Source organism: Diceros bicornis (genome assembly GCF_020826845.1).
Source record: "Diceros bicornis minor isolate mBicDic1 chromosome 13 unlocalized genomic scaffold, mDicBic1.mat.cur SUPER_13_unloc_1, whole genome shotgun sequence".
Taxonomy (NCBI): domain Eukaryota; kingdom Metazoa; phylum Chordata; class Mammalia; order Perissodactyla; family Rhinocerotidae; genus Diceros; species Diceros bicornis.
The window spans coordinates 12,696,042-12,840,220 of record NW_026690866.1 but is presented as its reverse complement, the minus strand read 5'-3'; the positions used below and the strand labels follow the sequence as shown (position 1 = coordinate 12,840,220).

At 41.3% G+C, this 144,179-nt stretch overlaps 1 pseudogene; it reads right to left on the bottom strand.

Annotated features, from left to right (window-relative positions):
- Positions 1-30,742: 30,742 nt before the first annotated feature.
- On the bottom strand, positions 30,743-31,798 carry LOC131401654 (homer protein homolog 2-like; annotated as a pseudogene).
- Between the last annotated feature and the right edge of the window lie 112,381 nt (positions 31,799-144,179).

The following is a 144,179-nucleotide window of genomic DNA, read 5'->3' as shown; positions in this document are numbered from 1 at the left end:
CTGCTTCAGCTTCCAGTCATCTCCACTGTGGGTGCCAGAATAATCTGTAATACCCAGAAGTGAACCTACCACTCCTCCTCTGCACTAGACCCTTCATTGTCACCACATGGTGCTCAGGGGAAAGACAAATTCCTAAGTTTAGCCCCTGTTGGCCTCTGCAGCCTCTTCCTCCCAGGCCCTGCATTCCAGTAAGACCCATCCCTTTCCCCCAGATCCAGGATAGAGCCTTTATACCTATGGTTCTCTCTCCTTAAAACACCCTTCTCTTTTATTTTTCTGACTAATATTACTACACAAAAATGGGGTTCTCCTACCCAACGTGCATAAAAAAGCCAATTTATTACAGCATCAGATTTGAGAAAAGAAAACAGCTAGATCAATCTGCTAGGAGACAGGAAGCATATACTCTTAGATCTATCTCCCTGATGCAGAGCTTGGAGAAAAAATTATGGGATGAAGGGCAAGGTGATCTGAAGAGTGGAGATAGATGATTAGAGGTAAGGAGAAGTGAGACAGTTGATGATCTGTACGAGCATCCTCAAGCTTCGTAGCTCTTCATAGGACATATATTCACATAATGGTGGTGTTAGCATGATCTCAGGGTCAGGTTTCAGCCCTTTGATGTCAAAAAGGTCACTTATCAGGCATTTGTGCAGGCCCAGTTGATTGGTTGGTGGTCTCAACTGTCCTGAATTGGACAAGAGGTGACCCTTATTTCCTGATAAACAGCTCTTAATGACTCTGTTGATAAGATCAGGTTGGTTGAGCGGGTCCTAGAGGGCCTGAGTTTGAAAACTAACTCTCTAGTTTTCAAAAATTGACCCACACATTCCCTGCTCAGGAGCCCTCCTCTGAGTGTACAGCCATGGATTAGTCCCTTCCTACCACCCACCACCCCTTCTCTGTGAAGGTCCTTGCCGTCTCTGGACGCTGGTTATGTCAGTCACTCCAATCAGACTGGCAGCTCTCTGTAGGCAGGGATAGTGTAACTTATCTTTGAATCTCATAGACCTACACAACACCCCACCGCTGTAGGTATTCAAGAAACATTGTGTTCACTGGAGGAAGACTTTTCTAGCCTCAGGAACACACAGTAAATGTGAACATCCATTTGCATTCCACTAGCTCAGAGCTCATTCTTGGCCTTGCTGATGCTTTTGTGATAGGAAGCTGTGACCCCCTGGGATGTGTTCCTGGAGCGAGAGTGTGCACCATGTAAGTCCCTAGCAGTGATGGGGGGCTGTCAAGACTTATTAATGTTCATAGCTAATAAGATGGTTCTGCAAACCCAAAGTAAATGCAATTGTTTTAAAGAGGTAGTATTTTTAGCATGCAGAGTGGCATTTTTTTTTTTTTTTGCTGTATTTGTCTTGTTTTGGCAGATGATTACTCAGAAATCTGGCAACATCGTCAACATGTAGTCTGTTGCCTCCAGTATCAAAGGTGAGTCTTTCTTCCTCTGGGGTCACAACGCACATGCTCACACACCTTCACCACCTAAGAGTTTTGGGAATGGCATAGCGGAGATGATAAAACGCACACATAACTTCAAAACTGCTTTTCTCAAATTAGTATTAAGTTCTTTAACTACCAGTCCTTTCAGGTGAGATGTGAACCAGTCATAAAAGTAAATAAGAGTTTGTTTGCTTTGCTGTCCCTTTTATTCCTTCTAAGGGATATGGAAATGAAAATAAAACTGGGATAAGACAATGTTTATTCATTTAATTAATCAAAAGGATGTATGGAACACCCAATATGTGCCCTTGCTGAGAAATAATTCAGTCCAAAAAGGAGAGAGAGTCAGGCAAACACGTCTTCCACAGTGTGATAGTATCGTAACAGAGGTTTGTAGGAAGTGCTGTCACAATGTGGGAAGAAACTCTGTCTGTGGGCTTGGGGAGTGCTTCACAAAGACAGGTGGTCTGGGCACTAAGTGACAAGTCAGGGTGAAGGGCCAGGACTGCAGTGCAAAATGGAGATAAGGGCACAATAAGGCACACATGGATTTGCCAGTTCAAAATGCAATAGCTACTGCTGAGACAACATTCCTTCTCTTTGCAAGAATACCCACGTGAAGCCTGCATGAGAGAGGAATGCAAAGAAATGCCCAAGACTCCTGGTCTTTTGAGTTTTGTCTTATTCTTTGTGTTGTCTTTGTCTGGCTTTGGGATCAAGGGTATGTTGGCCTCATAAAATGTGTTAGCAAGTGTACCTCTTCTTCAGGTTTTTGGAATAGTTTGAGAAGTATAGGTACTGAATCTTCTTTGAATGTTTGGTAGAATTCTCCAGAGAAGCCATCTGGTCCTGGACTTTTATTTTCTGGGAGGTTCTTGATTACTGTTTCAATATCTTTACTTGTGATTGATCTATTCAGGTTCTCTATTTGTTCTTGATTCAGTTCTGGGAGGTTGTATGAATCTATGAATTTATCCATTTCTTCTAGATTGCCCAATTTCTTGGCATATAATTTTTCATAGTACTCTCTTATTATCCTTTATATTTCTTGAGAATCTGTTGTAATCTCTCCTCTTTCATTTCTAATTTTATTTATATGAGCTTTCTCTCTTTTTTTCTTAGTGAGTCTGGTTCAAGGTTTGTCAATTCTGTTTATGTTCTCAAAGAACCAGCTCTTAGTTTCATTGATGCTTTCTACTGTCTTTTTGGGTTCAATATCATTTATTTTTGCTCAAATTTTTATTATGTCCCTCCTTCTGCTGACTTTGGGTTTTGTTTGTTCTTCTTTTTATGGTTCTGATAGGTGTGGTTTAAGACTCATTATTTGAGATTTTTCTTGTTTGTTGAGGTAGACCTGTGTTGCTATGAACTTCCCTCTTTGGATTGCTTTGGTTGCATCCCATATGAGTTGGTAGAGTGTATTTTCATTTTCATTTGTCTCCAGATATTTTTTGATTTCTCCTTTAATTTCTTCAGTGATCCATTGGTTGTTCAGTAGCCTGAAGAAAGAAAGGAAGTTTTTTAGAAGAAAAATGTATTAATTTCTATTTTATTTCTCTTTCCCGATATTCAAATATTTTTGTTCAAGCCTGCATTAGTCTGTAGGTGGATAATAATTTAAAAAATTTACATCATTATAAATGAACACCAAAGGTAGGAAGAAGTTTGGCTTCAATGAAATTTACATTAAAAGAATTATAAAGGACTATTCAGAACTACATATTGGTCTGTTATGTAAAAGAAAAATAATCATCTGGTGTTTATACTTAATGGATGTCATCACTTGTAATTAAGTATTATTTTCTTAGTCAAACTAAAAAATCTTTATTCAAGTAAACAATGATATTTGACATGAATCTAACACACATATAGTTAACTAACTGGCATTATTGTCAGTTCGAGGTATATTTTTTAGATTAAGTATAGATTTCTTCACCAAATTACAGGATAACAGAAAAGAGAACATAAAATTTAGAAATAGTCTCTGGATAAATAAATATAAATGAATCATATAACAGGAAACAAAACAAAATAAAATAAAATTTTCAAGAAGAAGTTCAAGTAAGTTCATGGATAATAAGTCTATAACGGAGTACTAGGAAGAAGTTTTTCCTTGTTCTTTTAGTTTTAGGTTTTTGTTTGTTTTTTCATTTGTTGCTACCCCCAAAGACCAAATAGTATGATGCACATATAGATACTCAGTAAACGAGCAGTTACTCTTTTATGTTAGAACCTCAATTCATATTAACAAGGAATTTTTTTAAATGGACAATGAAATTATAACATTTTATGTATGAAGAATAATATTATGCAGCTGATGACGATGAGTTAAAATTGACAGCAAAGGATATTTTGACTAGCATTCTTCATAAGTCATTTATTGTAAGATTTGCCTCGGAGTTCTGGACCAGGTATTCCTCTACTGGATCACAGCTTGGTTTGTGACCTAGACCAAGTTACCTAATTTATCTTGGATGTTAGTTTTCTACTTTGTGAAATTAGGGAGTTAGGCGAAATGACTTGCATTTCTTTGAGTGTATCATACTCAAAACGCTGTAACTTCTTATCAAGAGAAGTAACAGAACACTGAAGCTTATGTCATGAAGTTCTTTATGCTGTGAGCAGGTGGGTCTCTATATGTACAGCTATGGACAAATGAATTGTAAATGAACACAATGGATTCTAACATTAATGAATGCCCCCTCAGAGTTAGTTCTCTCCAAGTTAACAATAAAGTAGAAAACATTATCAACAGTAAAAGCAAAGTAAAATTGGGACAAAAAGGTCAGTGTTCTCTCAAGTCATGTTAATTAAACCCAGTTGATGGATCATTGAAGAGCATATGACTGAAAGAAAAAGAAAAATATATTTCAGTCCTGTGGTAAGAGGAAGCTGGCTGTCACTAGAAACTATTCAAGATTTGGGAGAGGAAGAGTTCAGTTTAGGAAAATAACCATCACAGATGCACGGAAGGTTATTGGATGGAACTTAGGCTTAGGCTCATCCATTCTTTCACAAAGGAGGACCTGAGAGACGAAAATGAGTGGTTTCTGTCTGGGGGAGACATTTACTTGAAATTGTCTCTCTTGCCTGAAAAGCAGTGATAAAAACTGGCACTTGCTTAAAGGAGTGAAAAACAGGTAAGACTATTTTTCTTTCTGAAGAAAATGAAAATTACCCTGAAAGAGGCATGTGCCTAGACACACATAGTTGGAGGGGTTAAATCTAGGGAAAGGAAGACATGGATATGGGAGGAGGTTTAAAGGAAAGAGGATCAGCCTGCTCATGGGAAGGCTAAAATCTAAAACAACACAGGTAGAAGGCTCGTGGTACAGAAGCGACAAGAAGGGGACCCCACTATGCTGGTCACCTGAAGGAGGGGTCCTGTCCTCCCAGCGCATCACAGAAGACACCTCTAGGAGGGACAACTAAAAGGTGAAGTTCCAGTCTGCGGACGTCGGTCTGGGGAATGACAACCGGAAAACTGGCTGCCGGCCTGCACCGCCCGCCCGCAGAGCTGCGCCAAGCCCTCGCCCAGCCTCCCCCGCCGGCGCCCGCCTGCAGAGAGGGCTGGCACCGGCAGTCTTGGCGCCCTGCAGCCTCCGGCCTGTCCTGGGCTATGTCTCCGGTCCCCTCCGGACCTGTTCGCCTGTTCCCCAACCGCTGGCAGAGCCAAGGGTCTGTGGAGGCCGCGAGGTGAGCCTCCCGGAGCACAAAGGGAAACAGAACCATCGGGGGCCCCGTAGGCCTTGCCCGCCAGAGACCCAAAGGAGGGCGCGGCACTCGGGTTGTGTCTGTGTGTGTTTACCATTATTAGTTGTTGCTGGTGTGGGTTCTTCTTCTTTTAGTTCTTAAATCAACCAGAGGGTATTGGTACTGTGGACCAAGGTGTTAGACCCATCAGACCCTCCTGACTGGAGAATGTGACCACCTGCTCAAGGCCAGGCTGAGTCTGGGGCTTTTTTTTTCAGGCAGGCACTGCATGATGACGTTTAGGTCAATGCTGGACCACATATAGGAGGTGGCCCTGTAAGATTAGTACCATGTAGCCTAGGTGTGTAGTAGGCTATACCATCTAGGTTTGTGTAAGTACTGTAGGGATGGAAAAAGTTGTCCTCTACCCTTCCAGCTGGTTTAAAATTAAATTGACGTGAGACAGATTAACAGGAGAAAAATGAAAGTTTAATAATGTATACATGGGAGAAACCCAGGAAAACAAGTAACTTGCCAAAATAACAGAATCCCTCACTTTAAATACCTTCCTGGCCTCAAGACGAAAGAAGACATTGGGGGTGGGGAGAGTCAGGGACTTCAAAGGGAAGGAAGGCATATCACAGGTAGGTGAAAAGGAGCAAATGTTTGGAAAACAAATGGCCACACAGAAACAGAAGAACAGACAGGGGAGCCCAACAAACAGGCTTTTCTAGGTTCCTCCCTGTCCACCACCTAGTTTATGTGATGCTAAGGTGAGACCTCCCTTCCTCAGACAGTTTTTTCTAATCTGATTTCTTTTAGGCAGTTAAGGGGGATGTAACAAGAAAAACCTCTGTCTTTTTTTTTTTTTTTTAATAATCATCCTTAAATAATCCTCATGTTAAAAACACATTTTCAGGTCGCAGATTTGTTCCCATCCAGCACACTCTGATGTATACACAGGAAGGAAATTGCCTGAGGAGGTTTTTCTCGGAACTATCCCCACCCTCAAACAATGCATGACTGTGCTTACCAGGCATCCGCTTGTTATCTCACCTTAGACTCGGGTGCGATTTGTTGCCCTACAAGATTTATATCAGGAAGCCACTTTTCCTTTTGCTTCCCATCACGAAATTGACACCTGTGGATAGAGACAGAACAGGTACCTTACTTAGCCAAGTCAAACTTTATTTTCACTGAAAGGCTAAAACCCGTTTTTCCCACTCTGACTCTCTTATGGGGTCTCTGCCTGACATTATTGTTGCTACAAAATGGTCTCATGAAATTCCAGTTTACTGTTTCTCTCTAAGCATAAAGGAATTAAACATTTCAATTCAGAAAATACCCAAGTGTCTCCCTTGGCCACGCAGGCAAGGGGACAGGAGATGCAAATATGAATTAAGTACAATTTCTGCCATTCAGTAACTCAAAATTCAATGGATCAGATTATGCCTACCAAGAAATTAGGTAGTGTGATTAATGATATACTAATGATGTGGGCAAAGTGTCTGAATTGTGTAATATATTTTCCAGCATATTAAGGTCTTTAGCATTATAATCCTATTGACTAGATTTTGCCTTTTTTTTTTTAGAATTTCCAAAGAGGTCATTGTAGAATAAATGGGAAAATATCAGTGATGTAAGTGTGAGTCCTGAGGCCTACACCAAAGTTGCTGTGCTAGATATGGAAATTTGGCCCTCACATCTACTTTAAAATCAAAACGTAGCAATATGATAACAGTACATACTTCTAATAAAAGTAATCAATTGAGTACCATAGCTTTTGTTATGGACTATACAAACATCTCACTTTATCTGCGGAATAGAACGATATGTAGTGTATATGTGTTTATACTCTCATTCCAAAAAGGATTTTAAGAAGCTTATTGAAATAAATTTAGCCTTAAAAAAAAAACCTGAGATGATCATAAATGTAGGGTACTGGAATCTAAATGACTAGGAAGTCTTTTTGTCAATATACAAAGAGCTTGCCATGATGTCCAGTAAACTCACATTTGCCTGGCTGTTCTCAAATTTGATTCTGCTTTCTCTAGCTGTGAGCACAAAGTAAGAAATATAGATAGTACTATGCCCACTAAAATATGAGAGATGGTAAGATCCTACAACTAGTATATTTCTGATTTCAAAGCCCTCATTCTTTCCATTATGCCAACTATCCAGAAATACAATGTGAGGAGTCCTAACAGGACACAATCACTGGAACCCTTAGACACCCCAATTACCACAGTTACTTCTGAATTATGCAGGTAGGCTTTTGCTTGTATCACATTTATTTCAAATGTTTGAATAGAGCTGTGGACAAGATTTTTTCTATCAATTTTTTTCTATCAAAAAATGACTACTAAAAAACGTTATTAAGAGAAGGTTAAAATCCATAAGTTTAATTTATCTACATTTTAAATTACAAAATTTATGTTATATTAAGGAAATAGGTATTTTAAAAATCGTTCAGATAAGAGAGAAAGACATGTCCAGGGGAAGAGAGAAGTCCAAAGGAAAATAGACATAAGAAGGCATGTATAGAGAGAAGAAAGTGGACAGACACAGTATTAAAAAAGAGGTTAAGGGGCAATGGGGAGAGAGCTAAGGCCCATGTATCCTGTCTAACCTGCTTCTGACCCCACATTACTCAAGCATATGGTTTTTCCTCTTCAACAGCCTCCATTAAAGTTGTACCATAATTCTATCCTAGCCAGGGTCCTAGTTCTTCAAAACTTCCACTCTTAGTTTTTGTTCTACAGAAGAACCTTTTTCTAAGTTGTGTTTTGATTCCTTATCAGTCTTTGCAGCATAATCATTAAGGATCTTATTCATTCTATAATTTGCTTCCTTTTTTTTAATGTATTCGAAAAACCTATTTTTGGTGTTAGAATCTCTTACTCTTCTGCCAAATATGCCTTTCTTGTTAACCATGCAGAATGTTTTTATTTTTGTTGTCATTTTGAGTATCTGGCATTTTTTTCCTCAGTTCACTCAATGTTTATTCCACATATGTTTATTGAGTGCCTACCACATGATAGGTATTATGCAGATCAAGGGTGAAACCAGATATAGTCCCTCCTCTCATGGAGCACACAGGCTTCCAGTTCCACCCAAGATGGAATAGGCCCACTACAACCTCTTTTCCACTGCTCACGACCAAAAACTCTGGATAAAATGCAAAGAACAACTACCTGAGGACTCTGAGAAGTAAACAAAAGCAGGTGGATTGTGAAGGAGAGTCAAACCTACAGGAGTGGATTTCTCTTGCTCTTGCTTCTTTGACCTGAAGGCAGGCCCCAGTCATGCAACTATGCAAGTACAGCAGAGGAGGCCAAAACTAAAATAGAAAACCTGTTTTTATGGCATAAAGAGCTGGGGAAATAGACCCTATAGTCCACAGAGAGTGTGAGCAATCCTTTGGGTTGTTTTTTTCCTCTAGTAGGTTTTCCCAAAGGGCAGGCCATATATATGGCATTATGGGCAGCTAAAATGCATTAATAAAACTCATTTTCTGACTGGAGAAACCAGGAAAAGAGACCTTGAGAAATACAGAGTGTGTGCTGGGGATTGGGTTGCATGGAATAAAGGGGAGAGAAAGCTGGGGAATGGAGTTCCTTAATTCTGTGTATGAACACCACCAAGTGTCTTACATCACGTCCAGCTGTGCATGCGTGAGACATACTCAAAGCATCATAGCAATGGCTTTAGGAACTGAAATAAGATTTCAAACAAACCACTCTCCCAGTCAGACTAAACCCTGAGTGCCTCACACATGGGACAGACCAAAGGTAGCTTAACAAAGCCTTTGGAAACAATTGAGGTTAGGACCAATGCCCACAGAAAATGAGAGTTTATGATCTGCAACTAAGCAAGTTGATTGCCTGCTAAAACAAACAAAAGATTTTTAAATATTCCTCAGAGGATTTTAACAAGATTGAGAGTCTATAAATTAAATGTCCAGGATTATCCAAAAATACTTGACATATGAAGAACCAGGAAATGAATGTCTTAAGGGAAAAGAAAATCGACAGATGCCAAACCAAGGTGACATAGATGTTGGAATTATCAGACAAAGATGTTAAAGCAGCCATTATAACTATATTTCATGTACTACAGATAAGCATAGTTGTAATCAATGGGGAGATACTCATTCACAGCAGAGAAATAGACACAGTAAAAATGAAGCAAATAAGAATGATGTCAGCATCATGGTGGAGTGAGCTGTTCCATTAGTCCCTTTCCCCTAACTTACAACCAAATGGACATTCATTAACCAACAGAGGATTCCCTACAAATCACAACAGAACATCTGAGAGACCCACTCAGCTATACATCCGAAAATGGGGTACTGGGTCCCGAGGAAGCAGTGGAAGAATGAGAGCAGATCACCTCCCCCTCCGCAGTGGCAGTGATCTAGGTCATGGATCCTCAAGCAGCAGCCAGCATTCTTTTGCTTTGGGCACTGCAGCCTGGGATTCAGAAATGCTCCATACCAAGTGATGTGGCTCAGCCACCCTGTGCATGCCCCAACAAAGGCCAGCAGCCCAGGAAAGCTTCCCATGTGTACAGAGAAGGTCCACACACGTGGAAAAACATGCCTCTCACCTCCCCACCCTCCTAGCCTACCAGCTTGGCCATTCCTGGCCAAGGTAGCAGTTCCACAACAGAGGACTTGTGCATGCATCTGTGACCCACCAAGGGGCTGTGGCCAGTGGGCAAATGCAGGTAAGCCCTATTGACACACCTTCTATCAGATGCAGAAGGTTCAGAAAACACAAGTCCTGCCTCCCCAGAGGTGGAAGGTGGAATCTGTGACCTGATACTACCACTATGCGCCAGCAAAGGATCAGTTCATCAAACACCATGAAGAACTACATTAACACTCCAGAGCAGAAGGAAAATGACAAGTCTCCAGAAACAAACCCTGAACTCACAGAAATTTACAATCTAAATGACAGAGAATTCAAAATATTTGTCATAAAGAGACTCAATGAGTTACAAGTAAACTCAGAAATACAGTTCAATGAATGCAGGAATAAAATTAATGAATAGAAGGAATTCTTTTGCAAAAAGATTGAAAGTCTAAAAAAATAATTCTTGAGATGAAGAACACAATTAATGAGATAAAAAACAATGTAGAAACCTTAAAAACAGAGCTGATATTATGGAGGACAGAATTAGTAATTTACAGGACAGAGATTTAGAAATGCATCAGGTGGAGGAGGAGAGAGAACTAAGAGTTAAAAAAAATGAAGAAACTCTTTGAGAAATATCCTACTCAATTAGGAATTACAACATAAGGATTATAGGTATTCCAGAGGGAGAAGGGAGGGAGAAAGGAGCAGAAATCTTGCTCAAAGAAATAATAGCTGATAACTTCCCAAACCTTGGGAATGAATTGGACTTAGAAGTATATGAAGCCAATAGAACTCCTAATTGCATCAATGCAAAAAGACCTTTTCCAAGGCATATAACAGTAAAAATGGCAAAAGTCAATGACAAAGGAAAAACATTAAGGGCAACAGGGAAGAAGAGAACAATCTATAAATGAACTGCCATCAGGCTTTCAGTGGATTTCTCAGCAGAAAACTTACAGCCTAGGACAGATTGTACTTATATATTCAAAGTACTGAAAGACACAAGCTTTCAGCCAAGAATAGTCTATCCAGCAAAATTATCCTTCAGATACGATGGAGAAATAAAATCTTTCCCAGATAAACAAAAGCTGAAGGAGTTCATTGCCACTAGACTTCCATTGCAAGAAATTATAAAGGAAGCCCTCCTACCAGAAACAAAAAGGCAAAGATTTCCAAAGCCTTGTGCAAGGAGATAAATATGCAGACATAATCAGAACATTGCAGCACTCTGTCAGAACAGGTTAGCAAACACAACATAAAAGATAAAGGGAAGAAAAGCTATAGTTATCAAAAATAACTATAGACATCATTTTAATCACAAAATCACAACACAAAACAGAATAATTTTTGACAACAATAACTTAGAAGGGGAAGAGGGAGGGATGGGGTTTGCTTAGGTTAATGGAGATAAGAGGCTATCAGAAAATGGACTATCTCATCTACAAGATCTTTTATACAAACCTCATGGTAACCAGTAAAGAAAAATTCAGATCAGTAACACAAATTATAAATAAAGAGAAAACTATCGCAGGAAACCAGCAAACTGAAATGGCAGTCAGAAATACAAGGGAAGAGAAACAAGGGAAATATAGAATAACCGGAAAACAAGAGATAAGATGGTAGTCTTAGGCCCACATATATCAATAATCACTCTAAATGTAAATGGGTTGAATTCTCCAATAAAATGACAAAGACTGGAGGATGGATTAAAAAACAAAACCTAGCAATATGCTGCCTCCAAGAAACACATCTCAGCTCTAAACATAAATACAGTCTCAGTGTGAAGAGATGGATGACGATACTCCAAACATACGGTAAGCAAAAGAAAGCAGCTGTTTCCATACTTATATTAGACAAAGCAGACTTCAAGATAAAAGAAGCAATGAGAAACAAAGAGGGGCAGTGTATAATGATAAAAGGGACGCTCCACCAAGATGACATAACACTGATGAATATATATGCAGCTAACACAGGAGCACCAACGTATATAAAGCAACAATTAACAGACCCAAAGGGAGAAATTAACAGCAACACAATAATAGTAGGAGAGCTCAACACCTCACTTACATTAATGAATAGATCATTCAGACAGAAAACCAACAAGGAAATAGTGGGTTTAAATAAAACACTGGAGCAGATGAACCTAATAAATATATATGGAACATACCATCCAAAATGAGAAGATTATACGTTCTTCTCAAGTGCACATGGAACATTCTCAAAGCTAGACCGTATGTTGCGAAACAAGGCAAGCCTCAATAAATTTATGAAGACGGAAATCATGTCAAGCATCTTTTCCAACCACAATGCTATGAAACTAAAAATCAACTACAGGAAACAGCTGGGAAAGTCACAAATATGTGGAGACTAAATAACATGCTACAGAACAACCATTGGATCAATGAGGAAATCAAAAGAGAAATCAAAACATATCTGGAGACAAGTGAACGTGAGAAAACATCATACCAACTCTTATGGGATGCAACAAAAGTGGTTCTAAGGGGGAAATTCACAGCAATACAAGCCCACCTCAACAAACAAGAACAATCTCAAATAAGTAATCTTAAACTACACCTAACGGAACCAGAAAAAGAAGAACAAAGCCCAAAGTCAGCAGAAGGAGGGAAATAATAAAAATTAGAGCAGAAATAAATGAAATAGAGACCAAAAAAGTGGTAGAAAGGATCAATGAAACTAAGTGCTGATTCTTTGAGAAGACAAAAAAATTGACACATATTTAGCCAGCCTCACTAACGAAAAGGAGAGAAGACTCAAATAAATAAAATTAGAAATGGAAGAGGAGAGATTACAATAGATTCTGCAGAAATACAAAGGATTATAAGAGAATACTATGAAAAATTTTATGCCAACAAATTGGACAATCTAGAAGAAATGGGTAAATTCTTAGACTCATACAACCTCTCGGAACTGAATCAAGAAGAAATAGAGAACCTGAAAAGACCAATCACAAGAAAAGAGATTGAAAGAGTAATGAAAAACCTTCCAGAAAACAAAAGTCCAGGACCAGATGGCTTCTCTGCAGAATTCCACCAAACATTCAAAGAAGATATAATACCTATCCTTCTCAAACTGTTCCAAAAATCTTAAGAAGATGGAATGCTTTCTAACTCATTTTATGAGGCCAACATCACTCTGATCCCAAAACCAGACAAGGACTACACAAAGAAGGAAAATTACAAGGCAATACCACTGATGAATATATATGTAAAAATTCTCAATAAAATATTGGTGAACTGAATACAGCAATACATTAAAAAGATCTTCACACAATGATCAAATGGGATTTATGCCAGGGACACAGGGATGGTTCAACACCTGCAAATCAATCAATGTGATGCACCACATTAGCAAAACGAGGAATAAAATTCACATGATCATCTCAATAGATGCAGAAAAACATTTGACAAGATCCAACATCCATTTATGATTAAAAAAACTCTCAATAAAATGGGTACCGAAGGACAGTACCTTAGCATAATAAAGGCCATATATGACAAACCCACAGCCAACATCATACTCAATGTGGAAAACCTGAAAGCTGTCCCTCTGAGAACAGGAACAAGACAAGGATGTCCACTATTGCCACTCCAATTCAACATAATACTGGAGGCTTGGCCAGAGAAATTACGCAACAAAGAAAAATAAAAGGTACCAAAATTGACAAGGAGAAGTGAAACTCTTGCTGTTTGTGGATGACATGATCCTACATATAGAAAACCATAAATAATCCACCATAATGCTATTATAAATAATCAACAACTACAGCAAAGTTGCAGGATAGAAAATCAACTTACAAAAATCAGTTGCATTTCTATATACTAATAACGAACGAACAGAAAGAGAACTCAGGCATACAATCCCATTTACAATTGCAACAGCAAAACATAAAATGTCTAGGAATAAATTTAACCAAGGAGATGAAAAACCTATACACTGAAAACTATAAGATATTTTTGAATGAAATCAAAGGTGATATACAAGAAATGAAACGATAGTCCATGCTCATAGATTGGAAGAATAAATGCAAAGCGTCCATATCACCTAAAGCAATCTACAGATTCAATGCAATCCCAAGCAGAATCCCAATAACATCTTCGTGGAAATAGAACAAAGAACCCTAAAATGTATATGGAACAACAAAAGACTCTGAATAGGCAAAGCAACCCTGAGAAAAAAGAACAAAGCTGGAGGTATCACAATCCCTGACTTCAAAATATACGACACAGCTATAATAATCAAAACAGCATGATACTGGCACAAAAACTGACACACCGACCAATAGAATAGAAATGAAAGCCAAGAAATAAAACCACACATCTAGGAATAGCTAATCTTTGACAAAGGACCCAAGAACGTACAAGGGAGAAAGGAAAGTCTCCTCAATAAATGCTGTTGGGAAAATTATAAAGCCACATGTAAAAGAATGAAAGTAGACCCTTATCTTAGAGCATACACAAAAATAAACACAAAATGGATTAAAGACTTGAATGTAAGACTTGAAACCATAAAATTCCAAGAAGAAAATATACACAGTACACTCTTTGAAATCGTTCTTAGCAGCATCCTTTCAAATACCATGTCTACTCAGGCATGGGAAACGAAAAGATAATAAATAAACAAATGAGACTGCATCAAACTAAAAAGCTTCTGCAAGGCAAAGGAAACTATGAACAAAACGGAAAAACAATCCACCACTTGGGAGACAATATTTGCAAATCATATGTCTGACCAGGGGTTATTCTCCAAGATATACAAAGAACTCATACAACTCAACAACCAAAAAGCAAACAACCTGATCAGAAAATGGGCAGAGGATAGGAACAGACATTTTTCCAAAGAAGATATACAGATGGCCAACAGGCACAAGAAAAGACGTTCAACATCACTAATTCTTAGGCAAATGCAAATCAAAACTACAATGAGGGGCCGGCCCGGTGGCGCAAGTGGTTAAGTGCGCGCGCTCCGCTGCGGCGGCCCGGGGTTCGCTGGTTCGGATCCCGGGCGCGCACCGACGCACTGCTTGGTAAGCCATGCTGTGGCGGCGTCCCATATAAAGTGGAGGAAGATAGGCACAGATGTTAGCCCAGGGCCGTCTTCCTCAGCAAAAAAAAGAGGAGAATTGGCGGATGTTAGCTCAGGGCTGATCTCCTCACAAAAAAAAAAAAAAAAAAAAAAAAACTACAATGAGATATCACTACACAACTGTCAGAATGGCTATAATTACTAAGACAAAAATCAACAAATGTTGGAAAGGATGTGGAGAAAAGGGAACCCTCATACAGTGCTGGTGGGGATGCAAACTAGTACAGCCACTATAGAAACAATATCGAGATTTCTCAAAAAATTAAAAAATAGAAATACCATATGATGAAGATATCCCACTACTGGGTATTTATCAAAAGACAAAATCGTCCCATTTGCAACAACATGGATGGGCTTGGAGCGTATTAAGTGAAATAAGCCAGAAAGAGAAAGACAAACACTGTATGATCTCACTCATATGTGGAATATAAACCAACACATGGACAGAGAAAACTGGACTGTGGTTACCAGGGGCAGTGGGGGTGCGGGGTGGGCACAAGGGGTGAAGGGAGTCATATATATGGTGATGGACAAACAAAAATATACAACCCAAAATTTCACAATGATAGAAACCATTAAAACATCAAGAAAAAAAAGAAAAAAAAAAAAAAAACAAAGAACTCTAAATCAACAATTCAAAGAGAGTTAAGCACTTTCTCTGCACGTTCACTGCAGCATTGTTCACAGTAGCCAAGACATGGAAGCAACTCAAGTGCCCATTAATGGATGAATGCATAAAGAAGATGTGGTATAGCTATATACAATGGAATACTATTCAGCCCTAACAAAAACAAAATCGTCCCATTTGCAAAAACATGGGTGGACCTTGTAGGTATTATATTAAGCAAAAATAAGCCAGACAAAGAAAGAGAAATACCCCATGATTTCACTCATATTTGGAAGATAAACAAACATATGGATAAAGAGAATAGATTACTGGGTACCAGAGGGGAAGGGGGTGGGAGTCTGCGAAAAAGAGGTAAAGGGGCACATGTATACGGTGTTGGATAAAAATTAGACTATTGGTGGTGAACATGATGCAGTCTTTACAGAAATTGATAAATAACAATGTACACCAGAAATTATACAATGTTGTAAACCATTATTACCTCACTAAAATAACTTTAAAAAATCTGTAAATAACTTATACAATAGGGAAATGGTTATGTATATTAGAAAACAATCTGAATGAATTTTATGTAGCTACTAAAATAACTGTGATTAGAACATGAGATGTGTATTATAAAATTTTGAGTAAAAAGAATGTTTACCATGAAAAAAGGAACCACTGTCATAATTCAACACGTCATGATATTTTTGATGTTTTCAGAAAAGTAGAACACCTTGACTCTCTGTAAATGGTTTCGTAAAACTTTCTGCCTGTGAGGAAACTTCTTCCAGCCCCCTTTACCATTAGCTCCCACATTCTTGGGATATGATTCATTGTGATTAATATTAGAATATTTTCATTGTATTTATGTCAAGACAGAATAAACACTTAGCTGAGGAAATTCTGTGACTTTTAGTTCCAGAATCTTTATGCGTTTCCCAACTATACTCCAAAGCCCTCGTTTACTTTTCTGTTATTTTTGCCAAGATGTTTTTCAATAATCACAGCATGCAAAATATGCTCGTCCATCCCAGTGAGTTTCCAGAAGTACAAGTTCAGAAATAACTGCTACACTGTAGATATTCATAGGAGTGTTTTGTGTAAACCAAAACTTGGCAATAACATTAAGTGCTAAGTATAATCTATTAAACAGATGCATTTGTTTGGGTCTATGAAAGCTCCATGAATCTCAATATTTTCGTTTTGTTTCATGTTCATATAACCACTTTCTTTCTCAGAGAGTTGAGCAAACATGCAATAAGAAAGTTATTGCAGGGGTCTATTTCAACATGATCCAAATTACCCCTTAAACCCTGCTGCTCCTTTGTAGACTTCCATGTGTTCGTCCTTGTGGTTTCTAGGTGATGACATATCAAGCTGTATGCTTAAAGAAACCCGATGCTTCATACTGTGGATATTTAGAATTATTTGTCAGGGACTTTATAATAGCTATACAAAAATTTCTTATGAGTGAATGAGTCTGATTGATGAATGATATTAATATTTGAAATGTGTACTTTCTCATGTAAGAATAAAACATCCTTTGTGTTTAAATTTAAGTATATAAAAAAGAAGTAATTAAAAATTTTGAACTAAAAAACACAGTAAATAAAAAATTCACTACACAGACTCAATAGCGGAATAAAAATGAATGAGGAAAGAATTCATATAATTGGTTATAGATAAAAATTGTCCAATCTGAAGAACAGTGTGAATAACGGATTGAAAAATGAACAGCTCCTCAAGGCCCTGTGGGACACTATTATGGAGTCTACAGTCTAATGAGGCAAACACATTAAACACTCTGATGAATACATAATCACCAACTGGGATCAACGTTCTGAAGCAAATGATCAAGGTACCATAAGGGCACATAAAAATTGGACCTGACTTAACCTGTGGGCAGAGGTGGTGTCATAAATATTTCTCTGAGGACATGATCCATGAGCTGAGAGATAGAAAAACATTAACCAAATGAAGGGGAGATTGGTGGTGAAAAGAGTTTTAATTAGAGGAGAAAAACATGTGTTAAGGCCCTGCAGAAGGAACCAGGCAATTTCAAGCAACTGGAAGAAAGAATGGATAGGAATAAAAAATGGATGAAGAATGGTATGAATTTAGGCTAGAGAGGGAACCAGGGACCACATTGTGCAGGATTATGTAGGTCATTGCAATGGAGTGAATGTTTATGTCCTCCAGAAAGTCATATGTTGAAATCTTAACTCTCAATTTGATGGTATTAGGAGGTGAGAACTTTGGGAGGTAATTAGGTCATGAGGGTAGAATCTATATATAGAGATTAGTGCCCTTATAGAAGGGACCCCATAGAGATCTCTGGCTCTCTTTTTGCCACGTGAGGACACAAGAAGTCAGCAGTCTACAACTTGCAAGAAGGCTTTCACCAGAACCCAGCTATATTAAGACCCTGACCTTGGATGTCCAGCCTCCAGAACTGTGAGGAATAAATTTCTCTTATTTATAAGCCACCTAGTCCACGGTACTTTGGTAGAGTCTAACTAAGACAGTCATGTTAAACATTTTTGTATTTATGCTAAAGCTAGTGAGGAGTATTGGGAAACTCAACTAGTGATCTGGTAGAGGCAGGATCCCCAACTTTTCTAGAAAGGAGACTGGGAAGGAATAAGAGGAAATATAGAGGGGAAATGAGAGAGTAGTTTAACAAGAGCCAAAAGTACAAAGTTGCATCATGTCATATGGTCACTTGTAGATTATTTATGACCTTAGCTAGATTTATTCTGTGGAGTGAAAGGAGAACATTGAGAATGAGTGATTTGTGGGGAAAAGAAGACTGTGTTGAGAATCAGCACCTGTCCAAAACGTATATTGGTAAAGGGAAGAGGACAGATGGGGCAGAAACTGATAGGGGATGTGGATTTCTGGGAAACCTTTATTAAGATGAGCTCATTTAAAAGTCCTTGGAAAGGATCTCATTGAAAAGAAGTGGGACAGGATTGTTAGTTGAGAATACAGGAAGTAATATAATCCAAAACGCAAGTGGTCTGATTGCCTCAGATAGGAGGAAGGACACTTCCTTTAAGGTAAGAAGAGAGAGAAGGAGAGGAAGATACATTTGTAACTGGAAGTCAGAGGTAAGGTTGTCTACTGAGAATGAAGGGGACTATGTGGAGGATCCATGGTTTGAGAAGAGTGGAAAAGATTTGGAATAGTCACTAGGGAAAGAGAGTTGACAGAGAATGTGTAAGTTAGGATTGGTACATTTTAAAGGCTTTTAGTTATGAATTTATAGTGATGCCAAGTTAGTCTAGCATAGCTTTCTATAGCAGTATTCAGCTGCTCAATTAAGTGAATGGTGAAATGGGGTAATAGATTGGTGCAGGATTGAGATTTTTCTAGAAAGGTGCAGAAACAAAACAACAATAAACATATTTCAAGGGAGTTTAGGATATTAGTGATTTTGGGAGGGATTATGGATCACAGTGAATACAAAAGGAAGTGATGTAGGGAAAGAGCTAAAAGCCTCATGGCACTGTACATCCTGACGAGATTGAAGAATAATTGCGGGAGACGAAGTGAACGTAATTGAACAAGCAAACTGAAAGAAGATGAGGTAGTATTCAGAGAGGTGGATGTTTTAATTTTCGATTATTGATAATAGAAAATGTCAGATGATGGAAGGATCAGCATGGCCGTTCCTTTATGGAAGGGAAGTAAAGAACTGAGGAGCCAAGTAGTGGATGAATTATCGACGTGTATAGTTAAGACTCACAGGGATTACAAATTTTGTGGTCAGGTAGTCATATCTTTGGTGAATAATGGAAAAGGACCGAGATGAGGTCAGTATATAACAGTGACTAGAAGAGGGAGAAGGTGACATTGCCAAATTATACAAGCTTCAAATAAGCAAAATTTTAAAAACGAGTGTTTAGAAATAGCAGTGGGGTGTCAGAAGGAGTGTAAATGAATCAACAGCAATTATGTACGTGGACTGTGGGGGAAAGAGTGGTTTCAGATAGGACACAGAATTTGAGAGAATGCTCTGAGAAGAAGTTGAGAGTTTGTAATTGTCTATCAGAAGTTCCAGAGTTCTCAGTGAAAGGGGTTTGATCGGAGGCTATGAAATGATGGCGAGAGTTCTTAACACCTTTATAAATGATTTCCAATGACCTACTTCTAAATAATTTTAACGTTCTATGACTAATTCATTATTTATACTCTACTTTCAAGTTGTCCCTAAGGTCCTTAATTTTATTTTATTTATTTATTTATTTTTTTGTTTATTGCAGTAACATTGGTTTATAACATTGTAGAAATTTCAGGTGTACATCATTATACTTCTATTTCTGCATAGATTACATCATGTTCACCACCGAAATACTAATTACAACCCATCACCACACACATGTGCCGAATTATCCCTTTCACCCTCCCCCCTCCCCCCTTCCCCTCTGGTAATCACCAATCCAGTCTCTGTCTCTATGTGTTTGTTTATTGCTGTTATTATCTAATACTTAATGAAGGAAATCATAAGGTATTTGACCTTCTCCCTATAACTTATTTCGCTTTGCATAGTACCCTCAATGTCCATCCATGTTGTCACAAATGGCTGGATTTCATCATTTCTTATGGCTGAGTAGTATTCCATTGTGTATATATACCACATCTTCTTTATCCATTCGTCCCTTGATGGGTACTAAGGTTGCTTCAAAGTCTTGGCTATTGTGAATAACGCTGCAAAGAACACAGGGGTGCATGTATCTTTATGCATTGGTGTTTTCAAGTTCTTTGGATAAATACCCAGCAGTGGAATAGCTGGATCATATGGTAGTTCTATCCTTGATTTTTTGAGGACTCTCCATACTGTTTTCCATAGTGGCTGCACCAGTTTTCACTCCCACCAGCAGTGTATGAGAGTTCCCTTCTCTCCACATCCTCTCCAACATATGATGTTTCCTGTCTTGTTAATTATAACCATTCTGACGGGTGTGAGGTAATATCTCGTTGAAGTTTTGATTTGCATTTCCCTGATAGTTAATGATTTTGAACATCTTTTCATGTGTCTGCTGACCATCTGTGTATCTACAATGGAGAAAAGAAAGTCTCTTCAACCATAGTGTTTGAAAACTGGGTAGCCACATGCAAAAAAATGAAAGTAGACTCTTACCTTACACCATACACAAAAATTAACTCCAAATGGATTAAAGACTTGAATGTAAGACCTGAAACTATGAAACTTCTAGAAGAAAACCTAGGCAGTATGCTCTTCGACATTGGTCTTAGCAACATATTTTCAAGCACCATGTCTGACCGGGCAAGAGAAACAATAGAAAAAATAAACAAATGGGGCTACATCAAACTAAAAAGCTTCTGCACAGCCAAGGAAACCATCAACAAAATGAAAAGACAACCTAACAATTGGGAGAATATATTTGAAAACCATACATCTGATAATGGCTCTATCTCCAAAATATATAAAGAACTCATGCATCTCAACAACAAAAAAAACTACTAACCCAATTAAAAAATGGGCAAAAGACCTGAACAGACATTTCTCCAAAGAAGATATACAGAAGGCCCTTAATTTTAATAGTTCCTTTTCTAAAATAGAAAAACCAGAAAGTGAGATTGATATTTAATAGGTTTTTTCTCTCTTTTAAAAAATATATTGAAGTTATTATAGCCATTTTCTAAATGTTAACATCTAAACCCTGAGAGACCTTTGGTCTATGTCTGGCACAGTGTCTGACATATTGTAACACTTTTACGAGTGTAGGATCAAAGTTAATATATAGTGCTTCTTCTGAAAGTTTTAAATTATAAATTGCTCTTTAGAGCATATGTTCACAAAAAATCGTAAGTAAATATCAATTTAATGGCTGAATTGTGAAAGTTTCATGTTGACATTGTCTGTATCAGTAAAGATAGTTTTTCTTTTCTTTTGTTTTTAGTACCACGTCTTTAAAATGGAAGAGAGTGAAGATGGTATCAGGATACTGTTGTAAACAAAATGGAGAAAGTGATTATGATGGTGATGGTCAATTTCTGGCTCAAGAGGGCTTCAAAATTTCAAGAAACTTGATTAATATAAAACCCCTATTAATGTCTATGAATATTAGAGAATTTTAAGCTTGTCTGGAAAGCGTTTGTCTTAAAAGGCCAAAGATTTGCAGGCATTTAGGAGAGAGAATGTCTGAGACTGTTGGCCTGAATTGATCCTGAACAGAGTATCTGGGAAACAGAAAACACGGTCTCCATTTTCTACCAAATTCAACAATTGATATAGTTAGTAATTGTTATAACTCTCATATTGTTGTTAGTGTGAATCACAGGGTTGTTATGTTAGAAGACCTTACAAGCCCTTAGGAAACAAAAAAGTTATTAAACTTTTCTGGTATCGTATTGATTGTAAGTAGAAAAACACATTTCCAGACACGATTTGCTAGTTTTCTTAAAATTTGTACCACGTGATAAGTGTTCATCTCCTCATTTGTTTCTCTGTATCTGACCTCTGCAGTGACACTTTGCCAATCTGTCTTTTTTCTCAGGAAAGCTGAAAATTAAGTGGGTTGCAATTATGACTATCTTGTCAGCAAACATTGTGCTTCCAACTACATCGTACACTTTGTTCAGTTGCCAAAGAATAGTACATGTATTCCAATTATTCAGAAGTATGTAATGCTTATTATATGTTCTTCTAGTATTGCTACATTTCATAAAGGTCTTTTGATGGAACTCACCTACATTGGAAAGTATTTTCCTTCCCCAAATTGCCAACTGTGTTTCCCATGTTGCTAACTCTTGCTACTTTCCACCTGCAATTCTCATGATGGCTTAATGTTGTTGATGTAAAATCACTCATAACAGATTTTACAAGGCTGTTCATATAACATGACATAATTGATGGTGAAAATAAAATTATTGATTCATGTAATAATATAGCAAAGCCTGATATGTTATTTTATGATGGAGGTTATATAATTTTATCAAAACCAGACAGAATGCAAAGACCTGTACAGAAATGATATCATTCATAAATAAAACAATCCTAAATAGAAAATGTAGTTATAAACATGTGGAAAAAAATTACCAAAATTCATTTTCTCAAAATAAAATATTTGCTGTCTCATAAAGTAGTGTTTAGTTTCTTAAAAATGACTTCTTACTTTCATGACATTCTTTCTCTTTCCTTCAGGTGTCTGATCTAAGCCCATAAGTTTTATGATCAGTATTTCATTGCTGGTTTATTTAACGGTGTTATTTTCCCATAGTTATTCACAGTTATTATATTCATTGGGGTATAGAATTTTGAGAATAACCTAAAATCTAAACACTATAATAAAAATGAACATGATCTGCATTGTCTGTCTCTTGAATGTGCTCAGGGGCTTCACCCTCAAACCCATGAGCACCTGATTGTACCTCTCAACATGAGTGCAGTGTTGTAAATTAAGAATGATGATTTTTTTATGAATCAGTTCAAGCCCAGTTCTCCTTTACATTCTGATCAACTTACATGTGTCATCAATAAATTTTTATCCTATTCTATTTCTTCCATAGTCTGTACAATGTTATTCCAAATCCCACAATTATTCCAAAGTAGAGTTGCCAGATTCAGAAAACAAAAATGCAAGAAACTCAGTTAAACTTGAATTTCAGTTAAACAACAAATTTTTGTGTGTGTATAAGCAGGCAATATTTGTGTATTTGCATGCAAAATTTTTCTGCAATATTTGGGACATATTTCTACTAAAAAATTATTTGTTTATATCTGAAATTGAAACGTAAGTAAGCCCCTTGTATTCTGCCTGCTAACTCCAATTCATGGGATCTATTGTCCTCCCCAATCCAGGCTCAGCATCAGTTAACTCAGGAGCCTCACTTGAGTGAGAACAGGAACCAGACAAGGATGCACACTTTCACCACTCCTATTTGACATAGTACTGGAAGTCCTAGCCAGAGCAATCAGTCAAGAAAAAGAAATAAAAGGGACCCAATTTGGAAAGGAAGAAGTGAAACTGTCACTATTTGCAGATGACATGATTTTATACAGAGAAAACCCTAAAGAATCCACCAGAAAACTTTTAGAAGTAATAAACGAACACGGTAAAGTTGCCTTCACATTTATATTTATATTTCAAGTAACCTTGAGAACACAACCAAACATTCACCAACCTCAAAAGAAGAATATGAAGGAATGTTAGGTTTTTTCTTTATTTTGATGTTGTACATATGATTTTTTCTAAACTCTAGATTGAATTAATTGGAGACAATATTGCTGCTTGCATCCAGGGCAAGTGATACATGAAAATAATTTTTAAAATTCTTTAGTGAAATTTTCACAATAGGTTCTGATGTTAGATATATCTTGCTTAAGAGTTAAAGGAGGTATGGAAACAAGGTGTCTGTTGACAGAAGAATGGATAAAAATGTGATATATATACACATATTGTATATAGATACATATACAAAAGAATGTCATTCGGCCTTAAAAACAAAGAAATCCTTCTATTTGTGCCAACATGGATGAACTTGGAGTTCATTATGTGAAGTGAAATAAGCAAAACGGAGGACGACAAATACTCTTTGGTATCATTTATGTGTGAAAAATATAAGAAAATCATTCAATCTTATAGAAACAGAGAGTTGAATGTGTTTTCCAGGGACTGCAGTGTGAGGGAAATAGAGAGAAATTAGTAAAAGCGTACAAACATTCAGTTATAAGATAAATAAATTCTGGGAATCTAATGTATAACAGGGTGCAACTATAGTCAATAACACTGTATTTTTTAATTGAAATTTGTTAAGAGGGTAGAAAATAAATGTTCTCACCAAAGTATGTATGTATATAAGTATGCATGAATACATAAATACATAAATAGATAAATAAATAAATAAGTAAACATCTCATCACTTAAAACAGAAGAGTTAAAGGGAATAATCTTTAGTACTGGTGACCTAAGTATTTTTCAAGTTTTTCGTGTGTGTTCCTGTGTGAAGGACAGTCTCAAGAAAAGGATCAATGTTTGTTCATTTTGATGCCACCACATGGATATCATAAGGTGGAGAAAAGTTGTGTTTATGCTCTTGATAATTTAGTTGAACTTTAGAAATTCCCTACTGAGATGAAGAGAGTTTTCATAAAGGGTATGTGAGATGGAAACTAACCTGGGAGAGAGTCAAGACGATTTTGAGGAGATAACATTGAGGACTTATGCTAAGCATAATAATAGCCCCCAAAATATGTCAACATATTGCTTCTCAGTACCTATCAATATATTAGATTATTTGAAGAAGAATTAAACTTGTAGGTTGAATTAAAGTTATTAATAAACTGACTTTAAGATAGATTAGCTTGGATTATCTAGATGGGCCCAACGTAATCACAAAGGGCCTTAACTGTGGAACAATGGGCCAAGAGACACAGTGCCTGAGTGATGCTATGTAAAAAAGACTCAATTGTTTATTGCTGGCTTTGAAATTATAAGGGTCCTACAAGCCAAGAAATATGTGGCCTCTATAAGTATGATAAGTAAAGGAAATAGATTATCCCTAAAGTCTCCATGTAGGAATGCAGCCCTGCAGAGACCTTGACTTTAAACTAGTGAAATCTTTTCAGGCTTCAGACTGCCAAAAGTGTAGATAAAAATTTTCTGTTGTTTAAATCATCAAGTTATTAGTAAATTATTACAGAAGTAACAGTAAACAAATATAGGATTTGAATATTGTCATGTCCCATTAGGACTTTTTAAAAAAACAGATTGACATTAAGGGACTCCAGTCTCCTTTCACATGAAACCCCCCAAAAAATTGCTTAAAATTCTTGAAATTACTCCATTATCTCTCTCAAGCGTTGGTTATAGAAAATAAGTCAGAATTTTACAAATTCCAGAAAACGTGGAAACATTCTCTTCTGTTTTGGTGAATCTTTTCCCACTTACTTCACTTCACTTGCACAAAAAACACTGAATAATTTTTCTGTGCCTATCACTGTTATGGGTGGTAAATATTAAACAAAAGAAGGAAAAATAGCAAATAAATGCTTACTAAAGAGGAATACCCAGGAATTAAAGAAGTATAGATAATGGACACCTTACTCAGGCATGATTATGAGTCAAAATGTAATATGTAGGTTTTACATACCTATTATTTATCAAATCTATTATAATATTACACATGTAAAATTATAGTGAGGCTGATTATTTTAGAATTTATAGGCGATATTTAGGATATATCAAAAATTATTGGATGAAATAAAAAAGATGATAAATATGACTTTGACCAAGAAATAAATAATATTGATGTTTTTTATTTTTTTCAGACAAACAAAATATACGTTTCATCTTTGCCATTAAGATGAACACACTTTCCACTCACGTTACCATTAAGAAAAGCTTCTTTTCCAAGCTGCCATTGGATCCTCAACGAACAGCTTCCTCCTTTTCTTCTGAATCTTCACAATTCTGTGTCTTAGGCAGAAGTCTACGTACATCACCAACAGTCCCCTGACCCTCATGTGCATACTGATGCTTCTCGTTTTAGTATTTTTGGTGTCGCCAGACATTTTAGTAACTAAATTTTTGGAAGGACTTCAAATGTAAGGTGTATTTTCTTGTATGCAGGGTGATTAGATGTATCTCCATCTGTAGTCCTCCTGAGCATGCTCTCGGCCATTACCATCAGCCCCAGCACATCCTGGTTGGCTAGGTGGAAACATAAATTCACAAATTAAATTGTGCATATTTTCTTCTTCCTATGGTCCTTAAGTGTATCTTGCAATGGTAACCTGATCTACACTGTTGCTTCTTCCAATGTGACCCAGACTAATCTTCTGATTCTCAGTAAACACTGCTCACTTTCCCCAGTGATCTCTACTCATCAGTGGCCTGTTTCCCACTCTGATATCCAGGGACTACTTCTTTGTAGGAATTATGCTGGTCCCAAGTACGTATATGATGATTCACTTATTCAGGCATCCGATATGGCCCCAGCACATTCACAGCAACAGCCTCTCCCCAAAAGCCTCTAGAGAGAAAAGGGCCACCCAGACCATCCTTCTGCTGGTGAGTTTCTTTGTGATCATGTACTAAGTGGACTTCATCTTTTCATCCTCTTCATCCTTGTTATGAGAAGATGATCCAGTCTTCTCAGATGTCAAGTGGCTTGTGCTCAATCTCTATGCTGCTGCCTATGCTTTGGTGTTAATCGGTTCTGACAAAAGCATAGTCAACATTTAAAAAAAAATAAGTTGTAAAGGTAACATCAATTTTTAACATTCCTAATGAAAAGTTGTCTTGACAATAGATCTTCTGTCATCAATTAAAAGTACTGCTAGGAGCCTGCACCATGGTGTAGTGGTTAATTTGGCGTGCTCCACTTCGGTGGCCCAGGTTCATGGGTTTCAATCCCAGGAGGAAACCTACAGCACTCATCAGCCATTCTGAGGCAATGACCCACATACAAAATAGAGGAAGATTGGCACAGATGTTAGTTCAGGGCTAATGTTCCTCAAGTAAAAAAAAAGAGGAAGATTGGAAACAGGTGTGAGCTCAGGGCAACTATTCACTAGCAAAAAAAAAATAAAAATTATTGCTAGCACAGATTTTGCCCTCTGATTTAACTAAAATGTATGGAATTATAGTTTAATATATCTAGATACCGAAACCTGTGATAGAAATTTCTTTGTGTTTATTTCATTCTGTATTCAACTTGTTTGGATATTCTCATATGTTTACAAGTTTCCTACACTTTTATTTTGATTTTCAAATCTTCATAGAGGGAAAATTTTTCTTCATGTTCAAGTGTACACTTTAGAAGCTTCTTTGGAAATCAAATTTTGACTTGTGAAATTATTTTGTTTTACACTTGTTCATTTAAAATATTTTAGTTAACTATTGAATTCTAGCTTGAATATGTTTTTCCCCTGAACACTTAATGTTTTATTTCTATGGATTATGGCTATTAAAACTGGAGAAGTTCAGAGGCCGGCCTGGTGGCATAGTGGTTAAGTTCATGTGTTCCACTTTAGTGGCCTGGGGTTCATGAGTTCAGATCCCAGTCATGGACCTACACCCTGCTCTTCAAGTCATGCTGTGACAGCATCACACATGCAAACTAGACGGAGATTGACACAGATGTTAGCTCAGGGCCAATCTTCCTCACCAAAAAAACATCAAAAAACACTGGAGAATTCGTTGTCATCTTTGTAGGTTATCTCTCTTGTTACTACTTTCAAGCATGTTTCTTCTCTTTGTGTTAGGACGTTTGACTCATATTTTTGTTCCACTATTTCTCTTTATTTATTTATTTTATGATGCAAAACATTTATGGATAGAAAGACCCGTGTTTGATTTCAATTTTAGAAATATATAGATAATTGTTTATTTCATTGTTTCTTTTCATTCTGTCTCTCTTTTAAATTTCAGTTTTATAGAGGTACAATGGACAAATAAAGTTGTAAGATATTTAAAGTGTACATTATGATGATTTAATATACCTATACATTGTAAAAGGATCCCCCCATCTAGTTAATTAACACATCCATCCCTTGACACATTTATCTCCTTTTATTGTTGAGAATATTTAAGCTCTACTCTCTTAGCAAGCTTCAATTATACAATACAGTGTTAGCAACTATAGTCACCATGATTTACATTATATCCCCAGACCTTATTCGTCTTAGAGATGAAAATTTGTACTCATTTACCAACATCTCCCTATTTCCCCCAACCCCAGCCCACTTTTCAACTCTCTGTTTCTATAAGTTTGACTTTTTTATTCAGATTCCACATGTAAGCAATACCAGGCATTGCCTTTTTCTCTTTGGCTTGCTTCGTTTAGCATAGTGCCCTCGTATTCTATCCATGTTGTTGAAAATAGCAGGATTTTATTCTTACTCATGATTCAATAATATTCTATGGTATACACCACATCTTTACCCATTCATCTGTTGATACATACTTCGATTGCTTTCATATCTTGCCAGTGTTAATAATGTTGCAATAATCATGGGAGTGTAGATACCTCTTCAAGATTCTGTTTTCATCTCCTTTGGATACATACCTAGAAGTGGGATTGCCTAATATTAGTGGGATTTCTTTGATTATTAGTTATAATGAGCGCCTTTCATGTACTTGGACATTTGCATGTCTTCCTCTGCCCATTTCTTAATCAGCTTGTTTGGCTTTTTATTTTTGCTATTGAGTTTTCTGTGTTCTTTATGTAATTTGGATATTAACCTCTTATCAGACATACCATTTGCAAATATTTTATCCCATTCCATAAGTTTCCTTTTATTTTTTTAGTGGTTATCTTTTTTCTGCAGAAGATTTCTAGTTTCAGTAGTCCCGATTGTTTAGTTTTTTCTTTTTTTGCTTGTGCTTTTGCTGTCAAATCCAAAACATTGTTGCTAAGATTGACGTCAAGGAGCATTCACTTTATATATTCTCTAAATCTCATGATCCAGTTAGATATGTTTTCTTTATTCTCTCTGCAGTCATCAAGTCTCTCTAACTGAAGTTGTGTTGCATTCGACTGTGTCTCTCTGTGTTCTGCACTTTGAATGGATTCACTTTGCTTAATATTCCCGTTCACTCATCTTCTCATCAGCTTGATCTAATTTAATGTTTAAGCCATACATTAAAATTTTTAACTTAAAATATTTTAACTCTTTAATTTATATTTTTTTTCCAAGTATAGTTTGTCAAGTATTTTTTTATCTTTCCTCATTATTTGATTTCCAATATTTCCATTTTTGTTTGTTTTAAAATTTTAAACATAATTCTAACATCTATTTTTACAGGCCCTTTTTCCTTAAGTTGTTCTCCTGTGTGTTTCCTAATTTCTTATTGTGCTGTCACACGTGGGAGACCTTCCATGGGGAATTGCTCTAGTCCGGATCTGTTTGATTTGTGTTGCTCTGGAATCAAGGTGGACGCCCCACCCAGATAGAAGGGCTGAGTGATCACCCAGCATCTGGAGGAAGAACTGACTTCCCTGTTTCATTACTACTCTGGATAATTTTGTTTACTTCTGTTCCTGTAAAGTTCCCACAAGTTCATTTCAATTCTGTGGGACCTTTTAAGGATTATTGTAACTTCCTAAAGATTTTCCATTGTCAGAAAGAGATTTTTTCTCTGTTGTTCTTCAAAATTACAGACATCGAAGTGATACACATGAGTAAAATATTTCACACAGATATTTTGTGAGAGGTAACAGTGCCTTGAGTTGTTGAAATCTTGAGTTTCTTGATTGAGGCACATACACCCTGCAATATACCATATGACTGTAAGTTGCAGAGTGTGCTTATTATATTTTTATGTTTAATTGAACAAATATTTAATAAGAACCTACTTTCTGTCAAACACTGTGCTAAGCACCAAAACTTCATGTTCCCACAGCACAGCAATATGCTCAGAAATTAAAACCAAGAATGGAGTCATTGTCACAACCTTATAAACTGAGGGCTGGTAGGAAGGGTATAAAGTAGATGCAAGTGATTCCCGTGCCAGAAAATGCACCCACCAGAAACTTTTTTCCACTGAACAAGTCTCCACTAAGTGGTTGTTTTAAAGCATCTCAATATTTATTGAGAAGAAAATTGTCATCTCTACACCCCATGCACTGGTGCCTGGTAGGCATTCAAATATTATGAACATGATTTTTAAAAATGCAAGTGTAAAGGATATTCATATTTGGACTATAAAACACTTTTTTCATTTAATATGGTTGCAATAACCCTTAAGAAAGATATAGGAGTTAGTCTTTTGGTGTAGTGGTTAAGTTTGTATGCTCTGCTTCTGTAGCCCAGGGATCACAAGTTTGGATCCCAGGTGCAGACCTACACACCACTCATCAAGCCATGCTGTGGCAGCATCCCACATACAAAATAGAGGAAGATTGGCAACAAATGTTAGCTCAGGGTTACTTTTCCTCCCCGAAAAAAAAAAGTAAGATATACATATCCCTGCTGTGACTGCATAAATATTTCAGGCAGACCTATTTCTGGATCCTTAAGCTAGATCCAGAAATCTGGCTTCTTCCAGAAGTCTAGCTTCTTCCAGAAATCTTCCAGTTGCCCACAATCTTTCAAGGCCAGAGAAGCAAGAGGAGATTTCTATTCTGGAGAGGAGAGAGCAGGTGACACAACTGGCTTGGAAGCACAACAAATTGCACCTGCATTTACAGAAGCAACACAGAAAGGAGAATGTCCTAGTCTTATTTTGTCTCACACACACACTTGGGACCATGTGGTCTCATCCCTGCCCTAGTTGTCCTTGTCCAAATTGGAGAGGCTTACACAGAAGTCATGGAGTTCATTGATCTTCCTGTCCAGCACCTCTAGGATGTTCTTCAATTTTACCTTCAGGTGGCATGGTTGCTAGTTACTTTCCTTAGTGTCTGTCTTTAGAGAAAGCACTCGGTCTTCCAGGTGCTCTTGATTCTCGCTCTTTGCTGCCTCTAACTTCTCAGAGATGTATTCACGCTCTGACATGAGCTGAGGTTTGATTTCACTTTGTTTTCAGAGGTCTTTTAACCCTGTCTTCTTTTCTCAGAGTTCTGACCCCAGATCCTCAATTCTTCTCTTCAACTGGGTATTCTTCTCCTTCTCTATGTTTATCTCACTGCTTTATTCTTCCAAGTCCTCAATATTCTTCTATAGCCAGTCATTCTCTTCAAGGCAGATAAAGAGCTGCCCCTTCCACTGCTCCACACTAGCCACTGACTCCTGAAATGCCATGGGCAGCCAGATATTGCTCTCCTGCAGGGGCTGCAGCTTATTCTCCTATTTCTACACATTGGCAGCACTCTATGTCACAAATCAGCTTGTCCTTCTCAGACTTCAGCTGTGTGTCGAAGGTAGCCATATGAGAGGCCTTTTCATTGTGTATCCCATTGACACTGTAAACCTGAGTAGAGGGTGAAGTTCCACACCCAGATTCTTGGGAATGATTACGCAAGGATTTGATTTTCTCCTGGGACTTGTTTCTGGTTACTTTGGCAGCATCTTTTACCTCCTAAAATTTCTCTGCAAACTTTGTCAGCTGCTGTTCAGGGGAAAAACACAAACCAAACACCACTTTGGCTCTACTGTTGGTCCACTGCCCAAACTTCTGTGATATTTTAATTAAAGTAATATTAAGTGTGCTTGTGTTGTTTATGATCACATTGGCTCCTTAAAAACTTAGGATCCAATAGTTGTTTTTGTGACACCTAGAAGTAGGATATGGTGGCTTCCTGCTCACTTGCTGACATCCAGTTCTTGGTGATGGAGTCCACCTGGAAGACATGCTTGGATGGTGAAGATGGGCTGTTCTCTCATCTTCTGCACTGCTTTTCTCAGTTACTCGTCACGCAGCACATAAGGTGGCCTGTGCCCACATGGCTCAGCCCTGGCACTTCTCAACTCTGTGAAGCTGCTGCTGTCGCCACCTCCAGGTGCAGCAGGGAATGTGCCACCAGGGGCAAGGTGATAAAGTTGCCCAGCTCCCTAATCAGGATCGTTACATATCCTCATGGTTTCCAGCACCAGGGCCCCCGACTGTGACTAATTTTTGGTATTTGAAAGTCATGTTATGTTGTGCACAAGTATCAAAGTGTTAAAGCTTCATTTTAGTGATGGGTAAGAGAAAATGTTCAGAATCCATGAATTTCCTGTCATGTTAAGCTAGTAATTGGCAGAATTAGTCACCTGAATTCAGGCCCCTTGATTCCTTTCATTATGCTTCCACTTAACAGTTCTCTGATTCCTTAAAAGTAATCTTAATTTAGATATTTTATTTAATCCAGAAGTTATTTAAAAGAATGTTTTAAGTGAAACCAGCTTGAGGTCATATATTACTTTTTAAAAAAAATTTTGTTTATTGCAGTAACATTGGTTTATAACATTGTATAAATTTCAGGTGTACATCATTATACTTCTATTTCTGCATAGATTACATCATGTTCACCACCCAAATACTAATTACAACCCATCACCACACACTTGTGCCGAATTATCCCTTTCGCCCTCCTCCCTACCCCCTTCCCCTCTGATAACCTAAGTGCCCATCAAGGGATGAATGGATAAAGAAGATGTGGTATATATACACAATGGAATACTACTCAGCCACAAGAAACGATGAAATCCAGCCATTTGTGACTACATATATTACTTTTTGTTTACAGTTTAATTGATAGTTTCTATTGTCATTTCAGAGTGGCTACTGCAGAGTTTCTGCTTTCATGAAATTTTTGACAATTTGAAGCCTAAAACATTTCCATTTTTAAGGAGATTTCTCTGGATATTTAAAAATAACGTGTATCTTCTGTTTACTTGTTGAAAATACTGTCCATCTGTCTATCAACTCAACTACAATAGTAAAACTCTTTAATAAAGTCATATAACCATTTTTAAGATCATTTATTTGTTGTATAACTCTGCACAATATAGTTGACATAGGTCTAATTGCTTATCTTTAGAAAATCCTAATTATTAGGATCACCCTTGGCTAGTGTCTGGGAACGTAGATTTTGAAATCGGCTTGCATGTTTTGTTATTGTTGACTTTTAAGTTTTCTTTGACTATTTTGAAAAACAGTCCTTTATCAAATATGACTTGTGCAAATATTTTCTCCCAGTCTGTGGCTCCTCTTTTTGTTCTCTTGATAGTGTCTATGGGAGAATAAGAAACTTTAATTGTAATGAAACCTAGCTTATCAATTCTTTTATTCATGGATTGTGCCTTTAATGTCATATCTAAAAAGTCATTACGAAATTCATTTTTAGTTATGTTTCTATTTTTTTTTAATTATCTTTTTGTAAGGAAGATCAGCCCTGAGCTAACATCCATGTTAATCCTCCTCTTTTTGCTGAGGAAGACCAGCTCTGAGCTAACATATATTGCCAATCCTCCTCCTTTTTTCCCCCAAAGCCTCAGTAGATAGCTGCATGTCATAGTTGCACATCCTTCTAGTTTCTGTATGTGGGACGTGGCCTCAGCACGGCTGTAGAAGCAGTGCATCAGTGCGCACCCAGGATCCGAACCCAGGCTGCCTGTAGCGGAGTGCACGCACTTAACTGCTAAGCCATAGGGCTGGCCCCACCAAATCCAAAGTCATCTAAATTTTTTCTGTTATCATGTAGGAGTTTTATACTTCTGTGTTTTATATTTATGATTCACGTTGTATTAATTTTGTGAAAGGCTTGAAGTCTGTGTCTAGACGATTTTTTCTTTTCCTTTTCTTTCTTTTTTTTTTAATAAGGAAGATTAGCTCCGATCTAACATCACTTGCCAATCTTCATTTTTTTGCTTGAGGAAGATTAGCTCTGAGCTAACATCCATATCACTCTTCCTCTACTTTTTATATGTGGGTCACCACAACAGCGTGGCTGACAAGTGGAGTAGGTCCAGACCCATGTTCTGAACCTGTGAACTAGGGCCATTGAAGTGGAACATGCCAAACTTAACCACTATGCCATGGCCCGCCCTCTGTATTCATTTTTTTAACGTGTATGTCCAATTCCAGCACTATTTGTTGAAAATATCGTTTCTCCATTGAATTGTCTTTGCTCCCTTGTCAAAATCAGTTCACTATATCTATGTGCGTCTATTTTTGGCCTCTCTAAATTATGTCACAGATATATTTGTCTATTCTGCCAGTGCCAGAATGTCTTTATTACTGAAATGTAAAATAATTCTTGAAGTTTCATAATGTCAATCCTCCAAATTTGTTCTTCTCTTTCAATACTGTGTTGGCTATTCTGAGTCTTTTGCCTTTCATTATAAAGTTTAGAATCAGCTTTTGATATCCACAGAATAACCTGATGGCATTTTGAGTGGGATTGTATTGATTCTATAGATCAAACTAGGAGACATGCCATCTTGACAATATTGAGTCTTTCTATCCGTGAACATGAAATGTATTTCCATTTATTTTGTTCTTTATTTTATTAGCTTTTTAGTTTTCTTCGTATATATCTTGTGCATATTTTGTTAGATTTATCCCCAAATATTTCATTTTTCTGAATGCTAAGGTAAATGGTGTTCTGTCGTTTATTTACAAAATCCTCTTCTTCATTGTTGATATATAGGAAAGCAGTTTACCTTTGTATATTGATCTTCTATTCTGCAAAGTTGCTATTAACACTTATTAGTTAAAAATCTCTTTTAGTCATTTTTTTGCATTTTCTACATAGGTAATCATATCATCTACATAAAATAGGAGGTAATTTTATTTCTTCCTTCCAAATCAATATATCTTTTATTTCCTTTTCTTGTCTTACTGCATTAGCTAGGACTTTTAGCATGATGTTGAAAATATATGGTGAGAGGGGACATCCTTGCTTTGTTTCGGATCTTAGAGGGAAAGTGTCTACTTGCTCACCATTAAATATGATATCTATAGGTTTTTTTTGAAGATATTCTTTATCAAGTTGAAGAAGAACACTATATTCCTAGTTTATTGAGCGTTCTTATCATCAGGGTGTGTTGTGTTTTGTCATATGCTTTTTCTGCATCAATTGATATAATCATGTAATTTTTCCAGCATTTTTGAGATATAATTCACATAACATTGTGCAAATTTAAGGTATACAACATGTTGATTTGATATACTTATATATTTTAAAATGGTTACCAACATAGTGTTAGTTAACATCTCCAACATTTCACTTAATTACCATTTCCCTTTTGTGAAGAGAACATTTAAGATTGTCTCTTATCAACTTTCAAATATATAATTCTGTATTATTGACTATAATCATCATGCTGTACATTAGATCCCCAGAACTTATTCATCTTAAAACTGGCAGTTTGTACTCTTTGACCAACTTGCCCTCATTACCCCCAGTCTCCAACCCCTGGTAATGAACATTCTACTCTAGTTCTGTATGAGTTAAGCTTTTTTTAGATTCTACATATAATTGATAGCATACCATACAGTCATGCATTGCTTAACAACAGGGATACGTTCTGAGAAATGCACCATTAGGTGATTTTGTTATTGTGTGAACATCATAGAGTGTACCTACACAAACATAGGTGGTATAGCCTGATATACACCTAGGCTATATGGTACTAATCTTACAGGACCAGTATTCTGTAGATGGTCCATCATTGACGAAAATGTCATTATGCAGCACATGACTGTATTTGTGTTTCTCTGTCTGACGTACTTAACATAATGCCTTCAAGGTCCATCCATGTTGTCACAAAGTCAGAATTTCCTTCTTTCTCCTGGCTGACTATTACTCCATTCTGTATATATACCACATCTTCTATACCCATTCACCCATTGATGGACAGTTTGGTTTTTTTTCATATATTGACTGTTATGAATAATGCAGGAAAGAACATGAAAATGGAGATATCGCTTTGAGATCCTGTCTTCATTTCTTTTGGATATATACCCATATGCACGGATTGCTGCATAATATGGTAGATCTATTTTTAATTTTTGCAGGAACTTCCATACTATTTGTATAGTGATTTCACAAATATACATTCTCACCAACAGTGCCCATCATCCCACTTTCTCCATATTTTCACCAACATTTGTTATCTCTTATCTTTTTGATGATAGTCATTCTAACAAGTGTGAGGTGATATCTCATTGTGGTTTTGATTTGCAAATTTTTATTTGTCCTTGTTCTATTTGGTTTAATTTCAAATATGCCTCATAATGTCTTCTACTCTTTACTTACTCTTTAAAAAATTAAAATTATTTGTGCTTTTTTCTTAATCTGGTATCCAATCTCTCACACTACTTGAGTTCTAATTATGAATTTTATGGTTTCAGAAGATTATTGAGTCAGATGATTATTGGTACATACTTTGTAATTTGGTTATTAGAGCTTATGTTATGTGCCATAATAAATTTAACAACACTATTTTGCTCCTCTAAGGTCTAAGGGTCTTAATGATAGATTGGTAGACAGAAAATATGAATTTACTTATTCCATAAGCTATGCCACAGCTGAGAACTTTTCAAAATCACGTCTTGGTTTAGGTTTTCATAAACAACACACAATGAACGAATATAACTCAGAACCAATATGAAGTCAGGTCCTTTTTTTCCTACACAGTTGAAGTATCAAGAATAAAATAGATTTGCTCCACTGTGCAATATTATTGACAACTTCTTTTTCACACATATTTTATCTTAAAGTAAAAATTCTGGAAGTGTTAGCTTCATGTAGGTATCTTCAGTTTCCATTTCCAGAAAATATGCAAATATACAAATAGCAAATATGGAAATATTTGCTAAATATTAGCAAAAAAAATTGCTGATATTTCTCTTTTGCCTCCATGGATGACATAAACTCGCATTTCAGGTTAATATTATCAGGAAATCCATTCAGTGGAACCCACGTTTCCTGGTTGTTTTTCAATGTGGCTTGATAATTCTCTTTATTTTAATCCCTAGAGTGTTCTCCTATTATCTTATAGAATCAACTAGACATTTAAATGAATATTATTTTATATATCATTCATTATTTGAAAATTATGTGTGTATTAATTTCCTTATTGACTGAAACACCAGTATTGCCAAACATAACTTAAAAAAACCTTTCCAGACTAACTTCAAAAAGCATTTCTTGTAGGATATCAGAGCCCATTTAAAACTACTGGTTTTGTGAATCCAGAATGTTGTGGGTTTTTTTCCTGATCTATTCTTTTCTTATAGCAATTCACTTGTGTTTTTGTCTAGTATATTTACAATTTTATTTTTTAGACAATAATATCTGATCCATTTGTGCTTTTTCCTTATTTATACAGTACAAAAGAGATCCAATTTTCTCAGACCAGTTCTTTTAAAGTCTATTTTCCCTCACTTTATTTGAGAGGTCGCCATTGTCATACATTAAATTTCCATATTCTACTGGGTTTATTTCCAAATTTCCTATTCTTTAATGTCTTTTATTTCATGTCCCAATATCCAACTTCTTTAATTAAAGTCCGTTTAGGGTCTATTTTAATGCTGTTAGGGCTAGCACAGTGGTTGTTTTTGTTTTTAGAATGTTTGTCTTGCTTGTTTGTTCTATTTCTATAGCTATAGAGAAAGAAACTCAACTCAGATGTTTATGGATATGGGCTTATTTTAAAATTAATTTAGCAAAAATGATCTTTTTTTATCCAGAACCTTACTAATCAGAACATGGTTTATCATACCATTTACTTAAATCTATTTTGTTTCTTTCAATGCATTTCAGAGTTTTATAGACTCTCCTCATATATGATTACTCATTTATAGTTTCTTTTCTGTTTTGTTATTGCAATAAGAATCTTCTATCTCCTAACTGGTTTTTGTTTTCACATATAAAGTATATTAATTTTTTGTGTTAACTTAATGACATTCTAATTTACAAAAATTATCTAATTGTTTTAGTATTTTCTTCTGTTTTGGTGGGATTTTCAAATATCAAATTGTATTATCTGTAGGAGAGAGATCACTTAACTTATTTGTTTACAATTTAATGACTTTTTTATCTCTTACCTGATTACCCTAGATATATTTTAGTAATTAGTCTGTTTTAAATGTCTCTTTCCATTGAGATCAATTTGCCAAGTTGTATTTTGTGGAAAATACAGATTTGTATAAATTTTCAATTTTATATCCAGGAAGTTTTCCATGTAAACTCTTACAATTTTTAAGCATTGCCTGTTTTGATGTTTTTTGCTCCTCTTTTCATTTTTAAATTTGTGCATATTTCTTTCTTATTTAATAGTTTACTTAATAGCTATTCTATTATCATGAAGATATAGCTATTCTAGCTATACACACAATGCATTCAGCCTGTTTCTATTGAATGAAACTTTAACCCTTGGAAAAAATTTCAGTACCTGCTACAAATAGGAGACTTTCATGTTTGCATAACATCCTTAGGTGATTCACTAATGAGATTACTCTGCTCCCAATTTCCAGATATGCAAGGTTTTGCGGGTGAATTTTTCAATGATTTTTGCATCTAAAATAAATGTCTAATTTTATATAACTAAAAAGCAACCATCATCATAACAAAATATATATTTTAGTATTTAAAAAGAGCTTTTTCTACTATGTAGATTCTTCTTTTCCCTCTGTCTTCAAAGTGATTGAGTGGAAGTTATTTTTAAAGGGATTGCTACTGTTCTTCTAACTGTTACTAGAAATTCCAGTGGTAGAACTCAGCTTGTATCTTCACAAATCCATTCATGATATATTATGGAGCGTAACACCTTAGCCTGTAATCATGAACTTGAGTTTGTATTGTGATTCTGTCGTTTTCTGGTTCTGCCATCGTAGAAGGCTACTACTCGTCCCTGAAGCCTTAATGTCTGTAAAAAGTGTAATAATGGTATCTATCTTATACATTTCTGTGAAGATTATAGATAGGAGTAGGCATGAGAAATTTAGCAGAGTGTCTGGTAACTCATGAGTGCTCATTAATATAACCTAGTATTAGTTGCTCTCCCAGACAAGACCAACAACAAAAAAAAAGAGACAAAAATGATGCATTGAAACGAAGAGGTACAATCTATTGACAGTGAAAATTAACAGACAATATCCATGAGGAGGATCAGATATTGAACTTAGCAGACAAATATTTTAAATCAACTCTATTAAATATGGTCAAACACATAAAAGAATCCACGGACAAAGATGTAGAGAAAACCAGAAGAATAATGTGTCTACAAATAAAGCATATCATTGCACAGATAGAAATTATAGAAAACAACCAAAAAGACATTTTGGAGCAGTAAAGCACTGATGTGGTCAAAAGTTTGTTTATGAATCATTTTACAATTTCCATGAGACAGTCTCCCATGCCCCTACTTACTGAATCACCTTTGGTTAGGAGTGAAGGAATTTACCTCAGGAGGTTATCAATGACTTTACTCTCCTGCCTACATATTCCTTGAGGCATACCATACCTTGAAATGTGAGGACACTCATTCATCAGCTCCCATGCCCTAATCTTTGAGACTAATCCGATAACCTAATACTTTTGCCTTTGGCATTTCTATAGAATAGTAAAAATAGCTAAAAATCATATAGATTGGCCCCACACAGACATTTAAATGCAGCTCTTTACTGCTCATGGGTCCTGTGCCCACGCTGAACACAAAATAAACATGCATGAATGAACAAGTGGCTCATGTCTGAAAACTCATTTTAGACTCAGAACTCAGCGACCCCATATCAGCACTGTAACTGAAGTTAAAAATTTCATAGATTTCAATAGCAGATTTGATTTCACAGACTAAAAGTGAAAATGATTATATAGGTAAACTGAAATTATTCAACCTGAGAACAGTCAAGAAAAGAGAATAAAGAGAAACAAACAGTTTAAGGCGCTCAGACTAAAAGCATACCACAATACACATAGTGGGAATCCCAGTTAGAGAGAAGCTAGAAACAAGTGCAAAAAAAATTATTTGAAGAAAAAATCATTAAAAAAATTCCCAAATATGATAAAATACACAAATCCACACATTCAAGGAGCTCAATGAACTCCAGGAAAGTTAAGTTCAATGATATCCACAGTGAGATATGTTATGACAAAAATTGTCAAGACACAAAGAGAGAATATTAAAAGCAGAAAGAGGAAAGTGGCTCGTCACATACAAATGTTCCTCAAAGAGATTAGTAACAGATATCTCATCAGAATCCATAGAGATCAGTAGGAAGTAGAATGACAGGTTTAATGTGTTAAAAAGAGGAAAAAGTTCCGCCAAGAATTCTTTATGTCAAAATGACACTTCATAAATAAAGAAAATATGACAGAGTAGGAAGCCCCTCGAATCTGTCTTCCCTCCTAGATAAAAATTGTACTTGCATAATGTGTCTGATGTAAGTATTTAGGAACTCTGAGTTTATTGAAGGCTTACAACTTCCAGGGGAACGCTTTCATGGTAAATTGTGGTCAATTTAGGTCAATCTCAGCTCTTAGCACAATAAGACCTATCAATCTCTCATCTCCAGTCCCAAGCTAGGCAGCAATACTTATGTTCCTGGATCAGTTGGCACACAGCTTTCACGAGCCAGAATCAGCCAAAATGACCCTGTCCTCCAACTATCAGGAATCTGTGCTCTAATTGCTGATTGCTGCTTCTGATCTCAGAGATGCAGATAAAGACAGAGGAAGCCTTTTTTGGCGCACTTCTTCCTAATGTTGCAAGCCCCTGGCCCTCTGGCTAAAGTGAGTTTTCGGGCACTTCAAGTGCCTAAACATTTTCCCTTCACGTCCAATTTCTCTTTTTTCCCTTTTGGAAGCCAGAAATTAATAACTAGGACAAAAAAATACACAATTGAATATACAGAAATACCCTCCCTCTGTGGTCAGATCCCCATCCCCTTAGATCTGGTAATATCATCTTTTTAGTTGCCCCACTAGTCCTAAGGCTGGTCTAACTTTCAGATGATGTTAACCTCTGGGTTCCCTCTCTGTCCCCTATTTATCTGTTTAGCCCCTTTAGGGTATTTTTTTATGGAAATTACTTTATTTCTACTGAATAGTATTGAATGCCTGCTTTTGCAAGCAACAAAACTTATTTTTCCCCCAATTACAATAAGAACTAATGGCTATAACTCTTTACTTTTTTGTTATTTTAAACACCACCTCTTGTTTTATGATTCAGTGTCACCAATTCATGTGTTAATAAGAAAACAGCCCTTCTGTGGACTTTTTGGTAGACAAATTACCCTCATAATACAGGCTTTGAGAACATCAAGAAAAACAAAGGGACATATATATTGCTGAAAAATTTAAGCTTTCTTGTCAGCAGATAATTTTAATACTATAGAATTGACATTTCCACTCTGATGGAGTAGAACGACTTTTTAATATATTTTTATGTTTAGCTTTTACATCACTCAAAGGAATTTTTCTTAATCTGATTTTCCTCAATATCTTAATATTTTCCATGATAATAGGATCTTACTGGCATTTTAAATCTTGGCAGAGTTCCATGCTATCTATAACAGTAGTATAAAGAGTAGCTGTGTAATAGTCTAAGAACTAATAAACCTATTTAGATTTCCTAACACCAAAAAATACGTTAGATTTTGGGGAAAATAGAACAAAGAGAATTAAATATTGGTATATCAATATCTGTGCAGGCAAACAGAGTGACCAGTATACTTACTTTGATAAGCGCTTACACCAGTGATGGACACTAAAGTCCTTTATTGAAAAAGGAAATGTTAACCAAGATGGTAAAACTATTACTTGGTTTGTGGAAAAGTGTCCCATAAGCCTTAATTTTTGAAAAAGGAAAAAGAAACCCACTACTCTTCTCAGCTTGACAAGATAGATGCTCCTCAGTGTATGATGGGGTTACATCCCGATAAACCCATTGTAAGTTAAATATATTGTAAGTCAAAAATGTACTTAATACACCTAACCTACTGAACATCATAGCTTAGTCTACCTAAAACATGTTCAGAACACTTACATTATCATATAGTTGGGCAAAATCATCTAACAAAAAACCCATTTTATAATAAAGTGTTGTATATCTCATGTTCTTTATTAAATACTGTACTAAAAGTGAAAAGCATAATGCTTGTATGGGTACTCATCTGGAAAACACTGACAACACAGTACACTGTAGAGTGTGAGTTATTTACCCTTGTGATTGTGTGGCTGACTGGGAGCTGCAGCCTGCTGCTGCTGCCCGGCATCACAAGTGTATCATGCCACATATTGTGACCCCAGGAAAAGATCAAAATTCAAAATAGGGTTTCTACTGAACACATATCACTTTTGCACCAGCTTAAAGTCGAAAAAGTGTAAGTCAAACCATTATAAGATGGTAACCGTCTGTAAATAGTTTGTACACTTTGAGTTTGCAGTAGCATCCTTTGTTGCTTAAATATCTAGTTTGTAGCTTACTTTTAAAGGAAGCTTCCAAGACTTTTGCAGTGAGATTTCCTCATTATACATCCCTATCAAACAACTTGGTGTGTGCTTTGTTTTCCAGATTGAATCCTGACTGATACACCATTTTCAAGATACAATTTCTCCCAAATTAATTAACAGGTGGTTAGTGACCATCTGATAGTAACATAGCACTGAGTTCATAGAAATGAATAAGACCCTAAAGGAATTTAGCCTCATGGGAGACAAACAAATCAATGTGTGATTACAGTACGGTAGTTTGAATAATCATGTGGGCTCTGAAGGCAATTGACAGGGGATGAGTTGGCTCTAGACTTGCTGTGTGAATGTGGGCAAGTTAGGCACCCATTGAGAAGAACCTTGTGAAATGGGCTAAGGAGCTAGATTGAGGGGTACTCTTTGCACCACAAAGATCTATTTAGGAAGAGTGCCCCATGAGGATATATAGGACAGATTAAGAAGATCTGGCTGAATGCAAGGTTACCATTAATTTTTAAGATACTGCCATAGTTCAGGGTGATGGCAGTAGAAATAAGAAGATGGAGGCAGAAGTTATTTGGTCAGTTGAATCACCTAGAATTGTTGGTAAACTGGAGAAGAAAAGAGAAAGGTAAAGAAATAAGTGACAAACTTTTTAGTTTCGCATGGTTATTCCAGGAGAGGATGACCTTACTTCTCTCCGAATTCCTGTTGAACAATTGTTAGGTCCAAACTGTAACACATTTCATTATTTCTAATCCTTTAAAGTATTCGATTCTATCATCTTCCCACTTAGAATAAATGATGGGTCCTTAAAGAAAAAATAATGACAATATATTTTCTATCCCTCAGAGTTTTCCATATAATATTTCACATATATAAATGTTTAAAATATTTCTTTGATAAATCTAGATATATTTTAAAATATTCATCAAAAGATAATATATTACCACAAGTCAGATTAAGTAATAACTTTTTTCATTTTTGTGTGTGTGAAGAAGATCAGCCCTGAGCTAACATCTATTGCCAATCCTCCTCCTTATTTTTTTCCTTTTCCTCCCCAAAGCCCCAGGAGATAGTTGTATGTGATAATTGCACATCCTGCTAGCCACTTTATGTGGGATGCCACGTCAACATGGCCGGACAAGCAGTGCCTCAGTGCACGCCCGGGATCCAAACCCGGGCAGCCAGGAACAGAGGGCTTGCACTTAACTGCTAAGCCACGGGGCCGGATCCCATAAGTTTTAAGAATTTAATGAATAATTCTAACTAAATTCTTTAGCTTTCCATAATGTCAACTTCATAAATATTGACTGTTAAGTAGAATAAAAATATTATCTTACCTACACGAATTTGATATTTTACAGTTTCAAAGTAGTAACCACCTTACTAATCGTCTTCAGTTATAAAAAGTTAGTGAGAACTTTATGATTAGAATTCAGAGACCCATTTAATGGGATTCTATGATTAAGTGGACTAATATTAAATATGTGATATTTAATATCACTGTTATTCTCTTTTAACGAAAGGCTTACTCCATGATTAGAAAATGAAAGTTCAGGGAGATGTCATCATCATGGTGGCACAATAGGATCCTTTTGTGTCTCCAGTGACAATCCACAGTGAGCGAAATATCCATAAACGAACAAAGGCTACATTGTACAACACACTAGAATTCCAGAAAATTCCACACTTCGGAATGTGCAAAGGAGGATGGATTGAGCACATACAGTAAGCTAAATGAAGGAACCGTAGAGGCAGAGCCCAGGATTCTAGATAGCTGGCTGTGGCAGCTAAGCCAGCCACCTCTAGCCCAAAAGAAGCTAATGGACAGCAGCAGAGCCACATATGTAACTCCAGCCCTCCAGCTTCAGTGACAGCTGCAGCCACAGGAAGCAGAACAGTTGCAGAAATGGAGACCCCTACCCAGGCATCTCACCTGTGGCTCAGAGACTGGTAGCAGTGACAAAGATACATACAGGACTCCTACATCCCAACTGTAGTGGCGCCTCTGAACACAAAGTAACAAGCAAGAGCTGAGATGGTGTCCCACATAGCCAGCTCCCTTCTCCTCCCATCCATGGTGGAAGAGCTTCTGACTCAAGTGACCCTGCATGTGGCTGAAGTGTCAGCTATCCCTGTGCCCCTAGTAACAATGCCAGTGACCACAGTGACACAAGAAACAACAAGGTACCAGTGACCCCCAGAAGTTCAGGCAGTGGTGATGAGAGACACAGCAGTACCAAAAATAGAGGCAGTGGAGGGTAGAACATGCAGCTATTTAAAAACAGCCAGAGGCAGCTCAAGTAAGAGAAACCAAAAACTAGTGCTATAACATCACCTACTAAAAAACAAAAGAAAGTCTTCTAATCTCCAAGCAATTGAAAAATGTGAATCAAAACAAAGCTATACCTAAATAGAAAATGTGTTTCGGTCTGGCCCAGTGGCATAGCAGATAACTTCACATGCTCCACCTTGGTAGCCCAATGTTTGCCAGTTTGGATCATACAGACCTACACACCACTCATCAAGCCGTGTTGAGGGGGAATCCTACATAGAACAACTAGAAGGATGTACAGCTCTGACATACATCTATCTACCGGGGTTTTGGGGAGAAAAAAACGGAAAAAAAAGAGGAAGATTGGCAACAGATGTTATCTCAGGGCGAATGGTCCTCAAAATTAAAATTTGATACAATGAATATGCTGGCAGAAGAATAACAGCAAGCACCACAACGAGCCACAATACCATGACATCACAAAAAGAAAACAATTCTCCAGAAACCAAACATAAAGTCACAGAAGATTGTGCTCTAACTGATAAAGACTTCAAAATAGCTGCCATGAAGAAACTCACAAAACTACAAAAAAAAAAAAAAACTCAGAAAGGCAGTTCAATAAGCTCAGGAATAAAATCAATGGACAAAAGAAATATTTTACAAAAGAGTTTGAAAATCTAAAAAAGAACCAAGAGAAATTATGGAGCTGAAGAACTCAATAAATGAGATGAAACATTCATTAGAAAACATTGGCAATAGAGCCAATCATATGGAAGAGAAAACTAAGAAGCTCAATAATAGAAATCTGGAAAGGATGCAGGTAGAAGATGAGAGAGAAATAAGACTTTTAAAATATATATAAATTATAAGAGAATTCTCTGACTCCATTAGAAAGGTCAACAGATGAGTAATGGATATCCAAGAAGGAGAAGAGAGAGAGAAGAAAGCAGAAAGCTTATTTAAAGAAATAACTGAAAACTTCCCAAATCCAGGGAAGAAACTGTCCATACAAATTCATGAAGCAAATAGAACACTCAGTTTTCTCAATGCAAAAAAACCTTCTTAAAAACACAGGATAATAAAACGGTCAAAAATCAATCACAAAAATAATATTAAAAGCAACCAAAGAGAAAATAAAATAAACTATAAGAGAATTCCCATCAAGCTATCAACAGATTTCTCAGCAGAAACTCTACAGCAAAAAATAAAATAGAAAAAATATATTCAAAATATTGAAACATAAAAACTATTAGCCAAGAATACTCTACCCAGCAAAGTTATCTTTCAGATGTGAGGGACAAATAGAGGCTTTCCTCACAAACAAATGCTGAGAGAGGATTCTGCCACTAGACTTGCCTTACAATAAAAGTTGAAAGGAGCTCTTCTACCAGAAAAAAAAGGTAAAGTTATACAAGGCTTTAAGCAACGTAACAGATAGACGTAATCAGTAAAGTGCAAATCTGTATCAAAAGAGAATAGTATACACTTAATTATACATAAAGGTTAAAAAGAAAGGAAGCATTAAAAATAACAATAACTCATTTGGTAACAAACTCACAATACAAAAAGGAATAATTTGTGACAACAAAAACAGAAAAACAGAGAAAAAGCCAGAACATGTAGAGGCAAATAAAGATAAGAGGCTATTGGCAGCAAAAGGACTACATTGTCTTTGAAACAGTTTAGACAAATTACATGGTAACCACAAAACAATAATTCAAAGCAGAGTCAAAAATAAAGAGGAAACAGAGAAACACATCGCCAAAAACCTCCAAACTGAAAAGGCAGAAAGAAACACAAAGAAAAAGAAACAACGAAAACATAGAACAACCAGAATACAGAAAATAAAAGACCAGTACTAAGTCCTTATACATCAATAATCACCCTAAATGTAACTGGATTGACTGAACCAATCAAAAGACATAGAGTGGCTGGATGGATTAAAACACGAGAGTCAACAATGTACTGCCTCCAGGAGATCCATCTCAGCTCTAAAGACAAACACAGCCTCAAAAGGAATAAATGGAAAGATGACACTGCAAGCAAATGGTAACCAAAAGAAAGCGAATGTAGCCATAGTTATATCATACAAAATAGACTTCAAGATACAAAATATAACTAGACACAAAGATGGACATTACATAATGACAAAGACAATTCAACAAGAAGACATAATATTTATTAACATATGTGCGCCTAACATAAGACCATGCAAGTATATAAGGCAACTATTAACAAATCTAAAGGGAGAAACTAGTGCAAAACAATAATACTAAAGGACTTTAATACCACACTTACATTAATGGATAGATCATCCAGACACAAAGTCCAAGAGATATCTTCAGCCTTAAATGAAACATTAGACCAGAGGAACTTAATAGATATGTAAAATATTCCATCCATAAGTGGCAGAATACACATTCTTCTCAAGTGCACATTAAACGTTCTCAAGGTAGCTCATATGTTGGGAAGGTAAACTACTGTCAACAAATTTAAAAAGATTGAAATTATATTAATAATCTTTTCTTATCACAATGGTATGAAACTAGAACTAAACTACAAGAAGAAAGCTAGAAAAGTCACATATATATGGAGACTAAACAGCATGCCACTGAAAAACTATTGGATCAATGAAGAAATCAAAGGAGAAATTTAAAAAATAAAATACGCAGAGGCAAATGAAAACAACATACCAAAATCTGTGGGATGCAGTGCAAGTGGTACTAAGATAAAGTTAACAGCAATGCAGGCCTACCTAAAAAAAAAAAGAAAAGCCTCAAATAAACAATCGAACATTACACCTAAAGCAATGAGAAAACAAAGAACAAAGCCCAAAGTCAGTAGAAGAAAGGAAATAATTTTTTAAAAAGCAGGGATATATCAAACACAGACTAAAAAGACAATAGAACGGGTAAATGAAACTAAGAACTGATTCTTTGAAAGGACAAAAAAATGGCAAACCTTTAGTTAAACTCACTAAGAAGATAAGAAAGAAGCCTGAAATAAATAAAAGAGGAGAAATAACAATAAATACCACAGAAATGCAAAAGTTCATAAGAGAATACTATGAAACGTTATATGCCAACAAATTGGATAACCTAGAAGTCATGGATACATTTTTAATATACTACCTTCCAAAACTCCCAAAACTGAATCAAGAAGAAATAGAAAACCTGAATAGACTGATCAGTACTAAGGAGATTAAAACAGTTAAAAATATTCCTCTCAGAGCCAGCCCTGATGGTCTAGCTGTTAAAGTGCAGCACGCTCTGCTTTGGCAGCCTGGGTTCAGTTCCCGGGCACAGAACCACACCACTTGTCTGTCAGTAGCCATCCTGTGGTAGTGGCTCACATAGAAGAACTAGAAGGACATAAAACCAGAATACACAACTACATACTGGGGCTTTGGGAAGAAAAATAAAAGAGAGAGAGTGGAAGATTGGCAACAGATGTTAGCTCAGAGCACATCTTTCCCAGCTGGAAAAAAAAAAAAAAAAGAACTCTCAAAAAACAAAAGTCCTGGACCACACAGCTTCCATGGTGAATTTTACCAAACACTTAAAGGAGACTTAATGTCTATCTTTCTCAAAATATTCCAAAAATTTTAAGAGGAAGAGACACTTCTTAATTCATTTTATAAGACCAATATTACTGTGATACCAAAATTAGACAAGAACAGCACGCTAAAAAGGAAAATTACAGGCCAACATCCTATATGCAAAAATCCTCAACATAATTTTAGCAAACCGAATACAACAACATATTAAAAGGTCATATACCATGATCACGTGGGATTTATTCCAAGGATGTAAGGATGTTTTCACATCTGCAAATCAATCAACGTGATACACCATCTTACCAAAATGTAGAATAAAAATCACATGAATGTCTCAATAAATGCAGAGAAAGCATTTGACAGGATTCAGCATGCATTTACAAAAAACTTAAAATAGTTGTTATAGAAGAAAAATATCTCGAAATAATAAAGTCTGTATATGACAAACCCACAGCTAACATTATATTTAATGGTGAAAACCTGAAAACTATCTCGCTAAGACAGGAACAAGACAAAAATGTCACATAATATATATACATTCAACATAGTGCTAGAAGTCACAGCCAGAGCAAATAGGCAAGGAAAACAATAATAAAGGTATCGAAATAGAAAAGGAAAAAGTAGAACTGTCACTACTTATAGAAGATATAATTTTACGTCTAGAAAAACCTAAAGTATCTACCAAAACACTATTGGAAATAAATAAAAACAGTAAAGTTGCAGGGTACAAATCAAAACACAAAAATCAGTTGTGTCTGTATACATTAACAACAAACTACCAGAAAGAGATCAAGAACACGATGTCATTTAAAATCACAATAATAAGAATGAAATACCTAGGAATAAACTTAATCAAGCAGGTGAAAGACCTGTACACTGAAAACGAGAAGACATTGCTGAAGAAATTGAAGAAGAAAAATAAATGGAAATATATTCTATGCTCAGGGATTTTAATAAGTAACATAATTAAAATGTCAATATTACCTAAGACAATCTACAGATTCAATACAGTACTTATCAGAATCTCATAACAGTGGAAGCAAAGGTTTTAATGTGTAGATGTGACACACATGGTTTAGTGTGACATCACACCACTTGTGTGTGTGACTACATTCTCATTGAGTGTCAAATCAGATAAATTGTCTGACATCAACCTTAATTTGCATATGCTATTCCAAACATTACTATGTTGCTTGTCACACCCAGTATTATGTATGACACCACAAGAATTGATTGTGTCTTCACTCTGATAGTGTGTTTGACTTCACTCCAATGCTGTGTGTGACATTGCTCACATTTTGTGTCTGACATCACTCTGATCGTTATGTGTGACATCACACCCATTTTGGGACATCAAACACCTTGAGTTTCATAAGACAAGGATAGCCTGTCACATCTGTCAAATTGTGTGATATCACTCCCATTGTGTGTGATGGCAGTCGTATTCCTAACTGTGATGTGACATCGACTCTTATTTATGAAATCACTCTCAAGTTTCTGTGAAATCTCTCACATTTTACTCTGACTTTATTTCACTTGTAGGTTTTGTGTAACTCGCATTGTTATGTGTGAATTCACATTCATTTTCGTGAGAGACACCACTCCCATTGTCTGTGACCTCACCATTGTAGTGTGTACCATCATTCACATTGTGTGTCTGACATCACTCATTGTGTATGTGACATCAAACCAATGGTGAATATGTGACAGGGTTCTCATTTGTGCTTGAAAACACACCCATTGATATGTGCCACTCCATTCACTTTTTTGAGACATAAATCACATATTTACATATGACATCACTCCTATTGTGTGTGATACATCATTCACATATGTTGACATCACACCAATTGTGTGATATCAATCCAATTTAGCATACGATATCACTATTGTTATGTGTGATGTCACTCCCAGTATTTTCTGTGACATCACACTAGTCGTCAAAGACATCACTCTGCTAGTCTGTGACATCACCCACATGGTGTCTTCTGTGACTTCAATCATATTTTCTGTGACATCGCTCTATGTGAGATATCATGCCTGTTGTGTTGTATGACATCACACCAATAGTGTGACATCATAACCGCATGTGTGACATCAGTCAAGCATTCTTTGTAATATTTCTCACATGTTTATGTGTCACATCACATCAATAGTGTGACATCACACCCTCCCATATGTGAGATAAGTGACATTTCTCTTGTGACTAGCTCACATTTTAAAGTGTGACATCACACACATTTTGTGCATGTGAAATCACACCCATTGTTATGTGTGACGTTTCACACATGGTTGAGGTTGATATCACAACACGTGTATGTGTGACATCCTCATTCTGTTTGACATCACAACAATTGTGTGTGACATTAACCTTAATTAGCATATGATAAACCAACAATTATTATATTGGTGTCTCTCCCTGTATTATATATGACATAACACGAATTGAGTTTGACAACACTCCATGTGTTTGACACCACTCAAATGACGTGTGTGGGGCATTGCTCACATTTTGTGTCTGACACCACTCCAATAGTTATGTGTGACATCACACCCATTTTGGGACATCACAAGCCTTGAGTGTGATAACAATTTGATAGCCTGTCACATCTCTCAAATTTTGTGGTCTTACTCCCATTGTGTGTGACAACATTCATGTTCCTAACTCTGATGTAACATTCACTGTAATTTATTAAATCACTCCCAGGGTTATGTGACATCTCTTACATTTTCCTCTGACGTATCCCACTTGTGTGCTTTGTGGAACTCTCATTGTTATGTGTGAATTCACACTCAACCCCATGAGAGACACCACTCTTATTTGACGTCACCAGGTTGGTGTGTGCCTTCACTCACATTGTGTGTCTGACATCACTCAATGTGTGTTTGACATCACACCAATGGTATATGTGTGATTCAGCTCACATTTGTTTGTGAAAACACACCATTGATATGTGTGACACCGTTCACAATTTTTTGCAACATAATTCACATTTTTATGTATGACATCACTCCTAGTGTGTGTCCATTCACATATGTTGACATCACAACACTTGTGTGTGTCATCAATCCAAATCAGCATATGAAATCTCTAATATGTGAGATGTGACTCCCAATACTCTTGTCACTTCACACAAATTGTCAAGGACATCACTCTACTAGTGTGTGTGACATAACTCACGTGGTGTGTCAGTGACTTCACTCATATTTTGTCTGACATCTCTCTATGTGTGATATCACTCCTGTTGTGTTGTATGATGACACACCAATACTCTGACATCACTCACTATTATGTGAGACATCACTCATGTGTACTTCGTGATATTACTCATGTTAATGTGTGACATCACTCCCATTGTTGTGTGACATCACATCAATAGTGTGTCATCACTCCCAATGTTATGTGTGACATCAGTGACATGTCCCTTGTGACATAAATCACATTTTAGAGTGTAACATCACTCTCATTCTGTCCATGTGACATCAATCCCATTGTGATGCATGACGTGACAAACATGGTTATGTGTGACACCACATTTTCATGTGTAACAACACCCTCATTGTGTGTCATATCAAATCAACCATATGTGACATCAATTAAATTATCATATGATATCCCAACCATTACTATGTTGGTGTCATTCCCTGTATTTTGTATGACATCACACCAATGGAGTGTGACAGCACTCTGATAGTGTGTTTGACAACACTCGAAACTTGTGTGTGTGACATTGCTCACATTTTCTGTTCAACATCACTCAAAGCATTATCTGTGACATTACACACATTTTTGGACATCACACAGTGTGAGTGTGATAGAGGTAGGATAGCCTGTCACATCTCTCTTATTGTGTGATATCACTCCCATAGTGTGTGACATCAGTCATATTCCTATTTGTGATGTGACATCCAATGTTGTGTATGAAATCACTCCCAGGTTTCTGGAAATCTCTCACTTTTTACTCTGACTTAAATCTAACTTGTGTGTTTTGTGTAACTCTCATTGTTATGTGTGAATTCACACTCATTTTCATGAGAGACTCATAAGTGGGAGTGATGTCACATGATTCGTGTGATGTCAAACAAAACAACAGGCATGATGTCACAACTAACAGAGAGCTGTCGCCCCAAATATATGATTGAAGTCACAGGCATACCACACGATCGATGTCATACACACTAACAGAGTTCTTTCCTGGACAATTACTTTGACGACATATGGAATATTGGGAGTGACATCACATGTAACAATAGCAATTTCATATGCTAAATTGGATTGATATCACACACAATTGCTGTGATGTCAACATATGTTAATGATGTGGCACACAATAGGAGTGATGTCACACATAATAATGTGAGCTTTGTCAGAAAATAAGTGAACGGTGTCATATATAACGATTGGAGTATCACTTGCAAACAATAAGAGTGATGTCACACCTTAAAATGTGCATTATTTCACAAGGGACAAGTCAACAAATGTCACACATAGCACTGGGGTTTTTGTCACACAGCTCATACGATGTCACACATAAAGCAAGTGATGTCACACATGAACATGTGCGCAATATAACAAAGGACACCTGACTGATGTCACACATTAGTGTGATTTCAAAATATTGGTGTGATATCATACGACGCAAGAGGCGTGATCTCTCACATAACAGAGAGATGTCACTACAAATATATGAGCAAAGTCACAGAAACACCACGGGACTGATGTCACAACCTTGTAGTGTTATGTCCTCGAGAATTAGTGTGACATCACACAGAATATTGGGAGTGACATTGCATGTAACGATAGCTATTTCATCTGTTAAATTGGATCGATGTGACACACATTGGTGTGATGTCAACATCTGTTAATGTTGTCCCAGACAAATAGGTGTGATGTCATACATATAAATGTGACTTAGGTCAGAAAAAAGTGAATGGTGTCACACATCAATGGTGAGTGGAGGGGGGCTGGTCGTGAGGGAGGCACTCAAGAGCTTCCTGGGATGCACAGGGAGAGGCACGTGCACTGTGATGTGGTGCCTGGGAATGGGTTGCCCCTGGCCAGGTCTGATTAGGGGACCCATCTCAAGGACCACAGACTGACAGATGCCACCACCCTTCACTTGGAGTGGGACTTGGGTCTCATCCTTGCTCCGGCCTCCCTGGCTATCTTGCTGTCATGCCACCACCATATGACTCGTTTCTCACACAGCCAGGTCCAGATGACACACCCCAGAGGTGACCAGGGAACTTGCTTCTTACCCACCAGGGGCTGCTGTCCCACACTGCAGGAGTGCTCACCCTGAGGCAGGGGTTGAGTGGGGCTCGGTGTGGTGGGGGTAAACGGGATTTGGGGTGAGATGGCACTGGTGATGGCGGCGGTGGTGCTGGTGACTCAGACCAGGGATCTCGGGGACTGGAGGGCAAGTGGGTGGGCGATCCCTCCCCACCTCCCCAACCTCTGCTATGGGCCCTCTTGTGAGTTACTGCCCTAGGAGCCCTGCAGCCTTAGGTTCATTGCATCAGGGTTAGGTTTAGTGTGAGGATGAGGGTGAGGGTGAGGGTTAGGGGTAAAGTTATGGTCAGAGTTAGGGTGAGGGTTAGTGGTGGGTGTAGGTTTAGGGTTAAGGTTAGTGGGAGGGGTAGGTGTAGGAGTATGTGTAGTGTTAGGTTTAGGGTTAGGATTAGTGTTACCATTAGGCTTAGGGCCAGGGCTAGGGCTAGGGTTCAGTTTAGGGCTGGGGCTGGGTTTAGTGTCTGGTGTAAGACTAGGGTTGGGTTTAAGGCTAGGGCTAGGTTTAGGGTTAGTGTTGGCGCTGGGCTAGGGTTAAGTTTAGATCTAGGGATAGTATTAGGGTTAGGTTTAGGATTACTGTTAGGGTTAGGGCCAGCGCTACTCTTAGGGTTGGTGTTAGCCTTAGCAGTCAGGCTGTGGTTAGAGCTACGGTTATTGTTCAGGTCAAATTTATGTCTGGGATTAGGGTTAGGGTTAAGGTTAAGATTAGGCAAGGGTTAAGTATAGGCTAAGGGTTAGAGTTAGTGGTAGTTTTAGGGCTATGGTTAAGGTGCGTGCTTGGTTAGGCTTTCAGTTATGGTAGTGGTTAAGGTTAGCATTAGGTTAGGTTTATGGTTAGGTTTAAATCTAGGGTTAGGGAAAGGGCTAACATTAAGACTGGGGTTAGGATTAGGGCAAGTACTAGGGCTACTTTTGCGATTAGGGCTAGGACTAGGTTTATGTCAGTGTTAGGGTTAGAGTTAGAGTTAGAGTTAGGGTCACGTCTAGGACTAAGGTTGGCTTTAGGCATATGAGTAGGGTTAGAGTTTCGGTTGGGTTAGAGTTAAGCTTAGGGGTAGGGTTATAGATAGGGCTAGTGTAAACGTTGTTTGTTGGGGTAAGGCTAGTTCTATGGGTAGAGGTAGGGTTAGAGTTCATTTAGAGTTAAGATTATGGTTATGTTTAGGGTTAGTTTTAGGGAATGGGTTACATCCAGTGTTAACGTTTGGGTTTAGGTTAGGGCTAGGGCTTGGGCTAGGGTTAGGGTTATGTGTAGGGTTAGTTTTAGGGGTAGGGTTCTGGCTAGGGCTATTGTTAGGTTTGGGTTAGGGTGAAGGTAGGAGTAGGTTTAGTGTTAGTATTCGAGTTAGGGATATGGCTTGGGTTAGGTCTAGGGTCAATGTTAGGGTTACGGTTAGGGCTAGAGCTATGTTTAGGATTAAGGTCAAGTATACATCTAGCATTGAGGTTACACTTAGGGTTAGTTTTAGGGTCAGGGTTAGGGATAGAGTTGGGGTAGAGCTCGGTTTAGAATCAGTTCCATGTCTAGGTTTTATGTTAGGCTTAGTGCTAGGCATACGGTTAGGGGTACGGTTACATTTGTGTTTAGGGTTAAGGGTGGGTTTAAATTTAGGGTTAGGGTTAGGATTTGGGCTACGTCTAGGGCTAGGCCTAATGTTATGCTTAGGTTTGGGTTGGGTTTAGGTTAGAGTCACAGTGAGGCTTCAGGGTCGCGTTAGGATTAGGGTTAAGGCTAGTGGTAGAGTCAGGGCTAGTGTTAGGGAAGGGATGGTTTAGGACAAGCGTTAACTGTAGGCTTAGGACTACTGTACAGTTAGTGTTATGCTTAGGGTTTGTGATCGGGTTTGGGTTAGAGTTAGGGTTCTGGTTAGGGTTCGGGTTCCAGTTAGGGTTAGGGTTCAGGTTACGGTTTGGGTTAGTGTTTGGATTAGGGTTAGGAGTAGGCCTAGGTTTAGGGTTAGTGTTTGAGTTAGGGCTCGGGTCAGGGTTAGGGTTCGAGTTAGGGTTAGGGTTTGGGTTAAGTTTAGGGTTAAGGTTGGGTTTCAGGTTCGGATTCGGGTTAGGTTTCTGGTTCAGGTTAGAGTTAGGGTTTGGGTTCGGGTTAGGCTTCAGGTTAGGGTTAGGTTTAGGGTTCTTGTTTGGATTAGGCTTCCAGTTAGAGTTAGTTTTAGGGATAGGGTTAGGGTTAGGGTTAGGGTCATGGTTAGAGTTAGGGGTTACGTGTTAGTGATTGTAGTTAAGGTTAGAGTTACGGGTTAGGTTTAGGGCTAGGGTCAGGATTTAGGCTTAGGGTCAGAGGTTAGGTTTATGGTTAGGTTTACATTTAGGTTTAGGTTTAGGGTTAAGGTTAGTGTTTAGTGTTAGTGCAAGGGTTAGGGTTATATTTAGAGTCAAAACCAAGGTCAGGGTCAGGACTCAGGATCAGTGTCAAGGTTAGGGTTAGGTTTAGTGTTAGATAAGTGTTAGGGTTAGAGTTAGCGTTAGTTTTCGGTTTTGTTTTTGGGTTTGGGTTTGGGTTAGGGTTCGAGATCAGGTCATGTTAGGTTTCAAGTTAAGATTTGGGTCAGTGTTCTGGTTCTGGTAAGGCTTAGGGTTAGGTGTAAGGTTCGGGTTCTGTTTAGGGTTTGGTTTCTGGATTGGGTTAAGCTTGGGGCTAGGGTTAGGACTAGGTTTCAATTTTGCTTTACTGTTCCTGCTACATTTAGGGTTTGGGATGGGGTTCAGATTTGGGTACAGGTTAGAATTCGGGTTCGTGTTAGTGTCAGGGTTAGGGTTCCGGTTCGGCTTTGGCCTCCTGTTAAGTTTGGGGTTAGTGTTAGGGATCTGGTTCATGTTAGACTTTGGGTTCAGGTTAGGTTTAAGGTTTGTGTTAGGGTTTGGATTAGAGTTAGTATTGGGGTTACAGTTCGAGTTTGGTTTTGGGTTAGTGTTTGGGGTCCGATTAGGTTTCAGGTTAGGCTTCTGGTTTGGTTTAGGGTTAGGGGTAGTTTTCCGGTTTGGGTTAGGGTTCGGGTTAGGGGTAGTTTTCCGGTTTGGGTTAGGATTCGGGTTAGTGTTTGGGTTAGGGTTCGGGTTCATTTTAGGGTTTGGTTTAGGCTTATGGTTCAGTTTCTGGTTTGGGTTTATGTTAGAGTTAGGTATCGAGTTCAGGTTGGGTTAGGATTAGGGTTAGGGGTCTGGTTTGGGTTAAGATTTGGGTTACGGTTAGGTTTAGAGTTAGGATTTGTGTTCAGGTTCAGGTTTGAGTTAGTGTTAGGGTGAATGTTCTGGTTTGGTTTAGAGTCCGGGTTAGGGATAGGGTTAGGATTCGGGTTCGTTGTAGCATTTGGTTTAGGGTTAGGGTTTGGATTTGTGTAGGGTTTCGGGTTTGGTTTCAGGTTATGTTTCGGCTTAGGGTTTGGGTTCGGGTTAGGTTTAATGTTCGGATTAGGGTTATGTTAGTTTTTGGGTTAGGGTTCGAGTTCCAGTTAGTTAGTGTTCGGAATAGGGTTAGGGTTCTGGTTTGGGTTAGGTTTTGGGTTAGTGTTAGGCTTAGGGTTGTGGTTCAGATTAGCGTTCAGGTTAGGGCTAGTGTTCATGTTAGGGTTCGTGTTAGGGTTCAGGTAAGGGATATGGTTTGGGTTTGGGTTAGGGTTACGTTTAGGGTTCTGGTTCGGGTTTGGGTTGGTGTTAAGTTTAGGGTTTGTGTTGGTCAGGTTAGATTTCGAGTTAGGGTTAGGGTGAGGGTTAGGTTTTTGGTTTGATTAGGTTTAGAGTTCAGGTTCGCGTTAGGCTTCGTGTTAGGGTTCGGGATCAGATTAGGTTTCAGGTTAGTGTTAGGTTTCAGGTTCGGTTTCGGGTTAGTGTTAGGGTTAGTGTTAGGTTAGGATTAGGGTTAGGTTTTGGGTTCAGGCTTGTGTTATTTTGGGGGTAAAGTTTAGGGTTCAGTTTTGGGTTCTGTTTAGGGTTCAGGTTAGTGTTCAAGTTGAGATTAGGGTTAGGGTTAGAGTTAGGGTTAAGGTGAGGGTGAGGTTATGGTTAGGGTGAGGTTGAGGGTTAGGGTTAGGGTTATGGCTTGTGTTAGAGTTAGCGTTAGGGCCAGGATTATGGAAAGGGCTGGGGTTCGTGTAAGGCTAGTGGTAGGTCTATAGTTAGGCTAGAGTTAGGGTTAGGGTTAGTGTTAGTGTCAGGGCTAGGGCTAAGTTTAGGATCAGGTCTAGGGCTAGGGTTTGTGTTAGGGTTAGGGCTAGTGTGCAGAGTTAGTATTAGGTTGAAGCTTGAGACTAGGGCCAGTGCTATGGTTAGGGTTGGTGCCAGTATTAGGGTTAGTGTTTGGTCTAGGGATAGCATTTAGGCTAGAGCTAGTGTTAGGCTTAGCAATAGGGTTAGGGATAGGGCTGGTGTTAGGGTTAGGGTTAGATTTATGGGTAGGTTTAGGGTTAGGGTAACCGTTATGGTTAGGGTTTGGCTTTAGCTAAGGGTTAGGGATAGAGTTAAGGCTAGGACAAAGGTTTGTGCTAGGGCTATGACTAGGATTGCTTAGGCTTATGTTTAGGGTTATGGTTTGGTTACAGTAAGGGTTAGAGTTAGATTAAGTGTTAGGGATAGGGTTAGGGTCTGGAGTAGGTGTAGGGGTTGGGTAGGGCTAGGTTCAGGTTTTGGGTTAGGTTTCGGGGCAAGGTTAGGGTTACTGTTAGTACTCGGGTTAGGGCTAGTATTAGGGTTAGGGCTAGGGTTAATGTTAGTGTTAGGTCTAGGGCTAGCTTTAGGGTAGGGCTAGGGCCAATGTTAGTGTTCAGTTATGGTTAAAGTTAGACTAATTGTTTGGGTTAGGTGCAGCAGCCGGTGTAGGGACACGGTTAGGGTTAGGTAGGATTGATGATGGGGGTAGGGTTAGTGGTGAGGCAGGGGTAATTTTAGTGCTAAGGTTAGGGTTTTGGTTAGCATTTGTGTTTGTGCAAACATTAGGGGTAGGGGTATTGGTAGTGTTAGGTTTAGGGTTGGGTTAGGGTTAGGTTAAGAGTAAGTGTAGGATTAGGCCTAGGATTAGTGTTAGGATTAGTTATATAGTTAGGTGTAGGTGTAGGTTTGGGGTTAGGGCTGTGTTCGTGTTAGGTTTAAGTTTAGGGCTAAGGATAATGTTTGGGTTAGTGTTATGGTTAGGGTTTCGATTGGATTAAGGTTAGTATTAGGGTTTGCGTCAGGGTTAGAGTTAGCTTTAGGGTTAGCATTAGTGTTTGAGCTAGGGTTAGTGTTAGGGTAAAGGTTTGGGCCAAGTTAGGGTTAGTGATAGTGTTAGGGTTAGAGCTAGAGATAGGCATGCGTTTAGGGTTAGGGCAAGGTCTAGGGCTATTTTCAGGTGTGAGGCTGGGTTAGGTTTATTTCTAGGGCAAGAGCTGGGGTGGGGTTAAAGTTAGTGTTAGGGTTATGTCTAGGACTAGTGATAGGGTTATGGTTAGGTTTAGGCTTAGGGCTACGATTAGTATTAGGGTTAGGGTTGAGTTATTATTGGATTTTGGTTAGGGTTAGGGTAAGCTTTAGGGTTAGCTGTAGATGTAGGTTTAGTGTCAGGGTTGGATTAAGGTTAGGGGTAAGTCTAGGGTAGGAGTAGGGATTTGTGTTAGGGTTAGGTGTAGGGTTAGGGTCAGTGTTAGGACTATACTTAGATTTAGGGCTAGGTTCAGGTTTAGGTTAAGATTTGGTTATGTTATGTTTAGGGTGATGGTTAGGGCTAGGGGTAGCATTAGAGTGATGGTTAGTGCAAGGCTTAGGGTTAAGACTGTTTAGAGTTAGGGTTTAGACTAGGGTTAGTGCCAGGTCAGGGTTAGGGCTAGGGCTGGGGCCGGTTTTAGTGTTAGCACTATGGATAGGATTAGAGTTAGGATTATGTTTGGGTTAAGGTTAGCGTTAGGAGTATGGGCAGGTTTGGGGACAGTGATAGATTTAGAGTTAGAATTACTGTTAGGGTTAAGGGTAGAGTTAGGCTTAAGGTTAGTTGTAGGCATAGGGTTAGGGATAGGGTTAGGGATAGTGCTAGGTTAGGCTTAGAGTTAGTGTTAGGGTCAGGGCTAAGGTTAGGGTTAGGGTTATGGCTGCAATTAGTATTACTGTTAGGGCTATGGCTACTGTTAGGGTTATGTCTAGGTCAAGGATTAATCTCAGGCAAGGTTTAGAGTTGAGTTAGGGTTAGGGTTAGAGTTAGAGTTTGGGTAGGATTAAGGATAGTTTTGAGATTGCATTAATGGTAGGCTTAGGGCAATGGGTAAGTGTTGTGTTAAGTTTTGGTTAGCAGAGGTGTATGTGTAGTGGTAGGGTTATGGTTAGAGTTAGGTTGATGGTTGGGGCTAGGGTTAGGGCTACGGCGACTGTTATGGTAAAAGTTCGCATTATTTTGGAAGCTAGGCTTAGGGATAGGTTTAGTGTTAGGATTCGGTTTAAAGTTAGTACTAAGGTTAGGGTTAGGTCTAGGGTTTGATCAAGGGTCAAGGTTCGGCCTAAGGCCAGGGTTCGGGTCAGGTCTAGGACTAGTTTAGGGTTAGGTCCAGGGCAAGGAGTAGGCTTAGATTTACGGTTAGGATTAGAGTTGGTATTGGTTAGGGCTAAGGTTGGGGTTAGGGTTAGGGTCAAGGCCATTGCTAGGGTCAGGGATAAGGTTAGGGTTAGGGCTATGGCTTGGTCAGGCATTAGGATTTGTGTTACGGCTAGGGTTAGGCTCAGGCCTGGGTCTAGTTGAGGGTTAAGTATAGGGTGAGTGTTAGATTTAGTGTTAGGGTGAGGATTACCATTGGGGTTAGTGTTAGTGTTGCTTAGAGCTAGGGTTAGGGTTAGGATTAGGATTAGTGTTAGAGCTAGAGCTGGGTTATGTTTAGGGCTAGGGCTAGGATTAATGTTATGGTTAGGCTTAGGGTTAAGGGAGGGGTTTTGAGTTTGGGTTAGGATTAGGTTTAGCGGTATGGATAAGGTTATGGTTTGTGTTAGAACTGGGTTAGGGCTAGGGTTAGTGTTAGGGTTGGATTGTGTGTAGGGTTAGGATGAGGATTAGGACTGGGTGTAACGTTAGGGTTAGTGTTACTGCAAGAGTTATTGGTATGGTTAGACTTAGGGCTAGGTTTACGTTACATTTAGGGTTTGCTTTCTTTTTAAGTTTAGCGCTAGGTTTAGTGTTAGAGTTAGGCCTGGAGCAGGGTTTCAGGTTAGGGCTAGGGGCAGGATTAGAGTTAGGTCTAGTGTTGTCGTTGGGTGTGTGTTAGGTTTAGGGGCAGTGGAAAGTATAGAAGTAGGGGTATGTTTAGGCTTTGGGTTAGCACTAGGGTTAGAGTTAGGGTTATGCTAGTGTTAGGGTTAATGTTAGGGCTAGGGCTAGGACTAGGGTTAATGATATGGTTAGATTTGGCTTAGGGTTAGAGTTACAGTGAGGGTTAGGAGTAAGTATACTATTAAGGTTATGGCTAGGCATAGTTTCAGGGTCTGGGATAGGCTTAGGGTTAGGGCTAAAGTTGGGTTAATGTTATTGTTACAAGTCTTAACCCTAGCCCTAAAATGAATGCTAACATAAATCCTAATGTGAAGCCTAATTATCAACATGGCCTTAGCCCTAACCCTAAACCTAACCATAGCCCTAGACCTACCCTTATCCTCGACCCTAACCCAAACACTAACCCTAAACCTTACCCTTACTGTAACCCAACCCCAACCCAAACACTAACCCTAGCCATAATAATAATCCAAGCCCTAACTCTATGGCTAAGTTTAGCCCTATCATTAACACTAACCCTAGTTCAAACTGTAACACTATCCTTAGCACTAACACTGGCAATAAATCTAACACTAACTGTAAATGGACTCTTAACCCTTCACCTAAAACTAGCCCCAGCAAAGCCCTACACATGAAACTAATCCTAGTCCTAGCCCTAACCCTAAAACCCAGACCTATCAATAGCTGTAATCCTAACAATAACCCTAACACTAGCCCTGGCCCAAAGCTTAACATTAACACTAAACCTATCCCTGACTCTAGCACAAACACTGAGGCTAACCCTAACCCTAACTCTGACCCTAACACTAATTCTAACCCTAACCCTAATCCAAAATAAACCCTGACCCTAACTGTAACCCAAACTCTATCCTTATCCCTAACCTTAATGCTAAGCCTAACGCAACCCTAACCCAACCCAATCACTTCCCCTAAGCATAAAAGTGACCCTAACCGTAATCAAAACCTAACCCTAACAATATCATTAACCCTAACACTAATCCTAGCCCTACCCCTACACCTACCCCAAACCTAACCCTAACCCTAATACAATGCAAAGCCTAACCCTACTCCTACATCTAACACAAACATAAGCAGAACCCTAACCCTAGCACAAACACTAATATTAACCATAACCCTAACAACAACACTAACAATAGATCTCCCCCGCCTCTAACGTTACCCCTAACTTTAACCCCAAACCTAACCCTAATGGTGCTCTTAACCCTACCCCACCCTTAACCCAAACTCTTAGCCTAATCCTAACCCTAAGCATAACTCTACCCTAATCCTAACCCTAGTTCTAATCGAAACTATAGACCTAGTTCTAACACTAACCATACCCTAGCCATAACCCAAACCCTATCCCCATCCCTAGTCCTAACCTTTACCATAACACTAACCCTAACCCTAACCCAAAAACTAACTGTAACACTAACCCTAACCTAATTCAACCCCACCTCTATCCCTACGCCTACCTCTAAGCTTATCACTGATGCTAACCCTAAACATACCCTTATACGTAATCCTAAACCTAGTCCTAAACTGACTGCTATGACTAACCCTAACCATTTGCCTACCTGTAACATTAACTATAGCCATAAACCTAACCCTAACCCCAGACCTAAGCCTAGACCTAACCCTACCCCTAGCCTTAACCCTAACCACAGCTATCGTCCTAACCCCAACCCCAAATCCACCTCTAACCATAACCCTAGCCCTAACATTAATTCAAGCCTTACACTAACCCTAACCCTAAACTCAGACCCAACCTAACACTAATCTTTATCCTTACCCAACCCCAAACCCTATCACTAACCTTAACATTAACCCTAATACTAGCCATAATCCTAACAAAAGCCCCAGCTCTAGGCCTTACCCTAACTGTTACCCTAATGGTACAACTGGGCCTAACACTTATCCCAAACCTAAACACTAACACCAAACGCCGCCTTATGCTTAGTCCTAAAACTGATACTAAACCTAGCAGTAGAACTGAACCTAACCCTAGCCACAGCCCGAAACATAGCCTTAGACCAAGCCCTAAGACTAACTTTAACCCTAGCCCTAACACTAGCCCTGGCCCTAACACTAACCTTAATGCGATTCCCAAAGCTAAACATATCACCACCCCTAACCTTAACTGTAACTCTACCCCTATCCCTAACACAACATTTACCCAAACCCTACACATACCATAACCCGGCCCTAACCCTAAACCAACCCTAAACGCAATCCTAACCCTAATCATAACATTAAGCCTAACCATAACCCAATCCCTAGCGCTAACACTAACAATCTTAAGCATAATTCTAACCCTAAACCCACCCTTATTCCTAACCCTAACCTATGCCTAACCTTAACCATAACCCTAAATCATAGCCTACTGCTATCCCTAAGTCTAAACTTGACCATAACTCTAACGCTAACCCTAACTCTATCTTTACACCTACTCCCCCTAAACCATAAACCTATCCCAAACCCTACCCCAACCCTAACCTTAAACCTAACTCTAATGCAACCATAATCCCAACCCTACAACTAACCATAAAACTAACCCTAACCCAAACGCAAACCTAGCCCTAACTGTAACCTAGCTCAACCCCTACCCGTACCCCTAACGTTAACCCTAACCCATCCATAACCCTAACATTAATCCTAGCCATAACCCTAAACGTAATATCAAGAGCAGTTCGAGCCTTAACCGTGACCTAGCACTAACACTAGCCCTAAGCCTACCACTAACCATAATCCTAACCCTAACCATTGTGCTAATCCTTACTGTCACACTACCCTGAGCCTTAACTTTCACTCTAACCCAACCTTACCCCAATCTCAACCCTAACCCTAACCCTAACCTTAATCCTAATACTAAGCCCAGCCCTAGCCCTAACCCTAAACCTGGCACTATTGCTAACACTAACCATAACCCTGTTGTAACCTTAACCCTGGCTCTAACCCTAGGCCTAGCACCAACCCCAAATTTAATGTTAATGCTAACCATTGCCCTAAACCTAACACTAACTCAGCCTTACACATGAAATGAACCACAGCACTAGCCCTAACCCTAAACCCAGGCCTAGCCCTAGCTCTCGCCCTAACCTTAACACTAATAGTAACACTATCCCTAACCCTAGCACAATAATGCTAACCCTAAACCTAACCATAATACTAAAACAAACCATCCCCACATGCATAACACTAACACTACCATTAACACTAAACCAAAACCTAAACGTGACGCTACCCTACAACTGCCTCTAAACCAAACACTTACCCTACCAGAACCCTAACTCAAACCTTAACCGTACCTTATTGCTATCCCTAGACCTACTCTAACGTTAGTCCTAGAACTAACACTAACTCTAACGCTAGACCTAGCCCTAACCCTACCACGAACCCTAACCCAAACCCTAACCATAAACCAAAACCTAACCCGCACACTAATCTGAACCCGAACGCCAACCCGAAACTGAACACGAAACAACTCGCACCCTAATCCTAACCTTAAACCTAATCCTAACCCAAAACCTAACCCTAACACTGACCCTAGCCCTAACCCTAACACTAACCATAACACTAGCACTAAACCTAACCCTAGCCCTAGGCCTAATCCTAAACTTAGCCCTAACACTAACCCTAACCCTAATCCTACACCTAACCTTAATTTTAACCCCAACCCACACACAAATGTTTTGATGTCAACATATGTGAATATTTTCACACACAAAATAGGCGATGTCGTACATAAAAATGTGACTACACAAAAAAGTGAATGGTGTCACACATATCAATGGGTGTGTTTTCACACACAAATATGAGCCATGTCACAAATACACCATTAATGTGATGTCACACAAACTTTGAGTGATGTCAGACACACAATATGTGTGAAGGCTCACATCAACCTGGTGATGTCACAGACAATGGGAGTGGGGTTTCTACAGAAAATGAGTGTATATTTACACATAACAATGAGAGTTACACAAAACATACGTGGGATATGTCAGAGTAAAATATGAGTGACTTCATAGAATCTTGGTAATGATTTCATACATAACAGTGGATGTCACATCACAGTTAAGAATATGACTTCCTTCACACACAATGGGAGTGATATTACACAACTTGAGAGATGTGTCTGGCTATCCAAGTATTATCACACACAAGGTGTGTGATGTCCCAAAATGGGTGTGAAGTCACACGTAACTTTGGAGTGATGTCAGACACAAAATGTGAGTGATGTCACAGACACCATTGAAGTGATGTCAAACACACTATGAGAGTGATATCACAATCAATTTGTGTAATGTCATACATAATACTGAGTGACACCACATATAATACTGGTTGGGATATCATATGCTAATTAGGTTGATGTCAAACACAATTGTTGTGATGTGACACAACATGAAGATATTGTCACACACAAAGGATGTGATGTCAATGATAAGCATGTGTGTCATGTCATGCATAACAATGGAAGTGATATCACATGCACATAATTGAAGTGACGTCACAATTTAAAATGTGAATTATGTCATTAGGGTCACGTCATTGATATCATGTAGTATCGGGTGTGATATCACACAATTGATCTGATGTCACACATAACAATGGGAGTGATATCACACGTAAACATGTGAGTAACATCACAAAGGACACAAATGATGTCACATATATATGGGAGTGATGTAACATTATTGGTGTGATGTCATACAACTGAGTAGGCGTGAATCACACATAACAGAAAGATGTCACCCAAAATATCTGAGTGAATTCACTGAAACCCCATGGGAGTGATGTCACAACACTAGTAGAGTGATGTCCTCGAGAATAAGTGTGACATCACATGGAATATTGGGAGTTTCATCACATGTAACAATAGTGATTTCATATGCTAAGTGAAATTGATGTCACACAATTGGTGTGATGTCAACATATGTGCATCTTGTCACACAAACAGTAGGTGTGAGGGAATATGTAAAAATGTGACTTATGTCACAAAAATGTAAATGGTGTCACACATATCAATGAGTGTGTTATCACACACAGATGTGAGCACTATCTCATGTACACCATTGGTATGATGTCACACAGACATTGAGTGATGTCAGACACACAATGTATGTGAAGGCACACAGCAACGTGGTGATGTCACAGATATTGCGAGCGTTTTCTCTCATGAAAATGAGTGTGAATTCACACATAACAATGAGAGTTACACAAATCACAACAGTGTGATTTATGCCAGAAAAAATGTGAGAGACTTCACAGAAAACTGGGAATGATTTCATGCATAACAATGGATGTCACATCACAGTTAATAATATGGCAACCCTCACACAATGGGAGTGATATCACACAAGTTGGGAGATGTGACAGACTATACCTAGTGTTACCACACTCAAGGTGTGTGGTGTCCCAAGAGGGTGTGATGTCACACATAACGATTGGAGTGATGTCACACACAAAATGTGGTTATTGTCATAAACACACACTGTTGGAGTGATGTCAAACACACTATAAGAGTGATGTCCCACACTGTTGGTATTATGCCATAAATTATACTTTGACTGACACCAAGATAATAATGTATGGGGTATAACGTGCTAATTAAGGTTGATATCAGACACAATTGATGTTACGTGACACACAATGAGGATGTTGTCACAGACATGTTGTGTGATGTCACCCATAACTATGTGTGTCACATCACACTTAACAATGGGAGTGAAGTCACACTATAAACATGAGTTATATCACAAGGGACTAATCATTGATGTCACACAGAGTGGTATTGTTGTCGTACAAGTCATATGGTGTTACATATAAGAGGAATGAAGTCACAATATTGCTGTGATGTCATACAACACAACAGGCTAGATATTAACCCCACAGAGTGGCGTCGCTCCAAATATGTGAGCTAAGTCACAGAAACACCATAAGAGTGATGTCACAACACTAGTTGAGTGATGTCCTTGAGAATTACTATGATGTCAAAAGGAATACTAGAAGTGACATCTCATATAAAAATAGCGATTTAATATGCTAAATTTGATTGATGTCAAACACAGTTGGTGTAATATAAACATATGTGAATGTTGTCACACACAATAGGTGTGATTTCATACATAAAAATGTGAATGGTGTCACATATATCACTGGGTGTGTTCTCACACAAATGTGAGCCCTGTCACACATACACCGTTGGTGTGTTGTCACACACACATTGACTGATGTCAGACACACAATGTGTGTGAAGGCATACAGAAACCTGGTGTTGTTGCAGACACTGAGAGTGATGTCTCTCATGAAAATGAGTGTGAATTCACAAATAACAATGAGAGTTACACAAAACACGCATGTGAGATTTGTCAGAGTAAAATGTGAGTGATTTCAGAGAAACACGGGAGTGATTTCATACATAACAGTGGATGTCACATCACAGTTAAGAATATGACTGCTGCCACACACAATGGGAATGATATCACACAATTTGAGAGATGTGACTGGCTTCCTTAGTGTTATCAAACTCAAGGTGTGTGATGTCCAAAAATGTGTGTAATAACACACATAACGATTAGAGTGATGTCACACACAAAATGTGAGCGATGTCACATACACACCATTGGAGTGATGTCAAACATGCTATCAGTGTGATGTCACACTCCATTGGTGTGAGGTAATACATAATACTGGTACTGACACCAACATAATAATGGTTGGGATATCATATGCTAATTAATATTGATGATGTTACACACAATTGATGTCATGTGACATACGATGAGGGTGTTGTCACACACAACCAAGTGTTGTGATGTCACCCATAATCAAGCCATGCCACGCATAACAATGAAAGTGACATAACGTGCACACAATGGGAGTGATGTCACACTTCAAAATGTGAGTTATGTCACAAGGGACATGTCACCAATGTCACACATATCAATGTGAGTGATGTCACATTATCTATGTGATGTCACACGTAACAATGTGAATGATGTCACCCATAAACTTGTGAGTAATAATACACAGGACACGTGACTGATTTCAAGTGTCAAATGTGACAACGATGTCACAATATTTGTTTTTGATGTCATACCAGACAATAGGCATAATATCACACATAGAGAGATGTCACCAAAATATGAGTGAAATCACAGAAGACACCAGGCTAGTGATGTCACACTCAGAAGCAGAGTTATGTGTTTGACAATTAGTGTGTTGTAACATGGAATATTTGGAGTGACATCACATGTACCATTAGCGATTTTATATGCTAAGTTGGATTGAGTTCACACTCATTGGGGTGATGTTAACATATGTGAATTGTGTGACACACACAATAGTAATAATGTCACACGAAATGTGTGAGCTATGTCCCAAAACCACTGGATGATGTCACACATATCACTGTATGTGTTATCACACACAAATGTGAGCCTTGGCACACATATATCATTGGTATGATGTCACACACATTGAGTGATGTCAGACACACAATATGTGCTAAGGTAAACATGAACCTGTTGAGGTAACAGACAATGGGAGTGATGTCTCTCAGGCCAATGAGTGTGAATTCACACATACAAATGAGAGTTACACAAAACAGAGAACTGGGATTTAAGTCAGAGTAAAATGTGAGAGACTTCACAGAAGTCTGGGAGTGATTTCATTCATAACAGTGTATGTCACATCACAGTTAAGACTATGACTTCTGTCACACAATGGGAGTGATATCACACACTTTGGGACATGTGACAGTCTATCCTAGTCTTATCACACTCAAGTTATGTGATGGCCAAAAATGCATGCGCTGTCACGCATAAGGATTGGAGTGATGTCAAATGCAAAGTGAGAGCAAAGTCACACACACACTGTTGGAGTGATAAACACACTCTCAGAGTGTTGTCACAATCAATTGGTGTGATGACATATATAGCATTGGCAGTGACATCACACATAATAATGGTTGCGGTATCATATGCTAAATAAGGTTGATGTCACACACAACTGGTGTGATGTGACAAGGAATGAGGATGTTGTCACACACACAAGTGGTGTGATATCACGCATGACAATGTGTCACGTCACCCATAATGATGGGAGTGATATCACGTGCACACAATGGGAGTGATATCAAAAGTTACACATTCATGATGTCACAGATAGCAGTGGGAGTGACGTCACACTATTGATGTGATGTCACACATAAACTTGAGAAATATCACAAAGGACACAAGACTGATGACATACACATGTGGGAGTGATGTCACACTAATGATGTGATGTCACACATGGCAATGGGAGTGACCTAACACATAGATAAGTGAGTAATATTACTAATTACACATGACTGATATCACACAATTGTGGGACTGATGTCACACTACTGTTGTGATGTCATACACCACTACAGGCGTGTTATCGTGTTACTGAATGAATTCACTCTCATTTTCTTGAGAAACACCACGCCCATTGTCTGTGACATCACATGGTTTGTGTGTGCCTTCACTTACGTGGTCCATCTCACATCACACCACTTGTGTGTGACATCACACTAATGCTGAATTTTTGACAAGGCTCACATTTGTGTATGAAAACACACCCATTGATATATGTGACACCATTCATATTTTTTGCAACATAACTCACATTTTATGTATGACATCGCTCCTATTGTGTGTCACAGAATTCACATATTTTGACATCACATCAATTGTGTGTGACATAAATCCAATTTACCATATGAAATTGTTATTGTTATGTGATATCACCCCCAATATTCCATTTGACATCACACAAATTGTCAAAGACATAACTGTGGCAATATGTATGACATTACTCAAGTGGTGTGTGAATTGTTTGTGACATCAACCTTAATTAGTTTATTATATACCAAGCATCGTGTTGTTGTCACTCCCCATATTAGCTATGACATCACACCACTTGAGTGTTTCATCACTCTGGTCATGTGTTTCACATCAGTCCAATGGTGTGTGTAAATAATTCATATTTTGTGTGTGAAGTCACTCCAATCATTTTGTGTGACATCACACCTAATTTGGGTCATCACACACCTTGAGTGTGATAACAGTAGGATAGACTGTTGCATCTCCACAATTGTCACTATTCTGTATGAAATCACTCCCAGATTTCCATCAATCACAATGGAACTGATGTCACATGCAAAAATGAGTGTGACTTCAGTAAATGAGAGTCATATAACACGCACACTATGGGATGTATGTAAGACAAAAGCGTCAGAAATTTCAAAAAACATGTGAGTGATTTCACACAACAGTGGAAGTAACATCACAGCTGAGAATATGACAGTCATCACACACAATGGGAGTGATATCTCACACAGTTTATGTGCTATGAGATGCTATCATAGTGATATTACACTCGATGGGTGCAATGTCCCAATATTCACCTCTAGTCATACATCAAAGTGGGAGTGGTATCACACATAACAATCAGAGTGATGTCACACAGAAAACGTGAGGAATGTTCACAGACACACCATGCAGGTGATGACACACACTATCAGAATGACATCACCTAGATGTCATATATTATATTGTGTGTGAAATCACAAATTACCATGGCAGTGAGGTCCTATGCACAGTTGGTGTGATATCTCAAATTTGATGTGATGTCACACACTATATTACTGATATCACACACACAAGGGCAATGATGTCACACATAAAAATATATGTTATGTCACACATAAGATTAGGAATGACATCACATGCATACAATGAGATTGATGTCACAAGAAAAATGTGAGTGATATCATAGGGAACACGTCAGTGATGTCACACATAATATTGGGAATGATGTCACATTATTGGTGCAATGTCATACATAATGGGAGTGATATCACACATAATATGGGTGATGTCACACACAAAATATGAGTCATGTCTCATGTGCAATGGGAGTGATGTGACACATAAAAATGGAAGTGCTGTCACGTTTCACAATAAGAGTGATGTCACGCACAATGGGAGTGGTGTCTCACTGTAAAATGTGAGTTATGTGACAGGAGACATATCAATGGTATCACACATAGCTTTGGGAGTTGTGTCACACAATTGTTATGATGTCACATTTAAGAATGGGGGTCATGTCACACAGACATGTAATATAACAAAAGACACGTGATGGTGTCACACATAAGTGGTAGTGATGTCACACTATTTATGTGAAGTCATGCAAAGCAACAGGCATGATATCTCACATAACAGAGCGATGTCTCACCAAATTTAGGACTGAAGTCACAGACACACCATGCATGTGATGTCACGAACACTGGCAGAGTGATGTCCTCAACAATAAGTGTGATGCCACATAAAATATTTGAAGTGACATCAAATGTAACAATAGCGATTTCTCTTGCTAAATTGAATTGATGTCAAACAACTGGTGTGATGTCGACGTATTTGAATGATGTGACACACGCCATAGGAGTGATTTCATACATAAAATGAGATACATCACAAAAATATGTGAATGGTGTCACAAATATCAATGGGTGTGTTTTCACACACAAATGTGAGCCCTGTCACACATAAACCCTTGGTGTGATGTCACAGACACATTTAATGATGTCACACACAATATGAGTGATGGCACACACTACCCTGGTGATGTCACAGAAAATGGGAGCAGTGTCTCTCATGAAAATAAGTGTGAATTCACACATAACAATGAGAGTTACACAAAACACTCAAGCGCAATTTGCCAGAGTAAAATGTGAGAGATTTCACAGAAACCTGGGTGTGATTTCATACATAACAGTGGATGTCACATCACAGTTAATAATACGACTGCTGTTCTTCACAATGGGAGAGATATCACACAGTTTGAGAGATGAGACAGAACATCCTAGTGTTATCACACTCATAGTGTTTGATGTCCCAAAATGGGGGTCATGCAACACAGAACCTTTGGAGTGATGTCACACACAAAATTTGTGCGATGTCACACACTATTCTAGTGATGTCAACACACTACAAAAATGATGCCACACTCAATTTGTGTGATGTCATACATAGTACTATTAGTGGCACCACACATAATAATGGCTTGATATAATAGGCCAATTAAGGTTAACATCACTCACAATTGATGAGATGTGACACACAATGATGTTGTCACACTCACACAAGGGGTGCGATGTCACCCATAACCATGTGTCTCACGTCACAAGTAACAAATCATGAGATATCACATGCACACAATGGGAATGAGGTCACAATCACTGATGTCACAGGTAGCAGTGGGAGTGATGTCACACTATTGATATGATGCCACACATATAAATGTGAATGATGTCACACATATGTGAGTAATATGACAAAGGACACATGACTGTTGTCACACATAAGCTGTTAATATTCTACCCTCAAGCTTTCTAGCCAATGTATTGAAAGAGCACTTCTGCTGAACTCAGCTTGCCAGTAGCTATAGGGAACATACTCTAATGAGAGCTTTTGTACTTTTCACAACTGGTACAGATTATCTGTAACATTCATTCAATGAAATTATAGTGTGAAGAAAACCCCTTTTTTTAAATCTCTTCATGATCATCTTGAAAAATGCCCTTTCAATCGTTGCAGTTCACGTCTTTCATTCAGGCTCTCTCTTACATGGAATGAAAGAATATGCTCATTGAACTCAGTTTGCCTCTAGCTGTTACGAAACTGCTTCTTATGAGACGGTTTAAACTTTTCACTAGACAAGGAAGAGAATATCTATAATAACCATTTATGAAAAGCACAGTGTGGAGAAAAACTCTTGCTTGTACCTGTTTAGCCTCTGCACTGAAAAGTACTTTTTCAAACATTGCAGCTCAAGACATTTACTCAGGGTCTCTCTCACATTAAATGAAATAATATTATTACTGAGCAAAAGTCGACATTAGCTGTAAGTAAGATCTAACCATGAGAATTTTTTACCTTTTCACTACTGCTGGATGAAAATACCTATAACATCCATTGAAATTATATGCACCGTGGAAAAAAATCTCATTTTAGTTGTTGAGGATCATCTTGATGAGTGAATTTTTCAATCACTTTTCTTAACAGCCTGCACTCAGGCTTTCCCTCAAATATAATGAAAGAACACCCGCTCTGAAGTCAACAACCCTGTAGCTGTAAGTCAGCCTCTCTTTAGAGGGCTTTTAAATTTTTCACTACAGCTGGGACTGAGTATCTATAGCATCGATAAAATGAAATTCAAGTGTGGAGAAAATCTGTGGCTGCTATCTGTATAGGATCCTCCTGCAAAGTGCCTTATCCATCATTGTAATTAACGACCGTCTCTCAGGCTCTCTCTCCTATGGAATGCAAGCATATACTTGCTGAACTGAGCTGGCAAGGAACTTTAAGCAGGATCTTCCTCTGAGAGACTGTGAACTTTGACTGTAGCTGCAAGAGAATATCTGTAATATCCATTCCATGTAAGTTCTCTTTGGAGGAAAACACTTCCTTTGAGTCACTGTAAGTCACTGTAAAGTGACTTTTCATCTTTGCAGTTCATTGTATGCACTCAGGCTTTCTTCCTGATATAAAAGAAAACACCCCTGCTAAACATACTTTGCCAGTAGCTGTTGGAACACTTTTCTAGGTTACGATCCACTTTTCACCACAGTTCAGAATGAAGCTGTATCATCCATTCAATGAAAGTACAACTTGAAGAATACATCCTCTTGTAAGTGTTTATGATCATCGTCTTAAGTGTCTTTTAATACACTGCAGTTCAATCTGCATGCAATATCTCACTAGCATATCATGATGATCACTGTTGCTTACCACATGTTGCCAATATCTGTTAGTAACAACTTCATATGAGAGTATTTAATATTTCAATACAACTGGGAGATGGTATCTATAACATACATTAAATGAAGTCCAGTATGGATAATATTTCTTGCTTGAATCTCTATTCAGCTATCCTGCTAATTGCCTTTACCAACATTCTAGTTAACAACCATCAATCAGGAGTTCTTTCCCATGTAAAGCAAGAAATTTCTTGCTGAACTCTTTCAGGAATGTTTAAGGATGATCTTCCTCTGAGACCTTGTAAACTTTCACTGCAGCTAGGAGAATATATCTATTACATTCATTCCATGTAAATACTCAGTGAGGAAAACACTTGCTTTTAGATCCTTTGGATCATATTGTCAATTATATTCTCATCTTTGGATTTCACTGCCTGCATTCAATTTTCCTCCATGATATAAAGAAAAAACACTACGGCTAAACATGCTCTGCCAGTAGCTGTTAGGAACACCTTCCTATGAGAGTTTAAACTTTTCACCGCTGCTCAGAAAGAAGCTCTGTCACGTCCATTCAATGAAAGTGCACCGTGAAGATAACTTCTGCTTGTAAATGTTTAGGATCATCTTCATAAGTGACTTCAAATACACTGCAGTTCAATCTGCATGCAGTGTCTCTCTAGCATATCATGACGCACACTATTGCTTAACAAAGGTGATGAATATCTGTTAGTAACATCCTCATTGGAGAGGCTTTAAAATTTCAGTAGAGCTTGGAAATAGCCTATATAACATCTATAAAATGAAAGTCCAGTTTGAAGAAAATCACTTCTTTTCATCTGTATAGGATTATCCTGAAAATTGCCTTTGACATCACTGTTGTTAATGACCTTCCCTTAGGAATTTTCTCCCCGTGATGCAACAAAGTTCTGTTGAACTCATTTTGCAAGTGTCTTTAAGGAGCATCTTCCTCTGAGAGCTTTTAAACTTCCAATTGCAGCTGTGAAAGAATATCTATAACATCTATCCAATGAAACAGGAGAGTGGAGAAAAACTCTCGCTTGTAGTTTTTGAAGATCATCTTGATAAGTGACGTTTCCCGCTTTGCAGTTTATGGTCTACTCTCAAGCTTTCTCTCCAATGTAATGAAAGAGCGCTCCTGCTGAACTCAGCTTGCCAGTAGTTGCAAGGAACGTATCCTGATGAGAGCTTTTATACTTTTCACTACAACTGGGACAGATTATCTCTATCACTAATTCAATGGAAGTTCAATGTGGAGAAAAACTCCATCTTGTATCTCTTTAGGATCATCTTGAAAAATTCCTTTTCAAACACTGCTTTTCACATGCTTCAATCAACCACTCTCTTAAATGGAATGAAAGAATGTTCTTGCTGAAGTCAATTTCCCAGTAGCTGATAGGGAACATCTTCCTACGAAGGGCTTTAAACTTTTCATTACACAAGGAAAAGAATATTTATAATATCAATCTACTGGATGAACATTGTGAAGAAAAAGTCTTGCTCGCAGCTGTGTAGAATCTTCACTGAAAAGTACCTTTTGAAACATTGCAACTCACCACTTTCACCCAGGCTCTGTCTCACATTAAATGAAAGAATGTGATTATGGAAGGGAGTTTGCGCTTAGCTGTATATGAAAACTTCCCATGAGAGGTTGTAAGGTTTTCACTACAGCTTGGAGGGAATATCTGTAACTGCCAGTGAATGAATACAGATTTAAAAAATAATCTTTGAGTGCTTGAGTATTGTCACGATAAGTGACTTTTCAACCATAGCAGTTTGTGGCCTACACTCAGGCTTTCTCTCCAAGGTAATGAAAGAACGCCTGTGCTGAACTTAACTGCCCTGTAGATGTAAGACATATCTTCTTAGGAGGGTTCTGGAACTTTTCACAACAACAGGGGGAGAACAGTTAGGTCATCCACTGAATGAAAGTACGGTGTACAGAAAAACTCTTGCTTCTACCAGTTTAGGATCATCTTTATTTATTTATTTTTTTGAGGAAGATCAGCCCTGAGCTAACATCCACGCCAATCCTCCTCTTTTTGCTGAGGAAGACCGGCTCTGAGCTAACATCTATTGTCAATCCTCCTCCTTTTTTTTCCCCTTTCTCTCCCAAAGTCCCAGTAGATAGTTGTACATAGTAGTTGCACACTATGCTAGTTGCTTTATGTGGGATGCCACCCCAGCATGGCTGGACAAGCAGTGTGTTGGTGAGTGCCCAGATCCGAACCCAGACCACCAGTAGCAGAGCACGTGCACTTAATTGTTAAGCCACGGGGCCAGCCCCCAGGATCATCTTGAATAGTGCAGTTCCATAAAATGCTGCTCATGGCGTGCACTCAGGCTCTCTCTCGTATATACAGAAATAGTATTTTGGCTGAAGTCAGCTTCTCAGTCACTGTTGGTGAACATCTATCTATACAACTTTTATATATTTCACTACTCGAGTGATAGTACCTCTATAACATCCACTCCATGGAATTACTCTGTGATAAAAAACTCTGGTTTGTAGATGTTTAGGATAAACTTGAAAACTGCCTTTTTTTAACGTTGCAGTTCATTGCCTGCACTCAGGCTTCCTCTCTGATGTAAAAAACGAAATCTCCTTCTGAACCTAGGTTGCCATTAGTTGTAAGGAACATATTTCTTTGAGAGCTTTTAAACTTTTGAAAACAATTGTGACAGAGTATCCATAATATTCCTTCAATGAGAGAACACTGGGAAGACAAACTTCTGCTTGAAGCTGATTAGGATCCTCTTATTAAATGTCTTTTAATAGACTGCAGCTCAATCCAACATACAGACTATCAGAAGCATATCATGAAAACCACTAATTTGGAAACCAGCTTGCCGTTAGCTGTAAGTCACATCTTCCTATGAGAGCTCTAATCTTTTCACAATAGCTGGGAGAGAATATCTGTTACACTCATTCAATGAATGTTCACTGTGGAGAAAATCCACTCCTTGCAGCCCTAGAGAATCATGTTGAAAAGTACCCTTTCATAGACTGCCATTTACAGACATCACACAGGCTCTTTCTCACATATAATGTAACCATCATTTTCCAGAAGTCAGCATGCTGTTAGCTGTGCATCATATCATCCTGCGAGAGCTTTTCATCTTTTGACTGTAACTGGGAGACATTACCTATAACATCCATTCAATGAAAGGACAGTGTGGAGAAAAATTCTTGCTTGCATCTGTAGAGGACTATCCTGAAAATTGCCTTTCCCAACAGTATTGTTAACGACATTCACTTAACAATTCTCTCCCTGGGGCCTGCCCAGTGGCACAAGAAGTTGGGTGTGCATGCCCCACTTCAGTGGCCTGGGATTTGCAGATTCCTAACCCCAGGCATGCACCAACATACTGCTTACCACGACATGCTGTGGGGGCATCACACATAAAGTAGAGAAAGATGGACACAAATGTTAGCTCAGGACCAATCATACACAGCAAAATAGATGAGGATCAGAACCGAATCTTACCTCAGGGCTGATCTTCCTCACAAAGAAGAAGATATAATTCTCTCCCATGTAATGCCAGAAAGTTCTTGCTTAACTCTGTTTGCAAGTAGCTTTAAAGAGGATCTAACGCTGAGAGCTTTTTAACTTTCCATTGCAGCAGAATATCTATAATATCCATCTAATGAACATAGTCTGTGGAGAAAAACATTTCCTTTCAGTTTTTGAGTACCATAACGGAAAGTGCCTTTTCTTCTTTTTGGTTTGTTTCATGCACTGAGGCTACCTTCCCAATGGAAAGAGAAAATACCACTGCTCAACCACTTTTGCCAGTAGCAAGGAAGGAAATATCTTCGTATCCTGTCTCTCTTCCTTCCGGCAAATGAGGTCCACATTCCTTAACCAGGTTTGGAATATATTTCCATTTTGTGGCTGCAGACGGAATATCACATTCCTTTGAGAAGGCATCTTCTGATCCTGGGTTCCAAGTAGAGCTCTAGGAACCAGTTTGTATATGAGTGGCAATGATTACTAGAGCTTAGCTAAAGTATGTATATCACCCATTGCTGGAAATAACTTCATGCTCAATCTCTCTTCCTTCCATCTCGTAAGGATCAGAAACCTAAAACAGGTATGTAACAGAATGCCATTACGGGCCTTGAGAAAGAATCTCAAATGCCTTTGAGAGGGCACTTTCTGACCCAGGCTTATAAGCAAATGTTGAGCTATGACTTTGTATATGAGTCGCAATCCTTACTACAGTTGAGCTAAACTATGTAGAAGACTCTGCATGCCCAATCACTCTTCCATCCAACACTGAAGGATTACATTCCTAAAACAGGTCTTGAACATATTGCTGTTTTGAGCCTTTGGAAGGAATACCACATTCCTTTGAGAAGGTACTTTCTCATCCCAGCTTGTAAGTAGATGTCTAGAAACAAGTTAGTATATGAGTGGCAATCCTCACCCCAGCTGAGCCCAACTGTGTAAAATACCCTTTTCTGGAAGTATCTTTCTGCTCAATCTCTCGTCCATTCAGCTCATGAGAATCAACTTCCTAAACCAGGTTTAGAATATAATGCTATTTCGGTCACTGAGAGAAAATCTCCCATTCCTTTGAAAAGACACTTACCAATAACTGCTTGGAAGTAAATGTCTAGGAACAAGTTTCTATTGGAGCATCAATCATTACTACAGCTGAGTTAAATGATTTATAATACCCATTCTTTGAAATAATTTAATGTACACACTCTCTTCCTTCTAGTACTAAGCATCACTAAACCAAACCAGTTATGGATACTACTTCCATGTTGTGCCTTCAGAAGGAACGTTGCATTCCTCTTAGAAGGCACTTTCTGATCCCAGAATGTAAGATGTCTAGCAACAAGTTTGTATATCAGTGGCAAGCATTACTACAGCTGAACTACACTATGACTAACACCCATTCCTATAAATATCTTTGTGCCCAATCTCTCTTCTTTGAAGACCATAAGGATCACAAACCTAAATAAGTGTTGGAACATATTGCCATTTATGTCCTTGAGATGGAATTTCACATTCTTTGAGAAGGCAGTTTCTCATCCCGGGGTGTATGTAGAAATCTAGGAATAGTTTTTATGTGAGTAACAATCATTACTACAGCTGAGATAATCTATGTATAAAAACCATTCCTGAAAATAACTTTGTGCCCAATATCTCTTGCTTCCATCTCTTAAGGGTCACAAACCTAAACCCAGTTTGAAACATAATGTCATTTTAGGCCTTGAGAACAAATCTCACATTCTTTTGAGAAGGCTGTTTCTGATAATGCCTTGTAAGTAGATGTCTAGGAACAAGTTTTTATATGATTGTCAGTCATTACTACAGCTGAACTAAACTATGTATAACATCCATTCTTGGTCATAACATCATGCCCCATTTCCTTTCCTTCCAGCTCATAAGGACCATCTTCCTGCACCAGGTTTTAAAAGTATTGCCATTTTAGGCCTCGTGAAGGAATCTTACATTCCTTAGAGAAAGTACTTGCTGGTCGTGGTTGTAAGTATATGTCTAGTAACAAGTTTCTAAATGAGTGGCAATCATTGCAGTAGCTGAGTTAAACTATGTATAACACCCATTCCTGGAAATAACATCTTGCCCAGTCTCTCTTCCCTCCAGCTCATAAGGATCACAAACGTAAAACTGGTTTGGAACATATTGCCAAGTCAGGCATTGAAAAGTGATCTCACATTCCTTTGAGAAGGCACTATCTCATCCAGGCCTGTATGTAGAAATCTAGGAATAGTTTGTATGTGAGTGGCAAACATTACTACACCTGAACTAAGTTATGTATAGCACACATTCCTAGAAATAAGTTGGTACCCAACTCTCTCCCCTAAATCTCATAAGAACCAACTTCCTGAAACATTTTTGGAACATATTGCCATTTTGGGCCTTGAGAACGAATCTCACATTCCTTTGACAAGATACTTAGAGATCCAAGCTTGTAAGTAAATGAATTGTTTATATATGAGTTGCAAACATTACTGAGCTAAACTGAATATAAGACCCATTCCTGAAACGATTTCTTTCCCAATGTGTCTTCCTTCCAGCTCATAAGGATCACTGCCTAAATTAGTTTTAGAACATAATGCCACTTTGGACATTGAGAACGGTTCTCACCTTCCTTTCTGAAGGCACTTTCTGATATCAGCTCGTAAGTAGATGTCTAGGAACAAGTCTGTATATCAAAGGGAATCGTTGTTACAGCTGTGCTAAACTATGACTAACTCTTTTCCTGGAAATAACTTCTTGCCCCATCTCTCTTCCTTCCAGCTCGTCAGGATCACATCCTAAACCAGGTTGGGAACATAATGTCAATTTGGGCATTGAAAATAAATTCACTTTCTTATGAGAAGGCACTTCCTGATCCAGGCTCGTAAGTAGATGTCTAGGAAGAAGTTTCTATATGAATGGAATCCTTATTACAGCTGAATTAACCATGTAAATCACCTATTCCTGGAAAGAAATTTGTACACCATCTTTTTTCCTTCCAACTCGTAAGGATCACTTTTCTACACCAGGTTTGGAAAATAATGTCATTTCGGTGTTGAGAACCAATCTCACATTCCCTTGAGAAGGCACATTCTCATCTAGACTTCTAAGTAGATTTCTAAGAACAAGTTTGTATATGAGTGTAAATTATTGCCACAGATGAGCTAAACTACGTATAACACATATTCCTGCAAATACCTACTTGCCCCATCTCCATTTCTTCCAGCTCAGAAGGACCATTTTCCTCCACCAGGTTTTGAAAATGTTACCATTTCCCGCCCTAGGAAGGAATCTCACATTCCTTTGAGAAGCCATTTTTCTGATCCTGCCTCATATGTAGATGTCAAAGAACAAGTTAGAATATTAGTGGCAGTCACTACTACAGCTGAGCTTAATTACGTATAGCACCAAGTCCACGAAATAACATCATGTCCAATCTTTCTTCATTCGATCTCAGAAGGATCAGAAACTTAAACCAGGTTTGGAACAGCATGTCATTTCGGATCTTGAGAATGGATTTCACATTCTTTTCAGAAGGAATTTTCTGATCCCAGCAAGTAAGACTTTTAAGAATAATCTTTTATATACGTGGCAATCATTACTACAGCTGATCTAAACTATCTATAACACCCATTCCTGCAAATAACATCATGCCCAGTCTCTCTTCTTCCCAGCTCTAAAGGATTACAATCCTAAACCAGGTTTTGAAACTATTGTCTTTTGGAGCCTTGAGAAGTAATCTCACATTCCTTTGTGAAGGCATTTTCTGATCCCGACTTGTAAGTAGATGTAGATGAACCAGTTTCTATATGAATGGGAATCATTACTACAGCTGAGCTAAAGTAAGAATAACACCCTTTCTTGGAAATAACTTTGTTCCCCATCTCTCTTAGTTCCAGCTTGTAAGCATAACTTCCTAAACCATATGTGGAACATAAAGCCATTATGGTTGATCAGAACAACACTCACTTTCCTTTGAGAAGGCATTTTCTGATGTGGGCTTGCAAGAAGATGTGTAGATCATATGGTACTTGACCTTCTCCCTCTGGCTTATTTCACTTTGCATAATACCCTCAATGTCCATCTATGTTGTCAAAAAATACTGTATGATCTCACTCATTAAGTAGGAGATAATAACAACAAAAAATAAACACATACAGACAGAGATTGGATTGTTGGTTACCAGAGGGGAAATGAGGAGGGATGAAGGCAAACTGACAATTAGGCACATGGGTGTAGTGATGGATTGCAATTAGTATTTGGGTGGTGAACCTGAAAACATGATGTAATCCATGCAGAAATAGAAGTATAATGATGTACACCACAAATATATACAATGTTATAAACCAATGTTACCAGAATAAACAAAAATTTAAAAAAAATGATGTTTAGGAACAAGTTTGAATATGAGTAGAATCATTACCACAGCTGAGCTAAATTGTGTAAATCACCTATCCTTGGAAAGAACACCATACCTAATCTCTGTTCCTTCTAGCTCATGAGGATCGCCTTTGTAATCCAGGTTTGTAACTTAATGCCATTTCAGGCGTTGAGAACCAACTCACATTCCTTGGGGAGGGAATTTTCTGATCCAGACTTCTAAATAAATGTCAAGAACATGTTTGTATATGAGTGGCAATCATTACTAAAGCTGAGCTAAACTATGTATAACGCCCATTCGTGAAAATAACTTAATGCCCCATCTCCCATCTTTCCAGCTCATGAGGACCATCTTTTCCACTAGGTTTTGAAAATATTGCCATTTGGGCCTTGTGAAATCACACATTTCTTTGAGAAGGCTCTTTCTGATCCTGGCTTCTAAGTAGATGTCTAGGAACAAGTTTCTAAATGGCTGTCAATAATTATCACAGTTGAGATAAACTATGCATAACACCTATTCCTGGAAATAACTTTGTGCCTAATCTACCTTCCTTCCATCTTGGAGGGATCACAAAGCTAAACTAGGTTTGGAACGTAATGCCATTTCATGGCTTGAGAACGAATCTCACATTCCTTTGAGAAGGAACTTGGAGATGCTGGCTTGTAAGTAAATGTCTAGGTACAAGTTTGTATTTGAGTGGCAATCATTACTACAGCTGAACTAAACTGACTATAACACCAATTCCTTGAAATAACTTTGTTCCCAGTCTCTCTTCCTTCCATCTCGTAATGATCATATCCTTAACCAGGTTTGTAACATATTGCCATATCGGACATTGAGAACGATTTTTACATTGCTATATGAAGGCACTTTCTGATCCAGGCTTGTAAGTAGATGTCTAGGAACCAGTTTCTATATGAATGATAATCATTACTACAGTTGAGCTAAACGAAGAATAATCCCCTTTCCTGGAAATAACTCCATTCCTCATCTCTCTTGCTTCCAGCTAGTAAGAATCACATCTAAATCAGGTGGAGAACATAATGCCATTTTGGGCAATCATAACAAAACTCACTTTCCTTTGAGAAGACACTTTCTGATCAGGACTCATAAGAAGATATCTAGACCAAGTTCGTATATTACTGGAATCATTACTACAGCTGAGCTAAACTATGTATAACACCCATTGCCAAAATTAATTTCGTGCCCCATCTCCCTTCCTTTCAGCTCAAAAGGACCACCTTTCTCCACCAGGTTTTGAAAATATTGCCCTTCGGGCCTTGTGATTGAATCTCAATTTCCTTTGAGAGTGCACTTTCTGATCACGGGTTGTAAGTAGATCTCAAGGAACAAGTTTGTATATGAGTGGCAACAAATACTATAGCTGAGCCAAACTGACTATAACACCCGTTCCTTGAAACAATAACATTGCCAATCTCTTTTACTTCCAGTTCGTAATGGTCACTTCCTAAAACAGGTTTGGAACAGAATGACATCTCAGGCATTGAGAATGATTGTCACATTCCTTTGAGAATGCACTTTGAGACTTCAGCTTGTAAGCAGATGTCTATTAAGCAGTTTGTATATGAATGTAAATCATTATTACAGATGAGAAAACTCTGAATAACTCCCTTTCCTGGAAAAATACTTCATGCCAATTCTGTCATCCTTCCGACATACAAGGATCACTTCCTAAACCAGGTTTGCAACACAATGTCATTTTGGACGTTGAGAACAAAACTCACTTTCATTTGAGAAGGAAATTCTGATATAGGCTTGTAAGTAGATGTTTAGGAAAAAGTTTCTACTTGTGTGGAATCATTACCACAGCTGAGCCAAACCATGTAAATCACCTATTCCTGGAAAGAAAATCATACACAATTACTATTCCTTCCAGCTCATAAGGATCAACTTCCTAAACCAGATTTGGAACAGAATGCCATTTCTGGCATTGGATACCAAACTCACACCCCTTTGTGAATGGACTTTCTGATCCCGGCTGGTAAATAGACGTCTAGGAACAAGTTTGTAAATGAGCGGCAATCATTACTTCAGCTGAGTTAATCTATGCACAAAACAGTTTCCTGGAAAAAACTTCCTGCCCAATCTCTCTTCTTTCCATCTCATAAGGATTGCAAACCTAAAACACGTTTGGAAAATATTGTGATTTGGGGCCTTGAGAACAAATCTCACTTTCCTTTGAGAAGGGCACTTTCTGACCCCGGCTTGTAAGTAAATGTTTTGGACCAAGTTTGTATATGAGTGGCAATCATTACTACAGCTGAGCTAAACTGACTATAACACCCATTCTTTGAAACTACTTCATGCCTAATCTCTCTCCCTTCCAACTCCTAAGGATCACTTACTAAACCATGTTTGAAACATAATGCCATTTTGGGAACAGAAAACGATTCTCGCATTCCTTTCCAAAGACCCCTCTGATCCTGTCTTGTAAATAGATGTCTAGGAACAAGTTTGGATATGAGAGGCAATCATTACTACAGCTGAGCTAAACAGTGTATAACACACATTCGTGGAAATAACTTCCAGCCTAATCTCTCTTCCTTCCAGCTTGAAATAATCACAACCCTAAAACAGATTTTAACATAAGCCATTTCAGGCCTTAACAACAAATATCACATTCCATTGATAACGCTGTTTCTGATCATGGCCTGTAAGTAAACGTCTAGGAACAAGTTTGTATATGAGTGACAACCATTTCTAGAGCTGAGCTAATCTATGTATAACACGTATTCATTGAAATAACTTCCTGCCCAATCTCTCTTCCTTCCAGCTTGTAAGGATAACCTTCCATAACCAGGTTTGGAACATATTGCCGTTTCAGGCCTTGAGAAGGACTCTCATATTACTTTGAGAAGCCACTTTCTGATTCTGGTTTCCAAGTAGATGCCATGTAACAAGTTTCTATATGAGTGGCAATGATTAGTACAGCTGAGATAAAATATGTATAACACACATTCCTGGAGATAACTTCGTTCCCCATCACTCTTCATTCCTGCTCTTAAGCATCACAAACCTCAACCAGGTTTGGAACATAATGCCTTTTCAGGCATTGATCATGAATCTCACATTCCTTTGAGAAGGCACTTTCTGATCCCACTAGTAAGTAAATGCCTTTGAACATGTTGGTATATGAGTGGAAATCATTACTACAGATGACCTAAACTATGCATAAGAACCATTCTTGGAAATAATTACGTGCCCCAACTCTCTTCATTCCAGCTCTAAATGATTACATACCTAAGCATGGTTTTGACCATAATACCATGGCGGACCTTGAGAAGGGATCACACATTCCTTTGAGAAGGATCTTTCTGATCCCAGCTTCTAAGTAGATGTCTAGGAACAAATTTATATCTGAATGGGAATCTTTAGTACAGCTGAGCTAATCTATGTATACCGCCCATTCCTGGAAAAAGCTTCATGCCTAATCTCTCTTCATTCTAGCTCATAAGGATCACAAACCTAAACCAGGTATGGAACATATTGCCATTTCGGGGTTTGAGAAGGAATCTCACATTCCTTTGAGAAGGCGCTTTCTGATTCAGGCCTGTACGTAGATGTTTAGGAAGAAGTTTGCACATGAATGGCGATCATTACTACCGCTGAGCTAAGCTATGTATAATACTCATTCCTGGAAATCAATTTGTGCCTCATCTCTCTTCCTTCCGACTCATAAGGATCTCAAATCTAAACTAGCTTTGGATCATAATGACATTTCGGACCTTGCAAAGTGGTCTCTCTTTCCTTTCACAAAGCATGTTCTGATACCAGATTCTAGGTAGATGTTTAGGAATAAGTTTGTATATTAGTGGCAATCATTACTACAGCAGAGTTAAACAATCTATAAAGCCCATTCATGGAAATAATTTTGTGCCCCTTCTGTATTCCTTCCGTATCATAAGGATCACAAACCTAAACCACATTAGGAACTTATTGCCATTTCAGGCCTTGAGAACGAATGTCACACTCCCTTGAGAAGGCACTTTCTAATCCAGACTTGCAAGTAAATGTCTAGTAACAAGTTTGTAAATGAGTGGTAATCATTACTACAGTTGAGCTAACCTATGTATAACACCCATTCCTGGAAATGACATCATGTCCAATCTCCCTTCCTTTCAGCTGCTACAGCTCTCCTTCCAAAAGCAGGTTTATAAACTGGGGCATGTAGTTCCTTTAGACAGGATCAATCACAAATGCCTTGGAGAACATAATTTCTTCTCCCAGTTTGAAGGTAGATGGTATGAAATATCTTTGTATCTGAGAGGCATTCATTACTACAGCTGAGTTTAACTATGTATAACACCCATTCTTGATAGTAACTTCATGCCCATCCGACTTTCTCCCAGCTCCTAAGGCTGGCATTTCCAAAGGATGTTTTGCACAGGGCCATGTAGGGTCTTGAGAGAGAATCTCATGTACATGTCTTAGAGAAGGCACTGTCTTACCCAGGCTTGTAAGTAGATGGTTAGAGACATCCTCCTATCTGAGAGGCAATGACTACTACAGCTGAGTTAAACTATGTATAACATCCACTCCTGGAAGTAACATCATGTCCAGCTCCTTCCTTCCAGTTCCTAAGTATTGCCTTCTTAAAGCAGGTTTGGAAACAGGTTTGCGTAGGACCTTGAAACATTCCCACTGTGAAATACCTCAGAGAACACAATTTCATATGCTGAGTTGTAAGTAGATGGTTAGAAACATCTTTGTTTCTCAGTGCCAATCATTTTCACAGCTGAGTTAAACTAAGTATTTCACCCATTGCTGGAAATATTTTTGTGCCCAACCACGTTTCCTTCCAGCACTTCAGGACCACCTTCACAAAGCATGTTTTGCTAAGGGCCATCTAGGGCCTTGAGAGAATCTCACTCACATGCCTTAGAGAGGGCAGTCTTTTTTCACTGCTTGTAAGTAGATGGTAAGAAACATCTCTCTATGTGAGTGGCAAACACTGCTAGAACTGAGTCCAGCAATGGATGAAACCCATTCCTGGAAGTGACTTCATGCCCAATCAACCTTCCTTCTAGCTCCTATGGTGTGCCTCCTCAAAGAAGGTTTTGCACCCTTCCCTGTAGGGCCTGAGAGAGAATCTCTCTCACATGCTTAGTGAGGGTATACTCTTATCCTGGCTTGTGGGTAGACGGTAAGAAACATCTTTGTATTTGAGTGGCAGTCACTACTACAGTTGAGTTAAACTACGGATAACACCCATTCCTGGAAGTATCATCATGCTCAATCTCCAATCCTTCCAACTCCTAATGATCAGCTTCTCAAAGCAGGTTTGGAAACAGGACCATGTAGTGACTTGAGACAGAATCTCACTCAAAAGCTTAGAGAATGCACTTTCGGATACTGGATCATTAGTAGATGGTGAGGAACATGTTTGTATCTGATTGGCAAGCGTTACTACAGCTGAGCTAAACTAAGCATAACAGTCAATACTGTAGATACCTTGTTACAAATATCCCTTCCTTCCAGCTCCTAGGGATTGCCTTCCCAAAGCAGGTTTGGAAACAGAACTGTGTAGCACCTTAAGAGAGAATCTCACTCTCATCCTTTAGAGAAGGCACTTTCTAGTCTCAGCTTGTAAGTATATGGTAAGAACTATCTTTTTCTCTAACTGGCAATCGCTGCTACAGTTGATTTAAACTATAGAGAACACACATTCCTGGAAGTAACTTCATGACCAATCATGTTTCCCTCCAGCATCTAATTATCGCCTTCCAAAAGCAGGTTGGGAAACAATAACAAGTAGTGCCTTGAGACAGAATCTCACTCCCAAGAAACAGAGAATGTACTTCCTGATACCAAGTATAAGTATATGGTTAGGAACATGTTTGTATCTGAGTGGCAAGCATTACTACAGCTGAGCTAAACTACGTATAACAACCATTTTGTATCTATCTTCATGCGCAATCTCCATTCCTTCCAGTTCCTAGGATTGCCTTCCTTATGGACGTCTGGATACAGGGCCTTGTGGAGCCTGGAGACAGGCACACTCTCAAATGCCGTAGAGAACACACTTTCTTATCCTGGGTTATAAGTACATAGATAGAAACTTCTTTTTTTATGCGTGGCAATCATTCCTACAGTTGACTTAAACTATATATAAGACCCATTCCTGGAAACAACTTCATGCCCAAACACCCTTTCTTCCAGCTGCTAAGGATTGATTTCCCAAAAGATGTTTTGCACAGGGCCATGTTGGTCCATTAGAGAGACTCTCACACAAATGCCTTAGAACAGGGTCTTTCTTATCCCGGCTTGTAAGCAGATGGTAAGAAACCCCTTTCTATCTGAATGGCAATCACCAGTACAGCTGAGTTAAACAATGATTAACATACAATACTGGAAGGAACTTCATGTCCACTCTCCCTTCCTTCCAGCTCTGAAGGAAAGCCTTCCCAAAGCAGGTTTTGCACACGTCCTGCAAGGGTCTTTAGAGAGAATCTCACTCACATGCCTTAGGGAAGTCACACATGTATCCTGGCTTGTACGTAGATGAGAAGAAACATCTTTGTATCTGAGAGGCAATCACTACTAAGGCTGAAATAAACTATATATAACACCCATTCTTGGAAGTAACTTCGTTCCCAATCTCCCTTCCTTAGAGCTCCTAAGGTCAGCCTCCACAAAGAAGGTTTGTTAACAGCACAGTTTAGTGCCTTTAGAGAGAATCTCACTCACGTGCCTTAGAGAAGACACTTTCTTATCTCGGCTTGTAAGTAGATAGTTAGAAAATTCTTTCTATCTGAGTAGCAATCGCCACTACAGTTGAGTTAAACTATGGATAACACCCATTCCTGGAAGTAACTTCATGACCAATCATCTTATCTTCCAACACCTAATTATTGGCTTATCAAAGCATGTTTGGAGACATTACTGAATAGTCCCTTGAGACAGAATCCCGCTCCAAAGAAACAGAGAACACACTTTCTGATACTGAGTCTAAGTAGATGGTTAGGAACATGTTTGTATCTGAGTGGCAAACATTACTACAGCTGAGCTGAACTAAGTATAACACACATTCTTGGAAATTACTTCATGCCCTATCACCCTTCCTTCCATCTCTTAAGGATCAGCTTCCTAAAGCAGGTTTGGAAATAGGGCCGTGTAAGGCCTTGAGACAGGACCACTCTCAAATGCCTTGGAGAACATGCTTTATTATCCTGGATTGTAACTAGATAGATAGAATCAACTTTGTTTCCGGGTGGCAAGCATTACTAATGCTGAGTTAAACTATGTATAAAACTCATCCCCGGACATAACTTCATGCCAATTCTCCCATCCTTCCTGCTCCAAATGATTGTTTTTCAAAACCAGGTTTTGCCCTGGCCCGTGTAGGTCCTTGAGAGAGAATCTCACTCAAATGCCTTAGAGAAGGCACTTTCTTATCCTGGCTTTTATGTAGATGGTATAAAACTTCTTTCTACCTGGGGGGCAATCACTAGTACAGATGAGTCAAACTATGGATATCACCCATTTCTGGAAGAAACCTCCTGCCCAATCTGCCTTCCTTTCAGCTACTAAGTAATGCCATCTCAAAACAAGTTTCTAAACAGGATGAGTAGTGCCTTGAGACAGAATCTCTCTAATGAGCCATAAAGAATTCATTTCTGCTACCGGACTCTAAGTAGATGGTTAGGAAAATGTTTGTATGTGATTGGCAGCATTACTACAGCTGATGCTAAACTAAGCATAACACCCATTTTTGGAAATACCTTTGAGCTCACTCTCCCTTCCTTCGAGCTCCTAAGGATTGCCTTCTTAAATCAGGTTGCAAAAGAGGACCGTGTATGGTCTTGTGACAGGAGCACTCTCAAACGCCTCAGAGAATATATTTTCTTATACCAGGTTGTAAGTAGATGGCTAGAAACATCTTTGCTTCTGAGTGGAAATCATTAGTACAGCTGAGTAAAACTGTGTATAAGACCCATTCCTGGAAGTAACGTCATGACCAATCACTGTTCCTTCAAGTTTCTAATTATCGCCTTTTCAAAGCAGGTTTGAAAACAGGACTGAGTAGTGTCTTGAGACAGATTTGACTCCCAAGAAATAGAGACTACACTTTCTGATACCAGGTCTAAGTATATGGTTAGAAACATGCTTGTATCTGTGTGCGAAGCACTACTACAGCTGAGCTAAATTAAGTATAACACCCATTCCTGGAAATAACATTGTACCCTATCTCCCTTCCTTCAAACTCCTAAGGCTTGCCATCATAAAGCAGCTTTGAATCAGAGCCTGGTAGGGTCTTGAGACAGGACCACTCTCAAATGCCTTAGAGAACACGTTTTCTCTCCTGACTTGTAAGTAGATGGTAAGAAACAACTTTGTATCTGAGTGGCAATCATTACTACAGCTGAATTAAACTATGTATAACACCCATTCCTGGAATTAACTACATGTCCAATCTCCCTTGCTTCCAACTCCTAAGGGTCCCCTTCCCAAAGTGGGTTTTGCAAGGGCCATGTAGTGCCTTGAGAGAGGATCTAACTCACATGCGTCAGAGAAGGTTGGTTATTATCCCAGGTTGTAAGTAGATGATAAGAAACATATACCCATCTAAGTGGCAATCACTACTACATCAGAGTTACATTATTTATAAGACACATTCTCGGAAACAACTTCTGTCCCAATCTCCCTTCCTTCCAGTTCCTAGGGATAGATTTCAAAAGGAGATATGGAAACATGGCCTTCAAGAGTCTTGCGACAGAATCACTCTCAAATGCCTTAGAGAACACACCTTCTTCTCCCGGCTTCGAAATAAAGAGTAAGAAACGTGTTTGTATCTGAGTCACAAACATGACTACAGGTGAGTAAAACTGTGTGTAACACATATTCCTGGATGTAAAATCATACCCTGTTTCCCTTCCTTCTTGCACCTAAGGATTACCCTCCCAAAGCAGGTTGGGATACATGGCCATGTATGGACTTGAGAGATTCTCACTCACATGCTTTAAAGAAGGGACTTGCTTATTCTGGCTTGCAAGTATATGAGAAGAAACATCTTTCCATCTGAGTGGCAATCACTACTACAACAGAGTTCACCTATGTATAACACCCATTCATTGAAGTAACCACATGAGCAATCATCCTTCTTTCCAGTTCTTAAGGATTGCCTTACCAATGCATGTTGGGAAACAGGACCGTGTATGGCCTTGAGACAAGACCACTTTCAAATGCCTTAAAGTACACACTTCCTTCTCTAGGATTGTTAGTAGATGGTAAGAAATATCTTTGTACCTGTGTGGTTATCACTACTACAGCTGAGTTAAACTATGCATAACACCCATTCCTGGAAGTATCTTCATGCCCAATCCCCCTTAATTCCAGCTCCTAAGGATCTCCATCTCAACACAACTTTGGAACAGGGTAATGTAGGACCTTGAGAGCGAATCACACTCATACCTTAGAGGAGGCACTTTCTTCTTCTGGGATGTCAGAAGATAATTAGGAACACGTCAGTACCTGAGTCGCAATCATAACTGCAGCAGAGCAAAATAATATATAATACCCCTTCCTCAAAATAAAGTCATGGCCAATCTCCTTTTCTTCGAGGAGCTATGGATCGTCTTCCTAAAGCAGGTATGGAACAGGGCTTATGAGTGCCTTGACACAGATTCTCACTCACTTTCCAGAGAGAAAGCACTTTCTGATCTCGGATTCTAATTAGATGGTTAGGAACATGTTTGTATCTGAGTAGCACACATTGCCAAATCTGAAGTAAACTCAGTATCACACCCATTCCTGGAAATAAGATCGTACCCAATCTCCTTTGCTTCCAGCTCCTAAAAATCGCCTTGCCAATGAAGTTTCGGAAACACAGCCATGTAGAGCCTTGGGACAGGACTTCTAGCAAATGCTTTAGACAACAGATTTTCTGATCCTGCATTGTAAGCAGATGGTAAGAATCATCTTTCTATCTGAGTGGCTATCACTACTACAGCTCAGTTAAAGTAAGTATAACACCCATTCCTGAAAATAAATTTGTGCCCAATCTCCCTTCCTTAGAGCTCTTAAGGCTAGCTTTCATGAAGCATGTTTGGAAACAGGGCTGTGGGGGCTCTTGAGACAGGACTACTATCAAACCCTTAGAGAGCACACTGTCCTCTCCCAGCTTGAGGTAGAAGGTAAGAAACATCTTTACGTGTGAGGGACAATCACTACTACAGCTGAGTTCAACTATGTATAACATCCATTCCTGCAACGACCTTCATGTTCAAACTTCCTTCCTTCCACCTCCTCAGGATCACACTCTCAAAGCAGTGTAGAGACAGGGTGATCAACGTCCTTGAGAGAGAATCTCACTCTCCTTCCTGAGAGAATTTGTGGTACCAGATTCTAAGTGGACCATTAGGAACACGTTTGTTTCTGAGTGGCAAACATTACTACAGTTGAGCTAAACTCAGTATAAGATCAATGCCTGGAAACCTTTTGCCCAAACGCCCATCCTTCCAGATCCTAAGGTTCGCCTTGCCAAAACAATTATTACACAGGGCAATGTAGGATCTTAAGAGATAATCACACTCACATGCCTTAGAGAAGGAACTTTCTTATGCTGTCCTTTAAGCATAAGAAGATGGTTAGGTACATGTCTGTATGAGTGGCAATCACTAATATAGCTGAGCTAAACTATGTATAATACCCATTTCTGGAAATAACTTCATGGCCAACATCCCTTCCTTCCCGCTGCCATGGATCACCTTTGCAAAACGTGTATGGAATTGAGCCGTATAGGGTCTTGGGACAGGACCAGTCTGAAATGACTTAGAGAACAGAGTTTCTTCTCCCAGCTTGTAAGTACAAAGTAAGAAACATCTACGACCGTGACTGGCAATCTTTTCTATTTATTTATTTATTAACAGTCTTATTTTATTTATTTATTTATATACTTACTTACTTATTTTTGTGAGGAAGATTAGCTCTGAGCTAATATCCATGCTACTTCTCCTTTTTTCCTGGGAAAGACCGGCTTTGAACTAACTTCTATTGCCAATCCTCCTCCTTTTATTTTTCCCAAAGCCCCAGTAGACAGTTGTATGTCATAGTTGCACATCCTTCTAGTTGCTGTATCTGGAACACGGCCTCAGCATGGCCGGAGAAGTGGTGCGTCAGTGTGCACCCAGGATCCGACCCCTGGGTGCCAGTAGCAGAGAGTGTGCACTTAACTGCTAAGCCATGAGGCAAGGCCGTGACTGGAAATCTTTGCTACAGATCAGTTGACCTATGTATAACACAAATACATAGAGGTATCTTCATGCCCAAACACCCTTCCTTCCAGCTCCAAGGGATCGCCTTCCAATGTAGGCTTCTTCACATAGCCATGTCGGGCCTTGAGAGAGAATCTCACTCAAATGCCTCAGAGAAGTCTCTTTCTTATCTCTGCTTGTAAGGAGAAGGTAAGAAACACATTTGTATCTGAGTGGCAATCACTACTACAGCTGAGTAAAACTACGTATCACACCCATTCTGGAAGTAACTTTATGACCAATCTCACTTCCTTCTTGCTCCTAACAAATTTTTTCCCAAAGCAGGTTTGGAAACAGGGCCGTGTAGTGCCTTGAGACAGAATTTCACTCACAAGCCATAGAAAACACACTTCCTGATACAGGATTCTACGTAGATGTTTACGAACATGTATGTATCTGTGTGGCAAGCATTACTATGGCTGAACCAAACATTTACACCCATTCCAGGAAATAATATTGTGCCCAATCTCCCTTGCTTCCAGCTCCTTGGGATTGCCAGCCCAAATCAGGTTTGGAAACAGGGTCGTGTAGCGCCTTGCAACACGACCACTCTCAAATGTCTTAGAGAACACACTTTCTTCTCCATGCTTGTAAGAGGATAGTAAGAAATATCTTTGCATCTCAATCACAAATATTACTATAACTAAGTTAACTGAGTATAACACACAGTCTTGGAAATAACTGTGTTCTCAATCTCCATTTCTTCTAGCACCGAGGGATGCCTTCCCAAAGCAGAATTGCGAACAGGACTGTGTATGGTCGTGAGATAGGACCACTCTCAAATGACTAAGATAACACACCTTCTTCTTCAGGGTTCTAAGTAGACAGTAAGAGACATCTTTGTATCTTAGTAACAATCATTACTACAGCTGAGTGCAACTATGTATAACACACATTTCTGAAAGTAACATTATGCCCAATCGAACTTCCTTCCAGCTCCTAAGGATTGCTTTCCCAATGAAGCTTTTGAAAAAGGATGATGTAGTGCGTTGAGACAGAATCTCACTCACAAGCCGTAGACACTGCACTTTTTGATTTCAGACTCCAAGTATATAGTTAGGAACATCTTTGTATCTGAGTGGCAATCATTGTTATAGCTGAGCTAAACTCAATATAACACCCATTCCTGCAGAATATTTCATGCCCAAACTCCCTTCCTTCCAGCTCTTTAGGATGGTCTTGCCAAAGCAAGTTTTGCACAGGGCTATGTAGGACCTTAAGAGGAAATCACATCCTTAAAAGGAAAACACAGTGCCTTAGAGAAGGCACTCTCTTAACCTGATCTTTAAGTAGATGGTGAGAATCATGTTTGTATCTGAGTGTTTGTATCTACTGTTGCTGAGGTAAACTATGTATAACACCCATTCCTTTAAATAACATCATTGTCAAACTCCCTTCTTTCCAGCTGCCATGGAGCACAATCCCAAAGCATATATGGACATGGACCATGAAGGAGCTTGTGACAGGACCAGTCTCAAATGCCTTAGAGAACATAATTAATTTTTCCAGCTTGTAAGTAGACAGCAAGAAACATCTTTATACCTGAGTGGCATTAATACTACAGCTGAGTTAAACTGTGTATAACACCTGCTCCAGGAAGTAACTTCATGCCCAATCTGCCTTCCTTCAAGCTCCTAATGATCGCCTTCACAAAGCAGGTATGGAAAGAGGGCCTGGTTGGGCATTGAGACATGATTTCTCTCACAAGCCATAAACAACTCAATTGTGATACCGGATTTTAAATAGATGTTTAGGAATATGTTTGTTTCTGAGTGGCAAGCATAACTACAGCTGAACCAAATGAGATATGTCACCCATTCCTGGAAATAACATTTTACCCAATCTCTCTTCTTCCACCTCCTAAGAATTGCCTTGCAAAAGCAGATTTGGAAGCAGGGCTGGGTAGGGCCTTGAGACAGGACCACTGTCAGATGCCTTAGAGAACACACTTTCTTCTCCTGGCTTGTAAGGAGACAGTAAGAAACATCTGTGTATCTGAGTGGCAAACATTACTACAGTTCATGGAAACTATTACTCCAATTCCTGCAAATAATATTGTGCCCAGTCTCCCTTCCTTCCAGCTCCTAAGGATTGGCTTCCCAAAGCAAGTTTGGAAACCAGGCTGTGTAGCGCTTTGAGATCGACCACTTTCAAATGCCTTAGAGAACAAGCTTTCTCTTGCAAGCCTATTTTTAGGCGGTAAAAAACTTCTTTGTATCTGATTGGCAATCGTTCCTACAGCTGCTTTCTACTATGCATAATACCCATTCCTGGAGGTAATTCACTCCCAATCACCCTTCCATCCAGTTCCTCAACAATGCCCACTAAATGCAGAGTTGACACAGGGTCATGTGGGGGCTTGAGACAGAATCTCACCCACTTGCTGAGTGAATGCACTTTCTGATCCAGGATTCTAAGTAGGTAGCTAGTATCTTGTTTGTATTTCAGTGGCAATCATTACCATATGCGAGCTAAACTCAGTGTAACACCTTTTCCTGGAAATAACTTTGTGCCCAATCTCCCTGCCTTCCAGCTTCTAAGATTTGCCTTCCCAAGGCAGATATGAAAACAAAGCCATGTAGATCTTAGAGATAGGACCACTCTCCAATGTCTTAGAGAACACAATTACCTCTCCGGGTTAGTAAGAAGATGGTAAGAATCATCTTTGTATCTGAGTCTCAAACATCACTACAGATGAGCTAAACTCAGTATAACACACAATTCTGGAAATAATTTTGCTCCCAATCTTCCGTTCTTCTAGCACTGAGGGACACTTATACAAAGCAGGTTTCAAAACAGTCCCGTATAGGGCCTTGAGACAGAACCACTCACAATGACTAAGTAATACAAGTTCTTCTCCCAGCTTGTAGAGTGGACGGAAAGAAACACCTTTGTTTCTGAGTGGCAATCATTACTACTGCTGTGTTCAACTATGTCTCCTCTAACACCCATTTATTGAAATTACTTCAGGCCCAAACTCCCTTCCTTCCAGCTCCTAAGGATCACCTTCCCAAAGCAGGCATGGAACCAGGATCGTGTAGTGACTACAGAGACAATCTCAATCTCAAGCTCTCAAGAATGAACATTATAATACCAAATTCCAATGAGATGATTAGGAACATGTTTTTATCGGAGTGGCAAGTATTACTACAGCTCAGCTAACCTAAGTATAACACCCAATCCTGGAACTATCTTTATGCCCAATTTCTCTTCCATACACATCCTAAGGATGACCTGCCCAAAGCATGTTTGGAGAGAGGTACATACAGGGCCTTGAGTCAGGAATTCTCTCAAATGCCCTAGAGAAAACGCTTTCTTATCCCAGGTTGTAAGTAGATAGTAAGAAACATCTTTGTTTCTGCATAGAAAAATCATTTATACAGCTCAGTTATACTATGTATAAGACCCCTGTCTGGAAGTAACTTGATGCCCAATCTCACTTCCTTCAGCTCCTAAGGGTCGCCCTCCAAAATCAGGTTTTGAACCAGAACTGTGGAATGTCTTGAGTCAGTATCTCACTGACAAGCCATAGAGAATGCACTTTCTGCTACCGGATTCTGATTAGATGGTTAAGAACATGTTTGTATGTGACTGGCAATCATTACCAGAGCAGAGCTAGACCATGTATAACACCTATTCCTGCAAACACTTCATGACCAATCTCCCGTCCTTCCAGCTGCTATGGATCGACTTCGAAAAGCAGCTATGGGGCAGATACTAGTAGGACCTTGAGACAGAATCTCACCCACTTGCCTCTCAGAACACACTTTCTGATTAAAGATTCTTGTAATGGTTTGGAACCTGTTTGTATCTGCGTGGAAAACATTACCATAGCTGAGCTAAACTCAGTATAACATCCATTCCTGGAATAACTTCTTGTGCAAACTCCATACCGTCCGGTTCCTAAGGATCACCTTCCCAAAGCAGGTTTTGCACAGGGCAATGTAGGGCCTTGAGAGATAATCTGATTTACATGCCTTAGAGCAAGCACTATCTTATCCCAGGTGCAAATAGATGCTTAGAAAAATCTTCCTAGCTGACTGGCAATCAATACTACAGCTGAATTAAACTCTGTATAACCCTGAAACCTGGAAGTATCTTCATGTCCAATCTCTCCCCCAATCAAGCTCCTCAGAATTTCCTTCCCTTAAGAGGTTTCAAAATAGAGCAATGTAGGGCCTTGAGAGAGGAGCACTCTCAAATGCCTTAGAGAAAACATTTTCTTCTGGCTTTTAAGAAGACAGTAAGAAACATCTTTGTATCTGAGACCCAAGCATTACTACAGCTGAGATAAACTCTGTAAAAAACACAATCCCGGAAATAACTTTGTTACCAATCTCCCTTTCTTCCAGCTCCAAGGGACACCTTCCCAAAGCAGGTTTGGAAAGATTCTGTGTATGGCATTGAGACTTGATCACCCTGAAATGCCTAACCTTCTTAACACAGGTTGGGAAACTTGAGAGGTAATCTCACACATATGCCAGAGAGAAGGCAATTTCTCACCCTGGGTTGTAAGTAGATGGTTAGGAGGGAGATTTTCTCTCAAAGCACTGCATGGCCCTGTGCAAAACCTGCTTTGGGAAGGTGATCATTAGTAGCTGGAAAGATGGGAGATTGGGCATGAAGATACTTAGAGTAATGGGTGCTATCCATAGTTTAACTCAAGTTGGTAGTGATTACCACACAGATAGAAAGATTTCTTAATATCTACTTACAAACTGGGAAACAAAGTGCCTTCTCTAACGCATGTGTGTGAGATTCGCACTCAAGGCCCTTCATGGCCCTGTGCAAAATCTGCTTCGGGAAGGTGATCCTTAGGAGCTGGAAGGAAGGGATATTTGTAAAATGTTATCTACAGTATTGACTGTTATGCTTATGTTAGCACAACTGTAGTAACTCTTGGCAGTAAGATAAAAACATGTTCCTAACCATCTACTTAGAATCTGGTATCAGAAATTGTGTTCTCTATGTCTTGTGAGAGACTCTGTCTCAAGGTACTACACGGTGCTGTTTCAAACCTGTTTTGAGAAGTCCATCCTTAAGAGTTGGAAGGAAGGGAGATTGGGCATGAAGTTACTTCCAGAAATGGGTGTTAGCCATAGTTTAAATCATCTGCAGTAGTGATTTTCACTCAGATACAAACAAGTTTCTTACCAACTACTTACAAGCTGGGAAAAGAAAAGGCCTTCTCTAAGGCATATGAGTGAAAATCTCTATCAAGGTCATTCATGACCTTATCCAATACCTGGTTTGAGAAGGCGATACTTTGGCATATGTAGAAAGCGAGATCGGACACAAAATTGATTCCAGGAATAGGTCTTATACGTAGCTTAATTCAGCTGTATTAATGATTGCTCTTCGGAAATAAACAAGTTTTTAATCATCTACATAAAATCCTGGATAAGAGAGTGTGTTGTCTAAGTCATTTGAGAGTGATCTTTTCAAGACAGCGCCCTACACTGCCCTGTCTTGAAACTTGCCTTAGGAAAACTCTCCTTAGGTGCTAAAATGAAGGGAGCTTGGGAACAAAGTTCTTTCCAGGAATTAGTCTCATACTTAGTTTAGCTCAACTGTAGTAATGATTGCCAATCAGATACAAACGTGTTCCTAACTCTTTACTTAGAATCCGGTATCTGAAAGTGCATTCTCTAGGATTTTGAGTGAGAATCTGTCTCGAGTCACCACATTGCCCTGTTTCCAAACATGCTTCAGGAAAGTGATCATTAGGAGCTGGAAGATGGGAGATTGGGCATAAAGATACTTCCAGGAAATGGTGTCTTCCGTAGTTTACTTCGGCTGTAATAGTGATTGCCACTCAAATACAAAGATGTTTCTCACCATCTACCCACAAGCCAGGACAAGAGTGTGTCTTCTCTAAGTATGTGAAAGAGGTACTCTCTCAAGACCTTATATAAAATGGTGCAAACCCTTCTTTGGGAATGCTAACCATAGGCTCTGGAAGGAATACTGATTGGGCATGAAGTTACTTCCAGGAGTGGGTGTTATCCATTGTTGAAGTGAGCTGTGGTAGTGATTGCCACACAGAAAAAGAGATTATTCTTATGATCTACTTATACAAGCTGTGATAAGAAACTGCCTTCACTAAGTCATGTGAGTGAGATTCCCTCAGGGCCCTAGATAGCCCTTAGGAAATCATTCCTTGTGGAAGTGGTCCTTAAGAGCTAGAAGGAAGGGAGTTTGGGCACAATGATATTTCCAGTAATAGGTGTAATACCTAGCTTACCTCAGCTGTTGTAGTGATTGCCACTGGGAAGCAAAGATGTTTCTCACCATCTACTTACAACTCTGGATATTAAAGAGTGTTCTCTGAGGTATTTGACTGTGGGCATGTCTCAAGGCCAGACACGAACCTATTAATAAACCTTCTTTAGGAAGGTGATACTTAGGATCTGCAAGGAAGGGAGATTTGGCATGAAGTTCCTTCCAGGTATGGGTCTTATACATATTTCACTCAGCTGTAGTAGTGATTGACATTCAGATACAAAGATGTTACTAACCATCTACTTACAATCTGGTATAAGATATTACACTGTCAATGGTCTGTGAGTGAGATTCTGTCCCAAGGCACTACATGATGCTGTTTCCAAACCTACTTTGATCCTCAGGAACTGGAAGGGGATGGACATGAAGTTATTTCCTGGAATGGATGTTATACATAGTTTAACTCAGCTGTAGTATTCATTGTCACTCAGATAGGAAGATGTTTCTTACCATCTACTTACAAGCCAGAGTAAGAATGTCCTTCTCTAAGGCATTGCTGTGAGATTCTCTCACAAGGTCCTACATGGCCCTGTGCAGAACCTACTTTGGGAAGGTGATCTGTAGGAGCTGGGAGGAAGTCAGATTGGGCATGAAGTTACTATCAGGAATGGTTGTTATACATAGTTAAACTCAGCTGTAGTAATGAATGCCTCTCAGATACCAAGATGTTTCATACCGTCTGCCTTCAAACTGGGAGAAGAAATTGTGTTCTCCAAGGCATTTGAGAGTGATCCTGTCTAAAGGCCCTACATGGCCTTGTTTATAATTCTGCTTTTGGAGGAGATCTATAGAAGCTGGAAACAAGGGAGATTGGGCAGGAAATCACTTCCAGGATTGGGTCTTATGCATGGATTAGCTCAGCTGTAGTAATGATTACCACTCATATAGAACCTTGTTCCTAGACATTTACCTACATGGGGGTTCAGAAAGTGCCTTATCAAAAGAGTATGAGACTCGTTCTGAAGGCAAAAATTGCTCTTAACCTGGTTCAGGTTATTCACCCCTACAAGATGGAAGGAAGAGAGTTTAGGCACAAATTTATTTCCAGGAATGAGCGTTACACATACTTTTGCTAAGCTGTAGGACTGATTGCCACTCATATACAAATTTGTTCATGGACTTCTACTTAGAAACCTGCATCAGAAATTACCTTCTCAATGGAATGTGAGATTCACTCTCATGTCCCAAAATGGTATTATGTTCCAAACCTGGTTGAAGAAGGTGATCCTTATGACATGGAAGGAAGAGAGACTATGAACAAAGTTATTTCCAGGAAGAGGTCTTATACATAGTTTATCTCTGCTTTAATAATGATTGTCACTCATTTACAAAATTGTTCCTTCATAACTACATATACGCCTGAATCCAAAAGTGCCTTCTGATAGGAATGTGAGATTCCTTCTCAGGGTCCGAAGTGACAATATGTTCCAAAACTGGTTTAGGTTTGTGTTGCTTTGAAGCTGGAAGGAAGAGAGATTGGACATCAACTTATTTTCAGTAATAGGTGATATATATTTCATCTCAGCTGTAGTAATTATTTCTACCCATATTCATTCTTGCACCTAGACATTTACTTACAAGCCAGGATCAGAAATTGCCTTCTCAAAGAAATGTGAAATTCGTTCTCAACGCCCGAATTGGCATTATTTACCCAACCTGGTTTAGGGTTGTGATCCTTACGAGATTGAAGGAAGCGAGATAAGGCACAAAGTTATTTCCAGGAATGCGTGTTATACCTAGATTGTAAATTGTAGCAATGACAGCCATGCCTATACAAACTTGTTCCTAGATATGTACATAGAAGCCAGTATCAGAAAGCGTGTTCTCAAAAGAATGTGCGATTCCTTCTAAAGGCCTGACAAGGCACTATATTCCAAAACTGGTGGATAAAGGTCGTCCCTATGAGCTGGGAAGAAGAGAGTTTGAGCATGAAGTTATCTCCAGCAATGGCTATTAGTCACAGTTTATCTCAGCTTTACTAATGATTGCCAATCATATACAAACTTGTTCCTAGACTTCTACTTAGAAGCAAGGATAAGAAGGTTCCTTCTCAAAGGAATATGAGGTTCCTTCTCTATTTCCTTTGTGGAGAAGATCAACCCTAAGCTAACATCCATGCCAATCCTCTTCTATTAGCTGAGGAAGACTGTCTCTGAGCTTACATCCATGCTGATCTTCCTCCACTTTATTTGAGACACTGCCAGAGTGTGGCCTGACAAGCAGTGTGTTGGTGCATGACCGGGATCTTAACCCTGGCCACCAGCAGAGGAGCACACACACTTAACCACTACGCCATGGGGCTGGACCCTATGAGGTTCATTCTCAAGGCCCAAAATAACATGATGTTCCAAAAATGGTTGAGCAAGTTGATCTTGATGAGATGAAGGAAGAGAGATTAGGCAAAAAGTGATTTCCAGGAATGGCTGTTATACATAGTTTAGCTCAGCTATTGCAATGATTGCCACTCAAATGCAAATTTCTTCACAGTAATCTACATATAGGCCAGGAACAGAAAATGCCTTTGCAAAGGAATGTAAGATTCCTTTTCAGGGCCCAGAATCACAATATGTTCCAAACCTGGCTTAGGTTTGTGATCATTACTGGATAGAAGCAAGATAGATTGAGCACAATGATATTTCCATGAATCGGCTTTATACATCGATTAACTCAGGTGTAGTAATGATAGCCACTCATATACAAACTTGATCCCAGACATCTATATAACGCCAGGATCAGAAAGTGACTTGTCAAAGGAATGTGATATTCCTTCTCAAGGCCTGAAACAGCAATATATTTCAAACTTGGTCAAGGAAGGTGGTACTTACAAGGTGGATGTAAGAGAGTTTGGGCACGAAGTTATTTCCGGGAATTGATGTTATTTATAGAATAGCTCAGTTTTAGTAATGGTTGCCACTTATATATAATCTTTTTCCTAGATATATACTTAGAAGTAAGGATCAGAAAGTGCCTTCTCAAAAGAATATGAGACTCCTTCTTTAGGCGGAAATCGCACTATGTTCCAAATATGGTTGAAGAAGGTGCACCTTATGATCTGGAAGGAAGAGAGACAGAATATGAAGTTGTTTCCCGGAATAGGTGTTATTCATACTTCAGCTCAGCTGTAGTAAGTTTTCCCACTCATATACAAACTTGTTTCTAGGCTTCTACTTAGAAGATGGAATCAGAAATTTCTGCCTGAAGGTAATGTGAGATTCCTTCTCATTGCCCAACTTGGTATTAAATTCAAAACCTTGTTTCTTAATGTAATCCTTTAGAGCTGCAAGGAAGAGAGATGTTGTACAAACATATTTTCAGGAATTGTCTTATATATAGTTTAGCTCAGCTGTAGAAATCATTGCCACTCTTACACAAACTTGTTTGTAGTCATATACATACAGACCAGGATCAGAGAGTGCCTTCTCAAAGGAATGTGAGATTGGTTTCCAATGACAGAAATGACATTATGTTCCAAACCTGCTTTAGGAAGGCTATCCTTATGAGCTGGAAGGAATAGTGATTGTGTACAAATTTCTTTCCAGGACTAGGTGATTTTCGTGGTTTGGCTCAGCTGTAGTAATGATTACACTCATATAGAAACTTGTTCCTAAACATCTGCTTACAAGCCTATATAAGATGGACCTTCTCAAAGGAAAGCAAGTTTTGTTCTCAATGCCCAAAATGACATTGTGTTCCAAACCTGGTTTAGGATGTGATCCTTACAAGTGGGAAAGAAGTCAGATTTGGCATGATGATATTTCCAAGAAAGGAGGTTATTCATAGTTTTCTCAGCTGTAGTAATGATTCCCATTCATATACCAATTGCTTAATAGACATCTGCTTATAGGCCGAGGTCTGAAAGTGGCTTCTCAAAGGAATGTGACAATCTTTCTCAATGCCCGAAATGGCATTCTGTTCCAAGCCTGGTTTAGGAAGTGATTGTTATGAGCTGGAAGGAAGAGACATTGGAAATTATGTTGTTCATGAAATGGGTGTTATAGTCAGTTTAGCTCAGCTCTAGTAACGGTTGTCACTCATATACACTTGTTCCTAGACATCTACTTACCTGCCACGATCAGAAAGGGTATTCTCAAAGGAAGGTGAGATTCCTTCACAAAATATTGCCGAAGGGCAATGTTTTCAAAACCTGGTGTAGAAAGATGGTCCTTATGAGCTGAAAGGAAGGGAGATGGGGTACGAAGTTATTGTTGGGAATGGGTGTTACACACAGATTATCTCAGTTGTAGTAATGATTGACACTCTTATGCAAACTTGTTCCTAGTCATTTACTTAGAATTCTGGTTCAGAAAGTGTCTTCTTCCAGCAATGTCAGAATCATTCTCAACGCACAAATGGCATTAAGTTACAAACCTGGTTTAGGATGTGATCATTATGAGATAGAAGGATGAGAGGTTGGGAAAAAAGTTGTTTCAAGGAATTGCTGTTATGGTCATTTTAGTTCAGTTGTAGTAATGATTACCACTCAAATACAAACTTTTCCCTAGACATTTACTTACACACCAGGATCTCAAAGTGCCTTCTCAAAGAAATATGAGATGGGTTCTCAAGGCACGAAATAGCATTATGTAGGTTTCTGATCCTTTCAAGATGGAAGGAAGGTAGATTAGACACAAAGTTATTTCCAGGAATGGGTGTTAGGCATAGTTTACCTCAGCTGTGCAATGATTGACTGTCATTTAGAAACTTGTTCCTAGACATCTACTTAGATGCTGGGATCAGAAAGTGCCTTCTCAAAGGAATGTGCGATTCCTTTCCAAGGCCAGAAATGGCAATATTTTCAAAACCTGGTGCAGAAAGAATGTCCTCATGAGATGGAAAGAAGGGAGATGGGGCATGAAGTTATTTTCAGTAATGGGTGTTATACATAGTTTAGCTCAGCCCTAGTAATGATTGCCAATTTTATGCAAACATGTTCTTGGCATTTACTTAGAAGTCTGGATCAGAAAGTGCCTTCACCAAGGAATGTGAGATTGGTTCTCAACATCTGAAATGGCATTATGTTCCAAACCTGGTTTACGAAGGTGATCCTTACAAGGTGGAAAGAACAGAGATTAGGCACAAAGTTCTTTCCAGAGATTGGTGATTTACATGGTTTAGCTCAGCTGTAGTAATGATTCCACTCATATTCAAACTTATCCTTAGAGATCTTTTAATTTTCATTTATTCAGGTAACATTTGTTTATAACATTGTATAAATTTCAGGTGTACTTCATTATACTTCTATTTCTTCATGGATCACATCATGTTCTCATGTTCACCTCCCAAATAATAATTACAATCCATCACCACACACATGTGCCTAATTATCAGTTTGCGCTCCTCCCTCCCCGCTTCCCCTCTGGTAATCAACAATCCAATCTCTGTCTCTATGTGTTTGTTTGTTGTTATTATTATCTACTACTTAATGGGTGAGATCATACGGTATTTTTTGACAACGTGGATGGACATTGAAGGTATTATGCAAAGTGAAATAAGTGAGAGGAAGAAGGTCAAATACCATCTTAGAAGCCCAGATCAGAAAATCCCTTCTCAAAGGAAAGTGAGATTTATTCTGATCACTCAAAATGGCAGTATGTTCCAAACCTGGTTTAGGAAGTTATGCTTACTAGCTGGAAGGAAGAGAGAGGGAAACGAAGTTATTTCCAAGAAAGGGGGTTATTCTTAGTTTAGCTCAGCTGTAGTAATGATTCCCATTCATATAGAAACTGGTTCATCGATATCTACTTACAAGTCAGGATCAGAAAGTGCCTTCACAAAGGAATGTAAGATTTCTTTTCAAGGCTCCAAAAGATAATAGGTTCAAAACCTAGTTTAGGCATGTAATTCTTTAGAGCTGGAAAGAAGAGAGACTTGGCATGATGTTATTTCCAGGAATGGGTGTTATACATAGCTTAGGTCAGCTGTAGTAATGATTGCCATGTATATAGCAGATTATTCCTAGAAATCTTCTTAAATCCTAGGAACAGAATGTGCCTTCTCAATTGAATGTATGATTCGTTCTCAAGGCCCAAAATGACATGATGTTGCAAACGTGGTTTAAGTTTTTGATCCCTCTGAGATCGAATCAAGAAAGAATGTGCACAATGTTATTTCCTGGAATTGGTGTTACACATAATTAAGCTCAGATGTATTAATGACTACGATTCATATACAAATTTGTTTCTAGACCTCTACGTATAAGGTAGTATCAGAAAAAATGCCTTCTCAAAGGAATGTGAGATTCCATCATAGGGCGGGAAATGGTAATATTATCCAAACATGATGGACTAAGATGGGGCACATATGTATGTGCAGGAATACGTGTTATACAGAGTCTAGCTCAGCTGTATCAATGATTGACACTCATATACAAACTTGTTCCTAGAAATCTGCTTAGAAGTCTGGATGAGAATGTGCCTTCTCAAGGGAATGTGAGATTGATTCTGAACTCCCGAAAAGACATTATTTTCCAAACCTGATTTTGGAAGGTAATCCTTAGGAGCTGGAAGGAAGAGAGATTGTGTATGAAGTTCTTTCCAGGAAGAGGAAAGCTAAACCCCTGGTCAGTCTAGCTAAAGAATTGTCAACTTTATTAATGTTTTGAGAGAACCAAATTTTGGTTGAATTGATTTTCACTATTGATTTTCTGTTTTCTGTTTGATTGATTTCTAGTTGTATTTTTAGTATTTCCCTTCTTTGCTTGCTTTCGGTTTAGTTTGCTCTTTCTAATTTCTTAAGGTGGAAGGTTTGGCTATTGTTGAGGTCTTTTTTCTTTTGTCAAGTAGGTATTGAAAGCTATCTTACAAGCTTTAAACTAAAGTTTAAAGCTAAAATTATAATTTTGTCTCTAGGCACTATTTAGCTACATCCCATAAATTCGGATATGTTGTATTTCTTCTGTCTTCATTTACCTTCAAAGAGTTTTCAGTTTTCTTTGGAATTTCTTCTTTGACCCTGGAGTTATTTAGAAGTATTTACTTTCCAAATATTGATGGTTCTCCTAATTTCTTTATTTGTGGATTTCCAATTTCATTCTGTTGTGGTTAGAGAACATACTTTAATTTCAGTCCTTTTAAATGTATTCAGACTTTCTTTTTTTGCCTAGCATATGGTCTATCCTGGAGAATGTTCCGTGTGTGTTCTAAAAGGATGTGTATTCTGCTGTTGTTTGGGTGCAGTGTTCTAGAGATGTCAGGTCAAGTTGGTTGATAGTTTCTGGGTTAATCTATATTGTTTGCTCCTACTATTATGCACCACCCAGGAAGCTTTAACGTTCGTTATCAGCCTCTCATTGTTTTCAACAGACTCCAGGAGGAAAGGCTGTTTGCTCTTGGTGATATCTGCATCAGGTCAGAAAAATAGAGCCTTGTTAATAGGGTCTTGCAGGGCACCACCAGACAGATGAAATGCAAGTTCTCTGGGAGTGGGGCTTTGCAGTTGTTCTATTCTGCCGCCCCCCGTGGCTGCCAGATTGCTGATTTCCACTGAAATTGTGAGCTGTTGGTGTTGAGGGCTCCTGCAGAGCTGAGGAGGGGTGGATGGGACTAGGTCAGATTAAAATGCCACCAAGCTTGCTGTTCTGACTGAGAGTCAGCTGCTTTCCTGGAGTAAACATCCCCCAGATTGCTTGAAGTCTTTGGTTCTTTGTCAGAGTTTTGAAAAGTGGATTCTGACAGTTTCCCAGTGTTTTTGTTGCTCCATTATTTTCACCGACGTTGCTCAATCCTTGTCCTTTGAATGTAGTTACGGATGTGGTCGGATCACATCTGCCGTTTTGCTCTGTTTCTTTATATCTTTTTTATCTCTCTGTTGTTCCTTTGAGGCCCTCTTTTGTGGTTAATAGGTATTTTTCTAGCAGACCTTTTAAATTCCTTTGTTGGGTGTTTTACTATATTTTGTTTGTTTGTTTAGTAGTTGCTCTTGGGATTAAAATATGTGTCCTAATTTATCACAATCTACTTCAGGTTAATAGTGACCTAATCCTGAGGAAACTAACTTTGTTCCAACATTGCTCCATTTCCTCCTCTCTTGTTTGTGTGGTTGTTGTGATATATACCACATCTTTCTACATTTGAAGCCCAGCAAAGCAATTTATAATTATGATTTTGTGCAATTGTCCTTTAAATCTCTTACAGGATGAAGATAGACAAAATATATTTGTGCAGTGTTTTATATTTACCTTTATAATTACTTTGACTAATGTTCTTCATTTCTTCTTGTGATTGTTACTGACCATCTGCTGTCATTTCCTGTTAGCGTGAAGGACTTCTTTAGTTCTTGTTCAGACGCGTCTGCTCTCAGTGAATTCTGTCAGTCTTTATTTGGTCATGTCTTTATTCCGCCTTCAATTTTTTTTAAAATGTAATTTTGCTGGATATAGAATTAATGCTTGGTTGACAGTTTTTGTTTTCAGACTTTGAATTTGTTGTTCTACCCGTTTCTGGTCTCCGTAGTTTCTGATGAGAAGTGAGCCGTGAATCTGATTGTTGTTGCCTTGTACCTGATGAGTCCATTTTCTTTGAATGCTTTCCAGAGTTTGTTTTTTAACAGGTTAACTGTGTTTTGTTGAGCATCTTTTACCTGTAGATTTATGTTTTTCATAAAATTTGGTAAGTCTTCTGCCATCCTTCTATAAGTGTTTTGTTCTATTTTCTTTCTCTCTTGCCCTTCTGAGACTCCCATTTCCTGACTGTTAATACACTTGATGTTGTGCCACAGGTCTCTGCAGCACCATTCGTTTTCTTTTTCAGTCTTTTTTTTTTTCTATTTTTCAGATTGAATACTTTCTATTGGTATTTCTTCAAGTTCACTGATTCTTTCTTCTGTCATCTCAAATCTGCTGTTGAGCCTATATAGTGAATTCTTTATTTTGTTATTTTGCTTTACAACTTTAAAATTTCTATTTAGGATTTTTGTGTTTGTATTTCTGTATTCAGCATCCGTATTTGTCAAGTCATTGTCATCATGTATACATATGGTTTTTTAACATGGTCTTAAAATAGTCTTTGAACAACACTTCATTGAAATCATTGCTAAATCTAACATCTGGGTCAACTGCGTGTCAGTTTCTGTTGGCTGCTATTTTCCTCCCGGAATATGTCACTTTTTCTTAATTATTGTATTTTTTTTTTGTTAAAAATTGGAGTTTGTCATGGTATATTCTAACAACTTTGGATTCTGATATTTTTCATGCTGAGGGTTTTGGTTATTTTCTTTTTTTAAATTTTTATGGACTTTATCTATAGCCTCAGTCTCCTGGGTTGTGAGTGGCCACTGATGTCTTTGCTCTGTTTCTGTTTTGTCCCCCTCCCTCTTATTTTTTTAGCCTGACTTCCTGAGGGTTGCCCCCAGTCTGCATCCCTTTGTGGTCAGCCAATGATTTGGGCAGAGGTTGTGCTCAAACACCTTGAGCTTCTAAGGTTTCTACCCTCTACCTTTGATTGTGTGTAGGTTGGAACCACATCAAAGTTCAGCCTGTTCTCCAGTCTCCTCATCTTTACTTTCCACCGGTGCTCAGGTCTCATCTGTCCATTCATGCAGTTTCTCAGTCAGCCATGGATGTGGGCAGAGGCTTCTGTCTCTCTCTCCTTTCTAACATCTTCCCATGAAATTTCTGGCTGGTCTGCCTCTCCTCTTGCCCCAATCAGGATTGCAATCAAGATCGTCGAGTTGTGCATTTTACTTGTTTGTTTCCTACTAGTTTGCAGATGGTCATGAGTTTGGACTCCCCAGTTTCAACATCCAATGAAGGTCTGTGCTTTCTGGCAACAAAGCTGAAGGTTTTCATGGCCAGCCCTGTCCTGTTCAAACTTCTGTGCTAACTGAGCTGGGGCGGACGGAACAGCACAAGACAGGAAGTCTGGAAACTCCAGCTGTTTTTACCTGTATTTCTTGCAGTCTTCTGTGAATAATTCCTCAGTTTATTTGTGTTTTATTGATTTATCAGGCTGTGAGGTGGTGTTTTTTAAATAATTTTGTCCATTTTTGTAGTTCTTTTTTGGTGAGAGCTTCACTAACTTCTTCACTCCACCATAGTTGGAAGTCCTCTGCTGGCACATTATTATAACACACATTACTGAATGCTGACTCTGTGTCAGATGTTGTTTGAAACCTTTTCCCATACTAGCAGATTTAATAACACAGTAGGTGTTCACCAAGTATTTGTTGAATGTTGAATCAACAGGTAACACAAGCAATGAGAGAAAGCATAGGGTGATGGGCATCCTTTGTGGACTCGCTACTTTTCTATGTTTCCTGCCGTGTGGTCAGGGGCTGGCTCCAGCCTCCCCAGTGGGTCATTTCTGTGGAGCTAGAGCCGTTCCCAAAGGCCAAGGAACTGAGCTTTTTCACTCACACAAGGAAGCATGTGTATATGTTCCCTGTGAATGTGAGGAGAGAAAATATCACAGGGCAAAAGGAAGGATATGTCACTTTGGGATGACTTGATTAAACAAGTCACCAACAAGTCAAATTTAAAGGAATTATTTAGCTAGTTTTCCTCAGACCATGCTGCAATTAAAAAAGAATTTTTTTTTTTTTTTGCTGAGGAAGAGTCATCCTGAGCTAACACATGTGCCAGTCATCCTCTATTTTGTATGTGGGTCGCAGCCCCAGCCTGACCACCGACAAGTGGTGTACGTTTGCATCCTGGAACCAAACCCAGGCTGCCCTAGCAGAGCGCGCCGAACTCAACCACTGGGATCTAGTCCACATGGCCGGCACCCCCGCCAAGAAAATTCTTCACATTTGCTCGTTATTGGTCAGCTGGCTTTTCCTAAGGATTAGGTTTATATATAGTCTCTGAGATTGACTACAGAGGCCTGTGATAAACTGTAAACAGCCAAGAGACAGTGGGGCGTCATTTGGGTCACGGTAGAATTTGTTGGCCAGTTTGTTTGAGAGTGAACGTTGGGACATCAGGTGTAAGCCAGGACTATCCCAGGCCACCCGGGAAGGTGCTCACTCTGGGTTTTATGGGAAAGGAGCCGATTCTAAAGCCAGGCTGCCCTTGGCTTCAGCCCTACCGAATCCTCCGTTTCCTCACACGGCCAGTGAAAGTGAGGATTGATAACATCACATCGCGTTTGCGTGAAACACCCAACAGAGTCACTGGGCTGTGAATGTGTCACTTTCGCTGTGGCTGTGATATGAATGCTTCTGCATGGCAGGACTTTGAGAATGTCACAGTGCAGCATCAGAGTCAAGAGGGTGCATTCTGGAATCAGACAGCTTCCACTTCTTAGCAGCGTGACTGTATTAGGCAAGTTACTTAATCTCTAGGAGCCTCGATTTTCTCCTCCATCGACTACTCCTCTTACTACCACCAGTAAAGATAGTGAGTACGTGCCATCGCTCTTACACATTAAGTCAGCTACTATTCACTGTAGGGAATTTACCTTTATTAACTCATTTAGTCCTGACAACAACCCAATAAGAGAGATATTGTTCTCAACTCCAGTTCACATAGAGGGAAACAGACACAGAGAGGTCAAGCAGTCTGTTTCAGATCACACAGCTGGTCAGGGTCTACCAGCTGTAGGTACCCTCTGGTGTTGCCAAGATTCAAACTAAGGTAATGTTCAACTTTACTGCTTTGCGAGACTGTGTCTTGGTGAATGGGGAGGATCTGATAACTAGATCCTTGGATGAGTGTGAAGATGAAATGAGATAGTGCATCTCAAGCACTTAGCATGTAGCAAACATTCCATAAGTGTTGGTTGCTGTGTTAATAGTGTGTGTTCTTGGAATGGGTAAACAAGCTGCCATTTATTGCTGGAAAAGCTGGACATCCCAGATCAGTGAATGCTTTATGGGAACTCTTTTTCAGATTTCACCTGCCGCCTGTGGCCATGGATTCACACTGCTCTCCTCTAAAAGTAGGGATGGGACGAAAGTTTGGGGGATGGAACTGAACAGAGATTCTCAGTTTGGATTTCACAGGAGCTGAAAAGAGAAAATTGAGGCTCTCCCCTTGGCTTTTTCTGCTGTGATTCGCTGAGGAACCTCCCTCTGATTTTCAAGAATCTGATGACATAAAGCAAACCGTAACAACAACATAGATGCAGTCTTGAAAGGCACATTGTTTGGAACTATCTGGAATAGATTATTTTCAGCCTCTTTGGTAAAGGTCCTTTGCTGATATGTAAGGATGTTATTTTTTGGCCCCAGAGTGATGACCTTTGTTTCCTAGCTTGAGATATCCTGAGACACTCTACAGTGCCTAGAAGGTGGTCTGGGCAAAAAATTCAATGAAAGCCTTAAGATGGAGGCTTTATTCTAGATATTTGAAATTGGATTATAAAATGTTAGAAATGATTTATGATATTTTCAAAAGTAGACACTAGTCAATCAATATTACGAGGACAATATGAAACATTTTTTAAAATAAAGGGGAATTACCCAGAAATACATACTGGACAAATCTTTCTTTTCATTTTTTTCCCTCTTCCCTCATTTGTACGCAAATGTTTGTTTATAGAATTTTGATCACAGTGTATATTTTGTTTTCTGCCTTTTTTCACTGAATTTCATATCAGAATCCTTTTACCCTTAGTATTGAAGTCTTTATTGGCTGTGCGATGCCAAATGACATTTCTTTTTACCTTTTGTTACTAATGATTGTAGACATACGCAGAAGTGGATGGAATAAGACAGTGCACCACATGGGCCATCACCAGCTTCCGCCATCGTCACCTCATGACGATCTTGTTTTACTCATTTCCCCCATGATCTCCCTCAGCAAATTTGGAGCAAATCATAAGAAAATTGATTTCATTCATAAATATTTCAGTACATGTCTAAAAAAATAAGGACTGAAAAGAGTGTTAAGTATAGCATCACACCTAAAAATAATTAACAATGTCATCCCTTAATATCAAATCATTTGTCAGTGTTCAAACTGACAGTTGTCTTGTAAGTGTCAATAGATTTTTATTTTATTTTTAAAAATTTATTTGAATCAAAAGCTGGATAAGGTCTGGACATTGCAGGTGGTTGAGAAGACTTTTATAGTCTTTTAAGTCTGTTTGAATCTTTTTTCCTTGAAATGTATTTAACGAAGAAATCACATTGTTTATTCTATAGAGTTTTCCAGTCTGCAGTTTGTTGAATGCATCCCTGTGGTGCTGTTTGACATGATCCTCTGTCCTCTGTATTTCCTGTCAATAGGTAGTTGGACCTAGAGCCAGTTTCCCTTTCAATGTTATATATTAACTTTTCCCAGGCCCTTAGGGATCCATGCAGATAATAATGGGGGATGTGAATCACTTGTCAGTATTTTAAAGTACTTCATATTTTCAGCTACTAATATGAGCTAACAACATTGTCCATTTTCTTTGATTTTGCCTAGAATCACATCATCTCATTGTGATAAACCAGTTATTTCATGCAGTTCAAAAGCTCTGTCTGCAAATTATATCAGTCACTGATGAATATGGACGGGCAAGTGTATTATTATAACAGTCATAATGCCATTTATTTGGTAGATGAGATGTTTTTAAAGATGAGGATTATAGGAGAAGGTAGGGGGTCATTAGTGAGGAGTATGTTGAGAACCAGTGAGTTTGCAGATCTTCTCCTCAACTCCAGCCTCCACTGTAAATAGTCAAAAGTTCATTGTTTAGAACCTGTCAGAGGAATTCCCTACATAGACCAATCTGGCCTCTCCAGTAGGATTATAAAGAATAATAAGTTTCTTCTTTAAATCCTTTATTTTTTATTTATTTTTTGTGAGGAAGATCAGCCCTGAGCTAACATCCGATGTCGATCCTCCTCCTTTTTGCAGAGAAAGATTGGCCTTGAGCTAACATCTGTGCCCATCTTCCTCTACTTTTTATGGGATGCCACCACAGCATGGCGTGACAAGTGGGATGTCGGCGCACGCCCAGGATCCAAGCCAGCGAATCCCGGGCCGCCGATGCACAGCACGCACACTTAGCCGCTTGCGCCACCTGGCCGGCCCCGAGTTTCTTCTTTAGAGTAACTTCTAGACAACATTCCATCTTACTTGCTTATTTAAAAATTAAAATTTTCTATTTTGAATAGGTAACATATTTGCATAATTTAGAATCGTAATGACGCCATAGAACATATGATGAAGAGTCTGCTTTCCACCTCTGTCCTCCCAGGATCATGATTTTTCTCCCTGTCGACAACCTGTGTTAACAGTTTCCAGTTTATCCTTCTGGAAAGATGTAATGCATGTGCAAGCAAATGCATTTACAAATGTATTCTTTTTGCTTCCTTTATTAGAAGTGGTGTCATATAACATGTGCTGTTCTTCACCATACCGAGAAATCCTAGTGACTATTGCAGAAAGTGGCTATTGCTTTTACTTTCCTGAAAAATTCAAATGGTGTGAAATGACATGTGAAGAGCTTTCTTTAATAAGACTAAGGATGCTGTTCAGTAACTCCATGTGTCATGGAGGCAGTGTGGTGCAGTGGGTTGGACTTGGGGGCCAGGGTTCTGGTCCTTGCTGTGCCACTTACTTATGTGGCTTGAGTAAGTCATTCCGATCTCACTGTGTAACAATGTAGGGGTGGGGCAGTGCCATCTCTCATGTTAGAAATGCTCTGACTCTGCATCAGTGCACTCGCCCTGGTTGTGTTTGTTTCAGCGAGGGGAGACGGGTGTGTTTTGGAGCTCTCACCCGTCCCACTGCCTCTGGACAGACCTCAGGAGACACAGGTGCTACAGGTCTCCTTTGGCAGCACCCACTGTCATCCTGACAATACGGTCAGGACGTGAATTGACCTGTTCAAGATTGATGGAGGGTGGGGGGACCACTTTCTTGCCATAGGGCCTGAAGGGGTCCATTTGATTGAACCACATCTGATTGTGAAGCTGTTGGAATTTCCTGAACAAATCAGGAGCATGGCTCAAGAGACTCTGTTGGGCAGACTTGGCTGACTCTTTTCTGTTCTCTGCTCTCTGTGGTTCTTGGGAAATCTGAGGTATATATGAACATGACACTGCACACCAGGCAGCCTCATCAACTCCTGCCTTTGTTGTGAAGTCACTGAGCTGGGCTACGTGTGTAAACGGCTTTTCTCTTGTACTGAGAGAAGCCTGTTTGCTAACACTTCCTCCAAGACGCGGGGCTTTCAAAGTCCAGGCTCCTAGGTAACCCTGACCATCTCCAAAAAAGTGGTTATTCCAGGGAAGGCCAACTTGATGAAATTCATCATATTTCATTTTCTGGCTAGGGTTCTTTGTAGGAAAAGGCGAAGGCAGAGTTTAAGAACTCTTTCCAGAGGGTACTTGGCCTTCAGGGCAACCTGGTTACAGGTGCAAGGAATGGGGTGTTATGAGATGTTCAGGGGATTTGATCGGCGACATAAAAGAAACTCCACTCCAAACAAATGGACTGAAAGTGTATTTTATTATACAGAGGATAGTAAAGGCAGTAGTCCTCCAACAGATCTGAATAGGTCAAATAATAAGAGGGAAAAACACCAGCTCGATCAGAATCGGAAACCCCCGATCAGCTGAGATAGCAGCAGATTCGAATAGGTCATATAATAAGAGGGAAAAACATTGGCTCGATCAGAAAGGGAAAAACATTGGCTCGACCAGATCAACTGAAGGGAAATGATACAAGGCAACCGGAAAGAGAAACACCAGGTTGACCGAAAAGAGAACACATCAGATCAATTACTTCACAATTAATCCATTACTCACAACATCCACACCCCGGTACTGGGAGAGTCCTGTCAATCGACATGGGTGTGTGGGAATCACACGTCCTGGGCAAGGCGTCCCTTCCACAGGTGGAACTCTCACCAGGCCTCGCTTTCCAGCAGTTTATATAAGCAGTTACAGAGTTTACAGAGCAAGCATTCAGTGTTTCCATGCACAAAAGGTTATCAGTGGCATAGATGCCACTGCTGTTGTTGCAGCCCAGCTGTTGTGTACGTGCATTGTTTTTGTGGTTATCGTCCCAGCCTGGCACAGATGGCCAGTCAGCACCAGGCTGCGGTGCCCGAGGGCCTTGAAATTTTTACACATTGCAACTATGTCCATGGGAGAAGGGCCAGTTCCCACCACACAGAAAGCAGCTTTTATATTTCTTTTTGTGCTGGTGGCTGTAGGTCAATGGAGTGGCCAAACATGGCTGTACTCATGTCAAGACATGGGGGTACTGAGTCCTTTCACAGGAGGTGCTCGCATCTCATGGAATTCCCGAGAGGCAGAACGAGGGCCCAGAGGGGAAGCAGAGGGAAAGTACAGGTGGCCCAGCCTGTTGCAGCATGTCTGCACCCCAGCATGTCTGGAGGTGTGCCTGCACTGGCTGGGAATATTGGAGAAGGAAACCCAGTGGTAGTTGGGTGAGCAGTTGGACTAGGACCACTTTCCAGACCCCCTTCCTGTCCTGACATTCTCAAATTCCCCGAACCTGTAGAACTGATTTCATTGATGGTGGTATTCTTTAGTCTTCAGCCTGGCAAACAGCTATTACGGACAATGTGGAAGGAAGGTGGTGGAAAATGAACCTTACAGGTGAGTTCCCACAAGGACTACCCCTCCCCAAGTTGTGTTGAGCATTAAACATCTCTGGAGTGATTACTGTGTGATAGAGCCACAGAGCAGTACCAAGCAAGGTTCCTCATGCCTGAGAGGAGCAGTGAGCGCTCCCCGGAGAGCTGTGGAGAGTGTTGTTCCATCTCAGGGGGAGCTCCGTGCATCAGCCTGATGGGAGGGCAGCTGCATGAGCATTGATTGGGATGCCTGGACCTTCTTTGGATTCCTTCTTTACTTTTAGCCAAATTGATTAACTTCAAAAATTCCTCTGTTTCAGTTCTATTTCTGTTGGTCTTTAAACACCAGTCTCAGCTCTGACAGCATATTAAAATCACCAAGCGATTTAGTTTGTATTATTTTACCTTCGCACCTGTGTCTAACTCTGCCTTCTTTTTGACCTAGAGAGTTTCCCTAACAGTTACTATGTGTGTGTGTGGGTCCGCCAGTGAGGAATGACAGAGGAGAGGCCAAAACCTCACAGTGCTTACCATGACCATATCTCTTGCTTCTCCCCAGATTGCCCTCAGTCATTAGCGGAAGTCACAAAGTCCATAGAACGCAGGCCTTCGATGGACAGGTGGATGAAGTAAGAGGGGTGGGCTGAGAGCCACTCATTCTGCCCCTGGGGCACTTTTGAAAGCGGGAAACTAGGGTGGGGTGATGGGAAATTTTTAGGCGGATTTTCTGAATTAATAAATTATTTTATACAAATGATCGCCTGGCTACTGTAGGCCAGGATGTTCAGTACTGGAACATGGGGTACCAACTTGAATAAGGTTTGGGGGAACAACACTCTAGTGAGAGAGACAAGTTGAAAAATCTAGCTGTACCTGAGTGTGCCCCGGCGCTGTGTGTGTTCCGGGCTGGCTTTATCTTGCTCACCATTTATTCTTATGCCTGGGGCAGTTCCTTGCACATGGTAAATATCTATAATCAATACTTAAATACATAAATGAATGCATACCGAAAGTGCTATAAGAGTAGCAAAGGGGAGTCATTAAGTCTTCCGGGGATGGAATGGAAGAGACAGAAGGAATCGTGGAGGAGGTGGCAGAGGAATTTACCAGATAGGCCAGGGATGGGTGGTGGGAAAGGTTTCATGGCAGAGGGGAGGTGGCAGGTGGAGACTTTAAGTACTGAGAGCATGTGGGTTGGCTGGAGTTTGGTATGCTTACAAGGGAGTGCTGTGGCATAGGCTGGAAGACAGGTGGAGAGTGAATGATGCAGGGTTTTCTAGGGTTGGAGGAGGAGGTGATGAAGGCCACTTGGGAAGGCATGGGGAGAAGGGACAGGTGGAGAGACGTGTAAGGAGGATTGACCAGATTTGGGGCTTGATAAGAGGTCCAGGGAGTGAGTTAGAAGGAGTGGAGCCTGACTCCACTGGCAAATGAGTGGCTGCTGATGTTCTCAATCCAGATGGGGGAGTCCTAGAGGAGAAGCAGGCTCGTGTTGAGTGGGAGAGAGAAGCGAGGAGGAGGTAGAGAGTGAAATTGCTTTTAGTATGCAGTAGCATATAGTGCTTCTTGCACAGACTTGAAAGTCCCATGGATGCGAATTCAAGTCCCTCCTTCCCCATATATTAACTGGATGACTTTGGGCAAGTTACCAATCTTCTCTGAGATTCGGTTTCTTTTTAGGTGTTCTTGGTTATTGACTTAGCACAGTGCCCGGCATAATAAGCATTTAGTAAATGGTGCTTTTCATTAGGCAGTTAGAAAAGCAGGTCTGGAACTAAGTAGAGTTGTCAGGACTGGAGATAACAGTGTAGAGGTGACAGGGAAAGCCTTGGAATGGATGCAGCCTCCCAGGGGAGTGTGAAGAGGAGGAAAGAAGAGGGCAGAAGACAGATCTTGGAGAAGGATTCCAACACTGAAGGGTAAGGAGTAAGGCTGAGCTAGGGAGCAAGACTGGAAGCTATTGGAGAGGCAGAAGAGAGGGATGGGAAAGAGAAAGGCTTGTGGAGGAGGGAGTGGTTCCTCAGGGATGGACTGGGATGGAGGAGCTCTTGGGTCTTCTCCTTAGGACATCTGGCCCTTTCCTTTAGCAAGAGCCGCGTCAGTGGAGGGGCAGGCAGAAACCAGGCTGCGGTGGAGTGAGAAAGAATAAGAAGTGGAGGTTGTGTGGGGCAGCCTGCCTGGACCTGGCCCCCTCAGGCTCAGGAACAGTAGGGAATGCCCCCGTGCTTTGGGTCCTTTGAGCAGGACACTGGGCTGCCAAGGATTTCTTCTCATAAACCTTCCCTCTGTTTGTCTGATAGGTCGCTTGTGGTCAGGACCATAGTCTGTTCCTAACGGATAAAGGAGAAGTCTATTCTGGTGGATGGGGCGCAGCTGGGCAAACAGGTAGTGGACATTACACCCCCTTGGGATGGTGCAGTTTGGAGCTGTGAGCAGTGGGGCTCTCATGGGTTAGAACCACCTGCCTTCATTTGACACTTACCTCTCTTATCACTTCCTGGGGCCACTGTTCTGTTTGTCCCTTCTCAGTGCCCTCACCCCCAACTCCCATGAAAAGGAACGGATAAAGGATTGGGTGGAGGATTAGAGCCACCCCTCAGCAGAGGAGCTGTGAGTATTTCTCTCAGCACAGACAGGAAACTGTGTAAGGCTTTCAAAGAGAAAACAATTGTCCCCTAAAAGGAGCTTGATGTTCACTGATTTGAGGAGAATGTGATTATTGCAGGGAGGAATGATTGAGACATTTTCTCAAGCTTGTATATTTAACCTTTTTGTTTCTGATATTGGTCTGAAGCGAGGACAATTAATATAAGACTAAATCTTGTAGAAATCCTCAGTAATCCTACCAGCACATGAAATCATCTTTGTTCATTGTCTAGTGTTTTCTTCCAGTCCTCGTTCATATGTGCACATTTTTTTCCCCCAAAGCCACAGTAGATAGTTGTATGTCATAGCTGCACATCCTTCTAGTTGCTGTATGTGGGACACGGCTTCAGCATGGCCATAGAAGTGGTGCGTCGGTGCGTGCCCAGGATCCGAACCCGGGCCACCAGCAGTGGAGCGCGCGCACTTAAGCGCTAAGCCAGGGGGCCGGCCCTTTTTTTGATGAGAAAGATTCGCCCTGAGTTATCATCCGATGCCAATCCCTCTCTTTTGTCTAACGAAGATTGCCCCTGGGCTAACATCTGTGCCCATCTTCCTCTACTCCACATGGGACGCCACCACAGCATGGCTTGACAATTGGTGCATCGGTGCAAGCCGGGGATCAGTACCTGGGAGTCCCGGGTCGCCGCAAGGGAGCATGCACACTTAACCGCTCCGCCACAGGGCTGGCCCCCATTTGTGCACATTTGTATACAGTAATCACAGCATAGGTGTGGTTTTATATGCTTGTTTTATCATTTATACTTAGATAAAGCATTTTTCCATGGTGGTAATATTTTCACAGTTACAGTTTTTAATATTTGCATGATATAGCATCAATTTAATTTATCATAATTAATAATTAATTTAACCATTTTATTATAAAATTACATGAGCATTTCCCTGTTGTCAGGTGGCATACTTCTTTGGAGGTGGAGTTCAGTGGCCGTTGGAGATATTATGACATTTATCTTGTGTGCATACGTGACTTTTTCTTTCGTTTGGATTATTGTTCTAGGATAAATCCCAGGAGTGTCAAAGGAATAGGATATTTTTATTGTTGTCAGTATGTATTGTTAAATTGCTTTCCAGAAGTTTTACCAGTTGATACTGCCAGCAGCAGTGGGCAGAAGTACCACTTGAATTTTGTGGGTGAGGCATCTAGGGGGGGCTTAGCTGGGTTTTTGGCTCTGAGTCTCTCAAAGGCTGCATTCATCGTAGGGTTCCACTGGGAAGGCTTTGCTTCCAGGCGCACGGCGATGGTTGTTGGAAGGATGCAGGGGCCCCAATTCCTTGCTGGTAGTTGTCCAGCAAATGGTTGCTGGCCAAGCCTTCTTTGGTTCCTTGCCATGTAGGCTTCTCCATGTGGCAGCTCACAACATGGCAGCTGGCTCCGTCATAGTGACCAAATGAGAGGGTAAGACGGAGTGCCAGTGAGACAGAAGCCAGTGTCCTCTCATTTAATCTGGGTAGTGACCTCCCTTCACTTTTGCTGGCCTTCTGCTTGTGAGAAGCAAGTCACTAGGTCCAGCCCCCACACAACGGTGGGGAGTACACGTGGGTGTGAACAGCTGGAGATGGGAATCACTAGGGGCCATTTTAGAAGTAGCCTGCCACAACCATGATCTTGACTGTGGCCTGAGCCTCCCTCTGTCAGTGACAACAGTGATTTCTTTCCAGTGGCCCTTGACAGAGCACAGTTAGGTAAAGAAGCTCTCTGCGAGCCAGGCAGCAGAAGCCAGGCCCCAGCTCTGCCAGCCTTGCTCACCTAGGTGTACACTTTCTGGGTCAGTAAACCCCTCTTATCCTTTTGAGTCAACTTAGGGACTGTTGGTGTGCCGCTGTCTTCACCAAAGCACTTTGAATCTGTCTTTCCAAAGTTATCCCTCAGCAGAGGCACCAAGGTCAAATCCTGTTGGAAAGCTAAGTTGGCCACACTTCATCCTCCAGACCGCTGACCCTCCCATCTCTCGCTCTCAGCAGAAGAACCTGCCTCCTGTTTCATAGAGGAAACAGATGCCGTCAGCTGAGAAAGCCCTCAGTTTCCCAATCGGACTCCTGCACACTTGCCTCTACCTGTCCCCGCCTTGGGTCCCTTCCCTTTATAGCGGTGGGGGAAGTGTGTCTCTTCCTGCTGAAGGTGATGCTTCTCTCTGTGCCTTGGATCCCTTCTCCCCCCGTTCCTCAGAAGCCTCACTCCATCTGCTGGGCCTTCTTCCCCACAACTTCAGCCTCTCCCTCTCTACTCGTCCCTCGCCATCAGTCTTGACACCTGACTCAGGTGTCTTCTATCTTAAGAGGCCCTGTGTGGAGCCCTTCACATCCTCCCATTCCCCCAAGTCTCACCCCTTCACTTCACCTCCTGCCTCCCCTTCTAGGCGAGAGTTCTCAGGAGCTGCATTGACTTACTGTCCCCATTTCCTCGTGTCCTTCTCATTCCTCTGTCCATTCCATTCAGCTTCCACACTTAACAGTTGGCTGAGTGGCTCTTGCTAGGGTTACGGTGACCTCCATGTTGCTGAAAACAATAATAAAGAACCTGGAGACCATTGTCCAATCTTTCCCTTTCTTGATCTCTCAGCAGCATTTGACATTGGCCGTGACGTGCTGAGCATCTTGGTGAAGATAGGTCTTCCTTTCGCCCCTGTGACTGGGCTCTCCGAGGGCTCTCTTCTTTTCTCGTTCCTTCTGGACTCATTTCCTGGCTCTCCTCGTGGGCCAGGCTCTCCCATGTCGGAGGTCCCCGAGGCGGGACTGTGCTCTCCTCCTTTCCTCTGCCTTCTCCTTCAGAAGGTCTCACCCTCACCATGGCTGCAGTCACCGTCTGTGTGCTCAGGACTCTCCAGCTGGCTGGTGAGGCCAAGCCTGCTGTTCGGAGATGCAGACATCTCTCAGTGCCACTTGACGTTTTCCCTTGGCCGTCTCTAAGCACTGTGAGTTCAGTGGGTCCAAAAGTGAACCCCTGCTCGTCCCCCCCCGCTCCTTCTCCACTGTTTGCCACGTCCACTCACGTTCCCCTCTAGGAATCATGTCCCTTCCCTACTTAGAACCCTTACCGTCTACACATTGTGCTTAGAATAAAGACCAAACACTTCCGTGGTCTTCAGCATCCTGCATGACTTGCCCTCCCTGCTCCCCACTGCCGTCTTGCAAATACTCCCCCTCGTCCCCTGGTTTCATCCACTCGGCCCTTGTTTAAACTCCCTCAGTGGGCCATGTCCCCTCCATCCCTGTGCAGGTGCTGTCTCCCCTATGTGGAATACCGTGCTCTCCCCTCCCCTCCACACTCCTATTCATCCCTCAGACTACGTGGATAGAGTGAAGCCTCCCGACCGCTCCTGCCCATGAACTACATCAGGCTCCCTGACGTTCCCTCACGGAGGTCCCTGTCCTGCCATCCGTGCAGTCAGCACAGATTAATTGGGTGTTAATTTTGGCTGACCTCTGCCTCCTCCACTAGACTGAACTCAGAGAGAGGGACCGGGTCTCTTCCTTCCCCTCATGTTCCCATCACCAGTTAGATGTTTAGCTTATGTTTGCTGTTTGGGACATATTTGTGGAGTGAATGAATGACCTGGCACTTATCTGCTCCTTCCGTTCACCAGAATCCTTCCAAGTTCTCACCGGTTTGTCTTCCTAACAGTATGGACCCTTCCTGTGACTTGGGTGAATGTCCCCCAGTACTTGCCCTTCTCAGGAGTGGGGACGGTTAGGCACGTTGCGTGTAGGGGCATGGGCTGTGCTGTATGAAATGGTGAGAGCCTCTTGCAGGCAGGTCATTGGGAAGCTGTAGAGGGGTCAATGGCGAAGGGTCGGTGTCTGTTGGATTCACAGGCACAGACCTCAGCCTGAGGGAGAGAACATGGTTGTGGGAAGACCTAGTTAGAGTGAGTTCAGTTAATAGAGGGTTAGGCTGACGTTCCTGACAGAACGATAGTAGCCCTGGTTTCTCTGTAGACAAATAGCCAGCCCAGAGCTTAGTAATTCTGTAGTAAACCTCTGGAGTAGACAAGGAACTGCTTTCTCCTCTCCTGTCACCTGGGCCAGAGACTCCGGCCCTGCCTTCTCCAGAGAGGCTGCACCAAGAAACAGAGACAGAGGGAGAAGAGCCTTAGGGTTTCAACACTAAGGTCCATGCCCCTGGGATGAAACATCTGGCACCACTGATGAGTATTCCACTTTTTATAAACAAAACATCATTTCTGATAGTTTTCAGCATCTGGCCAGAAATTGTTTTATATTTGGCTTGCTCTCCTGGTCAGTGTGAAACTTAGAGCTGTTAGTAAGGGGACAACTGCCCTTCTGAGGCTCTCCTGTGTTCACATGAGGTTTCTGAGTGATTTGTTGACTAGGCCCCTCCAGGTTGCCCTCCAGGTGTGGGAAGTTTGTATTCTGAACTTGGTTAGTTTGCTTGACATAGGCCAAGAGTAAGAATTTAAAAGAGGAGAAAAGAAACTGATTCTTTTCCAAGTGTCATTCACGTGATTTTGCCAACCAAGGAGGAGAAAACAATCCCTGTGGATCGAAAGGATCCGAGCAGTGCAGTTTGAATTTCTGGTGAGGAGAGCTGCACTTGGTTTGACTTACAGACCGCTGTTTTTACTGTCATGTAGAAGGACATGTTTTTGTCTGAGGCTACGGAATTCTTGGCATGGGACCAAACCTAGTGGAAACCGCTCTTCCTGAAATGATTCCACCCACTCTCTTCAGCTTGATGGAGTTCAACCCAGAAGTGCAGGTTTCCTGCATTTGCTGTGGACTCAGCCGCTTTGCTCCCCTTACCAGTAAGTGGCGAAGCCCATGTGGCCCCAGTGACGGGCCGAGCTGCACTCTCTTGGGTTCACCCCAAGCCGTGGGCAGCTTTCAGTGTCCATCCATCCAGTGGAGGGGCGCCCTGCGTGGATAATTACAGAGAGCAGCTCATCCAGACGTTGTTTGGCTTGAAGTTGTATAATGTGTGTCTTTTTTCATTCTGGAGTTTTGTTTTTGATTCCTGTGTTTTGTGATTGGGCTCATGTGAAAGTGAATTTTCTCAAGAGGATGCCAGTCGGTGCTAGGAGGTGGACCCTCGAGAATGTCGGGGTGCTGAGGAACCCAGCAGAGGTTTGGTGAATCCCCAGGAGAGCCATTGAGAAATGAAAGTGTGGGGCTCATTCCGCTCCTGTCCACGCCCAAACCCTGACTCAACCCAGGAATGGGGGACGGCAGGACGCTGATTTGTCAGATGCCCTGGGGTTTTGTGGAGGGAAATATGCCTCATTTCTCCAAGGTACCGGGATAGAATGATCAAAGCCAAGGCTGGAATGGAGCTGTTCTTGAAGGTTTGCCCAGTTACAAAGCCGTCAGACACCCAAGTGCCTCCCGCCCTCGGATGTGCGCTTTCCTTGATTGCCTCTCCCGTTCCACCACAGTAACTGTCAGGTCAGTCTGCTGCTCTTTAGTTGACCTGACTGGTAAGACTGAAGTAAATTAATTTCATTTTGTGGGGATCCTCACGTAAATTCGTTATTTCCTTGCACCTAAGAATGTTAACTTGTAAATCTCAATTACTCATCTCTGGTGAGTCATTGTTTTCTCTTTAGGCGTCTGGACTGGGACAATGAGTGGAGTCATCCTCGTTAGTGTTCTCTGGCCCCATGCTACTGTGAGGACTATCCAGAGGCTCCCCCGACCCAGAGTCCTGACTGCCCTTCAGTTGTTGTCTGAGGTTCAGATCTCAGGCCTGTAACACACATGGGCTGTGGCGTGGACTGCGGGGGTGGGGGTGACTGTGTGCACAGCACCCTCGGTCTCAATGATGACCGGGGTAGTCCCTCAGCACCGTCACTCGGAGTCAGCACGTCCATATGCTAATGTCTTGAGGGTGCCAGACTCTTCTAAAGCTATTTTGATTTAAAAACTAAGAGTCATTATGGACTCAATCTGGAGATATCAATGATCTATGGCTTAAACTGTGCAGAGTCACATCCTTGGAAATCCGTATGAAATGTGCCAAGTATTCATCTAGAGTACACTGTTTTCTGTTTGCTGTCATGCCATGTGGACGTTCTGGGTCACACTGAAATGAAATCCGCTCCTAGATTTCCCCCGAGACCCCACAGCCACCCTCCAGGTGTCGTGACTGTCCTAAGTAGAGGGACCATCAGAGCTTGGGTATCTCCCCTTCTGTACCCAGCGTTTGCATGTGGTCAGCTGGGAGTTGGACTTGGTTGGTTTCCCCTGAGATCTGCTAAGCTTTTGGGTGCCAGACTGAATTGTTCTGTTAAACATGTAAAATCTGAGGGTGGAGGCCCCAGGGTGGTGGTCAGACCAGAGAGACTCTGACGGATGGGAAGAAAGGGATTCCTTATTAATCAGCCAGATTATTTTAGTCCTGGCTTCTCTATGTCTTGTCTACTTCTTCTGCTTCTCAGGTGGAGATGGTAAATTGGGGCCTCTGTGCCAAGGAGTGCTCAGAGCTGATGTGGACGGAAGTGGGGTCTGAAGGCTGGGTAGCCGGAGGATGCCCCACCAGGTCTGGGGTCCCGTCCAGAGGTGGACATTCCCCAGCCCAGTCTAGGTTTGTTCTCCTGGACTGTCCTCTAGAGCACTTCGTCCGTTCTTGTCCCTCGTGGCACTTTTTACAGTTTGTAAACACGTATATATTGGTTTGATCGTTTGTTTCTTTCTAACTCTTTGACTAGCTCGTGCCCCATGTGGACAGGAACTGTATGTGTTCACTCACTGTCGTGTCCCAGCTCCCAGCACACAGACATCGACCCGGCCCAAAGAGGTGCCCAGTCACCCTGTGTCCCTTGACCAAATGCTCCCGAGATGTGGAAACCCAGACAAGGGATGACGGATGAAGGTCTCCCTCTATCAGGGCATGACCAGGACTGGAGGGTGCTCAGACTTCAAGAGGTGTGGAGGGCAGAGTGTGGTCGGATGTGACTGTGGGTGAAGGGTGTGCATAAGGGACGAGCAGAGTGGGCCATGACTGTGGGTGAGGGGCGTGCATAAGGGGCGAGCAGAGTGGGCCATGTCCAGGAGCCTCCTGGGCCTACAGCTCTGTGCGTATGCTCTTCTCCATGTGAAGGACACACCGTCATTCGGGGCTTGCACATGTCTTTGGTTTGGGGATAGTATACCTTTCCCTTCAAAAGGAGGCATTAATGCCTGGTAGAAATTGAAGTTTAACATTGGGCTCTGTTTGTACCTGGTTCTAGAAAGCCTAGTCTCATGACCCTTACTCTTCTTGGTGACTTGTCTCTGGCCTAGCCCAGCCAAGCCACCCTTTTCCTTTCTGTGCAGACAAAGGAGCTGTTTGTGTGAGGCAAGGACATCAGAGGGTGCCTGGGAATCGGTTGCCTGGAAGACAGGTATTAGCCATGGAGCGTAAGGCTGGACTGGACGAGCATGAGTGCGTGCCCACAGAGCAGACTACCTGATGTGGCAGCAGCGTCCAGTGTGCGGCTGGGCCAGGACCAGGTCCCTGGGCACTGCTTCCCCTCCCAGGTCCTCGCTGGCCTCCTCCTGCCCCAGCGCACCCTCTGCCAGGGCATCAGGAGAGACCGCGTAGTGGTGAGGAGCTAGAGCGAGCGCCCAGCAGCAGCAACTCAGGCTTTAGGTTCCCTGGCGCTGCGCTCATTCCTGGGGCTGTGAGTGAGCAGCCTGTGCAAGCAGGGGGCAGCCTGAGCAAGGGTTCCAGTCCCATGGTGCCCTGGAAGAGGCCCTGTCAGAGGCTGTCCACGGGCACGTGGAGCAGAGAAACAGAGGCCCCCCGGGGCCTCAGAGAGGCAGAAGCTACAGGCCAGGCTCCACAAGGCCCAGAGGGTCTCCCAAGGGGGAAAGATTTGAAGTGTTGAAGGTGGCGTGCCAGGAGCTGTTTGCAGAGGCCCGTTTGGAGGAATGTTTTACATGCATTTAAAAGAAAGCAGGATATTTAATATTTAGAGTGCCTTACCGCAGCCACCAAAGTGAAAAATAATGGTTTTCATACGGGGAGGATGCAATTAGACCAAAAGGCTCATTTCAGAGTTAAAGGGTTCTTTCTTAAATTGTAGTTTACATTACTGTTTACTAAATCAGTTCTTCTAAACAAAGCTATTGATATTTTTGAACACAGAACATACGTACTTGGTACAAAGTGTCTTATGAAAACTAAGTCTCCCCTCTCTTGTCCCAGAGGCACCACCGGTTCTGGTTCTCATGTTCCCTCCAGAGACAGATTGCAGAGAGAGCGTGTGTGTGTGCGCGCGCGACCGTGTGCACGCACAGGCCTAAGTATTTCCTTTGAAGGCTGGATTCTAATAATGTGTTTTCAAATTGTGAAAAGCATTTTTAAAAAACACTTGTAAAAATGCAAAAAAAATGTATAATTTAAATACAATAAGTATTTATCTTTCAAAGACCCACTGCAGAGTGTTTTGAGGCACTTTGGAGTTTCAGGGGCTGTTTCCATCGGGCCTTCCCTCTGCCGCTGCTCTGTTGGTTCCCTGTGACCTCGGCAGGCCCACAGACACAGAAACTGTTTACACCATTAGCTTCGTTGCTATAATTTATCATCTTTTTCCCTGCGAAAAGTCTGTCTGCAGGCTCCGGGCTCCTGTCACTTCAGCGAGTGTGTGAGGACACCCTGAATGCAGTGACATGGGCCACTCCGATGTGTCCTATGGCTGTCCTGACTTCTTACACTCAGGTTCTGTCCTTCTGAATGTATTGGGGTCTGTAGAGGAGGCCAGTGCAGAGCCCGAGTGGCAGGTGTGGCCTGAGAAGGTGGAGGGACTCTCGTCACACGGTGGCCACCACTGTCTCCCTCAGTGGATAGCCGTTCCCAGGGGCCTAGGTCTCTGTCTTCTGTTCCCTGAGCACCCGCCGGGCGTACAGGCTGCCACTCCATGATGATTTCTGGCGGGGACGAGGGTCTCTTGTTGGCACGCAGACCCTGACATCAGTGAATCCAAAACACTTGGCCTGCCATTCTCGTCAGGTCCGCACCTGACTCACTCAGGAGAGTCCTGTCCTGATCATGATTGTTTCTTGAACATGTGGTTGGCTCGCATTTTCACGAGGTCAGGAAACACCTACTGTGCACTCACTGTGTTCATGTGACACAGTCGGACGCTGAGAACCATGTGGCAGGAAGAGTGCTCTGACTTGGCACAGCAGGTGACAGTCTCGTCGAGCACCTGGCACAGAGTAGACACTCGGGCTGCGTTTCTGAAGATCCACACTGTTCTCTCTCACATTACACTCAGGTCCCAGCACCTCCTGACCAGCAGCAGAGTTACTCACAACTTCTGAGGGCTTTTCTCCCCGCAGGGGCTGCATGGGAGCTGCTCATGTTCCTCGGCCTAACCATGCAGCCTGACCTTCCCAGAGACCACTTCAGATGGCCTTGGGGGTGGCCCCCAGAACTGGGGTGACTCTGTGAGGCCTTCATTCTCCTGGGGCCTGCCCTGCCCCGGGATTGAGCCCCAGGAATGTATCCCGTCCCCCAAGGAGTGAACACTTGCCTTCTCTCTCCCAGGGTGCATCACCCAGCTACCCTCAGACGCTCATGCTGCGGCGACCAAGAAACCCAGCATTTCTTCCACACCAACCTTGATATTTCACACGGAAGAGCCCAGATTGAGCTTGAGCTGGAGACAATGCTTGGAGTCCCTCTCGCTGTGATTTTCTCGGGGCCACACTGAGGGCATGCTGAGCAGTCAAGTTTAAAAGGAAAAATCCCGAGAGTGTGGTCACCTCCTCGAACCAGGAGTCCATTGTCTTGCTAGGGAGGCAAACAGGTGAGATGCAGCTGGTGGGGGAGCTGCCCATGAGGAGCGGAGAGACTTGGTCTTGCTGTCACTCTGGTAGGGTGGTGCCAGCTGAATTGCCAGAGAAGAGCACAGGAATCTGTGCCCATCAGAAAAATGGCCCTTGTGAGTCCACCCTCAGAGACGGAAACTGAACAGGCTCAGGCTCATGACCGGAAGCTGTTCCACAGCTAAGTCATCCACCCTCCTTACAGCGGGAGAACACTGAAGATGAAACAAAGGCCTGATTGGGTCCCTGTTCCTGTCTGACTGTACGCCAGGAGCTGCCAGGTGCAGGGGATGCAGTGGTGAGAAGGACGTGTTCATTCCAGCTGGCGCATCTGAGTGCAGGCTGCCTCTAATGAGTCTGGCCTCAAACTAGGAAATCAAGATGAGGCCGCCTGTCCCCAGAGCAGCCGAAGAAGGCCGTGTTCATTAGGGGATTTCTTTGGGCAGATTCAACCCCTCACCATGGGCCTCACAACCTTGCCTGTATGATAGAATCAACTGGGAGGTTACTGATTGATTGTTTTGATGTATGCAAATGATCCAAAAAAATAAAACGCTGGGCCAATATAAAACTCGTACATGAAGTTCTGGCATTATTCATAATAGCCAAAAAGTGGAACCACCCAAATGTCCACCAACTGTTGAATTCGGTACAAGTGTCTGTGTGAACGTGTTCTCAGTTTTCTCGAGTGTATACCTAAGGAGTGGGATCACTGGGGCCTTCATTTAATTTTTTAAGTTTGGACACTTTTACCACGTAATTCATGACACGCTCGGTGACCCTGAGTCCAAGACACCGAATATTGATTTCCCTGAAGACAACACGGGCTGTTCCCTACAGGTTCCTCAGAGGCTCTGCCTGCTTCTCCGAGGTTCTCCCTGGACATCAGGACTCTCCCAGTGCCCCATGCTCATCAGGGTGGCAGATGGGCCTGGGTCTCGCTGATGCTGCACAGCTTCCAGCTGGGTCAGCTCAGGTCCAGAGCTCCAGGAAAAACAGCTCAAATGAGATGCTCTCCCATCAACCTTTGCGAGGTTGGAGCTCCGGGTTCTTGCCTCCGTCCTCCTCCTCCTTCTCTGTGCTGCCTCCACCATGTTGAATAGGGACTTCCTTTAACCCTCAAGAGTGTCAGAATAACTCACATTCTTTCTTGGCCATCCTTCATGCCCAGCATCCATTCCTGTTGGTTTTTCTACCACATCGATATTTTTAAAACATTGACATGTGAGTCACATGACATAAGCCAATTTTAAAGTGTACAATTCAGTGGTTTTAGCGTATTGTCTATGTGGTGCAACCACCCCCTCGATCTCATACCACACATTCCCTTCGGAGAGCTCGTTTTCACCATCATGAGCCCCCCGCTTCCGCAGTGTAATGTCACATGATAAAACCAGGGGGGCCATGTGACCACAGAAGCTGCTCTTTCCTCCTGTGGCTGAGTTCTTTATGTTAACATTTTAAAGAGGGTGGGGGAGGTTTTAAACCGATATTTCATCAAAGAGAAACTGAATCAGATTCTTGGGGGTGGAGTCTTGTTATGGGTAACCCCCCCAGGGATCTGAATGTGAGCTGCGGTGATAACCTGCCAACAACCAGCCAGAGCTGCTCCAGGAGGAATTATACCCTGGTTGGGCGTGGGGCAAATTCATGATTCTGAGGGTTGGCTGGATATCTGCTGGTCCCCTGCATGCGCCACTGCCCCCACCACCCCAACTCTGCACACAGAAGACACTTGAACCACCAGGGACCCCTCCTGAGAACTGAGGCCAGGACCCTGGCAGTCCCACTTTGCTCCTCCTATCAGCCCTCTTCATAACCCAGATTACCACTCAGATGCTAAGTTTGGTCCCCTGAGTGGAAGTCCTCAGTGGCTCCCCATGGCCTGTAGGAGGGTGAGGCCCCTGGTGGACCTGAGCACCCACCTTGCATTTCAGCCTCATGCCCTACCTGCCCCATCCACTCCTCCCTCCCCCGCCGCACTACTCCATTCCAGCCAAGGTTCCCTCTGGCCCTCTACGACTTTGTTCCTCCCTCTGCCGGGTGCCCATCTTACCAAGCTCAACCCTAATGTCCTGGCTTCTTGGTCTGCCCCTTACTGCTGGACAGTGGTCATAAACTACCCCTGGGCACAGCACACCTTTGTGGTCTAGCCTGGCCCTGCACTCCCTGGAATAGATCCTTTCCATGTCTTCTCACCTCCTAGAGAGACTCAGGTGCAGGGGTCACCGCAGGTTCCTCGGGGTCCCCAGCACCTGGCACAAGGTCCAGCACTGCCCGAGTGACAGTGACTGTGAATGAGTGGCGGGAAAGGGAGGTCGGGCTCTGGAGGCCTTTGTAACTTTTGAGATTTTGGGGGACATCAAGAGTCCCCGTGGATGTCCTAGCTCCAATGGGGTCTCTGAAGGAATGAGGGGCGTGTAGTCTGAAGATCCCAGAAGGGAAAACATTCACAGCATCCAGAACTTTCTTGGGCTCAGGGTGGTGAGAAAGCTTCAGCGCCATTGTCACTCCCTTCAATCACCATGTCTGCTTTTCCTGCGGGCAGGAGTGAGGAGGGTGAGGATAGAGGTTGGGGGGTTCAGTGCAGTCTCAGGTCTTCAGCGCTGCCCTGCTCACACCAGCCCTCCATGGAAAATGTCAGAGACGGACAGTGAAGGGTGTCCAAGGTCCAAGACCTCTGCCCTGCCTGGGCATCCCAAGTGCCTGCCTGTCAAAAGAGCAGGAACCAAATGCCAGAGCCCTTGCGGGAGGGACGCTGGGCATGGAGCCCTCCCTCGTTCCCCAATGGTATCTTGTCGGTAGGCATCAGCTCCTGGGCTTCTAGCACCAAGGACCTTCCTGGTGGTGTGACATCCACAGCAGGGCTCCAAGCTTGTGCCAGAAGCCCTGTGGTCCAGGATCCAGTCCCTGATCCGCCCCCTGCCACCAGCAAGGCCCTGTCCTGCTCCGCAGGCCCCCTAACACCCACGCCCACCTCTGCCAGAGGTTTAGGAGGAATGGTGGGCACAATAGACAGTCTCCATGATGGCAGCAGTGACCTTGGTCTCTTGGTTTCACACCCTTGTGTGTTCTGTTCCTGTGTCAAATCAGAGCAGGGCTGTATGGTGACAGAGTATGGTGGAGGCTGAGGCGTGTGAATTCTGAGGTTAAGGGCCAAAAAACCATTTTGGCTCCTATACTGGCCCTTGAATCCCTTGCTCTGGGGGAAGCCGGGCACCGTATAGTGAGGACACTCAAGCAGCCCCATGGGGAGGCCCATGTGGAGAGGAACAGTCTCCCTGCCAACAGCTGAGCCCAACTTGCCAGCCCTGTGAATAAACCACTTGGGAAGTAAATCCTGCAGTCCCAGCCAAGACTTCAGATGATCGCAGCATCCTGAGGGACCCTGAGCCAGCTGCTCAAACTGCTACTGAATTCCTAACCCACAGAAACCGTGACACGTAAACAATCAATTTAATCCATTGCATTTGGGGCAACTTGTTAACCTGCATCAGGTAATTAATACAGCCCATCTCGATCTGGGGATGTGCCCTCTCTCAGATGCTGGGTGTGGACGGGAAGGTTGTTCTGCCTTCCTCCCAGCGCCTGGCCATGTTCCTCGACCATGGAATGGAGAAGGAACGAGGTGAGATGTGGCCCTGGAGCAACACAATATCAGATGCCCTCAGCCAACATGATATTTTTCTCCGTTTTAATTAACACTTTACAAAGTACAAAATACATTGTCTTTTTGGGGGAACAGTTGGTATTTGTTTCTCTTCATCACACAGTACATGAATCTTGAGGGTTTCATGTTTCTTCAAGAAAGAGTGAGGGTCCCCACCAGGGTGTAAGGCTGCCCAGTTCTCCCCTCTCCAGACCTTGGGACAGATGTAAGTGCCACTGCTACTGCTGGTGACCTAGGGCAGGCCAGGTGAGGGCCAGAACCCAGAAGATGAGGTCCTGGGCAGGGTAAGGCCCCGCAGAATCCCACTATACCCCCAACATCCCCTCACCCCATCTCAGGGTAACAGAAATGATCTTGGCATAGAGCAGGATCTTTTGTTTGTTACCCCCTGACCCCAGTTTTGGAGCTAACCCTGCTCAGTTCTTCCCTGGACCATTTCCTGAATAGCTAAACTGAGGCAGAGGACAGGGAGACTCACTGGGCTTGACCTGTGACTTGGGACATGAATTTGGCCTATTTTTCAAACCCCCTTCCCACCCCTTCTCCAACTTGCTGGACCCTCTTCAGGGACGAGCCCCAGTAGGCGAGGGGGCACCAGCACCCAAAACCTCTCCCTGTGAACAGTATCCTCAGGACTGGATGCTTCTGAAGAGCCAGCTCAGCAGGTCTTGACCCTTGGGCTGCATGGACTGCCAGGCCTCGCAGAGCACAGCAGAGCCCCTGCTGGAGACACCTCTGCCCCCTCCACAGAGCAGATTTACACAGTCAAGTAGGCTGGAACATTCCTTCATGCAAGGCCTGCCACACCACCATCAACTCCACATGTGGCCCCCTGGTAAGAGTACTACCGAGGCCTCAAAATACTGGATGAGTCAGTCCCTCAGCTAGGATTTGGGCTCTGCACACGTGTGCTCACACACACACTAATGTGGATGGCACGGCACATGCTCACACCTAACATGTGTGTGTTAGTTAACACACGTGTGGCTTTCCACAAAACACTGTCCTGACCCGAGGGCAGGGGCCACCTGCACTCCTGACTCTCTCAGCCTCCCACCCTCTTGAAGCAAGAGCCACAAACTCCCTCATCACCAGGCTGCCCATAGACGCCAGGGGCCATGCCGCAGCCTCCTACCTCCACTTCAGCCACTCCTGGTGCCGCCTGCCTCAAGGCCAGAGGCTGCCTCAGCCACCAGCTCCTGCCTTTACCTTCTCAAGAAAGCAGGCTTCATAGGATGGGTGGACATCAAAGCTGAAGGTATGGAAAGAGGATGAGAGACAGTTAAGCTTGTCCTTTTGCTGCCTCTAATTTGAAAATGAAAGAAAGAAAAGAGCCAGAGGAGCTCTGAGAGGTAGGAAGAGGTCTTTCCTTCAGCAGGGCTCCACTCCCCTCAGGACAGCCCCGCCACTCTTCCCAAGCCTGCCCTCTGCTGGGCTGACCACCATCCACCACCCTGGTTTCTCCCCTCCCAGGAGGCCTCTGTGAATGGAGGGCTGCTGCCCCTTCCTCAGCACAGTATCCAGGAACCTGAAAGGCCAAAGGTTATGTCTTTCCACTGCTGGGAGACTCCATCATCCTCCCCCAGGTTCCACTCACAAAGCCACACCAACTTCATTTCTCCATGGATGTGACAGCAGTGACTGGCTGCTCCCTACCCTGGCATACAGTAGGCACAGATATATTGGGGGTATTTTCTTCCTAACCCTGCCCAGTCTCCACTCAGAAAGTGGCAGCAAAAACTCCTCACTCACGGGGCTGGAGTGCTCTGCTCTCATGTGGGTGCTCCCCAAAGCTCCTCTCTTCGCTGGGGTTGTCAAGGGCCCTAGTTGTCCCCACCTCCAGATCCAGAGGCTCAGATAGGTGGCCCAGGGTGGCCGTGGGACTCCTAAAGTTCTTCCAGGGAAATGCTGCCAGGTGAGTGGGCCGGTTCATCTTTGATTATCAGGCAAAGGGTGCCTTGGCGTGGGGTGGGGTCCTGGCCCTTCCTATCTCCCCAGAACCTTCTCTCCTGACCTCCGTGGCCTCCTCTGTCCCCTCAGAGTGGAAAGCCCCACAAGACCAGTCATCTTTTTCTGGACACTAAATTGGTCCCCGAGGCCGTGTTGCCTGGTGTGGGAGGCCACAGTGGGCAGCTCTGGGTCACCAGGCTCCCTCCTTCTCCTCAAGGGGCCTGTGGCCTGGAGTTGGTGGGAGGGGGAGAATGCTGGTTCTTGAGGGGCTCTGGACCCCCTGAATCTTGTGGAGGAGAGTTCTACATGCCTCTCCAGCTCAGATGTGTGCCCTGGGCTGAGGGCAGTGGCATGGGCAACACCTGCTGGGGGGCTTTGGAGAACCCCGTGGAGGAAGGAGGTGCAAAGGTGGCACTGCCCGTCTCTAATGGAGCCCCAAAATAGCTTTGGGGGCTGAGGGAGAAAGGGATTTCTTGGGAACCAGGGGAGCCCATGAGACGTTTGAGCCAGAGCACATTTTTCTAATTGGTGGTGAGAGACAAGGGGTGGTCAGGGCTCCCTTGTCCCTTACTCTCCTCTCCTTGAGCTCTCACCACTCTGGAATGTACAGGGATGGGGCAGGGACGGGCGAGGCGTGAGGGTTGTGCAGAGGGTCTGAGCTTTCCTCACCAGGGAGAAGCACAGAGGCAAAGACACACTCGGGAGCCCAGGTGGGCGCTCCAGTCATTGACACACCCCGCCTCTCGGCAGCCGGGCACAGGAACACCATTGCCCTCCCGTGCACGTGTCTGTCCAGCCAGGGCCCAGAGATGCTCAACACCAATAGGACACACTCCTAAGGCCTCCATGAGCCATTGGCTGCCCTCAGTACCTTTGCATTCAACCAGTAGGAAACGTGGCCATGGGATCTTCCACTGGGGAGTGAGGGCAAAGGTCATACAAGATGGCGGTGCCCAGGAGAGCTGAGGCGTGAAGCAGAGAATGGCACTGGCAGCCGTGGCATTTTGCTGATGTGGGATTTCCACCCCTGCGCAGATGGCTGAGCTTGCCAGATGCAGGTCCCCTTGTCAGCCCAGCAGAGTGAAGGAGAACAGCCTCAGATGACTGATGGTCCAGCTCAGGGCTGCCCCACGTGTCCTGCACCAAGCACAGAGCAGAAGGGAGCGGGGACCTCCCTAACCACCACCCAGATGAGAAATCTCCAGGAAAACCTTGGCCCTGAGTCCCAGAACTCCCTGGTCCCATGAAAGGCCCAGAGTAGAGTTCACAAGGCTGTGGCGAGGACAGGATAGGGGCTCAACTTGGGCGCTGGTATTTTAGATGAGTGGGAAGGCATGAATTTTACCACATTTTATCCTTAGGAGAGTTGGAGGAGCAGGTGCAATAGTGTCTCCATATCTGCCCTCCGTTTGTTGATTCTACTCACCTTGACAACTACCGCTACATTGCCTGCTCCACGTGCACTGATCTAGCAAGTACACCTGGTGTGGAACTCAGGGTCAGGAAAAGTGTTCCTGGAGTTTCTACCTGCTGAGCTTGGCCGAGTTCTAACACTGCCCTGGGCGGCACCGTGTCTCCCGGGTTTTTGGAATTGTGTGGAGGCACTTTGGGCTGTGCCAGTGAACGGGGGAGACCACTGTCATTTAAGGAGGCAGAACATGAGACAGACTGAAGAATTGTCGCCACCCCCAACCCACACCCAGGGTGCACAGGTAAGAACCCCTGGGAAAACTGGGGAAGGACATTCTAGATCTGACCTCGCTTATTCACTGGGGATAAAGAAGGTGCTCCTAATCAGCACAGGTGGCTGGTCCCTGAGGGCATGGGCACTCTGCACTTGGAGCATATTAATAAAGACTTTTAAACACTTAGAGCCCCAGAGTGCTCTGGTCCTTTCACCTTCTCTAAGAAAGGATCCCCTTGGCCTTGGAGCTGGGTTGAAGGCCAAGGGTCTGGGGCCTTGTGTGACCTTGAGGGAGACTCTTGTCAAGGTCAACCCTGGGCAGGTTCCTTGAGCCCCACTGACCCCACTGTGCTCCTCAGCATCTCTCAGACATAGCCCCGCCCCTTGGCCAACCCTTGGTTCCTTCTCTGGGACTCCTTCCCAGGCCCTTGATCTACTTAACCTAGCCCCTGTCCAGCCTCCCACCACCCCTCTCCAACTGAGCTACCAAACGTCCTCGGTCCTGCCTACCTGTGACCAAGACCACAAACCAGGTCTTGCTGGTCAGAGGCCACCACTCAGCTGGGCTTCACCCTGATGGGGGCCACCTGCAGCAGGAGCTCTGCAGCCACACTGGTGGGGCCTGGTGGACACCTAGAAGGCTCTGGGGAAGGAGACCCTGGGCCAAGCAGGGTCAGGGATGTCTGCACTGCCCACTGTTCTCCCTACAGCCCTCCTGGGGCCAGGAGGGATAGGGGTGCACACTCTCATCTCTCCACCTTTTGTTGTGACTCAAAATTGCTGCTGGTTTTCTCCTGGTGAAGTGAATGTGCTTTTAAAAAATGTGAGAAATTGAGAAAAGTGTAAAGAAGAAATTAACAATCGCTGCTAATCCCTGCCCATGTAACCGAGCAAAGGCTCCTTCTGCTTGCTGCAACCTTGAAGCCAATCAATCACAAGATGAGTTGGTGGTCAGGAAAGGGATTTACTCGATTAGCTAGCAAAATCGGAAGATGATGGACTCCTGTCCCAGAGACCATCTTAAACAAGCACATAATCTGTGGCAGTTCTATAGGGACTAGTGGGTTGTGAGGGGTCTCAGGAACATTGACCATCTGGCATCGGCGACTGGAGACATCACACCAGGTCTTTCAGTTGTCATCGATGATGGATGCCAGCATAGATGTTCTTCCTGAGGAGGTCGTCATCTTCCTAAGTAACTCAAAAGAATAAAGTTCTGTCACTCTTGGGATGTAGGTATGTCAGCCAGGATTATTTCCCAGACCTGTTTATCTGCTAGGCTACGTGCAAGGTAAAACACACAGAGCTTGAGTGAGCTAGTCAGAGGTTACTCTAAGTTACAACATGGCTTCCCTCGAGTCAACTTGCTCTAGGCCAGTATCACCCACGGGTAACATTTGGCAAATTTTCTGCCAGGCCCTGCTGCATTTGTGCTTTCACTTCTTGTTTTCCTCATTCACATTAATTCGTAAGCATTTTCTGAAGTCAGCACAAATATTTTTCCAGCTGTATTGAGGTACGATTAACAAAGAAAAGTTGTATATATTGAAGGTGTACAATGTGATGTTTTCATGTATGTACACATTGTGAAATGAATACCACAATCAAGCTAATGAAGAGTTCTGTCAACTCCTGTAATAACTCCCCCTTTTTTTAATGCTAAGAACTCTTAAGATCAATTTTCTTGAGTATACAATGCATTATTATTAACTCTGGTCACCTCGTTCTATATTAGATCTTGAAAGCATCCTCATGTTATAACTGAAAGTTTGTACCCTTTGAACCAACATCTCTCATTCTCCTCGCACCCACCAACCTCCATCCCTTGTAGGCACATTCCACTCTCTGTTTCCACGAGTTTGACGTTTTTAGATTCCACGTGTAAATGAGATCATGCAGTGATTGTCTTTCTGTGTCTGACTTATTATGCTTAGCATAATGTCCTCCAAGTTCAACTGTGTTGTCAGAAAAGACAGGATTTCTCTCATATTTAAAGCTGGATAATATTTAATTGTAGATACACGTAATGTTTCTTAATTCAATCATCCATCAGCAGACATTTAAGTTGTGTCCATATCTTGGCTATTGTTGTCACCAACTAGCTGCCCCGAGTAATTCAAAGGCAATTTCGAAAGCACTTAACTGTTTCTTTTTTGTTGTTTTGGTGAGGAAGATTAGCAGTGACCTAGCATCTGTTGCCAATCTTCCTCTTTATGCTGAGGAAGATTGGCCTTGAGCTAACATCTGTGCCCATCTTCCTCCGTTTGATATGCGGGACGCCTGTCATGGCATGGCTTGATGAGCGGTGCATAGGTCGGCACCAGGGATCGGAACCTGCAAACCACAGGCTGTTGAAGCGGTGTGGCCAAACCCAACCACTATGCCACCAGGCCGGCCCCTTAACTCTTTCTCAAAGTTGTTTCTCAGTTACATTAAGAGACGCAATCACCAACCACCATGAACCAGTCTAAACCCCACTGCAAAAGCAACGCCTGCACAGATGGGCCAAGAAGTCTCCAAAGTTACTTTTGCTTCATTTTAATGTTAATATCTCCACCCCAGGAGGAGCTTAAGCCTTATTAGCATAACATGAAAGGTAGGGGAAAGCATGTTTTCAAACTACGCCTGGGCTAGCTTATACCCACCTCTATACTTGATGACGAAACTTTCCTTTTGAATATTTATTCCCTACCAAAAAGAAAAGGCACTTGTTTTCCCTTGCTGAGAGAGCCACATCTTTGGAAGTGATTCCCTATGGTCCCCTTATTTGCTGCAAGTGAATTGTACTTTGTGTGAGAACAACTTCTAGTAAAGGCTTTGATTTCAACTCACCAAATAGGGAACTCATTTTGGTTCGGTAACATTGTGACAAGTGCTGCAGTGATCATGGGAGGGCAGATATCACTTGAATATACTTATTTCATTTCCTTTGGAACTATACCAAGTAGTGGGATTGCTGCATCATATGAGAGTTCCATCTGTAATCTTTTGAGAAAACTCTGATCTTTAATCTTTGAGAAAACACTGTTTTCCATACCCGCTGTACCAACAAAAATCAATTCCAGGTGGATTTTAAATCTAAACGGGGGTTTTTACAACAATTTCTCTATAAGTACCTTAGAAAAACAGTTTCAAGATCTTGGGGCAGCCAAAGATTTCAGAGAACACAAAGAATAGTAAAGATAAGGAACAAAAAGATAAACAGGAAATTATTAAAAATGAGAACCGTCAGTGAAAAGAAACTTTTAAGAGAGGAAAAAGGGCAGGCACAAAGGGGATAAACACTTGCCATGTATTTATCTGACACAAGACTCTCATATAGGATATTTAACTAACTTGCATAAATTTATAAAAATATTACAGACAATCCACGAGAATAAAAGGGGAGATTTCACTAGGCACTTCAAAAAAAAGATAACCAAATGGTAACAATGAAATGGGAAAGGGCTCCACGTAATTACTCAGGAGGAAAATACAAATTAAAACCACAATGAGCTACCACTACACATACACCAGCACGGTTAAAATCAAACCTCTGACGGCACCAAGCGTTGGTGGAGATGTGGAGTAACTGGAACTTTTGTACACAGCTGGGGGTGCAAACTGTTTAATCCGCTTTGATACTCTTTGGTAGTATCTCCTAAAGGTGGACGTACACATACTCCATGACCCAACAATTCCACGCTTAGGTATCTACCCAACACAGATATGTTCATATGTTCACCAAAAGATGTACAAGATGTCCAGAGCAGCATTTTTTGGCATATCATCAAATTGTAGACAACCCATTCTGCATCAGTAGTGGAATGGATAAATAAAATGGGTTATGTTTTATAGTGGAATACTATACAGAAATAAAAATTAACTACAGCCACATTCAAGAATATTGATGAATCTTACAAGCAAAATGAAAGAAGCCAGACAAGACAAAGACAAGAAAAACAAATTCAGAAGTTAGAATATTGGTTCCCCTTGGGGGAGAGAGGTCAGTGACATGGGAGGGGCACATAAGGGGGCCGTTGGAGGGCTGGTCATGTTCTATTTTTTGTGGGTACTGGTTAGCGGTTGTGTTCCCTTTGGATAATTCATGGATCGATGCAAGGATGATTTCTGTACTTGCTGGTATGTATGCTATGCTCCAACTTGCAAATTCAATCTCATGATTATAAACTTTTTTACTTATTAGTCCCAAAGCATACGTGTTAGTATGAGACTCCAGACTTATGGGTCTACATTCATATCCTGGATGTAACCTCTTCCTACCTCAGAGACCCTGGCCATGATATTAACTCTTTGGGCTTCAGTTTCTTCATTTGTAAAATGGGTTACTTTTGGAACCTCTGTCTTACTCGGTGAGATAATTAACTCCTTGCTGGCACAGGGCAAGGATTCCATAAATAATGGCTCTTGTAGTTGTTCTTGCCATCCTTAACTCTTTGGGCTGGGGAGCTGGTGGGCGATGGCCTGTGGTGGAGGGTGGTGCAGGATGGGGATCCAGTCAAGACACATGCTCCAGGTGAGGGTGAGGGGGTAGAGCAGAGCTGATGCTGAGGTGCAGGAGGAAGGGTCAAAGGCCTGGGGTTCCTCCTTCCTTCCCCATCTCGATTCCTGCCCCTCTATAAATACAGGAGGTTAACTAACCAGGTGATCTCTAGCTGGTTAGTCCTTCCAGCATGGACATTGGAGAGTTGGAAGGGTGATGGAAATGCCATGAAAAACCAAAATCAAATTTCCCAGTTTGATCCACACTCAAACCCAAGGAACCAGACCTGGGAGTTAGGGGAGGTGGATATAGCGGTGAGATTATGGATCCTTTCTATATTCTTCATTGTACTTTTTTCTATTTGGGACAGGAGCCACCTGAAACAAGGAGCCACTTGGGTGGCTGAGGGCCCTGGGGTGGTCCCCTTATCTGAAGACTCCAAATGAAAGGGGGCCCCTTGGCCCAGGAGAGCAGAGACTTGCCCTCAGTGGATGGGATGGTGTGGAACTCCCTGGGCTCAGGGGTTGCTCTGTCCACACAGCTACAGCCACTCCAGGAGGGACATCCCTGCATTTGATGGCTTGCAGGGGGTCCACACCAAGAGGAGGGGGCACAGGCTGTCAGTGACCGGCCTCCAGGAGCCAGTGACCTTACACTCTCTTCCCCCTCACCTGAATCAGCCCCCAGGCCCTCCTGAGTGGAGTCCCATCTTCCCAGCCTGGCCCATTAGAACCTGAAGCCCCCTGAGATGTTCATCCTGGAGAGGGGAAAGTCCCTTGGTGTGGCCCTTGTCCCTTCCAGGGTGTCGGCCTCTCCCTGCCGCCTGAGCCTGACCTCTCCCTGGGGGAGTCTGAGTCTCAGAAGCTGCACCTCAGCCCTCTCCCAGCTGGCAACATGTGTGCACACCATGCCCACAACCTGCCCCACCGAGCCATGCACACTGCAGTGTGCACAATCCATGCACTGAGCCTTGTTTGCAGTAAAGGTTTGTCCTGCACAGGGAAGCAGGGGTGGATGATGAGGAGAGAAGGGACATGTGAAATGCACCTAGAGCGGGGAGGAGTGAGATGACCCAGGGACACTGGGAGGGGTTTGGGCAGCACCGTGGGGCCTTGTGGTCTACCATCATGATGTGACGGTGGGACCAGCCCTCGCTCTGAACCAGCCTGTGCCCCTCTCACAGCTGGGGCAGGTGCAGAGAAAGTGCAGAGCTGGGTCCCAACGTGGATTTCACCATGCCAGGACCATGGAAGGAACAGGACGGAGCTGCAGGACAGGAGCGTGTGGCTGTCCTGGAGGTCAGTGTGTGCAGAGGAAGGAAGGACGTGACGTAGGGGAAGGAAAGCGAACGTGGAGCAAGGTTGGCAGACGGAGACCCAGTGGGCTGAGGACTCATCAGGGGAGGGAACCTCCAGTGGGTGGGCTGGAGAGGCACTGGTGGGTACTAGCTAGAATGGGCTGGCCGTAAATGGGGGTGTCGGTCATGGTGGAGATGGTTAAATGCGCAGAGTGATACCAGGGCAGTGGGTGGTGGGAGCTGAGTGAACGTGGGCGGAGGATAGGGCCTGAGGGTCCAGGATGTCAGAAAGATCATCGAGGTGGATGCAGGGTGACCAAAAGGGGTCGATTTACAGTGGTGGTGGAGAGAGAGACAGTGCGGCCTTACATCCACACCTCAAAGTGTACACACAGGTGGACACACAGACACACACACCCCCATCAGTGCACAGGGTGCAGTTTGGCCCACAGGCTCAGTGCAGCTGCTAGATGTGCTGGCCCAGGTAGGCATCCCACTCTGTGTGGCCACATCACTGCTTCTAAGGCCCCTCCTGCCCTGTGGAGACCCCCACTGAAGAGCTTCATCATCTGCATGTCCTGGTTATTTATCTTGTCTTGGAAGTAAGCGATGCCATTGTCCCTCTCCAGGATGAACCAGGTGTTGATGATGGGTCTCCACCCTGGAAGCGACATGGGCTAGGGCCATGTTGGACTTGTTGGGGTTCATGCAGTTGGGGAGAGTCTTAATGTCTGAAGGAGGGAGAACAGAGTGGGGGAGGCCCCAGTGCCGGGAGCTGCGAGGTCATGAGGGATGCAAGCTCAGATCTCCAGCAGTACAGATTATACGTTTCTGGTGGCTGGCAGGGATGCTGTCCACCCCAAGTCTCTCTGCAGGCCTAAGATCTCTGCCATTAGCCAAGGCTCCCTGAGGATTGTTTGGACAAGTACTCCCATATGCTGCATGGAGCTCAGGAGCAGCTGACCTGAACCCCAAATTTCTTTACTGGGTCTCTGGATGGAATAAGAGAAGATGATGGAACTGTATCAGCATGGTGTCGTGTCCCCTGAGGGTGATGACCCTGTGAGGTAGGGGAAGCACAGGTGTCCTGTCCCTGGGGATGGGGCCAGTTTCAGTGAGAAAGGCTCACAGGTGGAGGGGTGCCCAGCAGAGTGTCTGGGCTCTGGGAAACTGGAGAAAGTCGGTTCGTGGATATGGTGTGGAAAGAACACGAGCTGTGTGTGGGGACCAGCTGGGATGACTGATGGCTCTGAGCAGTAGAAGGAAAACTGTCTCCCGAGGTGATGATCTGAGGTTTTCAAGGGACAGGCGAGGGGGACTCTATCACATGAGTCCTCATCCAAATTCACAGTCTAGGTGGTCACCTGGCACATTCCTGCAGAAATGCTGCCCCCTGGAAGCCCAGGCCATCCATACAGCTGAGCCAGTGGCCACTTACAGGTTTTGAATTTCGAGGTGATGATTCCACAAAGGACACTTTAAATACTTTGCATCCGCAGGGCTTCCTGGACAACAGAAGCCACCTTGGAGCCCTGTTCTGGTGATGGAAGCATCCCAAGGTCTCCAGGGGGTGAGCCCCGACTATTGAAACCAAAAGGCACCCTTCTCATTCTTCACTCAACGCCCATCCTGCCTCTCCCAACCCAGGGAAGCGCCACTAGCCTATCCATTTGGCCCAGCCCCTGCCTGGCCTGGGGTTCTGCACCATCTTTACTCAAACAAAATTAAACGATAGGGTCAATCCTGTAGCCCCTTCCATCAACTCTCATCATCTTCCACTGCCATGATCTTCTGAGCTCACGGACCCCCATCACCTCTCCCACCAATGTCCCCAGGAAGTAGCAATGTGGCCACATAGAATGAACGGTCAGGAGATTGTCCAGTGAATCTCGCAAACTCTTCCTCCCCCAATCTCAGCCAGGAACACACTCCTTGCTGAAGTCCTCCCATCTCAAGCATGATGAGGCTGCGGGTTGCAGGTGGCAAGACTGTCATTCCTCTTGGGACAAGCTGGTCCATCTGCTGCTCAAGGAGACGGTGAAGGTTAGGCTGAAGACTCCATCTGATTTCTCTTTGTGTCTCCAGAGACCAGGATGTTATAAAACAACACCCAGCAAGTGTGGTGGGCGGAGAGAATGATCTATGGAACATTCAACCACCTGACTAACTCCTCTTGCCCCTGAAGGATGGGAATTTTGGCCTTTCATAAACAGACTTTCAGAATTGCCCCCTCAGTCTTATTCTAAGGACTCATAAAGCTCATCTTGCTGACAGCGCCCAACAGGATCCTGAAGAGGCTGTCAGCCTACTGTGGGGAATATCACTACCATCGCCCCCGCCCATCCCACTTACAGTGCTGAGCCGACAGGTGAGCCTACCTGTGCCCCACCGGCTACAGCAGGATGACAGTGGTACTGTCTGCCCCTTGCCTATTTGCCCACCTGTCCTGTAGACAAGAGACCTCTATTCCTTGTCTAAACAGAAGCCAGTCCAAAGCTTTTATTCCAGGCTCAGAGATCACCAATACCTATCAATCTATCGAATTTCTAGCTCACATGAGATGTACAAAGACTCCCCTTCCTCAAGCACCCGCAGCACAGGGCTTTTGCAAGATGTGAATGAGGTAAGGTGGGTAAAGCATTTTTCAGAGAACCACCCCAGAATTAGTCCTCAGTACACTATGGTGACTCGCCGTTACCATCACCACCATCTTTGTTGTGTTGAGTCTGCTAGAAAAACCAGCACATTAATAATGTAGAGGATGTTGGATCAACTTGGAAGGCTGCGGCCTGGCTCCAGAGCACAGGTGGGGGGTGAGGCCTGTTTCCAGGACCCCAGGATCAGGATTGGGGAGCTTGGAAGTGGGAGGGGAGGGAAGAACTCCCGCATGATGAGCATCTTGAAAACCAAACGATCTTGAATTTCATTGTGAAGCTGAAGGGCAGCAGGGCTGATGCCACATTTCCTCAAGGTTACTGGTCTAGTCGAGGGCTTTCTATACCATTTTCCTCAAAGCTGGAATAAAGGGATGTCTGTAATAAGGGCTTTAGGGAGAAAAATGTAAAAGACTGAAAGAACTGAGCCCAGATGTCTCTAAAATGACTAACATCGGAGCAAATGTGCATAGCTCAAGGAATATGGACTGTGAAGTTGGATGAAATAGGGAAAGAGAGATCAAATGGTTGAGGGAGTTGTGGGAGGCAAACAGCCATGTGTCCCCACACTTTGGTTCACCCTTCCATCTGATCAGCAGAGGAAGCTG